At 32.7% G+C, this 133,292-nt stretch overlaps 7 protein-coding genes across 8 annotated transcripts; 2 read left to right on the plus strand and 5 right to left on the minus strand.

Annotated features, from left to right (window-relative positions):
• Positions 1 to 7,242: 7,242 nt before the first annotated feature.
• LOC127727705 (vesicular glutamate transporter 2.1-like) lies at positions 7,243 to 21,219 on the minus strand. The gene is made up of 12 exons (XM_052234821.1): positions 21,151 to 21,219; positions 20,195 to 20,329; positions 17,647 to 17,700; positions 16,338 to 16,425; positions 15,814 to 15,900; positions 13,529 to 13,668; positions 12,701 to 12,850; positions 11,652 to 11,784; positions 11,250 to 11,360; positions 9,047 to 9,057; positions 8,787 to 8,897; positions 7,243 to 7,786 (listed from the first exon to the last, which is right to left on the minus strand). The coding sequence occupies exons 1-12, from the start codon at positions 21,217 to 21,219 to the stop codon at positions 7,547 to 7,549; spliced, it is 1,329 nt and encodes a 442-aa protein (XP_052090781.1). The 3' UTR covers positions 7,243 to 7,546.
• Positions 21,220 to 25,320: 4,101 nt separating this feature from the next.
• On the minus strand, positions 25,321 to 31,184 carry LOC127728809 (perlucin-like). The gene is made up of 3 exons (XM_052236419.1): positions 31,097 to 31,184; positions 27,660 to 27,867; positions 25,321 to 25,385 (listed from the first exon to the last, which is right to left on the minus strand). The coding sequence occupies exons 1-3, from the start codon at positions 31,134 to 31,136 to the stop codon at positions 25,358 to 25,360; spliced, it is 276 nt and encodes a 91-aa protein (XP_052092379.1). The 5' UTR covers positions 31,137 to 31,184; the 3' UTR covers positions 25,321 to 25,357.
• Positions 31,185 to 35,576: 4,392 nt separating this feature from the next.
• Positions 35,577 to 46,698, plus strand: LOC127727707 (uncharacterized). Its single transcript, XM_052234822.1, has 8 exons — positions 35,577 to 35,705; positions 36,431 to 36,643; positions 38,225 to 38,364; positions 39,896 to 40,031; positions 42,219 to 42,359; positions 43,323 to 43,535; positions 45,843 to 45,986; positions 46,622 to 46,698. Exons 1-8 carry the CDS (start codon positions 35,675 to 35,677, stop codon positions 46,696 to 46,698), a joined length of 1,095 nt encoding a protein of 364 aa, XP_052090782.1. The 5' UTR covers positions 35,577 to 35,674.
• Positions 46,699 to 59,836: 13,138 nt separating this feature from the next.
• On the minus strand, positions 59,837 to 69,425 carry LOC127728810 (pro-neuropeptide Y-like). Of its 2 annotated transcripts, none has more exons than XM_052236420.1 (4): positions 69,370 to 69,425; positions 66,076 to 66,259; positions 61,476 to 61,531; positions 59,837 to 59,970 (listed from the first exon to the last, which is right to left on the minus strand). In XM_052236420.1, exons 2-4 carry the CDS (start codon positions 66,252 to 66,254, stop codon positions 59,930 to 59,932), a joined length of 276 nt encoding a protein of 91 aa, XP_052092380.1. In that variant the 5' UTR covers positions 66,255 to 66,259; positions 69,370 to 69,425; the 3' UTR covers positions 59,837 to 59,929. The 2 variants fall into 2 exon arrangements, with proteins under 2 accessions (XP_052092380.1, XP_052092381.1); XM_052236421.1 differs by having other exon boundaries at positions 59,837 to 59,975.
• Positions 69,426 to 71,524: 2,099 nt separating this feature from the next.
• Positions 71,525 to 78,675, plus strand: LOC127730344 (uncharacterized). Its single transcript, XM_052238716.1, has 2 exons — positions 71,525 to 72,306; positions 74,432 to 78,675. The coding sequence occupies exons 1-2, from the start codon at positions 71,652 to 71,654 to the stop codon at positions 75,709 to 75,711; spliced, it is 1,935 nt and encodes a 644-aa protein (XP_052094676.1). The 5' UTR covers positions 71,525 to 71,651; the 3' UTR covers positions 75,712 to 78,675.
• Positions 78,676 to 79,496: 821 nt separating this feature from the next.
• Positions 79,497 to 86,617, minus strand: LOC127730345 (uncharacterized). Its single transcript, XM_052238717.1, has 3 exons — positions 86,375 to 86,617; positions 80,560 to 80,763; positions 79,497 to 80,218 (listed from the first exon to the last, which is right to left on the minus strand). Exons 1-3 carry the CDS (start codon positions 86,392 to 86,394, stop codon positions 79,990 to 79,992), a joined length of 453 nt encoding a protein of 150 aa, XP_052094677.1. The 5' UTR covers positions 86,395 to 86,617; the 3' UTR covers positions 79,497 to 79,989.
• Positions 86,618 to 89,583: 2,966 nt separating this feature from the next.
• LOC127727708 (uncharacterized) lies at positions 89,584 to 99,252 on the minus strand. The gene is made up of 8 exons (XM_052234823.1): positions 99,067 to 99,252; positions 98,740 to 98,831; positions 98,130 to 98,243; positions 96,570 to 96,602; positions 96,228 to 96,339; positions 92,109 to 92,151; positions 91,436 to 91,587; positions 89,584 to 89,672 (listed from the first exon to the last, which is right to left on the minus strand). Exons 1-8 carry the CDS (start codon positions 99,212 to 99,214, stop codon positions 89,584 to 89,586), a joined length of 783 nt encoding a protein of 260 aa, XP_052090783.1. The 5' UTR covers positions 99,215 to 99,252.
• Positions 99,253 to 133,292: the final 34,040 nt, after the last annotated feature.

The following is a 133,292-nucleotide window of genomic DNA, read 5'->3' on the forward strand; positions in this document are numbered from 1 at the left end:
GTGACGAAGTAAGGAATAAATTCCTGTGAAACGACTGTTTTGATCCAGTTTGATCAACAACAATATAAGAGAAATAGTATGTGATTGCAAAAAGGCATCAACCGACTAGAAAACAGACGAGTTTCTATCTAATCTCATTTCTTTGCGTCAGCACTGAAATTTTTTGGACTTGGTAAAAAATGTAAATGTCATGGAACTAACACCTGCCTATAGTAATAAATTCTATCTATTTATAGCGTAAGACAAAATAATCAAAATTTAGCATACCAAGAATAACACTAAGCAAAATGAATCCTACCGTAATTTCTATATATATATTCAATCAATGGATGAGCGAAGTCGGTCGTGTCTTATCGTATTGACTTACATTATAGAACGATCTGGACTACTTACCTATTTGTCGTGTCCAGTGATATCAAAGATGTTCTCTATGTTAGTTTATCACTATCTCTGAATCAACTCTGTTATTGAGTCATTAATATAGTACAACACATGTCAACTATTCCATCATGCCTAAATCCAACAATTATCAAGTCTTCAATTTCGTTATGTCTGTAGCTTTTAGGTGGCACGGTAGTATTTCCTGGCACATAGGGATAATGATAGCCTTTTTAAAATTTTCACCACTTTCTAACACTGCCAAAAAATCTACATACACAGTTAACAGTAGTACTTTCATTATAATATTCAGAAAAGAATTTGAATATGTATCATGACCATTTACTTTTTTTGCTATTCTTAAAATACTAAGGCCACTAGTGCTTTTAGGTCTTTTATCATGCAGTGAATACAAAATTTAAAAAAATTCTCAAAAATTCATTCTCACTTGTATGTAAAATTATTTCATATTTTTCTACACCTGATTCATCTCTCAGTTTGGGAAAGTATGTTCAGTTGATACTGTATTTTTTGTCCAATCACACTGTTCAGATACATTGACTTAAGTAGGGTAAACAAAAGAGTAACCTAAATTCTGGAATGTAAATACTACCATGCCACCTTAACAAAGACATCACAAACTTGAAACCAGTCATGACACCTATGTTGCATAGACTTCTTACTAGGACACATATTGCAATAAAGAATAGTAGTCTGCACTTATTTCTTACCCAAAAAAAATTAAAAGATCATACCCCTACCCCAGCTGGCAGATTTTTACTTTTTTATCTCCTTACCACTTTTACTTAAGGAGTGAACAAAACCCAAATATATGATGTTTCAAATCAACACAGAAGTAAAACATGGTGATTCAGGAGGAATTATGGGATTGCCAATTCTATTTCTAGTTAATCTGACTGAAGGAAACAGTATAAGTACCAAATCATGAAAAAAGATAGTAAGGCCCATTCCACATTTTACAGCATGCCTTATATTCCTTTAAGCATTTCCAGATTATGTAGGCAACATGACAAGATTCCTAAGATGGCAGTTAACTAATGTTCTAATATTCTTTTGACAATACATGTACTAGAATATATCTCTAAGTTGACTGTTTGTCTCTTTCTGATGTATGCATTAAGTTAAATTATGTCCCCTTACATAATCAATTTACCTTTTTTGTGCTTTTCATAGTCAGAAAATCAAAACAATTCATGACATTTGCATGAAAAATGAATAAACTATTTAATCTATTTGACATACAATCATTATCACATTCTTTATCCAAAACAATTGTCATGTCAATGTAAAGGAACCCTAATGTTATCTCTATTTCAGCTAAATCTGAGGGCTAATTGAATAAGTAAGGACCCCTTAACCACTTACTGGTTCCAAACAAAAAGCTCATACTGGTGTCATGTTACCACAGAACTACAAATTAAACCTGAAGAAAGCAAGTATAGCTGTACTTGTTTGCAAAGAATAAGAAATTATGCACTTTATTTCGATGAAAATTATAAGACGTACAGGCAAGTAAAATGTATCGCGCCTCAAATTCCATTTGTTGCACATGTGTCAGACACTGCGAAAAGTTAAAGCGAGCATTTATAATCAAAAATTTATTGCAAGTTACATAAAAATTATAAAGTTCTACTTTCTATGTAAATTTTGACATTATTACCCACAGGTCAGGCAAAATTAACTGAATCAGCAATTTGAACTCCCAGGGTGGAATTTAAGGGCTGTTTTATTCCTAGCTGCCTTTAATCAACTTTTCATTGATAAACTTACAAATTATATAGGTAAAAAAAAATACCTTTATTTATTTAGTGTAAACATATATATTCCAGTTAAGGTGGCACGGTAGTATTTCCTGGCACATAGGGAAAATGATAGCCTTTTTAAAATTTTCACCACTTTCTAACACTGCCAAAAAATCTACATACACAGTTAACTGAAGTACTTTCATTATAATATTCAGAAATGAATTTGAATATATATCATGACCGTTTACTTTTTTACTATTTTTAAAAAACTAAGATCACTAGTGCTTTTAGGTCTTTTATCGTGCAGTGTATACAAAATTTTAAAAAATTCTCACATTTTCACCTGTATGTAAAATTATTTCATATTTTTCTACACCTGATTCATCCCTCAGTTTGGGAAAGTATGTTCAGTTGATACTGTATTTTTTGTCCAATCACACTGTTAAGATACATTGACTTAAGTAGGTACACAAAAGAGCAACCAAAATTCCGGAATGTAAATACTACCGTGCCACCTTAAAGATAATATCATGTTTATAAGGATATAAAGGTTAGGTACAGTTTGCGTTCCATTTCGTTCGGAGGACCTATTTTTACGAAATTTCGGCCTTACAATTTAACAGCAGGTGCAACTATCGAGCAGTCGGAATATAAATCATTTTGCTTGCAATGCTTTTATTGTTTTAAAAAAGACTTTAAGTATGTGCATTTTTCTAATCAAATTGTCTCTAAATCTTCATTTATCGTATTTTTGTTGCTTCTTGTTTATCATTTGTTATTCTTTTTTGCCATATATGCAATACGTTTATCTTTTAAAATTAAATATGCTTATGCGATCAAATAACAATTTGCGACGAGGTTCTTAAATAGCATTTTCAATGAAATTGTATTTCCTCAAATGTTATTCATCAATTAAAGAATGCATGAGATACCAAATGGATAATCGAACTCATAGCTTGATGACAAACTGATAACACAATGGCAAAAAATGGAAAAAAGGAAGAAACGACAAATTACAGTCTACAAAACACAACATAGAAAACTAAACACTGAGAAACACGAACCGCATCAACTAGCCAACTATTATATACACATAGTATAGCTATGTGAAACTGAAACTATCAAGATATTTGATTTCACTTTCCGCTATATAGTTATCTGACTAAATATTTCAAAATTTGGTAACTATGTTGAACGCATCTATTCCATCAATCTTGAGATAAAGGATACAACAGATACAATTAAGTCTGCCTCATATCTTGACTTACACCTAGAATTTGACAATGAGGGTCGGTTGAAAACAAAAGTTTACGACAAAAGAGATTATTTCAGCTTCCCAATTTTTAATTTGCCATTTCTATGTAGCAACATTTCAACAACGCCTGCATACGAAGTATAAATATCCGAGTTGATACTTTATTCCGGTGCTTGTATTTTCTATCATGATTTCCTTGATAGAGGGTTGCTACATAAACAACACGACAGGTGCCACATGTGCAACAGGATCTGCTTACCCTTCCGGAGCACCTGATATCACCCCCAAATTTTGGTGGGGTTCGTGATGCTCAATCTTTAGTTTTCTATGTTTTATTTTGTATACTGTTGTGTGTCTTTTGGTCATTTTCTTTCTTTTTTTTTGCTATGGCGTTGTTAGTTTATTTTCGACTTATGAGTTTGAATGTCCCTTTGATATCTTTCTCCTCTCTTTACGTGACAACATCTTTGGAAGTTTGATAGACGTTGTTTCAATACATATGAAAACCAAATTCTTCTCAATAACTAACTAATGTTTATAAGGTAGGTGAATTAACACTTATATTTGTTTGTGTCACTCGCTTATAAATTTTAAGTTTGCTTTGTAATGTTTTGATGACTTGTTTGTCTGTTCTTCCATTTTTGTCTTTCGTCGATTTATGGTATTTTTAATTCGGTAGGTTACATTCGGGGGAAAGATGAATCGTTTGTGGCTAGAACAATTGAAACAATTAACGTGCAAAAATGCCCATGCTGCATCTCTGTCATTTTTTGGGGGTGAAATGTTGAAATGGAAATGTTGTTATCTAGATTTCATATGCACCTCTATCACTTGTATATTGGTATATAATAATATTTTTAACCATGTGTAGATGTGCAGTTAATTTTACATCGTGTGTTTATATTGAATGCAATAAAGAATTTTAAATCACGCTATAGGTGGCCAATTGTGAAATATGACAACCATTTGCATCGCTTCACTGCCTAAACCAATGACGGTTACATATTGGTTTTTGATGTGAAGAAATAGCCATGATTTCATTTGACAGAATTCTGGTATTTAAATGTTTTCTTGTATCTCAATTGATACAATACCGTTCTGTTTTTCTGTACAATCTTCAATACATATCAAGATTTGTTCTGATATCGTAATGGACCATCTAGGTGGAAATATTGACCTGTATCGTACGTTGGTAATATAAATCACCAAAAGTGGGTTTCTAGTGGTAGTGGAAGAGATCACTTTTGTTTTGACATGGAATATCATTGATATGCTAATTTTTTATAAACTTATTGTTTATAAAATGTTGAAATACTCGAAATACTATAGTTTGTCTACTCCGATGCATACATTGAATATATCCGGAATTTTCGTTGTTTAAAAATGGTCTTCAACTTATCTTATAGAGACGAAACATGCGTCTGGCGTTACAAATTATTAGCCTTGTATCTTTATTGAGTTTTTAAAACACTTGGTCGATGCCACTAGTGGTGGACGTTTTGTCCCCGAGTGTATCACCATTCCAGGAGTCAGCACTTATGTTTTGACATGAAATATCATTGATATGGGTATTTTCAGTAAATTTACTGTTTATAAAATGTAGAATTACTTAAAATACTAAGGTATGTCTTCTCTCGGGCATAGATTGACTAGCAGTTTTGGTACAACTTTTTCGAATTTTGGTTTTCAATGCTCTTCAACTTTATATATGAATTACCTTCCAACTGTTTTGATTCCAGTGCAACTACTGTGTCTTATGTAAAAAACACGTGTCTGGCGTAACAAATTATAAACCTGCTACATGTATCTCTGATGAGTTGTTTTTCATAACGACATATTGGGCTGAACGATAAGATGTGGATCAGACTAATTGATACATTATATTAAATATAATAGTCGTATCTTCGTACTCACTTGACAGTCTTAAAGCAAATCCCAAGCAAGGGGCCTATAATTTAAAAGTTGTCATTGATTTTTTTTTCTGTGTCATAACTGGCGTTTATTGTTTTGTCATAAATCAGGCCGTTGGTGTTTTTGTTTGAATTGTTACACATGTTGTCATGTCAGAGCATTTTATAACTGGGTATATAGTATTGGTTCTGTTCATTGTTGAAGGCCATATGGTCACATATACAGTTGCTGTAATTGCTTAAATCAGTTTCATTTGCTATAATCTGTTGGATAATTGTCTCACTGAAAATTATTCCACATCTCCTCATGTTATATTTAATAATACATGGTACTTTTAAGTTTGTTTTGTCTGGTATTCATTAGACATTTTAGTAAGAATCTACATATGTGAATGTTTCGCACATTGTTATTTTTAATTTTTAAACATGTAATTTTCTAATGTCTTGTTATCAAAATCAATTATGTTGGCGTTTGTTTTTGTTGCACTTCAGTGTTCCTGTTGTTCCTTTGTTTTCCTCTTATAGTTGATGTGTTTCCCTCGGTTTTATTTTGTAATCCGGATTTGTTTTCTCTCAAATGATTTATGACTTTTGAACACCGGTATACTACTGTTGCCTTTATTTATGTTTCTCTGTGTCGGATGGTTGATGTCTTTTTCACAAATACTCAACATTTTCGTTTATTCATATATATACATGTACTACTAAAATATGTATATTCCTAAATTGAGGTAAATTATATGGCCTTCCAAATACCGTTTCGATTCCTAACATCACTGAAGAGACATTAATTGTCGAAATTAAGATATGGTTTACTAATTTTTGCACCTTTTGTTTGTGGTATACCATCTTTTCCGCAAGTTTATTGTTTTCTGTTTAGTATTAAATTAGTAGTTTAAATCCGTTTTGTTACATCTGGTGATCCGTTTATTTGGCATTCGCCAATGGCAGTCAGCAGGGTTTAAGAACATCCGTTGTTCGACCTGCTAGTCAAATGCGTTTTGTTTAAATATACTTTTTCACTTTTTTGGGTCTTTTGGAAAATGTTGTTTGTGCTGTATTTAGACCCCTCTACCAAGAAATTTGTTTTGTATGCAAACGTATAAAAATTGCAGTTTTTATCCAACGCAATCATAGGTTTGAACGTTGTTTTCAATTTAGACTTGTTTATACTACTAAAATATACATGTACAGAGGCGAAAGATACTAGAGATATTTAAACTCGTAAATCGAAAACAAACTGACGATGCCATGTTATAACGTTATTTCATTTTCCTTTTTAAGGAAAATTTCAGAATTTTAAAACAAACAATTGTTTGTTTTCATCTAGCGGCAATTGATTCGGGTATAATCAGAACGACACTTCTTTGTTTTGTTTAAGTTTCTACATGTCAAAAAGATATATACATAACAAGTTATATGAAGCTCAATGCGAAACAAAAAACGATTTTGTAAATAAAAATTTACTTAAAGTTTATCCCACTTAGACCAGTTTCTCGTTTGAATCGTTTTACATTTGGCATTTCGGGACCTTTTATAGCTGACTATGCGATATGGGTTGTGCTCATTGTTGAAGGCCCTCCGGTGACCTATAGTTGTTAACTTCTACGTCATTTGGTCTCTGGTGGAGAGTTGTCTCATTGGCAATTATACCACATTTTTTTATTTTTATATATTCTGGTCAAAAGTGAAAGCATGGACATGTTCGGTTTCAAATACTGTTCATGTAAAAACAGTTGTTTTGCATTAGTCATTTGCAGTCCTTATAATGTGTGTAAAAGTTCATACATGAAAGAATTAAACTGCGGTGTAATGCAATATACAAAAACATGTTAGATAATAAGAAAAAAATGTCAAAAAAGTAAAGCAAAATGTTACATCTCATTACACGGATAAGAACGAAAATTAGAATCTAGGAACAATATGTCGGCTAATTACAGCGCTTAATGTCGCCAAGACAAACTCTCTGTAGAAGAGAAACTATATTTACTTAAACAATTGATATACAAGTTGTTCGAAGCTTGTTCGTTGATGTACATGTACTGACATCAATTCGAATCAAAAGGAAATTTTGTTTTAATTAGTTCTTTAAAGAAACACAACATCAACACATCACATGAGTTATTGACTGTATGTGTTGATTTTACCTAAATACATCCATGATCTTATCTTACTAATGTGCTCACAATATTCCTATTATAAGGTGTTGTTTTACTTCACAACGACATTCAGCGTCGCTAAGTAGACTCATAACTTGCTAGTTTATGAACAAAATTGTCATTCTCGCTGTCGTTTTTGAACTTTTTATAGTCTGTGTCTGACGGCTGGTTAATCACATCCAAAATGTTACTTTCTGGAACACCGTCGCCCCACGGCTGTCTTTCGCCTGATGCAAAAATACCGTAATATATCACACCAGCGATATGTAAACAACCAGCCACCATAAAAACTTCTCTCCAGGTAGTGATCAATGAAACCTGTCAAAAAATACAAAACACATAGGAGAGTTTGATACTAACTAAATTATGCCAACAGTGGTTTACCGATGCTAAAATATCGTAAATAAATTAAGGGACAATTAAGGTCACAAACAAAAACCAAGGGAATCGCATAAACTCCAAAAGCAGCAAGACCGAGTGCGTCGACGTGGTCAACATTTTCAGCTATGCATTCATCAGCCTCCATGCAAATCCATACTCAGAGAAATTGTCACAATCAAGAATAGGACACAATTGGTAAGGTGAGTAGAGTCACAGAAACATCGTATCGGTTAACGGATTCGCGATGGTGGCCGTAAAACTAATGTTGTGTGGATTTCAGGTGTTCTTCCTCATAGCTTTGTTGGAGCATTTTTTGGTGGAAGGAGCACATTCCTGTAATGAAATCTATGTAGTATGAACATGCCAGAGTTTTAAGCACTAATTGAGATATATAAACGCGATACGATGGGGAGAGGGTATGTTACTGCTGAGAATTGGAAAGTTGACAATTCGAAAGTCGAAATGTCCGTTTGGTATCTTTCGCCTCTCCTTTGAAATTATCTCGTTCGTCAAAGATTCTAGTTTGAAGTCGTCCATCTGTTTCAATATCAAAGAAAAGATAAAGATATGAAGGAGACCCATTTTATCATCAAATCGCGAAAAAAAACCAACATACGTTAATTCAACTTTTTTGTTAGCCTTTATTTAACAACTTGCTTTTCTGATGTAGGTCGATATAATCAATCGCTTCAAACCTGCATCTACAAGTATGAAAATAACATAGTCTAATTTTCTTTTTGTTGTTTTTTGTTTTTAATTTCAAATTTGGTCTTAAGATTTGACTATTCACAAATATTAATTTCCATTTGTAAACTGTATATCGAAGAAACTAATTCTTTTGCATGGTTATTAGGTTTTAAATGTATTTAAAACATTCATGCTAAAAGAATCAAATCGATGGTTATAATCAGAAGCTAAAAACGAATTTGGAATATACCTGTGTTCTACTACGTAGAAGGGATACCAATAATGTACTTATTGTAGCTCCAGTTATACCCATTCTGGTTATTCCGGTCACAATGCTGACGATGATAGGCGGATGATAGGTCTAGGGAATTTGATTTAAACCCTGCAAATTATAAGTTTTTGTAAACAAATATGCACTTAAATTCATTTAGATATAATAGGCTAAAAATATCCTTGGTATATTCTCCTTCTTCCAGAGATTGGAAATACTAGTACTGCTAGACGACTAACGTCCTTAAAAACTATATACAAAATTTCTTATATTTTCACACTGGAGTTATTTTTTATGAACTTCTACACGTTATAAAAGCTTGTGGTTCTTATAATGGAATTCAAACCACTTTTACAAAAGTATGAATTAGATGTATAAAGCCATCGTTTCTCACTTATAATACACTTAATACAGTGTTCAAATTATTGAAGTTGTTATATCCTTTTCTCAGTCTAAACCACGACTATATTCCTTTCGTTTTTGTGGGTTTTTTTTGCTGTGCATATACTGATTTAGTGTCATGGATGGATATCCCGTCTCCTTTCTTTTTTACTATACAAATCTTTAAACATACATATATTATATTTACTCGTTCGTCTACGTCCACTTTATTAACTTAATAAAATGGAGGCTAAAGATACCAAAGGGACATTCAAACTCCTAAGTCGAAAATAAACTGTCATCGCCATGGCAAAAATAGAAAAAGACCAGAAGACAAACAAAAGTACGAAAAAATAAACGTTGGAATGACAATGGTACTGATTCTTATTCCCAAAGAAATTAGTCTGAGAGTTACCTTAGAATTTTAAGTGCACGAATAGATATAAATACAAGTTGTTAACGTCTACGTTAATATCAAATATTAAGGTTTTACCTATATGGTTTTATACAAAAGTGTATTTATTTAGAATTCACACACTGCTTTGACTACGAGTTCGAATTCAAACCCCCAGGAAAAAAATATTTACAAACGATGAACAGTGGTGCTTATGACACTGTTAACATTACAAACATAGAACCTACACTTTTTGCACGCGTAAAAATCTGCGTTATTACACTTGGAGTTAAGACAATCAGATTGTATAACATGGTTAGTAAACATATTTAGGAATTTCAATGCTCTTCAACTTCGTTTTTAAAATACCACCTCTAACTATTTTCAATCAAACGCCACTTACAAGCCTTATGTACACGAAACGCGCAGCTCCATTCAAAACTATGTATAATATTTTTGGTGAGTTCACAAATGCTAGGTTGACTAATCTTCAGATGATATTTATTCACGAAGGTATCGCCAGCCCAGTAGTTTGCACAATTGTGATGACATGAAATATCATAGACACGCATATTTTCTGTAAATTTACTATTTACAAAATGTTAAATTATTCGAATAACTAAGATTTCTAAACTCCCATGAATACATTGTTTTAGTTAGAATGGGAATAACGCTTTATTCTACTCTTACTTTTTGTTTTTCGTTTTTTTTTTCTTTGTTCGTCTTTGTTTTTCTTTTGCATATATAAATATTTCACATGTTTCAAAGATTGTGATTCCCTAAGGCTTAAAAGAATGAAATAATAATTTGGATTAAATACAGCAAACAACCAGAATCAATAATAATGCAAAAACAAGTAACGCATTTACGACATTACAGTTTGTAAAGATTTTACACATCCTCTCAATTCAAACCAATCAACTTTTTAAATTATAGGACTGTTTTACACATCGATATGTTCTTTCGATCACAGGTCTGTTGATATATAGAAAATAAATTCATATCTAAAAAAAAAATTCAAAAATTTTTGTCAATAGGATTTTCCTAACCATGAACTGGTAAACTAATTATCAACATAGGATATTAAAACACGCAAACTTGTTGTAAGTAGACGACTCTCAACGTTAACTTTTGACAGAAAAAAGTATGTATTATATATCTTTTGTCTTTTTATTTTCAGCATTTTGTTTTTAACATATTGTGTTTCTAATTAAGGAAAGAAAATGTTCAAAAAGATATGCGTCTCAAAAATAAAAACTCAGCATTTCCTAAAATCGCAATAATTAATTTCGCATTTGTATCCTTTGTTCAGGAAAAGCAATAATAAATTCATGCACTGATTTCTAAATTTGCAATAAATGGGACAACTAGATTGGCTTATACAAGGAGTGTGGATTGCATAACCAATAGCGATATAACTTGGTCGTAATATTAGTAGATATTTACTTTTTTTCAACATATGAAACATATAAGTTATGTTTTATCAATCATTGATATGTTGCCTATTGAGTTTTGGCTATTGTATAAGATTGTTTTTGATTTCCAGACAACGATTAAACTTTTTAGTGTGAATGGTTTTCAATCTCTAGGATAACGATAAATTATAATCTACAGAAATGATGTGAATTAGATATCTTCAATGATTTTGTTTTAATATTACCATTTACCTGAAACTGCTAACCCACTAGCACCAACTCCAACACATAGCATAACCATGGCCGCATCAATATCCTGTATATAACCTAGACAGAATATGCATATTCCTTCAATACCATAACCTACAAAATTATGTATCAATTGTATAAATAAAAAAGTCACACAATTTTTCTATATAATATCCTAAAGAGATGTTTTGTCAAAAAAAAACTGAAAAAATAAACAATAGGCCAGACAGAGCCTATAAAAATAATAGTAAAAGAAAAAGACATGTGCACAACAATGGCATCAAAATATAATATAAGGAAGATTTAAGGAGCAAAACTTGTAGATTTTAGTAAGTCGAGCATTTGTTATTCAAATTAGAATAATTTGATGACAGTATTTAATGTCAAATTTAAATTTATAATTACCAGAACACTGGGCTATTTTGCGCCCTACAGTAGTACTAACACAGTCAGATTTTATGAGTTTATCTATCATTACTCCTCCAGTAACAGTAACTAATGCCATACATATAGCTGATAGGGAAGACAGTAATCCTATCTATATGAAAATAATTAAATATATTTTATTAATTAGGCATTCAATGAAAATGTACGTCCGTCAAACAGTGGAACATATATGGATTTTTTTCTCTTCATAAAATTAACCATTTAGTAAAAACTCATGACCTTTATGATAAATGTATATACATGCATTTATGTTTATTTACATGTACAGCAAAAATATGGAAATTTGAAAATTGGTTATATTTTTACATAGGCAAACATTTAGAATCACTCTGTCATTTGACAATTGGTGATAGATGGTTGCTGCTTAAAAGTAAAGCTATTGAAACAAGTGTTTAGTATGGTAAAGTTTAAGTCATCCCTTCGAAAAAAACTGATGCTATCATGATTTGGTGGGCTGTTATAGAGTATCTGCGTCACGGATGACCACGGCTATATATTACGTGTCGTAGCCACAGTCCTGTCCTTGTTTTTCCTCCATTGTGACATTACTGAATGAGCCTTCAACAAATTTGCACTCGTCATTAGCATACAGAGGATACTACAAGTGGAGAAGGATCTTTTAACTTTTCCTGAGCACCTGCGGTTTTTGTGGTGTTTGTGTTGCTCGGTCTTTAATGGTATTGTAATTTATTGTGGACTGCTGACGTTTTTTGCTTTTGGTTTTTGATTGTACCTTTGGTGACTTTTAGTTTGTCTCTTTTTTCGATGTCGATGACCCAATTGGCATAAAAAGACAGGCAACAAAAAATTATTTCTAACTGAAACGTGACTGAAAAATGGCAATACGGGTTAAATATGATAATTATCATTCATGATAACGAAATAGGGCTATGGTAACCAGCTTATTATCATAATTGTCAGCATTTGGACGTTTATTTCTTCAGGTTTATTCATTTTATTTGACACTTTTTTCATGTAGTTATTTAGAGACTAATATTGAATCTTACTTCAAAAATGCTGAGATCAAACAAATCTTCCATGTATTGAGGAACAACAGTCCTGACAAGGGATATCATCCAATTTCTTGTAAAACATGCAACAAAAATAGCAGACACAGGAACCGATGTTAAAATATTTTTCCAGGGAATACTTTTGACCTATAAAAAAGAAACAGAAAGGCCATAAAGTTGAATTCATGCTTTTAAACTATTGTTTATATGTTAAGAGTTAGATCGACGTCCGGTCTCTAACCGATATTCGTTCCTCTAATCGGCGTACGATCTGTCGTCGAAGTCAAATCGAAGTCGACCACACTAGTGTTTCATCATACAGATCTTAAGGGTGTTGATATTTTGAAGTATAAAAAATAAATACTTGCCATGTCGAATCTGAATCTGAATCTGAATGACACTGAATTCACGCTGACATATTTCCTAAGTGTTCATGCCATCTCTTTTAAATAATTTTTTCTTTTGTTTTGTTTTGTTTTTGTTTTGTTTTTTTTTTTTTTATCTTTGAGTATTTTTTTCATTCTTTACTTAATATTTGGTGTTTTATTGCATATATCTACAGTCTGAATCCTGCTACATCTACTGTAACGAGCGGAAATCGATTTAGAAATGTCTTTTGAGTTTTTGTGTTGTTGGGTTGCTGTCTCGTTGACAACGATTTGACAATGCTATGTTTTCCCATTCTAATGTGTTCATTTGATGTAAAACATCACGGATTTAAAATATGTCTGTATTTTTAACTTGTTTTCTAAATTTGATACAAACGCGAACAGAATAAATGTAAAGCATTGTTTATACATGAAAACCTTAATTCTGTATACCCACCGTCTGAGACGAAGGTTTCTTTGTGTAACAACGTTCTGAATCAAACAACAATCGTTCCGCTGTGGACAAATGTTTATTGTTGGATGGAGAGTCCTTGACAGTGCACATAAATAAAGTGGACCATACTATTCCTAAACAGCCTGTAAGTACATGTTCGGATGTAATAATGTTGACTTGTACGTTTTTGAAATTGTTGGATAGAGAGTCCTTGACAGTGCACATAAATAAAGTGGACCATACTATTCCTAAACAGCCTGTAAGTACATGTTCGGATGTAATAATGTTGACTTATACGTTTTCGAAATTGTTGGATAGAGAGTCCTTGACAGTGCACATAAATAAAGTGGACCATACTATTCCTAAACAGCCTGTAAGTACATGTTCGGATGTAATAATATTGACTTATACGTTTTTGAAATTGTTGGATAGAGAGTCCTTGACAGTGCACATAAATAAAGTGGACCATACTATTCCTAAACAGCCTGTAAGTACATGTTCGGAGGAAATAATATTGACTTATACGTTTTTGAAATTGTTGGATAGAGAGTCCTTGACAGTGCACATAAATAAAGTGGACCATACTATTCCTAAACAGCCTGTAAGTACATGTTCGGATGTAATAATATTGACTTATACGTTTTTGAAATTGTTGGATAGAGAGTCCTTGACAGTGCACATAAATAAAGTGGACCATACTATTCCTAAACAGCCTGTAAGTACATGTTCGGAGGAAATAATATTGACTTATACGTTTTTGAAATTGTTGGATAGAGAGTCCTTGACAGTGCACATAAATAAAGTGGACCATACTATTCCTAAACAGCCTGTAAGTACATGTTCGGGTGTAATAATATTGACTTATACGTTTTTGAAATTGTTGCATAGAGAGTCCTTGACAGTGCACATAAATAAAGTGGACCATACTATTCCTAAACAGCCTGTAAGTACATGTTCGGATGAAATAATATTGACTTATACGTTTTTGAAATTGTTGGATAGAGAGTCCTTGAGAGTGCACATAAATAAAGTGGACCATACTATTCCTAAACAGCCTGTAAGTACATGTTCGGATGTTATAATATTGACTTATACGTTTTTGAAATTGTTGCATAGAGAGTCCTTGACAGTACACATAAATAAAGCGAACCATACTATTCCTAAACAGCCTGTAAGTACATGTTCGGATGTAATAATATTGACTTATACGTTTTTGAAAACTTTTTAGTTGACTATACTAACTTTAACATAAGATCAAGATACCAAAGGGAGAATCAATAAGTCGTCGAGAGATGGACAAAATCATGCGAAAACACAAAATACACTCATATAGAAATGTTCAATAATAAGTCCAAAAACTTTTCATAGCAAAATACCTTTATATATTCTTTACGACACCTAATTGACCAGACAAAGCTCATATCTTGAACGGAAATTTGAAAAAAATGTCCATTTTTATCAGGGTATGTAAGACTTTTTTTATATGCAATAAAATACGAGTTTGGTGTTTTACTGTAGTAACAGGAGTTTGTGAATCAGTCGAGCAAATGCAATAATAAAATTGAGAATGGAAATGGGGAATGTGTCAAAGAGACAACAACCCGACCATAGAATAGACAATAGCAGAAGGTCACCAACAGGTCTTCAATGCAGCGAGAAATTCCCGCACCCGGAGGCGTCCTTCAGCTGGCCCCTAAACAAATATATATACTAGTTCAGTGATAATGAACGCCATACTAAACTCCAAATTGTACACAAGAAACTAAAATTTAAAATAATACAAGACTGACAAAGGCTAGAGGCTCCTGACTTGGGACAGGCGCAAAAATGCGGCGGGGTTAAACATGTTTATGAGATCTCAACCCTCCCCCTATACCCCTAGCCAATGTAGAAAAGTAAACGCATAACAATACGCACATTAAAATTCAGTTCAAGAGAAGTCCGAGTCTGATGTCAGAAGATGTAACCAAAGAAAATAAACAAAATGACAATAATACATAAATAACAACAGACTACTAGCAGTTAACTGACATGCCAGCTCCAGACTTCAATTAAACTGATTGAAAGAATAATGTACATAATGACCGGTATATACATTCTTTTGTTGAATAGAAATAAGTATAAGTAAGAAAGTCAGTAACTGCACTTGCTTTGTTTAATGTTGTGTCAGAAATTTTGAAAAAATAGAACAAAAACTGATGTTTTAATGTACAGTGTTTTAATAACTGATATCAAGTGATTATTGATGAAAAATATTAACAATCTGATGGACAATACGTAATACTTACCATAAAAATAAAGTGGTGCGTTCCAGCAAACACGACATGACAGTGCACCAGATACGATAAAGGCTACTGCTGAACTTAATGATGAACCTGAAACAAATGAGTACTACACATATCATACCTCATATACATATGACGTCATCCGTTTAGAAATGCATTGAATGGTATGCATGCCTTACAGTTCACATAGCACCATATCAATGGTTTAAACGATATGATATCGTTTTGCTCTCTCTCTCTCTCTCTCTCTCTCTCTCTCTCTCTCTCTCTCTCTCTCTCGCAAACTTCATTTACCCAAATATTATTTAAATCATTCAAAATCAATTTATTAGCTAATGGTCATTGTTTGAGTATCATTGACAAGTCAGATCTCATCAGCAATATGCTAAAAAGAAAGATGGCAATGTTTCTCTTTTTAGGGAAAGTATATAAACCTCTGGGTTTTTAGTTTTTGTGTCAATGGTATCTATGATGAGTTTATTGGCTGTCACTTACAAACTGTAAAATCGTAATTATTGTATTCTTACCTGCATATGTAAGCGTTACCATTCTAGATTTTTCAGATTTAAGTGACCATGCAGAAATCACACCATTTATTGAAGAATAAGCTGGTCCCTAGATATTGATTAATAGTATTGATATATGGAAGCTAAATGTTCCATCATCTCTTCTCGTTATAATAAAAATAAATAAACAATCACTAAAAAGACATTATATGTACTTCGAAAGTGATATCACCGAATTAGACTTATCCCCGAGTTTGTACTAACATGAGCAACACAACGGATGCCACATGTAGAGCAGGATCTGATTACCTTCTGGAGCACCTGTAATCAACCGCGGTTTTTGGTGAGGTTCGTATATTTATGTTACTTTAGGTCATTTAGTTCTTAGCGTATTCGATCCAAAAATTCTAAAAAGTGTTATATTCATTTCCAAGAAGTTGCATTTACAAAATGTTGTTTCTCTTTATTAAAACATACGATACAATTCGCCTTAGTTTATTAAAACATACGATACAATTCGCCTTAGTTTATTAAAACATACGATACAATTCGCCTTAGTTTATTAAAACATACGATACAATTCGCCTTAGTTTATTAAAACATACGATACAATTCGCCTTAGTGAGTGTAAAATTGGTAAAATTTGTTATATCAAACTAATAACATGAACTTGTTGATTTATAAACAAAAAAAGTATAATACCAATTGACGACATGAGGTCGTGTGTTTCGGGAATACCCTCCATTAGTAGAGCAGGAACTGAATACCCTTCCAGAGCACCTGAATTCTTCCACAGGTTTTGGTGGGGTTCGTGTTGCCTAACTTTTATTTTCTGCAGTGTAGTGTTTTGTTCTTATCGTTTGTCTTATTGGTTATGGTGTTTTTATTGGACTTATGATTTTTATCGACTTCTGGCTTCTTCTCTTTCATTTTGTGTACATTCAGAACATAAAGTATAAAACGTATATTATGTAATGTCGTCGGAGGGTGTCATGACTTAAAATGGTTTAAATAGACCAACCAATACTGTCTAAGGTAAACTTGTTTGAAGGTGTTGCAAACTTAGTGTTATCAGAATGACATAATTTGGAAACTACAGAGCAAAATTACAAAATGTGTTACCTTTTTTCCCTCTGTTTGTTTTTTTAGCAAGTAATTTCCAATTGTAAAACGTTTCAAGAAATACTGATTCGGTGGAAATAGAATGTTCATTCAATTCTAATTTGAGATAAGAAGACTTCTACTGGAGTATACATTATGTTTCCTCTACACACATGTACTTCAAAAGACATTTAGTTATTATATGTAAATGCTTTTTGTTGATACATACCTCAACCAGTCCCTGTAAGACTCTGATAACCATTACTAAGGCATACTGACTGTTCTGTATGCAGATTGGAAGTATAATCATTAATAAACTGGAGGAAAAAACTGATAAACCACAAATTCTGTAAATACAACAATGTTATAAAATTAATATCCTCGTTGGGATATGTTCAGCGCTATATATGTTATACTCGCGGTGGAGCTAGTGTGTTATAGTATATGTAATGTCGTCGGATGGGGTCATAAATCAAGTTATATTTTTTTAAGTTGTAGGATGCATCCTTACCACTTCTGACACACATTGTAGGCTGTAATGGCTTACGTCACCTAAAATGGTACCCTAAAAAATACAGTCAATTTACGTACACGTCCTATTAACTTTATTCGGTACAATTATTCATCTTATACATTTCAGCTTGCACAGTATTCAACTAAAACACCAACAAAATTGAACAAAAAACTAGACACTTCTATAATACTTGCGCCTCAGCGAATAAATTGGCAAATACATTCAACTAATTTTACTGTAAATGCTTCCCTGAAAAGATGCAAAAAAAAAACCAACTAAAAGAGTACTTCAGTTTGAGACTGACCCAAGTAACGATCTAATTTGATAAATAACGGGAGATTATAATCAAATTTCAATATTTTGTAAAATAAATATTCAGACATTGCATCTGATCTATCCCAGGTCACGAAAGTGGCCGAGAATAGACAAGGAATACCACGTTATTAATTTACTTTAAAAACTTATCAAATATACCAGACATATATAAATTTGGTACACCAGACGAGCGTTTCTTCTACATATAACTCATCAGTGGCACTGTAGAACCAACTAGTTGGAATGTCAAATCAAATACGAAGTTGAAGAGCATAAAAAGAACGAAAATTCCGAAAAATCGTGCCAAATACGGTTTAGGCAATCTTTGCCTGGGAGCCGAAAAACCGTAGTGTTCGACTAATGTAATAGAAGTAATAATTTCTTTATCCATCTCTAGTCAGAAATTATTCAAACTAGAAAGCACTTTGCTTTGATAAGAACAGAACAGTGTCATTATCTAAAATGGACCTAATTTACATCGACTGTGTTAAGAATACTAGAACCTGCTACTGTTTTGTTTATCCTTGAGGGGTTGGTTTTATACACGTGTTAGCTCTGCATTAATATAGAATTTACAATCATACAGTGTATATGAAATGAGTGTAAAAAATTAGTATTCTAAGCGATGTACGATTTATTGACTTAAATTGCAGATGCAAACAAGTGTGTTGAAATAAAGTTGAGAATGGAAACGGGGAATGTGCCAAAGAGACAACAACCCGACTAAAGAGCAGAAATAAAATTGAGAATGGAAATGGGGAATGTGTCAAAGAGACAACAACCCGACCAAAGAGGAGAAAACAGCCCAAGGCCACCAATGGGTCTTCAACACAGTGAGAAAATCCCGCACACGGAGGCGGGTTTCAGCTGGCTCCTAAACAAAAATGTGTACTAGTTCAATGAAAAAGGACGTCACACTAAACTCCAAAACATATAAATGAACTAAAATTTAAAAACATACAAGACTAACAAAGGCCAGAGGCTCCTTACTTGGGACAGGCGCAAAAGTACGGCGGGGTTAAACATGTTTTGTGAGATCTCAACCCTCCCCCTATACATGTAACCTCTAGTATCATACCATCATAAAATATATGAGAAGAACATAATCCGTATCATGCAAACAACTGGTATTTTTTAAAAAGCTACTGTACACCTCTCTCATTTGGGTTCATGTTGTGACATTGTTATACATGGTGAAAAAACTGCATCAGCGCATAAATGTCCCAAATGTTTCTTCTGACCTTTTAGGTATTTGATCTGCATTATGCTCTTGTCAATTTTTCTAGCTTTCCGTCTTATCATATTTATATCATTTGTTTAAACGACGTATTACAATCGTATTGATCTTAGCATTTTAAATTTGTGATTAATCGATATTATATTTCATTAAAGTAAAACATTCATTCCCAATTGTTTTGTAAGAAAGGCTAGTTTGTTAACAGAGGATATATATCATTGACATTTGCCAGTTTTACAGTTGAGTTTTAGGAATGAAATGTTTCTGTCATCTTATAACTATTCACCCATATGATGATATGAGTTTGGATTCAAACATGTCTGCTTTATTGTTTAAATACTCAAAACTTGTACATTTTATTGATTAATTGATAACATTTCTATATAGATAGCGAATATGAAAACATGTTAGATTGTTTTTGTTTTCAATTATTTTGAAAAAAGGCTGTCTGCTGACCACTTTACTATTAGCTTTCTGGCTGTTTGTTATCTCGTCAAAATAAATAAAGTATTGAATTATATACATTGTGAAATCGATTGATAGTATTCAATGATTATACCAATTTGATAGGTTTGTTGCTGTTACTTGATTTCGGCAAGGATTTATTTCCATCGTGAGAAAATTAAAACCCGAACCAATACATATACTTTTATTCAAAGTTAATATTTAACCTGGTTAAATGTCAAAGGTATTTCTCAGTACTTACTTCACAGGTGAAAACATGGTAGCTAATAATCCCCCAGGAATCTGCGTAAACAATTCACCAAAAAAGAAAGCTGTATTGAAATATAAAGTACTTTGTACTGTCCAGTTCAATGACAATCCGCAAGTTTTTTCTGCAATACACTGAAACAAGAAAGAAACTTAATATAAAGCTACCAAAAATTTTCAATTCACAGGGGCAAACAGCGGACTTATGACGAAGGACTTGAATATGGGAAATATCAAATTAGATCATTCATTTTGCAGCATACTCGCACGATTTAGCGCTAGACGTATTATTGACATCCGTCTGTTGTTTAAGACTTTGCGTTTGCCTCTTATTACTGGGTTGCTGTCTTATTGACTTATACTCAACTACCAACGTGTATTTGTTTCACTTTACAGAGGTTCCTCTGGAAACATTGTTATAAACAATGCAATAATATATGTCCATTCCGTCAGGAACAAATACTGTAATATTTCTTCCTACATTGGAAATATCACTTAAGAATATTTATTCCATTTGGAACTAATATTAAAAAGAAACTTCAATTCCATGACATAACATCTCTTTTAATTCAAATTAAGGATACAATTTTCGGAATCTTTGCAACGAATTATATTTAGTCAACATAATTAAGTAACACATATATTACAATAACTTTTAAAATAAAGCCAAAAAAAATGTGTGTAAATATTCTGTTTGCTGTAAAACTTTAGATACGGGCTTCCATGATCTTAACCAATTACAATAATACAAACTTGTAATTTTTTCAGTTTTAAAAAACTTTCAGTGGTCAAGAATCAGTGGGTTTTTTAGTTGTTCACATCCCTGTCCCTGTCCTTTGGTCTTTAGATGAATTATAGTTGTTTCATTGGCAACCTATTGGTTTTTCTTTTTTCTTTTGATTAATTCAATTATCTATCTATATTTTTACTATGAAGATATAAATTATTATACATACATTTTTGACGATACTATCGGATGTGTTAAATGACCTGTTTTTCACGTTTACTACATTGACCATGACCATAGCGAATACTGAACGGAATCCGACAACCAGCAGAAGGCCGAAGAATCCCATGAATGCAACTAGGAATCTTTTTGGACAACACATCATGTCTGTAATAAGTATATTATAGAATAGTAAATAAATACATAGAAGATGTATTCATAAAAAGTAATCTTAAATGGCGACAAAATTCTGAGATAATTTTTGTTTTCATTCAGTGAAATTCGAAAACCGTATTAATGTCTGATTATGGCAACATTGGAAATGCTAATTTAAAACTGAAATATTTTAGTTATTCATTTTTTCTGTATTGTTGCTTGTTAAAATATGTTAGACCAATTTCCCCTGAATTTATTTCACACTACGGATATTTTCAATCTTTACTTAAATTAAAAGTGCCACTGTCCAATGTGTGTACTTTAAGGATTTAACAATAATCATTATTGCTTATTTTTTATTTCTTAACAGATCATAATAATGACCATTAGACGATAGCCCAAAATTGCAATTTTGACAGATTTTGGAAATATTTTTAATATTTACCCTTCAAATATATAATAAGGGCATCGTTAACGAAATCATGTTCGAAATATTGTGTTCCGGATACCAAATCTTTCAATTGGTTTTCGACGTCCTTCGATGTAATTTTTTTTTAAATGTATAAAAATTGCAATTTTGCATCTAATGTCTTTAACAGCAACGTGTAGCTCTGAATAGTATTTTGATTTTTTGGAAAGTATGTTACATTGGTGAAAAAAATTTAAAGAAATGAAAAAGACTCTTTAATTTCCAGTAGGATTTGAATACCTTCAAGTTTTGACCCAATGGGTGAAACAAATATAGGGGAAATGGTTCTTCATTTTTCTGATTAGCCTAAGAACAAGTATCAGTAAAACTAAAATTTAAGCTTTTGACAATATTAATTATCTTATTTGATAATAGTAACTGCAATTACTTCGAATAAATGTATTAAAATAAAACTGCCTACCTTTGAATTGTCTATAAGTTAAATATCTAGCTGAACTACGCGTGCTGTAAAGCATAGAAAAAAATAAAATGGCAAAATCAACAGTATACACTGTCAGAACAGCCAGCTATATTTTCTCATGTATATTTTGATTAAAACGATGTATTATCATTGATGGTTTCCATTAAAAGATTTCTTTAGAAATTTAAAGAATTAGTGTGTAACATGTTTATCTATCATTATTTATCTGTTATTTTCACCGTGGCAAAGCGAGTTTTCCTTTCGCCTTAGGATAGAAATTTAACATCGTAAATTTTGTATAATTCCTTTAAAGATGCTGCAGGTGCTACATGTAAACTGAAGAGTTTACAACGATTAAAATGATAAAGATAGCTGTTTATTTATGCTTTAACCAAGTCAGTCGGTGTTCAAAAGGGGTCATCCTAAAAAGATGGTGGCAAAACTGTTGCAACAGAAAGAGATCATTTGGTATGTATGAAAACGAGACCAAAATATCAATCAATAGTAGAAAATAGTCGATTTTTGCATAAACAAACATGCGAAGAGAGCTATTGCAATTTATGCTATATGAAGTATTATCAAAATGCTAGAATGAGTATCATATGCGGGCTTTTATAGCCGACTATACGGTATGGGTTTTTCTCATTGTTGAAGGCCGTACGGTTACCTATAATTGCTTACATCCACTTTATTTGAACTTTGGTGGATAGTTGTCTCATTGGCAATCATACCTCATCTTCTTATTTTTATTATAATGTACACGAGTTTGTTATTCCCTTGACCCTACATGAAGTTAAAGTTCTGTAAAATTAGATGTGTCAATCAAAAATAGTAGTCTTCAAGCAGTGTATTTCATTATTATACTTTTTTACTAGGAAAACCGAGCTTGAATAATTCCTGTATAGTTTGTTTTAGTTCTATAAATTTTCACAAAAACGCACGCAGGTGATAACCCCATATCAGACCGACAACGTGACGTGACGTCTCATAGGGCTGATATTGGCTATCAGCCTGGGTGTGAATTTATGGCTAGTTTACTTCCGCTCGTTACACATATCCAAAAACTATCATATTAATGCAAAATATATGATAAACAATATTAATTGATCAGACATTAATTTGAATGTAACCGGTCGCTCTCTAGAATATTGGCAAAACAATTCGTTATGACTTGTAAAAGGCAAGTTCAAATATGATTTCCTTTACAATGTATTTACCGATACGTTTCTTAGTTTAATCAAAGAACTAGAACCATTTAATAAAAGTGTTATAAACTGGCTGTTTCTGTATTGGCCCTGTTATAGATTCTCAATCAGCTGTATTGGCCATCGACTTTTCGAGTCTCGTGGCCGATACAGCTAACTTTTTCCATATCGGCCCGGGAATCATCCCGAGACCCCCATGTCAGCCCAAGACGTTAGTCGGGGCTGATATGGGTCGAGGGATGATACCAGGGCCGATATGGAAAAGGACATGTATTAATATTTTTATCATATACTACCGATGTACAAACGCACACAGGTTGATAACCCCATATCAGCCAGACCATGTGACGTCTCATAGGACTGATATGGATTATCAGCCTGGGTGTGAATTTATGTCTAGTTTATTTCCGCTCGTTACACATATGCAAAACTATCATATTAGGGCTAAGTATATGATGAACAATATTACTTAATCAAACATTAATTTGAATATAACCGGTCGCTCCCAACTTAGCAAAACCTGGAGACTTATGTTTAACGCTTCATGTTACCTGTCAACCTGTATTTGTATATTACAAAGGTCGATTGCAGGATAAAAAATGGTAATTAATGAACATATACTATGTTGCATTACAATTAAGATATGGAAAATCCATATATAAATATTCTACCATTCATGTACTAATCTTTAGTTTGTTATTGCCAAAAAGAAGTTTACTGAAGTCATGATATATATCATAGTTGTCCTTTTTATAGAATAGGTGATCACTTGGCCATGCATTCATGCTTATCAAAGACAGGCAGAATACACCAAAGGGATAAACAAACTAATAAGACGAAGACTAACCGACAACGCTATGACACAAAACGAAAAACAACCAAAACGGACAAACAAGTATATACTAAACCCCTAACGGGAAGGATTGTACTTGATTTTCATATGATGAAGACATAATCTTTCAATGAGTTTAATTGAGGTCTGGAGCTGGCATGTCAGTAACTGCTAGTAGTCCTTTGTTCATTTATGTATCATTGTAATTTTGCTTAGTTTCTTTTGTTACCTATTCTGACATCGGACTCGGACTTCTTTTAAACTGAGTTTTACTGTTCGTATTGCTATGTGTTTCTTCATTCTACATTGGCTAGAGGTATAGGGGGAGGGTTGAGATCTCACAAAACATGTTTAACCCCGCCACATTTTGCCGCCTGTCCCAAGTCAGGAGCCTCTGGCCTTTGTTAGTCTTGTATGTTTTTTAATTTTAGTTCATTTATATGTTTTGGAGTTTAGTGTGACGTCCATTTTCACTGAAGTAGTACACAATTTTATTTAGGGGCCAGCTGAGGACATCCTCCGGGTGCGGGATTTTCTCGCTGCGTTGAAGACCCATTGGTGGCCTTCGGCTGTTGTCTGCTCTTTGGTCGGGTTGTTGTCTCTTTGACATATTACCCATTTCCATTCTCAATTTTATATAAAATTAAACATAGAAAACTAAAGATTCATATCGTAAGCGTATACCTTTCTTACATTCTCTTTTGATAAATTTAGAAATGATTAATTATTATAATAACTAAGGTTCTAATTTCCTTCGCTAAAGTTAACGTTGACCTACATTTGTAGGTGAACTTGACTTTTCTTTTTGTGTTCTTTTTTTTTTTTTGGTCATATAGCTCCCCGTGTATTCCAGTAACTTTACATCCTTGACTTTCCACTTTGGGGGATTGAGCGTTCATGATGAAGGTTAATTCAGAAAAGCGCTTCAGATGCACCTAATTTATAAGGTGTTTGTTTTTAATTCAAGATAATTACACGAATGTGTATTATCAATCAGGTGGCTTTTGTGTAATTACGAAAGTACACCAAGATTTCTGAAAGCCGTATAGATCATAAATGGGTCTGACAAAAATAAGAAACCTGTTTATAATATAACTGTTTTATTAATCTTGATTACAACTGTATTACAAACTTTCATCCAATCACAGCTTCTCCAGGGTATCTAAAAAATAAAGTAATCGGTTATTTTTAAATAGTTTGAATTGGGTATTGTTATTATATAAATAATAAGTTGAAAATCGATATTTCATACCAAGTAGATCGTAATGAAAGAGGGACTAAAGATACCAGAGGGACAGTCAAACTCATAGATCGAAAACAAACTGACAACGCCATAGCCAAAAATAAAAAGACAAACAGACAAATAATAGTACAGATGACACAACATAGAAAACTAAAGACTAAGCAACACGAACCCTACCAAAACCTGGGAGTGATCTCAGGTGCTCCGGAAGGGTAAGCAGATCCTGCTCCACATGTGGCACCAGTCGTGTTGCTTATGTTATTACAAATCCGGTAAATAGTCTAATTCGATAGGTCACATTCGTGAAAAGGGAAGGATATTTTAGTTACGACATAAGGAACATATCCGATATTATCTGTGAAACGGTTATTCCATAACGGTCAACCAACTCGTGATGGCGTCCGTAAAATTTACGAAGGGATGATTTCAACTTCACCATTTGGAATTCTTGGTTTAATAGCTTCCTTGTGAGCAGCAATCCTCTATCAAGGAAATCATGATAGGAAATACAAGCCCGGGAATATCGTATCAATTGGGAGATATATACTCCGTATGCAGGCGCTGCTGGAATGTTGCTACATAGAAATGGAAAGTTCACAATTGGGAAGCTGAAATCATCTCTTTTGTCGTAAAGTTTTGTTTTCAACCGACCCTCATTGTCAATTTCTAGATGTAAGTCAAGATACGAGGCAGACTTAACTGTATCTGTAGTATCCATTATCTCTAGTACGATGGGATAGATTCGTTCAACATACAGTGGAGATCACTTCTAACCTCTCATTAGAACTATCAGAATAATCTGTCATAGGACTGTTCTAAACTGTCCTAGAACAGTTCTACCTAGAACAGTTCTACCCTAGAACTGTTCTAAGTAGAACTGTTAGAATCAGTTCTAGGTAGAACTGTCAGGATCAGTTCTAGGGTAGAACTGTCTAAAACTGTTCTAGGTAGAACTGTCCAAATCAGTTTTAGTCGTAGAACTGTCAGCAGAACTGACTAAATCAGTTCTAATCGTTGAACTGTCAGCAGAACTGTCTAAAACTGTTCTAACCGTAGAACTGACCAAACCTGTCAGGATTGTAGAACAGTTCTAAATGACGTCACTGCAATTTTTTTAATATATATTATATTCTTTTGACTTATTTATATTTAAGACAAAGAGTTCTTAAAACTGTTCTATGGATAGAACTGACTAAATCAATTCTAGCCGTAGAACTGACCAAATCAGTTGTTATCGTAGAACTGTTCTAGTCGTAGAACTGTTCTAGTCGTAGAACTGTCTAAAACTGTTCTAGGGTAGAACTGTCAGGATCAGTTCTACATACTGTCCTAGAACAGTTCTCTTGACAGATTCTGACAGATTTGATGAGAGGTTAGAAGTGATCTCCACTGTAGTCACCAAATTTTGTATTATTTAGTGAGAGGACATCATCTATATAGTGGAACGTAAAGTTATGTAATGAACAGGCTCGTGTATCTTGCGTATTTTACAATACCAAGTACTTGCTAGTGGACTGTTAGCCCAGCTCAGTAGCCAGTTCTTCTGTACAGACATTGATAGACGTAAAACATCATTGATACGACCATTTTTATAGATTTACTGTTTGAATTGTTCGAAACACCTAGGATTTTCTACCTCAAGGAAAAGATTACCTTAGCCACAGTTGTCAAAATATTTAGGAATTTTCGGTTCTCAATGCCCTCAACTTCATACATTTGGCCTTGCACTATTTTGATTCGATCATCACTGGTGAGTCCTATGTAGACGAAACGCGTGTCTGTCGTATCAAATTATAAGACTCTTAGATGAAGTTGTTTCAGGAAAAGATACGAGATCTTTACTTTCTCATATATGTTGGTGTTGAAAACAATCTTGACATGTACTCGCGGATCCCCTTATCAGAAAAAAAATGAAAACAACACGTAATAAATTTCATGCGTCCGAAGCGCTTTTCTGGATTTACCTTCATCAGGAACGCTCAAAGCCGAATATTTGAAAGCCAAGGATATATAAAAACCAAAACAATTGAAGAGCTATACAACCAATAGAACCTAAAAAAAATAGCCAATTCCATCTAAGGTCAACTTTGACTGAGACTCTAACAAGTTTTTCTATTATGTTATTTTCGTGCTCGATATTTCCTTATTTTGAATCTACTTGCAACACATTGTCTACTGAAACACTTTACATACTCTGATTCACAGATATAACGATATTTGGTGGTGCATTGTTGGTCATCCCAGCGATAATCTGCTTTTTTCCAGATAAGGAGACAATCCTGGTTATTTGATGCATCATCTGGCTCCCCTGGGAGCCAATCGGAGACCGTAAAATTTTCTCCCGTACTTGACCACTGCCAGAAACCTTCGATTACATCATCTCGTCCACCTAACCAATAATCTGAAATAATAAATCATTTAAAAACGACTTGTGTGTCTTTTTCCTGTTACTACTTTTTTAAAGAAATACAAAATTAGTTTGCTATGATTAGTTGAGTAAGATAATTATAATAATATGTGTCCTATGGACGCAATGCCTTGCTCGCTTTATCATGTGTCACTGTTGAAAGAACCATTAAATAAGTGGGGCAAAATCATAATTTGGCAAAAACTTTATAGACTGTTTACCTCACAATGACCATGTGTACTAAGTTTCAAATTAGTGTGACCACAACTCCATACTAAAATACTTCAAGCAAAAACTTTAACATGAGAATTTCACTTTCCATATTCAGTACTCCTACTTGTGGTGTTTTAACGACCTTAACTACCCATGAATTTCTCGCACGGTCGGTCCATGTTCAGTGAACCATGGAATCGGGGTCAAATCCGTAATTTTCCCGAGAGCACTGTTATTTTTCATAGTGCATTTCGTTAGAATAATAAATGTAGAGTTAAAAAAAAAAACCTGCGCTTTCTCAATAAATTTTTACAGTGTTGTGTAGGACAACTTATATCAAAATTTTAGAATACTTCATCAGCTCTAACTCAAAATATGGACAACTTAATGTTTAGGTGGTCTTGAATTTAGTTTGACAGCTTATATATATATATAGCTTAAGACATACTAATTTTGCACTTTTTTAAATGGACCAAGTCACGACTATACCGTAAAATTCATGACCCAAAATTCTTAACAGTAATTTCATTCCACCTACTTGCTTTTTGAGACATAAAATAAAAAGAAATAAATTGGCAAGGTGTGCGAAAATAATATGAAAGTAAAACACTGTCCATCCACAATAGAGATTACATTTGTAAACAACAAAAATCAAAGGACGATAACTATGTTCCCGGGACCAATCGTTACTTGCTATATGATTTTAACAGCTCAAATCATAATGAACATGTGTACTTTTAGTTTCAAATTGATGTGATCACATGTCAACTTCATGGTACACTACTTTACTACGGGTCGAATGCATAGACCAGAAAACAAAATAAAATCCCTACTACCGTACTCTGAGTATAAAAAGGATGTATGTAAAGTTAGCGGCCGATTCTTTTTTCGGTATTGGATATTCAATATCCAACCAGCTGCTAGCCGTAAATACATTTTTTTTTTTTAGAAAAAAAAAATTGAAAAATTAATGATTTAATTATTTTTGGAATTCTATAATATAAAAATGAGATATGTGGTATGATTGCCAATAAGACAACATCCACCAAAGTTCAGATGAAGTAGATGTACATGTAAGCAATTATAGACTACAATACGGCCTTCAACAATGAAAAAGACCACTTATACCGTATAGTCGGCTATAAAAATACATGTAAATAAAAGTTGGGCCTTGGAGTTATATACCATGTAGATGACAATGTAATCAAGCGGAATTAATGGAAACTTTTTTTTCGGTGTGTTCGGAGTGATCACAGTGCCAGCTTGATTGACCTTGAAACCTTCGTGATTTTTTAGTGTCTATACAATTAACACTGAAAGTTCAGAAAGGTCTCATGGTCAAAAATGGATCTACATATATTACTTTTCCACAGATAGTACGTGCATTCTGTAAAAAAAAGAATGTTTAGCGATTTCCATTGGGTAATATGTTATTAAGTAGAACACTTATTTATCTATTTTTTCGACTTTCGGTTATATATCTATATATCCAAGATAATATTGAGAATGTGTCAAAGATACTACAATCCGACCAAAGAGCAGAAAACAGCCAAAGGCCACCAATGGGTCTTCAACACAGCGCGAAAATTCCGCACCTGGAGGCGGGCTTCAGCTGGCCCCTAAACAATAATGTATATATATACTTGTTCAGAAATAATGGACGTCAACTAAACTTCGAAACATATTTATGAACCAAAATTTTTAAAAAAACATACAAGACTAACAAAGGCCAGAGGTTCCTTACTTGGGACAGGCTCAAAAATGCGGCGAGGTTAAACATGTTTTGCAAGATCACAACTTTCCCCCTATAGCTCTAGCCAATGTGGAATAAACAAACACACAGCAAAACGCACAGAAAAACTCAGTTTAAAAGAAGTCCGAATCCGATGTAAGAATTATTATAGGTAAAAGAAGAAACTAAGCAAAATGACAATGATCAACATAAATTAGCAAAGGACTACTGGCAGTAACTGACCAGCTCCAGACCTCAATTAAACTGATTGAAAGATTACGTCTTCATCATATAAAAATCAAGCACAATCCCTCCCGTTAGGGATTTAGTATCATACCATCATAAAATATACAATGAACATAAACCGTATCATGCCAACAACTGGTTTTAGAATAAATGTGTTCATTTCCGATGCAAAGACCCTATGAGTGAATCAATATTAATTCCAAAAATTGCCGTCTTTAATAACTTGACAATAGTATTGTAAATATATCCCTCCTGAATAAGTCTGTTTAAAGGTTTGGTTAACTTTTGAGGTGAATGACGACATTTTTGTGCTTTGTATAGAATATTATCATAAAAAATTGGATATGAAATACCTGAACGTATAAGATGCACGTTGATTTATATTTACGAATGATGTCCTTGTACCGATTTTGTGATATCGAAAACCCTGATGTAATAATTTGTCAGTAATACAGAGATTTCTTTCGTTAAAATCAAATACGTTGTTACATACACGAGCAAATCGAACAAGTTTAGATATATAAACACCATAAGATGGTGCCAAGGGAACGTCACCATCTAAAAATTGATAATTTACAATAGGAAATGAAAAACCATCTCTTTTATCGTAAATTTTAGTATTAAGCTTCCCGTTAAAGATATATATATCAAAATCCAGGAAAGGGCAGTGTTCATTGTCAGTATTAGCTTTATTTAAAGTCAGTTCAACAGGATAAATCTATGTATGTACAACATTACAAAATAGGTGACATTTACGGTTTCTTTACCTTAATTGTACTGATTTGCAATTAATTTCATAAAAGGGGGACTCTCTATGTCAAGTTTCGTATCATTACTGATAGAATTGTATCTTTTTATAGGTATGTATGACGAAAAATTGGATGGGAAAAGGGTTGAGATAGTTACAAAAGTCAACCAACAATCCATAAAAATACATTATATTTGGATTTTAAATTTCAAATATAATGCAAATATTTAAATTTTGTAATTTTTCACATATCACTGTGTAATAACAAAGTATAAATACTATACCATAGCCGTAAGATTTTGCCATCTGACGTAAGTATGCCATGAGGTCAACTGAATTCACCTCAGCAATTCTAGCATTATGTGCTCTACACGACCCCTATATGCATGAAATAAAATATATCATGATTATCAATTAACCTGCATGTCATTTGTCATATATATTTTTGAATGTTATAGAAATATTAAACTTTCACAGACAATCTAAAAACAAGAGATCGGATATTGCTGTGTAAAATTATATAAAAAATGCCAATAACAGGATAAAACAAGAAATTGAATTATCATTTAACTGTCCCAATATCTTGCCAGTAAACTTAAGCTATTGTTTTTTTGTGATATTTCTGATGAAGATACTATATTTTGTATTTGTTCAGATGACTTACGTGTGCATTGTACCAGTTCAAAGCATTTGTGCTGAACAGGAAGCAGGAAAAATCATAATGCACCCATCCTAGAGGACACTCAGCATTTACTTTGTTTTGTAAATAAAATCCTAAAAACAAATAAAATAAAATCTAAATAAAGAACTCCCATGACAATTGCATTTTCGAAGAATCTCTAGACATTTTCATTTGGTTAAATGTTCAAAATTGCGGTACTTATTTTATCTAACAAAAATGAAGCTGTGAAACTGTGAAATTAAGTAAGGATTGACGGTCATTTTCGAATAGGTCATAGTGTAAGATAAACACAAGGAATTTGGCCTTTACTCTATTGGATATATTTTGTTGCTTCCATAAAATAATATATTGGTTCATAAGTGAGTTTCAGATATTGTTTGAGATACATTAAAACATGAGCATTTAAAATCAATTTTAGAAATCGGTCCATTTACAATAAATAAGACAGGTGACATACCCGTGTCTGCTGTTCCTTAGATAAAAGCTAAACAAGGTGAATTCATAATTTAATTTAGATAATCACACTATTCTTGTCTTCTCAAAAGAGCTGTTGCAGTTTATGTTTAAAACTGACCATAAAAACGATAATTTTATTATAAAACTTTTATGTTAATTGAACGCATAACTTTTCTAACCTTTCCTTGGTTTTTAAATTAAGATGAGAGAAACAATGTGTTCAAAAAAGATGTATTGAAGCTATTGCTCACTAATTGTTCTCTTACTCATAATTGTTCACACAAATATATTAATCAAATGTTGTCATATATCAAAAAGCTATTATGTCTTGTATATGTAGTTACTACGAAAGATATGACGATTAAATAATCTGCATGACATTTTCAAGATAAAAAGATTTCGGCGATCAGGAAGTAGAAAATTGAAGAAACAGAAAAAGTGTCATTCAGTACGGCATAAGTAGATAAATTTATGCAAGCAGTTGCCAATAAAAAACAGTGACAGAACTGTGTTACGCAGAGAGGTACATATATACAAGTAACTTCAACCATGCACTCCTTTACAGCGGTTTTACAACGACCCCAATTAATTTTAAATAGATCTTGAAATGCATAAATTTGTAAACTGTGAAGAATTTGTCATGTGCAATTAAAGTTTCTCCGATGAAGTTACTCTTAATGAGAATGTTTTATAGCTAACTGTTTGGGAATGAAATCTTATAAATGCTTTCATTTTACTATGATCAAATTGTTAAAAGTATTATTAATTCTGTATGGGCATGAATCGTTATTGAATCATGTTAATTCTGTATGAACATATGAATCGTTATTGAATCATGTATTTTAATCATGGTATGATTGCCAAAGACCTCAGATGTATGCTGATACCATTTCTCTGTAGACACGCAATTGGATAGTAATATAATGCCATTACTGGAATATTTTAAAATAATGTTAACATCAATATGAGTAAAACGTTGTTGTTCAGTCTTTCAAACTATATCATAAAACAGCTTTAATCAGAGAACTCTAAGACTTGTTAATCTGTGGGGTTTGCCATATTACAAAACTAAACCCCCTTAAAAGCTAACACGTGATTGACAAAACAAACCACAATCGCCATGTTGTTGTATACTCGTGACGGTGCTTATTTAAACACTAATCTTCAATTCATTATTCAAACAAGCGTCAACCCACCGAGAGGTGGAATGTATCCGACTTAATATATAATACATATTATACAAGTTCAAAGATTTGAATGGTGCGATTTTTGTCTTAGAATACAGAACTTACGATTTTGGAATACAATTCAAGCACTTGTTGATATTGAATCAAAAAGATATAAGGACTGATTTGACGCCACGTTTGTCATGCTTCAGAAAAATGTAAAAATAAAGTTAAAAGTAGCTAACCTGATAAAGTACAAAGAATTAGTGCATGTAAACACATACAATTCATATCAACTCTTCTCAAAGTTCTTTAAATATGCACACTTATATTATAGAATTTGATGATTTATCTTGAAGTTGTACGTGAACAACTTATCGTTATCATCTACAAATGTACAAAGGGCACACAAGAACATTTTGTTAACAGCATATCCGAGCGATTAAAAGTCCTTTACTTAAAAGTCATCATACTAGACAGTAAACAGGAACATTTTATGTGTTACAATAAAAATAATGAAACATACTCCTGTATGATTCCGTATCAAATTAGTAACGCGAACTATATATTGTTTTTTTTTTTTAAATCTTGGTTCAACTACACCTTTTTTGTTCTGCCAAATTTTTAATCAGGTTTATGTATTTGTTTTCATGACTTTCATTAATTTTTAAATGAAATAGCTTTAAAACATTCGAATCAAGGATTTTAAATCAAACGTATAACGGTAACCCATATTATTTCATTTGTATGGTGTATAAATCCAATAATTCATTATTTAATGCTTTCTGTGTTTTAGCAGCTTCCAGCATTTACAGCCATTTTGTATTAAGTTTGAATATAGTTGCAGTCATTTCATGTCAAAACAATGTCTTATCGTGTCTTGCTTGTTCTTCTCTTTAATTGTATATAAAAGCGCACTGATTCCGGAAAATTCGGAATAACAAAAACAGGTACTTCTGATCTGAGAAACAGGCAAAATACGACATTCTGTTTCAATTTCACATACTGTTACCTTTTTATTATTCATTAAAAACATTTAACCAGTGTTCAACAGTGATCAAAGGCCCTCAAGCTTTCATTTCATACTAAAACTACCCCCATTATTTTACATATTTTGAAAGTTACAGCTATATATAGGTACTGTTTTGGGGTGAACTATTTACTACTTTCATGCTATGCTTAACTATTCTTATTTATCTATAATTTTAAACGATAAAAGTATTTACTCTACATAAGCATGTCTTTTGAGATTTGGTTTTTGTGTTGTTACGAGATTTTTGATTCGCTTATGATTTTTCTTCAGGTGATGTAGAGCTTAGCATATTGAAAAGAAACCGATCTACTCTCTTGAAGATCTATGCTGATCTCTAGATGTTCTTTATCATGTTTTAGTCAAGTTGCTGTATCATTGCCGTAAATCACAAATCTCGTTCAATTCAAATGAGTTCATAGCAATTTGAGTAATGGGATACTTTCAATAATCCATAGTTTTCCTTTCATTAATATTTTCACAAGCTTTACCTTAATCATAAGCCCGCTAACGGTGTTGATAATGTTGTACCAAGAACAGTGACTTCTATTAAATCGGACGTTTTCAAGCTTTTTGTACGCTTGAGAATGGAATCAAATTTGACAAAAAGAATATTTTCATTTGAAACATATTGAATGTTTTGTATATTATTGAAGAAATCCCAAATATCCGTTGCCAAGGGTCCGTTGTGACCCTTTAATTCATCAATTGATCTAACGAACAGGCAATGGAAATTTCGCATTTGCAGGATAGGTACAACAAACAAACTCATTTTTCGTATCATTTTTTTTTTATTTCACACTCTGTGAAATATCTCTTCATGGAACATAATAATAGCAGCTAGGCCAAAACCATTAGAGAATAAGAAGTAATATACAAACTGTTTAGCTGTAATGCATGTCTTACTGATCAAAGAGAAAAATATCCGGGATTATTTATTCACTAAGCATTGTATTTTTCATATGAATAAAAAAAAAAGACTAGAGGAATGCGTCCAATAAACATCAACCCGAAACTTAAACATAGGACGTACGGAAAGATTGTGATTGTTGATAGAAAATAAGGGTATATTGTTTATGGTACTAATATCATTTTTGTTTAAACAAGCCACCTACAACACGCTAATGAAGTATTGATACAAATATTCTTAACATTCTTCCTCCATCGGGGCAAAGCTAACTCCTAACTCGGTGTATCTTTATGTCCGTACCTCAAAGGTGCATATACTCTTGTGTGGAAACGGATTATCTTCATTTTCAATTTATACCTGTTTTTGCAAGAGAATATGTGTGCACTAAAGGATATATTATAGACATAAGTGTTTATGTCTGATATCCGTTTGAAGGTTAATTGGTTAAAACCTATTGCATTTCATCTATATTGGTCATTGGACACGGTTTCCGTTATATTCATAAGTACAGTGAATATTAGAAACACTTGACGTATAAATCATACGCTCGATAATAATAATAAATTAATGACTAATGTACAAAAAATGTAGACACTATTAATTTTTATAGACTGTTTTATGACAATGGAAAAATTTATCTTACTTTTCGGTAAGTTTTTATTATTAAAAGATTTGAAAATTTTATACCAATGGATGAAATATCAGAATATGTCTGTTACAACTGTATGTAATAACGAACGACAAAGGTTCAAGAATAAAAAAAATTTTTTTTTTGTTTTCGTACAAGGCAACAGCAAATGAAGAGCTGCAATACAAATGCAAGTACACGTATACATATTGACATAATGTAAATCAAAATTAATATTATAAATTAAGAAAATAAAAATAAGGAATCCTTTAATCGGAACTTAGTTAAACATGCAACTAAACTGTTGCGTGGCTTTATGCTTCAGGAAATTCAGTATCCAAGACTCAGACGTATTTGTTCTTTTGATTAACGCGAGTAATTTGTCTACCTACCATACCGATAACTTTTCTTTTTAAAAGTACTCAAATTACTATTATACGAACAATTATGCGGCACGTAACTATGTATGGATAGTTATGATTACATTATTCCATCAAAGGAGTAAATATTTCGAATTATTCGAACTCATTATAATAATAATCAATTACAGGAACATGCTTCGGTAATGACGTGATTTAAAACATACATTTCTTAAATTCTCGGTTAATATATTTAGACATTATTAAGAAACTAAGACTTCTAACTCCCTCATACAAAGTTTGGGTAAGAACTTTCCTGGTGAAGGTTTATCCGGTAAAAGCACATTGGGTGTACCAAATTTATAAAGTGTTATTTTTATTTTACAGTTTCTATAATGCCATCAAATTCAGTTTTGGTTAACTGGACACAAACTAGATGGGACAATGCCGACAAGATTTGTTCAGGTTTCGGTAGGCATTTGTATACCATACAAAATCTGGATGATTTGAACAGTGTTACTTTAAAAATAAATATCTCTGGTGATACTTCCTTTTGGATTGGAGGAAAAGAAAGAAGAAAATACTTCTTATGGAATGATAGTAAGCTTATATCTTCAATAATATGTATAAAACGTATCCTATCAAGTAAAAAACCCGCACACCATAAAAACTTCATTCAACGCTTTTTTGTTTTTATGTCCATTTTATTCGTTTCTAAAGCTTGCAAACACAAATTTTCTTATACTAGTATTTAATTATTCCGTGACTATCTAGATGATTCCGAATCCAAATATACAATATGCGTACATTGTCGGTAAATATAAAATTCACTTAAAGAATTACTTATACTTTTGTACTAGATTTAGAAATAAGAAGAAAAGCTACATATATCCTTGACTGTTTTGAAAACATGTAGAAATAAATTACACATTTTTCGATAACGTCTTTTGATGTATTTCTTTTATCGCACAATTTAATACAGTCGCTTAAAGACGAACTTTTTGATGCATTTATTTCATATTGTTTTAATTTGAAAGAGATGACAATTGCTTAGACACAGGCCTGAATGAGAAAAACAAAAAGAACAGCGACATGCAAGTGATCTGAATGTTCACACTCAAATCAAGATACTCAGTATTTGCACAGTACTAGTATACGAATATCTCACACGTTGAATTGTGTACCTTTATTTGTATAGTGAAACGGTTTATAGCTACATGCAGATAAAAACCACAACTCTGAACTAAAATAGCTAGATAAAAACCATAACTATGAACTAAAATAGGTAGTTAAAAACCACAACTCGGAACTAAACTAGCTGATAAAAACCACAACCCGGAACTACAAAACTTCATACTAGAAACAAAAAGCAGCCGACGCCAAAACATGACTGGGCATACGAAATACTAGACTAGTGTCTCTAAAGAGCCTGTATACATCTTCAACAATAGTCACTCACTAACATTATCTTAATGACTTTAGATTATGATATAATTCATGACAAAAATTCTCTATTTGCATCTATAACTTTTGTTATTTACAGTGTCTCTCTTCTATAGTTTTAGCCAAAAATACAAAAAGGGGTAAAAAAGATCATCATCATTTCAGGACAATAACTCTTATAAGGTGTTGACTGACTAATTCAGCTTTTTGACTTATATTTAGATCTTATCTTGCTGATCATAATTATCTGGTTGAAATTTCTCTTTTGCTTCTATAGTTTTTGCCTAAAACGCAAAAAAAAAATCCTTGGTGAAGGACAATAACTCTTTTATGGATTTGACAGACGATTTCAGCCATATTGACTTTTAAAAAAATTAATCTAGTATTCCTGACCATTTTTGCTATATAAAGTTTGCATAATAAATTATATCTATTAGAGTTCTCAAAATGATAGACAAAATGCAAAAAATGGTAAAAATCGTCATTAAGGGCAATATTTCATATCATGAGTCGCCAAACAATTTCGGCTATATTGATTTATTTGTAGATCATCATCTGATCTTACTTTCTTAGTTTCTTTCCATTTATTATAGTTTTCAAGAAAAACGTTCTGAAAAAAAGCATGTAAACAAGTGACCGTTAATTGAAAACGCCGCTTTATATCACCTTTCCTTATCAACTTAAATATATTCACTCCCATTAAACCTTTTACTTTATTTTTTTCTTCATTTATTACAGATAAAAAAAGACTTGTAGATGAACCGATAGGGTGCTTTCAGTCTGAATTAAAGAATTGGCAAACATTTCATGATAACCAACCAACACTTTGCATTAGTTTTTGTAAGCACCACATGCGAAGAGCTTTCGCTGGATTATCAGTAAGCTAGTTTTAAAAATAAATAGTAAATTATGAGAACCATTCCATCTTTATCGCTTATTGACATACAAGACTACTTCCAAAGACTTGGATCTATTCTAAATTATGATAGATTATGATTTATTTCTCTTTCCAGAGAGTAATATTATTTCTCTGCAATAACCAACAACGATGAGAAGTAAATTAAAAATTGATTTTAATTATTTCAATATCTAAATACAAATTTACAGTTGAGTTTTGTCTGAACTACAAATGTATGTTGGAAATAAATTGACTTTATATTGGGAAGTTATTTTATATTGACAAAAGGTACTACATAAAATACTACTTGAATGTCAAATACTGCATATCTGGATTGGCCATAATTGTAATTACTTTCTAATCGACATTGACTACCTAGCCACTGACTGATTGAAATCCTATAATAAATAAATTCAAAACTAAATCAGAGTCAGAAAAATCACGTAACTTACTAATGTTGGCATTACAGATGAACAATAAGCATTGCTGCAAGTAAAGTGGTACTAAACAAATTGCCAGTGATAAATTCCTTGCAGTAACTGAGAACCAGTTACAATGGCTTGTGTTCTGTTGACCCCTAAATGTTGTTTTATATTTAGTTGAGATGCAATCTTATTCGCATATACGCAACATCTCGTTTCGTTCATTTTTTAAATTGAAACCCCAGAATTTGTACCACCGCTGGTTGGCTGTTAATCCAAATAGGATACTATCTGATCAACGAAATAAAAAAGAAAACAGAGAAAAACATTTAACTCATGGAAATTTGCATTATAGATAAAAGGAGTTATATCTAAATTATTTTGGATATAAGTATTGACAAAGCGTACTAAAAATGTACTTGTCTAAATTCATTATCTGGGTCAAACAACCCTTTTAACATTAGTAAAATAATGCTGTCAAAATAATGAAAATGCTTAGAGATACCGGAAACTAGTTAAAAGTAATGGTGTCTGTTAACCAATTGGTTTCTTTTTGATTATCTTGTAATCACATTGACTATCGTCATTCATTGTGCACATTTATAAAACAAATATTCTGAAAAATAAAAGTAATTGTGATTTACATCAAAATATGTATATGCGTCCCAGAAAGAGCTTCGGACGCCTGGAATTTATAAAGTGTTGTTTTCATTTTTTATAATTGTATTATAAGCAGATATAAGAGTTTAGATTTTCAAGTTATTTGTTTACCAGAGTTATGACCGTAATGTCTATTAATGTTTGGCAAATTGTTTAATATGCAATAATCCAACTATCTCCAATAATCTGCATATTTAAACAAACTTTATGTGTTTTGATAGATAAAGAGAAAAATGATACAATATTGATTGATTGATTGATTGATTGACTGAGGGCGATTCAACTCCGCATAAATAGAAAACATCATACAATGTCTTTTTATAAAATGTTATCATATATTATATAATTAATATCTATCTAATATTTGTACGATTATATTGGGATTTCTGTTACATCAATGAAAGTTATTTCGTGTCCTTTTTTTCGTAGGAAAAAATGTGCATTTGTTATGATAATCTACATTATGTTAAGCAAGAAGTGGACATAAAATGCAACGTTTCATGTCCTGGAGACACGAATTATAAATGTGGAGCGCCAAACATGACAATAGTATACAGAACAGAAGGTAACCTCAGTATAATAAATCTGATTCTTTGACACAGGTAAAATGGAATTACTAGTAAAAAGCATGACGAATCGCTAAATTGGGTTCAACCAACCATACTAAGATCAGGAAATTTGGTATGATTGCCAATTCGACAACTATCCACCAGAGACCAAATGACATAGATTAAAGCAAATATAGGTTACCACATGACCTTCAACAATGAGTAAAACACATATTTAATAGTAAGCGGCCCCGACATGACAAAATGTAAAACAATTCAAACAAGAAAACCAATGCCTAGTTTCAAAATCAGGAAAATTACAGTTGTTTACAAATGTATTTCTTAATATTCTTCTTCTTAATCGGCATAAAGTGCATATAAAGAGTTAATTCCTATTCTTATGCAGTCTTTATTACTTCATGGCATCACATAAAAAATGATTTGATCTTATCGGTAAACATAGAGACATGTGGTCGTCATCATTGTTTTCCTTTGATCTTTGGTGGATAGTTGTATCATTGGTAATAATATCTAAAGACGGATTTAACGGGGGAATGGGGAGGAGTTGGTTAGCTGCATGTGTGTTTAATCCAGACTGTTTAACTGTTCCACTCTGAACTCTGTCAAGTGTGGGGCCGCCCCCTTTCAAAATCCTGGATCCGCATCTGAATCGCAGCTCCTTGCTTATAAATAGACACCGTATACATGTTTATGTATATGTTATAATGTCCATTGCACTCAACGCAGAACGCTTGTCATTTATTCACTTTAGAAGCGTAGGTCAACTTTTAAAAAAGTAAAACATAACATAATAATATTAACATAGAGACTAAAACAAGGAAGGGGACAATTGCGGGTAAATATGTAGTATTCATGGTTGGAAACCTAATTACAAACTGAGAAACGTCAAAAAAAGTAGATAAGCGTGATAAAATAACGAAGTTAGAGGTATTTTGATATTTTATAACAGAAACGCTGTGTATCAATCCAGACCAAATAATATAACTAATTATACATAAAAAAAGAGACAGGAATTTTCAAAAAAAAATATTGGTCAGCACAACATACCGCACAACAGCCAATTCCTCTAAAAATATAGACGTACAAACAATAGACAAACAACAATGAACATCGCATGGCTAGATAGCCTGACTTTGTAAAGGAACAAACGTGGTTATGTTAAACCAGTTTTACGTGCGCACAAACCTCCTCCATTGCCTTTATGGTCTCAAATCTGTTTCTATCAATATTTTAAACAATATGTAAGCAAGGTTTGAAATTCTAATCTAGTGATATGTTTAAAATTGTATACTTTCGATGTGACGTTTTCAAGCATGATTCCTTTTTTTCAAGCCTTCAAAATAGACAAAATAGAAAACAAGAAAATGTGAACGCATAACTGAATTTAAATCAATAAAGAGCTTAAAAGAAGCGAAGCATGCGTTGATTATAAAAACTATAAACCGATGTAGAAAAGTATAACAAGGAATTATGGAACTCATAAAAGCATATACACTGTGTGTGTAACATCACAGTGAAATTTCAAAAATTTGAATCGAGCTTCAAAAAATTTTGACACTGATACGTTCCGGAATTGCGGGTAATATTGCAACTTAGCGAGATAATTATCAAACTATCCTCAACTGTCACATGGCGATTAGATAACCATAATACTTACACGCCCTTCAAGTATGTGTGTCATATGATAATGACATCTTTTTAATATAAATATAAAATCATGTAAAACATATCAAATCGAAAATTTGACGCAAGTTTCTTTATATATCAGCTTTTACCAGGAACACTTAATATCAAAAGTTTGAAAATAAAACACATGTACGAAGTTAAATCTGATATACATGTACAATAACGTTAAACTAGCTTTCAAATTGACAGAATTTGAATATCGAGGTTTAAAAATGAATGAAAAGCAAGCACTAAGGAATCGGAGAAATAAGACAAGATTACTAGAATAGCACTATTTAAAACGTAATTAGTCCCCAGCTTTGAACAATTCATCGATATCAATCGAAAACGCATGTGCAAATTTTGAAGCACATCATAAATGCTGATAGAACTATAAACCCAAAGCTGAAGTCTACCTACACTACTGCCATTGAATTCGTTGGCTTGAAAAATACTTTTTAAAGCTAAATTGCTGTTTTGAGGTTGAAATGTCATTCGATCTTGTATATCTGTTTTAGATAGTATAAAGTGGAAGATGTATGAACCACATAGCGCCAGTAAAAGAGACGACTGTGTTTGGGTTACTCAAGATAACGAAAAACAACTGATATGGTACCAAGATCGATGCAGATTTGAACACAAATACATATGCCTAATATGTAAGATTTTGCTTTTAATTTCTTTTTTTATATCAAAGCAAAGGAAACTTGAAATAATAGGGGAACTGTGAGTACTAGTCACTGATTTGTGTGAGGTCCTTTTCAAGTCTATATTTGTTTGCATTATTGTAAGCTTTACAGACTGTCCTTCGATTGCTTAACTGTGTAGATAGCTGATTCCCACAAATATCACAGCAATACAGTTTTTTATTTCTATGTTGGTTAAACATGAAGTGTTATATTAACAATATAATACTTCCATGGTTTGAACAAGGTGTCGTTTCAATTTAAGTACGGTCATTATTATTCATGTAAATACAAATGACGGTCATAAATCGGTAATAAAGATTTCCGAAATTTCACAATATATTAAGAAATTACGAAGAAACTAAGGTTATAACTCCCTCAGGCAAAGCTGACCTTAGATGAGTTTGGCTATTTTGTTTTGGTCTTTACTAACCATATAGTTTCTAACGTTTCAGCGTATTTATATATCTCTGGCTTTCGAATAATTAGATTTGATCGTTCCTGATGAAGGTAAAACCAGAAAAGCGCTTCGGACGCATATTTATAAAGCGTTTATCCCATTCACTGTGGTAAAATACTTCTAAAATGAAGAATGACATAAATACTGAAACAAAAGATGAAAACCACAAAAAAGTACAAAATGTAAGATTACAAAAAGGTTAAATCTATACACACTTACCAATGAAATTATGAAAAAAACAATGTCACTATTAAATAAGAGTATGCACAGTAGAAATGATAATTTGAAAGTGCAATTTGTACTTGTTACATCCTTTAAACAAATACTTAAAATTTTTGTTAAAAGAAAGATAACTGAAATGCGTTATTACTCTTATATTTATCAGAAAAGCTTTTCGCCAGGACATTACTCTTCCTTATCAGAAAAGCTTTTCTTCGGTAGTCAATACTGACATCCAGTTTTAATATGTTATTTAGTTGACAAAACCATATGTAAATTCCGTGGAAGCTTGACATCGCCATGCTACTACATGTCTCCAGAGCAAACAAACTGGTTCGAAGCAGTAAGAAAGTGTAGAGGTATGGGTGGCCATTTAGCCGGTAAAGATTTAATTCGAGAAGATAATGTAACCTTAAGTGGGTCTTCATTTTGGACTTCCTTGACCAGAATACGACAAAAATGGAATAATGGTATGTATAGACTGTCAAAGAGAGTTTAGTTACAGTTCTTATACAAGTTTTCTGTAGGTATATTTTTCAATGAATAAATTATAATTGTTAATCCCCTGAAGTAGTCAGTGATTTCAAAATTGGGTCGTGGGTTAATCCATATACTTTGATACAATCATCTTTCCTCAAAGGAAACTTTATTTTTACTTTTGACTCAACTTGTATAGATTTACTACGATGGGTGTCTCCAAAGTTGCAAATTCTATGTGTAAATGGTTTAAATATCCTATAACAGGATAACTTCCTATAAGAAAGAAATGTTAGTTTCCGTATATAACATCAACCAGTAGTCAATGTACTACTCAATGGTCCTAGTTTCCTGCATTTAGATAGATAAGCATATGATGTGTTGTGGTTTTAGCACAAAATAATGACAAGTAAAAATGTCTGACCAACAGCGTTAAAAGGAGATTGAAGGTATACGGATGAGACGAAGGGGACAGTATGATTAAACAAGGAAAGACAAATAAGAACACATAATATTTAAAAACAAGCGGACACGGTATCATGTGTTGTAAAAGGATAAAATAACCTGCTTACAGGCGACACTCATTGTTTAGCTCAATAGTCAAAGTCGATTATTGTAGTAAAAATAAGATACGAAGGGACAATAACATCACAGATCAAAGAAGGACATGCAAAGACATTGCAAAATTAAAAATAAAAAAAAAGTTCAAATAAAACATTCCGTCTCAAACTTACCCCGAGGATAGTGCAACACGAACTTAAAGGTCATTCGCAATTGGGGAAAAATCTGCAATGATTTGTTTCACACAATACATAATGACAATCAATCAATGTGTGATTGCGACCGTAAACAGCTTTGACTCTTCCTCTAATGTCTTTTATTTTTTCTTACTCTCCATGTAAAGATGTTTGTGACTTTCCAAACGCTTTGCTTTAATAAAGGTTTTTCAATAAAGGAAATTCGAAAACGAAATACATTCCTTGTCCTTTTCTTTCATTCAATTTAAACCATTGTGGTGACGTCAGCCTATTCATTTACCGTGGATTCTTTTTCTAGAATCAACGCTTCCTAAATCTGCCGCTGAAATTGACTCACCAAATTACATTCAATTGTTTCCTTTGTGTGCCTAATTTCATTAAGTTTGAATTGGCTAATTTACTGATTTCTGTTCACTAATGGAATTAATTTAAAAACTTACCTTTAATTTTTGTAATTTTTATATGCCTTCACTGGGAATCGAACCCTTCCTTGAAATCTGTTATGTGTGACTGACATCAACACACCAACGAAACCTCTCGGCTACCAATGGGTTACACTATAGATGTTTATTATATATATTTAAATGAACATCTGATATACATCGGTTCATCGGACACACATGGCTTGTACCTTTATATAGACACAATAGGCAGTCGTATAGTATGAGTTGGTAGCCGCGAGGTTAGCATGGTTAAAATCAATGAGTTAAAGATCGGGATTTGTCGGTTTAGGTTCGAATCCCTGTATTCTCTCTGTTGTTCCAATTCTTAAGTTATCCTGTTTTTTTTCTAATTTTGCAAGTTATAGTGGATATTTTTGTAATAATAGCGAGTTTTACCGGTTTTTTTTTTATTATTATTGGCTATTTCACATGTTTGAAACAAAAATGATTACATTCTATTTGTCAATTTTTGTTTTATAAATATAGTATGATTTCATCTGTTTTACTACATAATTTTACAAAGGTTTGTTCGCAAATTCCTATGCGAGAAAATCGTGATGTGCCTAGAGTGCTAGAAAAATTTCGATAACATACTTATTATATATACTTTATATATGCTTTTTGGTCGGGTTGTTGTCTCTTGGACACGTTCCCCATTTCCATTTTCAATTTTATTAGAAATAATTTCGAATATGTCTTATTTTGTATAAACAGATAATATTCATATGCCTGGTAATATAAAGATCTTTAAAGGTAGAAGTGTTATATTTGTATTTGTTAACCAATTAATTGTGATCTGAGATTTATCAATGCATCGTTGGACACGATAACATGGTTATTTAAACTCACTTACAATACCTTCTAATTAAGAAAAGGTTTTAATTTTGAAAAGAAATTAACACAATAGTTTAAGTTATAGATACAATGGATAAGCGTAGATTCATGAAAAACAAACCATTCGCCCTCCGGGCTCATGGTTTCTTTTTCAAGAATCTACGCTTATCCATTGTATCTATATAACATAACCTAACGCACATTATATTGAATTCATAATAAGAAGTTGTATCTTTCATGTTAACACGAATACATTTCTCTTAAGGGAGGAGAGTAAATGATGTGTTGCCAAGGTCTGAAGAAATAGATCCAAGAAGAACGGGATGTTTATCTCTTGAACAGAAAAATGATGAATGGTCCATTCGTGCCAAACCATGCGATGAATATCACCCGTTTCTATGTAGTCCAGGTTGGTTACATTGTTTATAGATTATATTACTCATCAAGTGAAAACATTAATTGACAAATTTTGTAAATACCGTGTATGGCATTACTTCCTAAATGATAAAATATATATGTAGAGGTCATTATACAACCTTGAACAAGGCAAAAAACAAGAGTACACAACATACGACGGTTAATTAATAGTTGATGAGAAGATTTCCATTCACCCCTTGTTTGTAAATAGTGTGGATTTTTTATTGGTTGTGCAGGATGTATGAATACTCCATAATTTTCTGTCAAACATGATTATCGGTGACCCTTACGATCAGTGTTGATTTTCTTGCTTCGTGTTATGACATTAGACTTCTATTTTTGATGATTCCAAAACAAGAATTTGACATTTATTACCCATGTGTTACTCGATTTGAAATTTATTCAAATTCGAACTATTTCCCCCAGACCGTTGAATTCGGTTTTCGAATTTTAAAACTACTTCAATCTACCTTTTCTCATAAGATGTGTACAGTGTTGTCTGTATGAATTTGCCAAACGAAGCAGCTGCATAAAATCGCTTATTAAACATCTTAGATCAAGAACACTAAAACATGCAGCTTACTTCAGTGTATATTATTTTTTAATTAATGTTATAAAATTTTCTAGCTCTACATTCACCGCAGGATATTATATCCTTAACTCCAGAAAAGATAATGCAGCATTTTTTTGATTTTGGTAAGTAGTCATGAGCACATTTCTTGTCTAGTGTATTTCGTAAGTATTTGGGTTCATTCTTCCTATTCCCACTGTTAAGAAAAGTTAAAATTTCATGTGGGAATAGGGGGAAAACTTGTGCAAACAAAGAGGATTATATTGTATAAACATTGTTTTATCAACTTTTAATTGACAAGTGTTTTTTTGGATAGGTAATAGGTAATTTTTGTATGTGTATAATTTCTGTGTTTTTAATTAAAATAAATATGAAAAAAATGGAAACAAATATAAGTTAATTATTTTATTTCTGTTATAACACAAATTCAGTAGATTCAAGAAGGCATTATAATATGAAACAAACAATACAAGTAAACAGTACTAAAACAAATCACACATTGTAGCACAAACATTAGAAATTCACTGTATATAAGTCTATTAAAGTTTATTAATCTATTCAACGTGAAGAAGGTGGGAGGCTGCATCACCAAACTGTACTGTTGTGACTTCCAAGTTGCGGTGTCTAACCTTAAGCTCTTCTTATTTGTCGTTGATTTCGACATACTTTCGTTTTTGAGACACTCTCTTCCCACCGGCTGCATACTGCATTATGGTCAGGGTTTTGAAAGCTTCCTCATGCTTCAGTAGTTTTATGAGTTTAAAGATGTTTGGATGTGGGGCTGGAAATGTTTCTTCAGCTTGCTGTGCCATCCCTCTAAATGATGTGTAGTCCTCGGTCCCTGTGTTGTGTAATGGTCCAAAAGGTGACTGTTCTGTTCGACCCAGTATGTTGCTACATAGTGTGTAAAGGGCGTGTAGTTGATGTTAGTAACAATCTGATCTATGTCGGTTAGGGCATTAAACCACACTTCTTCGACCTCAGCAGTAGGTACAAGTGGAAGGACAGCGGCACGGCGTACAAGTTGATGAATGTTGTTGTCTTCCTTGTATGGAACCTGAATCCCTGTTTCTTGTGCTTTTCTCCACATGCAGTGTGTGTAGTGGAGAAAACAGCCTTTTACGTTGATGCCAGGAAATACAGAATATGCTGCATTTTGGATGGTGACTTCATAGTCCAGGAAAATAGTGGTAGGCTGAAGTTGCATTGTAGTTGGTGTTGTTGGCATACATCTTTGAGTAAAGTCAGGAACCTTGTGTATACTAGTTCGCTCTTGGCTGGAAGTAAACTGTGTACCAGTGGATACATTGCGCCGTCAACCATTGCGTGAAATGTGTAAAGTTGGAAGATTAGGCTCGGACAGGAGTAGAATGTACCATCACCATATACGATGTCTGCAGCTGCTAAGTGTGTTAGATTCTTTTGAGTACTGAAGATTAACATACACCCAACTGTGTTGTCATCTGTTAGCAGGAATGGGCCACCTTTGGTAGTACGTGCCCAACTACCATCTATGTTGATTTCATGAACAGTTTTTGTTAAAACTGGTAGGTTCTTCGTACGCTTGTTGTACATGGAAATCTTGCAAGATGGGAAAGTTTGTTATAATATTATCTATCATCAATTTATTTGTTTGGATGACAATTTTTTTAAGTTTACAAATTCAATGATTTTTTAATCTTACTTCTATTTATCTGACTTATTCTTTATTTATAAGTAAATCTTTGAAGAAGAAATAACATATTACAAATAAACAGTGCATAAAATTATGATTTTTTTTCTTTTACAAAATACAGTTAAATCTTAGGTGAATTTTTAATTAACATTGATTGTTATAAAAACAAATTATTTATCAAAACATCTATTGTTATTTGCATGTGAGAATAGAAGGAATAGTGATTTTTAAAAAGTGGGAATAGGAGGAACTTCGGTTGGAACGAAACACCGAAGCCCTACAATGAAATTTCTATTACGCCTATTATATATTTAACAAATATATCCGTTTTATCTTGGAAATTTTTATTAAAATTGTGACTTAACCTAATTGAAATCTATTAATACAAATGGAATATTAGTGTTAATAGATTTCAATTGGTTAAGAGTATAAGCTGTGCATGATGGTTATTGCCTGTCTCTTACAGTCTACAATAGTCCAATAAACTACCATTTCCCACACAAGGCTGTGACGAACACATATCGACATAATTATCCACGAAAGATTTATTTTGTCATATAACATATGCCTGTTCTAGATAACAGTGAATGGCTTATATTCTAATTTATCACGAGCAAAGAGATTTCGGTCAAAATTCATCATCAAATTGTCGTGATCTTGTGACAAACGAACATCCAAGTATACAAATGTAGGTTTATAGGTTGCACTTATAAATAGAATAAGTTTAGTGCAGTTGTCATCGTATTATAATATATTGTAAGATACTGCGAGAAAGGACTAATCTTAAATCTAAATCTTCTGGAAATATTTTTTTGTTATTCTTTTTTTTTTCTCAAGATAATAAGTAAATAAGAAAGAGTGTGTTTAAATTGTGATAATGGGGCAACAACTCCTACAAGATATGAATTCATTCATATTGACTTGCATGTATTTGTAGATCGTGTGTTGTTGATCATTTTTTATGTTCAAGTTTCAGTCTATTTTTAATATTTTTTAAAATGTTAGGTAAACACACTGAAATTGGTCAAAAATCATTATTAATTTTGATGGCAATTACTCCTATAAGAAGTGGACTGAGGTGCTTTTGTCAGTTTTATTATTTGGTATATTTAATAACATAAATGGTACAAATTTTAATGCACCAGATGCGCATTTCGACAATTAATTTCTCTTCAGTGATGCTCGAGGATAAAATATTTCAATATCGTAAATCTAATGCAAATGCAAATGCTGAAGAGCGGATCAAACCAAAAAGGACCTAAAGTATAGCCAAATCAGACCTTTGCATATTTAAATAATTTCAAAAATTTATATCAAACAATATCGTTATCGAAGGAAAATACAAATGTAATATCTATAAGAAGTCATATGTCGATTTTGGGCATGTATGGTTGACCATTTTGCTTATCATTTTTGCTATTTACAGCTTCTCTCTAAATATTATACAAAAATAAGAAGATGTGTATGATTCCCAATGAGACAGACAACTGTCCACCAGAGACCAAATGACGTAAAAGTTAGAAACTATAGGTCACTGAAAGGCGTTCAACAATGAGCAAAACCCATACCGCATAGTAAGTTTCTATCTTCAAAAATGGCATTTGCAATAATTCATACATGGAGTCGACTAACAATTTCTGCCATGTTGACCTATCTCTAGATCTTATTTTGCAGATCATTTTTGCTATTTACAGTTCCCTCTATCTATTATGATTTTCAAGGTTAGAAGCAAATATTCCTCTAAAACAATAACTCCTATATGGAGTCATCTGACAATTTTGGTTAAAAATCACATCAATATCGTGAAATTCTGAAACACATTTGCCCTGTCATATTTTGAATATCCATAAAAGTTTTCAAGATATGTTCATTTTTTTTTTTTTTGGAGGCCCTGTTTGTTGACAGAGGAAATAGTCGCACAAGAATATTTAAACTAGAAGAATGATGTGGCTAAGTTTGCTTCAGATTGTCCTAGTAGCTTCAGATGGAATGAATTTTGTAACAAGTGAACAATAGCTCAAACTGGCTCTTTGTGCCAGGTGAGCTAAAAAAGCAACCCTTCTATGTTTTTTTTTTCTTCCTTTCATAAAGCTATCACTATGTACATAATTATGTTTATATTTTGTAGATTTATTTATTGGGATTGTTGCGTCAATTGTTGGAATCTTTGTTGTAGTCACTACTCTGTGTTGCTGTAAATATATACGGTTAGTTGGAAAAAATATTGATTATTTGTTAAAAATGTAAATATTTTATACTGTTATAATAAAAACTCGTTTAAGCAAGAGGCATTTAAGTATAGAAATGTAATACTGTATACGCTTACCATATCGATGCACAATCTGTTGGGAGTTCATGCGATTTCCTTTTCTTTTTTAACTTGATATGTATATTCTAAATCAACTTTTATAGGGAAAAAAAATAGTATTACATTTTCCCGGCTTTAGGTTGGCCTTTTGTTTACCCAAGGCAGGTGAAGGAAGTCAACTTAGGAGCGCTGTGATTGGATGTTGGGGTACAATATATTTTTTTAATCATATACTTAGAGTAAATAACTTATAATTTTTACAGTATGATAATAGCCTTAAATTTACGTGGATTCCATATTTTCCGAAATGGTGCTTAGCGGGCTGAAATGAAAAATTTATCAACTTCTTCCGGCTATTATAGAATGCCTTTCCGTAACGTTATCGCACATGGCATTCCGACGTTACTCGGTAAATTCCGGAAAATACACCTCAATGATACGTTTTCAGTGAAAAACCGTGATAACAAAGTAGGGTACAAAACAAAATTAATATTAGGAAACTGGAAAATATATTATGTAAAATGCAAAATAAATTATACATTAAATGCATTTTTCAAAGTATCCAGCATAATTTAGCAAGTTACTTAACAAATGTTGACTTTTCCAAACAATATTCTTTATGTTTAATGATTTTTTTTATTGTCAATATAAAAATACATTATACTGTTGTTTTTCTCCTCTGTTGAGGCATATGATAGAAAGATTTCAAATTGGATGTATTACATAATTTTGGCGTCCGTCGTCCGTAAACTTTTTCACTATTTGAACTTCTACTTGAGAACCACTTAAAAGGATCAATATACTAAACTGTTATCTTTCTCCATTGTTGAAGCATATGATAAAAAGATCATAACATGTCATTTTTCATATCAGATGTATTATCAGCTCTCAATCATATGTTGTGCGGCCATGTTGATACGATATTGTACCTTGGGCTGACAATAAATCGGATATGCAAATTGCCATGTAATAATCTGATATTATTCATTTATGGATAACTGCAGTGTGTATATTTACAATATAAATTTTGAAATCCATTAGAATATTTTCTTGAGAATAATTCGAAAAGACTTCCAAATTTTCATAAATTTGATGTAAAATGACGGTGGGCATGGATACCATAAACAAGTTCCGTTCGAAGATAGTTATGATACTATTTGACTTCCATTTCTAAAACAGAACGATAAAGTACTAATGCCATACATAACTCTTTTGTCCATGTTTTATCATAAATTTAGAAAATGTTAATATTGTCGCCTATGGCAGAATAAATTCTACCGTTTTCCCTTATATTCCACTCTAGGAGAGGGGTATCCATACTAATAAATGAGAAGACCTCATTTTGTGTGTCGTTTCTCTTCCTTCCACATTAAATCAATCATCATGCTTTTATGTCCTATAGGTACCATGCATAGTCGCATTTGTCATCCTGGCTTATAAATATTTCGTTTGGATTTTTTGGGGAGAAAAACGAAAATAAAGACGTCCGGATATTGTTTCCATCCTCGGACTGACTTTTAAGTCATAGATAAGACTTCCGTTTAGGACTTAAACTTACACATTATTTTCATAGGTACAAGGGGACAGGACAATTATTTTCGCGTTTTTCTGTATACTATGAACAAACATACATGTATACTATATAGATACAGTGTATTTGCTATTTTCTTTCAATTCCAAGTTTAATTCCATGGATTGATAATAAATACAAAATAAACTGTATTTATATAGTATATGTTATTATGTATGTTCATAGTGTACAGATAAAAACGCTAATATAATTGAAATAAACAGAAAACAAACGGACTTTGGAAAAAAGGGGAAGGCTAAAAAAATTGTACTGTCCCCAAGTACCTTTGACTTTTGATAACTTTCCTGAAATACTCCAGTCATAAAATCTTGTACAAAAATTCATCCTACAACAGTTTACATACCATCAACAACGCTCTAAATGCCCGCGATTTCGCGGGTGTGTTCTAGTATATATATATTTATAACCGTGTTTGTCCGGTCATATTTTCATCACACTTTTCTCAGGTAATACTGAACAGAATGACTTCGTATTTGTTCAGCAGGTTTAGTGATGAGTTGTCAGATCTATCAGATATCTACTTCCTGCTTGCCGATACTTGGAATGAGCTTCATATTTTCGTTACACATTTTTCCTGTACAACTAAACAGAATGACTTCATATTTAATCAGCAGCTTTACAGTGATGATTTTCATCGGTTGGGCATTTTTCGAATCTGTCAGACACCTACTTCTTGTGTGCCGGTACTTTGATTTTTTTAAATATTTGGAATGAACTTTATTTTTGTTACAAATTTGTCAAGTACTACAAAACAAAATGATATAATCTGGTTTGCAGCTGATATTTGGTGACTTTTAACGTATCAGTACTTTTTTCTTAATATTAAATCAGTCACCAGTCCTACTTAGCGTAGCACGACAACATTTATAACTCCCTGTGTGCATACCTCTTCTTAAAAAGTATTTTCTGATTAAAAATAATGAAGAAAAAATTATAAATGATATGCTAATATACGTTCCTTGTGGTCCCCTAAACTTCTCCCACTAGGCAGTTTAAACCACGGTTAAGAAGAATGTCCGAACGGATGTTGATGTATATTTATACATCCCACCAAACCAAACTGACATTCTTCTTAACCATGGTTTGAACTGCCTAGTGGGAGAAGTTTAGGGGGTCATTATATGTCTCAAATAGGATGTCACTCTCTCTATACTTAAAAAAGAACCTAGTCTTTGCAACACCTATTTGAAGAGTCCGTAGGTGGTCGGCTGTATTGCCACTGAACGTGATGCAAGCACAAAATCATGCAATCAATTCGTCATTCATTGGGTCTGAAATGAAAATATATTATTGTCAAACTAAAAACAAAATACAAAGTAATACGAAATATTCTGTGACAATTTTGGTATGTAGTAAATTAACATTACAGATATATTCTTGTATTTTAGGAGACCTAAAAACAAAGTACAACCAATTGAACCAGATCATTTCTATTTTGTACTAGAAAAGGAAAGTGTGTATAATACCATTAGCTTGAATACATGCGCACATGGAAATGCGACAACAAGCATTGTTGATAACTACTATGATTGTCTAGCTTTTGAGGGAACTGTGCAACATTCCGAACGTCAAAAGTTTATTTCATGCAGGTCCGACATTGACTACCAGGTATATAGTAGGACTGCTGATATCGTCACTGATTATGACGTTTTACAGTTCGAACCATTGACAAGGAACAGATGTTTGTCAAATGACAATTATTTCACAGTACCTTTGAAATGTGGCAAAAAACAAAATGATCAAAAAACCAATAGTGATAATTAGTAGAATTATCGTTATTGAAGAAAAAAACATCATTATTACAAGTAACTCCATTTGTGACAACTCTAAATCGATAAATCATCCATTATTTATAAAAAAAATCAAGTTTCAGTATTTATATAATCGTTGTTTGGTGTCATATTGAATCAAATGTTGTTATTTTTATCTCGATGGCAATACGTAAGGTTGTTTTCCTCTTCTCTTTATTCTTAAGTTTTAAGACATATTTTATGCTTCTTCTTTCTGTATTAGCTAGTGATGATATACGATGAACTTTTTAACATTTAGTTTAAAATAGCCAAACAAGTGGACAAAACATTGTCATTCAGCATAGACGTTTGAGCTTTTATAAAGAACATTTTTATGGAAATTTGCCCCTTAATAACAATGTTTATTTGGACTTTTTATATGTTAAAAGATTAAGAAACAATATGATAATCAGATACGATTTATGCATAGGATAACTTCAAACTTCAATCAAGCAATATTTTTTTTTTTTAAAAAGAAAATACACAACTCTAATTTCTCTCACTTTTAGGTAATATCTTTTCGTCAAATCGTGAGTTTAATGCATAGATTCATATGTCAATTCCAATGTGTAATGTATACGTTATTCTCTCTTGTGTTGTTTTTTTTTTTTGTTGTTTTTTTTTTTTTTTTGTGTAATAGGATGTGTAATTTACAGAGAGAGAATTTATATTGCAAACTATATTGATGGAGTCTTCTACATTCAAGACAATACGCTCCACAGAAAGTCGAATACTATAGTTTAAGACCGTGAGGTGAAAACTTTTCTTAAGAAAGGACCTAAATATCGTCATCCATCTATAATAGATTGGAAACAGTGTTGTCAGGTCATTAAAGACGCTTTGTCTGCCTACTGTAAAAATTGGTGTAAACGTGAAAAATCTGATAAAAAATCTCTAGACAGTTATTTGAATAAAATTATGAATACTGTTGATATTCGTAAATCTCATTTTGAAAACAATTCTGAAATTAATAATAGGGTCTATGATATACCCATTTCTAGAATAAAAAATATACTCCCAAGTACTCGCAAAGCGGTTTGTGTTCGTACCGGCAGACAAAGCAGCCAATAATGTAGTGGTGGTGTGACGCATATACTACACGAAAGTTCCCCAAAACAAAATTATCAATTCGTCTACATTCAGGTCCGTACGCTCCACAGAGAGTCAAATTGTAAACAAGCATATCACTGCCACTACCCAGCTTAAAGCCTCTTCCGAACATTTGAAAGTCCCAACTATGTACTGGTTACTAAAATTACACAAACACCACCTAATAAGTGTTCTACTACTTATCTGTCAGTGCTTCTAACTACCTCCCTTACTACTATCAAAGAACTTGTTATTAACTTTTGTAATAAGGCTTATAAAAATAATGGTATTAATTATTTTTGGAATGTTGAAAATTCATTAGAGGTTTTAGATAAAATACGTGCTTTTGATGGTCCTTTTAATTCTGTTAACAGTTATGATTTTTCTACTCTCTACACTACACTTCCACACAATCTTATCAAGAAAAAGTTTTCATATTTAATTAAATGGTCTTTTGAAAAATCTCATTGCAAATTTATTTGCTGTAACTCGTTTAAAGTCTTTTTCTGTAACGAAAATGGAAAGTATGATAGATACACTTACTGGAAATGTGAAGATATGATTGAAGCTTTAAATTTTCTCCCGAACAGCATATATGTACGTTTCGGCGATAAAATGTATCGACAGGTAGTAGGTATTCCTATGGGCACTAATTGCGCCCCTTTAATAGCAGATTTATTCCTGTATTGCTATGAATCTGAGTTTATGACCAAACTAAGAAAAGACACGTCATTGTTACATTTGGTTGATACATTCAACAATATCTACTGTTATCTTGATGACATTTTTTCGTTAAATAATCCAGAGTTCTCTAAATATACTACCAAAATTTTTCCAAAGGAACTCACTTTAAATAAATCTTACATAAACAGCAGTAGTTGGCCTTTTCTAGATTTAGACATTTTAATTTTTAAAGGGAAACTCCATACTAAAAATCACGACAAAAGAGACGATTTTTCATTCCCTATTGTTAATTTTCCCTTTTTAGACGGCGATGTTCCTTTGGCTCCATCATACGGTGTTTATATATCCCAACTCGGTCGTTATGCCCGTGTGTGTAGTGATGTCATAGATTTTAACGAACGTAATCAATGCATCACTGGTGAATTATTAAGTCAGGGATTTCATTACCATAAATTGCTTAAAACTTTTACTAAATTCTTTCACAGATACAAAGATTTGATTAGTAAATTTTGCTGTACCTGTAGAAAACTTATTAAAACGGTATTTCACATCATAAATTTTACGGTAATATTGTACTAAAAGCGCGAAAATCACTATGTGATCCGTGTAAACTCATCGAACCTTTAAACAAACTTATAAGTAAAGGTTATCTTACCAATGTTGTAATTAGATCTTTGAATATAGTTTACATTGGCACACATATCGATTTTGTCATCAGCAGATTAAAACATAACTGAATTTGTATTCTTTTCAAACGTTTTTTTTTTTTTGAATGTATAAATACACATCCACGTTCATTTTCTATATAGAGATTAATCTATCTATATATAACATTATACATATTTATTAACAGGTTAACTCATAACTATCCTACTGCCTATCGATACTTTTATTTTGGCATTGCGCAAGTCATGTTTTTTTTTACTGTCCATGACGTTAAAATCACTGGGATGTGTTTAAGTTGATTTTAGTCTCTGATGCATGATTTTTTATTATTATTTTTTTTTTGGCTTTTAACTAGCTTTCAGTAACTGCGAGTACTATCAAATCGTACTTTCATGTTAATTTGACCTTTTGATACAATTTGTAATGTATTTTTGTTATTTACTGTTTACTTATTCAGTGTTATATCTAGACTCACTATTTTTAATATATACCACCTTTGATAAGTTTTTAGTATGACGATAAATTTTTACTTAATATGTTCTCGTACTAGGAACAACAAAATTATTTATTTTGTAAAAATTATTTCCGTACTCCATGTATACCTTACAACAAAATTATTTTCATTTACCTGTGTACGTTATTTTATTTGGCGGCATTTTGTCCAAGGTTATGGTTGTCTTTCTGATATTGTTAAACATCTAACCCCCTTGTCGTATTAATTTTGTATGTACATTGTGTCATAGATCAAATGTATTCGTTCAGTGTATGTTCGCTTGTTTTTGTTAATATGTCTTTTGATTGAGTTAAGCCATTTCAATTGATATTTTATAGTGTGTTTTTCTATGTTGTGATGTTACACTATTGTTTCAGATAGGGTGAAGGTTGGCGCCTATTAAAACGTTTAAACCCGCTGCATTTGTTTGCACTTGTCCTAAGTCAGGAATCTGATGTTCAGTGGTTGTCGTTTGTTGATGTGGTTCATAAGGGTTTCTCGTTTCTCGTTTTTTTATCTAGATTAGACCGTTGGTTTTTCCTGTTTGAATGGTTTTACACTAGTCATTTTTGGGGCCCTTGCTGTACGGTGTGAGCCAAGGCTCCGTGTTGAAGGCCGTACTTTGACCTATAATTGCTTACTTTTGCAGATTGTGACATGGATGGAGAGTTGGCATTGGCACTCACCCCACATCTTCTTATATCTATAAAATAGCCAAACAAGTGAACAAAACATTGTCATTCAGCATAGACGTTTGAGCTTTTATATAGAACATTTGTCGTATTTTTATGGAAATTTGCCCCTTTAGAACAATGGCTATTCGGACTTTTTGCAAAGGAAATGAGCTTATCTTTTTATGACTTACCTTCTCCTTTATCCGTTTTTTTTTTGGGGTCCGCCGTTGACACTTTGCGGTGTCGATACAAAGTTATGCTGCCCTCTAGATATCTTTTTGTTTTAATGGTGTTGTTAATTTCCAATGTGACGTGGACCACATTAAGATATTGTTCATTTGGTGTTTGTTTGTTTGTTTGTTGGTTTTTTTTTATGTTACAAAGCTTCATTGCTGTATATGTTAAAAGATTAAGAAACAATACGATAATCAGATAAGATGTATGCATTGGATAACTTCAAACTTCAATCAAGCAATATTATCTTTTTTAAAAAAGAAAATACACAACTCTAATTTCTTTCACTTATAGGTTATGTCTTTTCGTCACATCTTGTGTTTAATGCGTAGATTCATATATCAATTCCAATGTGTAATGTATACGTTATTCACGCTTGTGTTTTTTTGTTGTTTTTTTTTTGTGTGTGTAATAGGATATGTAATTTACAGAGAGAGAATTTATATTGCAAACTATATTGATGGAGTCTTCTACATTCAAGACTATACGCTCCACAGAAAGTCGAATACTATTGTTTATAAAGCCCGTAAATTTAGATACGATCTACATAAACGAATTGATCCTTCGAGTAAACTTATTCTTAAAGAATATAATTTTATAACATAAACGGGTCAGTTTTACTGCATCAGATACGCATTTCGACAATAAGTGTCTCTTCAGTGATTCTCGAGGCCAAAGTATTTGAAAAAAAAAACGAAACTTATACAAACATGTAAGAGCTGATCAAACCGAAAAGGACCTAAATTAACTCCGCAGTCAGAGGCACTAACGTTGATTTTGTTTTTGTTTGATAAATTAAAACACAAATAAACTATTATATCACTATACGTTGATGAAAACTTATGGTCATTCATTACTATCTATATTATTTACTTATATTTTAGCATTGCACAAAGTCATGCTTTTCTCACACTGTTTATGACGTGTTTTTACTACAGTAATTCCGTTGAATGTGAACTGATTGATACTTTAGTCTGGGAAAAAAATTATTGGCTTTAAACTGCAAGTACTCTTTATAGTTAGAGCGGTAATTTGAGTCTTTTGTCTTTATGTTAGTTTTATGTGCATCTTGCCAATCTGATAAGTCAAGTCATTTCCAACTGTTTTTTACAGTGTGTTCTTATGTTGTGCTGTTACACTACGTTCCCAGGTAGTGGAGGGGGCAGATTGGGTGCTCACAAACTTGTTTGAACACCGCCACATTCTATATGTACCTGTTACTAGTCAGAGCCTGTATTTTAGTGGTTGTAGTTAGTTGCTGGCTGTCTTCTTTGTTTTTCGTTTATTGTTTTAATCATGAATCTCGCAATTGTTTTTTTTTTCGTTTCAATTGTTTGTGAAGACCGCGCGGTGACCTTTGATTACTTATATCCGCCTTTTTTTTACTATGTTGAATAGTTGTCACATTGGTAATTGAGATAATTTCAAAAAAGACCACTGACTTGCATTTAAAGAGCATCTTGAGTCTGCTTTGTAGACTAGTGTCGTCTGTAAGCAGTTCTAGTAAGGATTAAACCACATAAAAGACTATAGGTACAAAGAATTTGGTATCATGATTTTATTGTATTTTGATTTACCACAACTAGTGAGTTATATGAAATCAGTATTAATTACGTTTTACATTTGGTAAATTACGCACATTAATATGAAAATAAAAGGATTGGTACGATTGCCAGTGAGGCAACTCTCAACCAAAGACCAAATGACGACTATAGGTCACAACACCCCTTAAAAGGGGTAAAAAAGAACAACGAACAAACAACAGCTGCGAGATTTCCCGTTTGAATTGTTTTACATTTCAGGAACTCTTATGGCTTGCTATGCGGTATGGGTTTTGGTCATCGTAAAAGGCCACTGGGTTGTCTGACGATAATATATGTTTTAGCTTCTGGGTTTTTTTGTTTTTGTTGGTGTCATGTTGTCCTATTTTGACTTTTTAATTACTGTCCAGTATTGCCGCCGTTTCAGATAAATAATTACTGTCCAGTATTGTCGCCGTTACAGATAAATAATTACTGCCAAACATTGTCGCCGTTACAGATAAAAATGAGAAAGAAAAAACAATCATTAGATTGTAAAAAATATTTTATTAATAAACCAATTCTAGTTCTGAGTCACCAATCACAATTTACTTGGAACCAGCTTCAGAAATAGCGGTCCTCAATATTGGTATCCATCATCTTCGGACATTCTTCCGTATCCTATTCTAACGAGAACAAAACAATGTGTAAGCAGTCATTCAACTTAAATAATATATACATATATACAAATAATTTCAATTATTTCTGATGTACTTAAATAATATATAGCATGTACACACATAAGACATGTTTTATACATTTGAATTTTAAATTTAGATTGAGGCTCTGACTGTCGCTATGTTTACTGTATGTACCATCAACTACAATAAATGTTTTATTGTTGGCGTCTTTGTCAGATTTATTTTTCATTCATATACTATTGGCTTGTAACACAGACGGACATAATTAAGGTAGTAGTTATATTCCTCTATACTTTTTAAAGGGAACCCCAATTATGCATTTGGTATGCTCTTCACGAGAATTGTTTTGCCTTTATCTCTATTTTCATTTTTAAGGAACGGTGACTGTATTTGTTAGTCGTAATGAATTTGCGAGTTAAAGTAAAAAATTGATTTCATTCTCGCAGAGCAGATTTTGGACAGAATTCAAGGAAATAAGAATGACGGACGATAAAAAGAGCAATTGGCGACACTAGCTTTTTACGCCAGATGAGCTAAAACAAAATGTTATGATTGCAATGATATTTTTATGATAGGGATGTTTGCCTTTATCTCTATTTTCTTGTACAAGTAACGGTGTCTGTATTTGTTAGCCGTAAGGAAGATGCGAGTTAAAGTAGATAAAATTGATTACATTCTCCCCCGAGCAAATATTTAAAAAAAATCATGGACAAAAGAAAGACGGACGAAAAAAAGAGGAATGGGCGACATTTTGCTTTTTTATGCCAGATGAGCTAAAACAAAATGTTATGATTGAAATTATATTGCTATGATAGGGAACAATAGTAAAGATATATAATTGTTTTCCTAAAAGGTCATTGACCGATTTTTTGGAAGTAGCTTGAAATGAAGGTACTATCCTCTTCAGACAAATTAAAAGAAATGACAGTGACCCATTGTACTTGTTAACTAGGAACTTTGATTCGTTCAAGCAATTAAAGATAATAATTGTGTATGTCTTTAAGTCTGTTCGTGACAGATCTATCCAGCAACCGATGACACAATACGTTCTGAAATAGTGAACACGTCAAGAACAGACCGACTGTGTTAATCGAAAATATTGAAATTTATTGCTGATCTAAATATCTGTATCGCTAGAAATGTAACGACGAAATTCTTTGTTTTTAGACCTCGACATAAACCAAGATTTAATACATGAACATCTAAGCTACGTTATATTCCCTCTGCATGATTATATTGTCATTACACAGTGTTGTTACTTTTTTAAACAATAACAACCATTAAAATCAATACACAATCTAGTAGAAAGTCTTTATATAGGAACACTTTTTCGCCAAGCGACCAATCAAATGCAAAATCGGGTTCCTGTGTTCCTGTATTACAAACAAACCTTGTACTATATGCTCAAAGCAAATGTCAGTAACATGATTTTGTTTTGATACAGACTCTGTTAAGGCTTAATTATAAAATATTGTATAATATTACCCTTGTCAGCTCCACCTGATGAGAAATAATCTGTTTCATATCCACGTTTACCAAATCTATGACAAAAAATAAAAAGACATTCTTTACGTATTAAGAACTGAATTAAGATGATGAAGAAAGGAAAAGTATGAAACCAATGTCACTGCTGAAGAAACATTTTTCACAAATACACTCAAGACCAAACGTTGTAGAAGCCATATGAATAGAACATTTGGGAGAATCAATCCAAAAATGGCCTAAGTAGAACATTCGAAGTATTGTTATTCAATTTTGCCTGAAGAAGTTTTATCCTTAGTTGTTTTGAATAATTCATAGTTCAAAAATTGACAATTATCAAAACATAGAACCAAGAAAAAATTATGGAATCGTATGATTCAGAAGTCGCGGCATACTATTCGTGTTTCCGTAATAACCTACATCGAATACGTTCATGACCAAGTTTTGGAAAGGAAAATAAATAATAAACGGACCTAAATCCCAGAAGACATAAGCAAAACCGTGTGTGGTAATTATTGTATAATCGTGTACATGTGTACGTATTGAATATTGGCTACATGTTAAAATAAAAGAATATCATTATTGCTTCGCTGTATGCAAGACACTTAAAATACTGGAATTCTTTAATTTCTAAAATCCTATATGATACTGATCGTTTATCCCATTAAAGGTTATCTCTATAAAGAAATCAGTATTTCTAGAAAAAAAAAGACATGCAAACCAACGACAAACAACAACGAACAACACATGAGTTTGTACAGGTAAAAAATGTGGAGGGCCTAACAAGGGGAACAATTAAAGTAAAAATGCAATTAATAGGTTTCGAAAAATAGGTCTTATATATGGAACAAAGGGCAAAAATGTCGACTGCCACTGGAAAACATGGACACGATGGACAGTAGCAGAATGCAGACATTTTGCCTTTCGACAGGCCACATACAGATCCCTAAAAGAGTTGTTGCAAGGTTTATGTAACATGAAGAGTCATCGGATTAAATGTCCACATCTGACCGGACGTGACTGCGTATTTTTTGTTCCAGACATAGACGTTCAGCAGATATCATTCAATCAATCGTGTTTGGTTTAATCAAAGATTTGTCATGGTGTCAACATATACTATGTTCTCGTTGCTCCTGGGGCAAGTAGCTTCAATTCCGCTTGTTAAGCTCTCTTTCTGAATGGACAAGTGATTGGTATATTTAAAATGATTAACATATTCCTGGACTATCAAATTGTATGTCCAAATGTACTTTGAATTGAAAGCATGTCGATAAACCTATTTTAGTATTTCCGTTATTATCATCTTTAGTTTATATATGGAATATATATCTCCAAAGTTGGGTCCTCAATGCTCTTCAGCCTCATATTTCATTTGGCCGTTTAAACTTTTTTTATTCGAGCGTCACTGATGAGGCTTTTAAAGACGAAAAGCGTCTAGCGTACACAATTTTAATCCTAGTATATATAATGAGTTTATTGATACGATTTTCCAGAGGTTGCGTTTCCTACCAAGATGATGGACACGTAATTTTCAATTGTCGTAGCCATAACATATATTTCGTTCTCTTTTCCTCGATTGTGACATCACCGAATAAGAATTACCACCGAATGTGTACTTATTATGAGTAACACGACACATGCCATATATGGAGCAGGATATGCTTTCCCCTTTCAGACCACCTGATATCACCCCCGATTTTTGCTTGTCGGAGTTATGATACTAATAACAATGTATTGTAAAGTAGTTCAGCTATTTAACCAAAAAATGTTAAGAAATAAAGCTATGAAGATTGGTGTAGTGCTAACACAAAATATATTCTAGGCTGCAAATGTTTGACTGAGCAATAAATAAAAGAAATATAATAAGAAAATATAGTCCATCTGTATTTGTTTGGTCTCTGCTATCCTGATATAATCGTAAACACTTGGTATTTTTAATTAATTAATTATCCATTGCTCGTAAACGGCAATTAAAAAAACAGTTACATATATAATTCAATTGTATCTATTTATTATAAATAAAAATAATAAGATGTGCTATAATTGCCAACGAGACAACTATCCACCAAAGTTCAAATGAAGTGGATGTAAGCAATTATAGGCAACCGTACGTCCTTCAACAATGAGAAGTCCCATACCGTAAAATCGGCTATAAAAGGCCCCGAAATGAAAAAGATGAAAACGTTATTTAATTAAAGATAATTCTGTTGTTACATTTTGTATTTATTTATACACAATTGGATTATGTTTTTTTTTTAATTTCCTCATAAATCATATGAAACTCAATATTACACCAGTATTTTAGACTGATGGTAATTCAACAATAATAATTGGTGAACTTTAACATTTTAAAAGAGTTTTGTAACTGCTAGTGAACTATTGATTTCAGAGGATAGTATCCGTCATGATTAGTGCGTTGGCACTGGTCTCAAATTTATTTACATTTTATTTAGACAAAAAGAGACGGAACTTATTTGTCAATGACAGTTCATCCATCACAACGACATAACAAAATCCAAACGAAATCAACATGTTGTTCAGTTTCAAAATGAAATTCAAAGCAATATTACAACTTGCCCCAAAACAGTTTAGATTAGCCATTTATTTCTTGGGAAACAACACACCGATTTTGTGCAATGTTTGCATTAAGGTTTCCATTTTCATGAATTTCAGAAATGATACTGACTGGTGAAGGCTGTTTAAACGCCGCGTCGACATCCATTGGAGAAGTGTATATTTCTGTAACTGTTGTATTGACCTTTCGTAAAGCTATGATTATGCTACAAATTTCATATTCATATATCATATGTAAATTATTTATGAAACACTTACTTTTAAGCCTAGCACTTCTTATAAACCAAATCCACTTGAAACACGTTTTGTAGGGGTCGAAATTAACGATAGTTTGTCATAACTGTTTTGGGGCAACTGTTTAAACCGCCTTCACCAATCAGTATCATTATTACTTCTATATAAATTAAACTTTATACATAAAGACCTAGCTAGTCATGATTTTTTTAAAATTCCGAATATGTTGTTGAGACAGAAACCGAACAAAAAAGTAATGTAAAGTCAACATTTGGTCTTTAAAAAAATTGCGGGTGTCTAACAGATATTTGCCATACACACTAATATGACAAAAACATTACGAAATTTAAAAAAAAAAATGGCAACCATTGGTGAGGTTCCTCATTTGGGACAAGCACATGGACATGTGGTTAATTGGGTATAAGTAATATCGGTCCGATTTTTTAATCTCGAACAGTGGAAAAAAAAAAGTTTCAAAAAAATACCGTAAAGGACTCTATCTTATAATGACTATTATAGTTAATATAAAACAAACACACAATAGTAATGCTGTATTAGGAATGCTCGCAGTTACTTTATAAACAATTATTCCATTCCACATTTTAATATCGGTGGCTGTACTCCATAGTATATCCAATGAACAGTGCAGGAAGAAACGCTCTTGTGCGATCCCCAAAATAGATTTATAATGTTGCAATCTTTCTAATATTATCTATGTGTGCAGGATTCAAAATGGTTGCACCCTCAGAAAAAAAATCACTGTATTTAATCCCATAGCATTAATTGCATTCTAGAAGGTAAAACGATGTATTTGTATACAACGTTATGAATTTAATGCAAGTATAAACACTTAAGGTTTGAATGCAAATGATTGACGATATATGAAAGGTGCAAAACAACAACCACGAAATAGGTAAATTAAGAGAGACAGAGAACTCAAGAAAAGAAATCAGCCCTCCGTGTCTTATCGAATAAAGGGGGGAAAAAAATTCAACAGCAGTTTACTGGCGATTTCATTTTTGCAACGATACACTAGGCTGATAAAAAGATAGTTACGATTAAATGGGAGTAATTTTTAGGGTCTGAAATTTAATTATCAATTCAAAACGGTTTTTTAAATGTTTTTTCTCTCAACCTTGTTCTGGACAGTAGAAATTCATGCGGGATATGGCAACTGTTATGCGCTTTACAATACAATAATTACATTACATGTATGTTTCAGAAGAATCCGTTATTATGATTGGATAACAACGCTTGCGTGTCATACTTAAATTAACCTTCATATCCCAATGAAGTGTAACATTCATGATGACACGTGCCATCACAATAAAGTGCACAGGTTAATTTAAGAAATAGATGATAGAAATCGATTTTTCATGACACTAGCATAAAAATGTAATTATAAGAATTGAATGCTTCTTTTAGTAATTTTATAGGGTTGTAAAAGTGTTGATCGTGCGCACATTTCTAGAATGAAGCGCTTCCGCGCTTCATACAAAATGTGCTTCGGTCCACACTTTTACACCCCAATAAAATTACAAAAAGAAGCATTCAATTCTTTAAGTTATTTAACCTAACCTAAAGGTGATCTACTTAACTTTTCAGTATATTTACTGTTTTAAAAACCAATGTCTTTTGTTTGTTACATAATGATTGATTCGTGATCTTACAATTATACAATTTTTATTTCACAACTTCATTTTTAGTATCAAATATAAAAACTGTAGAAAAAAAATGATTATGTAAGTAAATATTAATTCTAGGAAACTAGTAAGTGCAACATATTAGTACTCACCTTGGTCGCCCTACAATTGCGTAAAAATCATTTAATTCTTTTAAATATCGTCTAAGTTGTTTTGGATTTTGGAAGTAATCTGGTTTTGAGGGTGGTCTCAGCATAGCATCGTGTCCAGTTACCTCGTTGATAACCAGTAAAGTTACAAGGAGATATATGGCTATAATGTGTTTTTGCATATTATCTGAAATAGATAACACACATATACAGTATTCTACCAAACTTTACATTAATCGATTTCTAGACAAAATATGAAGCTTGATTTACATGTTATATTATTTTTACCAAATGACCCCAAGGATTTGTATATATGTCTTACTGAACAAATCCTTGATCACGTTATGTTTATGATTTCTGACAGCTCTGATTCATTACATTGATGATGATTGACCATAATCATGATTTATTTAAATAAGCAGAACTACAACGTTATCTTTCAATATGTAAAATAATGTTAGTTCTTCTACATGCGTATAAAAATAAGAAGATGTGGTATGATTGCCAACGAGACAACTCTTCAACAGAGACCAAATGACATAGAAGTTAACAATAATAGGACACCGTACGGCCTCCAACAATGGGCAAAACCCATACCGCATAGTCAGTTATAAAAAGCCCCGAAATGACAAATGTAAAACAATTCAAACGAGAAAACTACTGAATTACAGGTTCCTGTCTTTGGACAGGAACATACAGAATTTGGCGGGGTTAAAAATGTTTGCGGGCGCCAAACCCTCCTCCTAACCTGGGACAGTGGTGTAACAACATATGAACAAACTATAAAAATCAGTTGAAAAGGGCTTGGGGTGCATGTATTGAAACTATCTTATATAAAGATGTGGCTATATATATGTAATACTAAATCCTATGCTATATTTTTTTTTCCGTTTACAAAACTTGAAGTCTAATTCAAGTTTATCATTTACAATAAAATTATGTGGCACTGCAGGAGAGAGCATTTTTAAAATAAAAATCCACGTATGAGTGGAACAATTTTTAATGGCAGCTCCGGGGAAAGGGATACCACCTTTTCGGTACCTTTTACAGTTTATTATACGGTATGGGTTTTGCTCATTATTGAAGGCCGTATGGTGACATATAGTTGATTTCATCCACGTCATTTGTTCTCCGGTGATTAGTTGTCTCGTTGGTTCTTAATTATACATGTACAAATCTTATTACTGTGGTCAAGTAATCTCGTTAATTGATAATAAACAAAATTAAACCATATAACATAAATTTCTGAACAATCCGACAATCGCGATAGTGTTAAGAAGTAACAGAAACTTGATGGAAAACGATGATAATCTCAATATTAAAACATGACACATTTTGTCTTTTCAAGTTTTGAAAAAAGATGTATATTTTCATTTAAATTATGAGCTAGGTAGGTTGGATACATTCTTGTTTTGTTTTCAATCGAAAGAGAACAGAAATGAGGTTCTAGTATATGTGGTATATAGTTTATTGTATACATTAGAATTACTTCATATACATAAGTCTTACATAACTTAAGTATCGGACGTTTAAGGCGATGCCACATGATTCAAGTTGGATTATCTCCCATTTTCCAGAAAAATCTCCGCTAAAATACCTCTATAGTGTAATTATATGTATGTCTGAAATGTATGTAAAGTATAACTGATGTCGAAAGTCTGGACGTATCTAGTATTAGATAGTGTACAACCAACAAAACTAAAAAGTTACGTTTTAAATATGTCTCCGATTCTCTGTTATCAATATATGTCTGAACAAGCGACGAAACATATAGCTGTATACATCCAAAAGACATGTGTATAATGTAATTACAATGTAAAAAGATTAAACATCAGTGTTTGCTTCCTCCTACACCATGTACCAAAAATAATAAAAACACAATAAGATAAGCGTGTATCAAAAATTTTCTGACAAAGGATGGTTTGATAAAATAAAATAACGTCAGAAGAATTATTGCTTTTTTATTCTAATTCCTCAGAAGAGAATGTGTAAATGAAACACAAGACATTTTATTGGTTCTAAAGCATTCTATTTCGCAAGGATTAACACATAATGAAACCATTCACTCAGCCGTCCACTGGATTCATCTAAAACCCATAAAAAGTAATACAAGATGGCTATGCCATTTTTCCAGTCAACATCACTCATTTAACAAAATCTAGTTGGATTACTATGCATGACAATACATGCAAACAAAAGAAATTATATGCCAAAGAGTTCGTAGAAATACATATGCAGAAAGTCTCAAAACCGTTTTTACTAGAGTCGGATTAAATGAATATCTATTTAATTATATATATATATTCAAACGAAATGACCATATGGAGAGTAAACACGGATTATTATCAATGTATAACAAAACACATAACATAAAGATGAAATCAACTGATACTTAGATACTGGGGAGAGGGGGTAAGGAACCCGCAAACATGTTTAACTCCGCCGTATTCTGTAACTGCCCGTCCCAAGTCAGGAGCCTGTAATTCAGAGGTTGTCGTTTGTTGATTTATAACATATTTGTTTTTTGTTTATTATTTGGTACATAATCTGGCCGTTAGTATTCTCGTTTGAATTGTTTTACATTCGTCATTTCGAAGCCTTTTATAGCTTACTATGCGGTATGTGTTTTGCTCATTGATGAAGACCGGATGGTGAACTATAAATTCTAACTTCTGTGTCATTTGGTCTCTGGTAAAGCGTTGTCTTATTGGCAACCATACAACACCTTCTTATTTTTAAGATACTTAGTATATGTTTATCCTATTAAGTCTTCCATCCTGTACTTCTAATGCCGTCGCTAAATATTTAAATTTACTTGAGGTAAAACAAATGGATAGAAAATTCGAATTTGTATTCTGTGTAACAGTATATACACGTATGCTAGTATCCTCCGTTTATGTTTAATCAGATCCGGTAAGAGCTCATACATGAACCATTGGAATTTATAAATACCGTGTACAATGTTTCGTTATTTAAAACACTATTTTTCCAGATTTTTTTTTCTTGGTCTATCTGCAGTCATAATATTCTTTATTGTCTTATTATTTATACAGAAAACAAGTATTCGGGAATATATCTAAAATTAATTTAAATTGAACTCATGTTCATATAAAAGGCTACTTATTAATTTTGTTGCAAACTATTAAATTAAAAAGTAGTAAAATGTCTGTATTCAAAACGCATTGAAGCCGCCTTTTCTTAAAATGCTAGGTATAAATTTTCAAGAAGCGGGAATTTCAGAAGCAAAGTTTCATAAAAATAGATATAATTGCAATGTAAAGATATAAATTTCCTTACCTATATGTAATTGTCGTGGATACCTGTCTCTCCAATCTGTAACGCTGACCTCTGTGGCCAATGTTATGTCTATATTCACTTATATATCGAATAATTCTTTTAGCATCTGTCAAACGCAGGGTCCGGAGGTTTTCTCTCAGAAATACTAAACGTTTATTTTAATTGTTGCAAGTGGTTTGACAATTAGCTCATACTTGTATTACTTGATATTCAATTTTCGTAGATTGGAAATTGTATTTTAAAGGAAGCGATAATAATGGGTGTGGGAAACTAATTTCCATCTATTGTTCTGTATGTTGTAAACAGATGTTGATAGAAAGATCGACTGTGGCGAGCACAATTTTCATTCGTTCGTTTCTTAATTATTGCATAGAATCCACAAAACTGATTGGCAAGAAAATGTCCTGTGCAGATTCACTCCATAGAAATGGTCGCCATTGCAACCTTAGGCCTGACGTAAGAACAAGGAATATATTTCACATAAATACAAATTATCAATTGTTTTTTTTTATTGTTTGTTTATATTCTTTTTCTTCCTTTTTTAATCGATTTCTTTGTTTTTGTTTTCGTTTTGTTTTGTTTTTTTGTTTTTTTTATTTTTCCTACTGTTGTTTTTTCAAATTGGTTTCTGATTTATCAAGAGTCATTTTAACGAACACGATATATGTTTGGAATTTTCTTCAATATTAATTCAATTGTGCAAGTCAGATTGAAACAATGATTGTGACTGTAACTAAAGCCAAAACAGACAGGGCGGAGGGAGTCTTTTGACTGTTTAAGCATGATATTTTTTTCTAAATATATTGTTAAATGATCAAAACTATGTTAAACTTCTTAAACACTTTTTTTTAGACAAACCGAACAATGCATTTGTACGCATGAGCGAGTGGATAGCGGATAAATACCGAGACGAAATTGCGTAAATTTGAAAACGAGTATAGGCGAAAACGCAAAACATGAAGCAAAAATCATTTTGTGCTGTCGTCTTTTCGCTCAATGGAATATCAAATCGAAACCGAGAAATGACCTTTTCTGACGACCATCAATTTGGAGTCCTTCCTATGTCGTATGCCTCAATTAATGTATTTTGATAATTAAAATTTAGGATATAACGGTATTGTATTCAAAACTATGTCAAATTTCTTACCACTTTAAAAAAAAAACGAATAATGCAGTTAACGCATGTGTGAGTTGATAACTTCCTAGACAAAAACGCGAAAAGGCGAAAACGCGTAATCTAAAACATGAAGTGAAAACCATTTTGTATTTTCGTCTTTTTGCTCTATGGAGATGTCAAACGCGAAAACGCGAAATGACTGCGTTTTACCACCAAACATTTGTAGTGCTTCATATTTCGTATGCACCAATGAACTTGTTCTGAAAATTAAAATTTAGGAATTTGTGATTGACCTGCATAAAACGCAGGTTTTACCGTCGCAAATTGAGTTACCCAGCAACGCGAACTAAGTGGGGAATAACACAGTATGTGGGTTCCTAGTTCACCAAACTCCAAACTTCGGAATCTTGGGTAAAATTCACGGGTTATGGGCTCCATACACAAGAGCTCCAAACTATAACTTCGATATGAAACCGATTTTATTTCCTTAGTACGAAAACTAAATATAATGGTTGAAATAATCTGAAATTATATTATGAGGAATTATAATTGTCAGCTTTTTTACACATTTACGAACATAAAAATATATTCTTTGCAAACAGCAACGAAAGAAAGATTACACAAAAACATGAAATTAAAAGTCGAATATTTAAGATACATGTGTAAAAAATAAATTGAATACATAAAGTCGTACTATTGTTTAAGTTTAAAAACCAATTAAATGTCATGATTTGAATTTTACATTGTATTTGTTCATACGATTTACTGGGCAGAAGAACTAAAAAGTAAAAAAAAATGTCGTATCGTTTCAATGAATCCCTGCTATATACGGGCACTTCAAGGGACTGATTATTATAAAATTAATATGTCTTGTTTTAAAAATCTTGTAGTCACTTTTTTAAGCTCTTTTTTTTCATCAGCACTACGGGAGAAGAACAAAAATAATATAAATAGATAAAATAAAAGACAAATGGTTGACTGAGTCCTTAGAGTGGCCCCACGTTATTGCTAGATAAACAAACAAAAGACAATGACAAATCTAAACATTTTGTTTTCTTTCTTCAAACAGTCCTTTAAAATGCGTATTGAAATAAATAAGAATTATTTGTGACATTATGATAACAGTGAGCGAAACGACTGATGTGAGTGAAGAGAACATTTTAAAATGATGTCCTCCTTATCCGAAAGATCTGAGAAGTCCGATTCGGCGAATTCGTCACAGATAAGAACGCCTAAACCAGTTTACGTTTGTTCTGTTTGTACAGATGAAGTAAAAGCCAAATATCTATGTCAACCTTGTAAAAAGTACTTTTGTGAAAAGTGTAAGAGCAGTCATACAAGTAATGTTCAAAACGCTAAACACAAATTCACAGAGATTTTGGAAACGGAATCAGAGACACCGGATTTGTCACTTGATTTGGCGAAAGTGAGTTCACCTGAAATGCAGAAAACACCTCCAAGAGTAGTTACATCGTCGCCCAAAAATACTGGTCGAAGTACTGGTAGAGCTAAAAATCACAATGATCATACGGTACACATAGATTACGGTAATACTCCTCGAGGAAAGTACAGCAAATGTCAAAGGCATCCTACTAAAGACATACAACTTCATTGTGTCGAGTGCAACAAAATTGTATGCAGTGAATGTATTGTCGAAATACACCAACGCCATCAGTTTGTCAGCATAGAGGAAGCGGGGACAAGATTGAAGGGTCATTTCCATACCATTCTTGCTCCGGTAAAAACATTTTATCATGATGAGCTTGAGACGGCGTATAATAATTTGGAAGTTGCTGAAGAACAGTACAGTGTTAAAACAGGTACATGCTTTACATAGTATTTGGTTTTTTATGTATCTTAATTTTTACCTAAATTTTCGACAGTGAAAAAAGGTCTGTTATTTGATCATTGATATTCTCGGGAAAGCGCCCCACTTCAATTATCTTGGGGGGCACAACTTGTAGTGAGTGTTTTTGCTCCACCAAAACCTCACTGTAACTATAATATGAAGAACAGTAATAAAAACGCTGCGCTTTTGTTTGTTTTTTTTTACGTGCACGTAGTGATCATTTCGATTCGTGAATTGGTGCATCACATTCTCTCTTTTTCATGACTAAGTTATGCTAGCTATTCTCGATGAAGTCGAACAAATGCAAATGTACATTAACTTAAATGAAATAAAGTGATAAAGTGTGAGGGGGACGATTTCGGCATTTTAAAAAGAGTCACACAAAGCGCAAATTTCAATATGAATATTGTGAAGCCCATTATAATTGCCATATAGCAGAATAGGAAATGAAGATTTTTGAAAACTTCTCACTTTGCGCAGTATTTTTATTTTTATTACTAATACATATTTGTTTTACTTTTGAAAACCATCAATGTCTTTCTTTTCAATGTGCACAAGCAACGTTTTATCTTGAAACTGCATTAACATACCCTATGCCGATTGCTTCCATCAATTGTCGGTATGAAACAAACTACGAAGTAAGTATAAATGCAGGTATAGTAAATCATCAGCTTTGAAATGAACAACATGCGTATACAATTTCATGGCTATTAAATACTGACCGAATGAACCCAACTTAAAATTAGGTTTCTGGCTTTCTTGTAACTAAATGTGCGTCATTATCATTCGCTCCTTGCGGAAAAAAATGAGACGTGTATATGATTGACCTGTGCACCAGGTTACGTCCTTTGTGCAATTAACCATCATTATGGTTATTTTATACAAAATCTAATTCTTGATCGTTTAGAACTGATTCTCCATTGTCAATAAAATTGTCTTCTATGCTGGTATTTTATTAGTTTTTCTTACTATTGTGCAAAATGATAGAGCCATTATCAATAGATCCAAATTACTTGATAGCATTTTGTGGATCTGTTGACGAACGGTAAATTGGGTAGTAAATTAGATCAATAAATAACAGTGACCGAGACTGAGGCTTTCCTGAAGCGGAAAATCAGAATAAGACGAGCTATATAAGATACATGCCTAGACTTCTGAAGTTCTGTCATTATTTTCCTTTTCGTTAATTTACAAATATGTTTTTCGCATATACGCCAGGTCAACATAAAATCATATCATATATATAAACAGCCACCCTTTATGGAGCGAATACAATAGTCAAGCTTTCTGGGCGAAGGGTTAAAAAAAGTACATACTAAGTACGTGTTTGCAATTATTATGATGTAACTCATACATTTTTTCTATTGGAGATAGACCATAGATTTTTAAATTCCGTAATATCTCCAATTCTTCAATGCTTGATAAGCTGAGATTTACACATAGATTGAGCAAAAATATTTGAAAAATAGTGGAGATATAATACTATAAAATATTTTCTCGTAGAATGGAATGTAGAAATCTCGTATAATTATAGTTTTAATGGGAGATAGACAATCCCCCCCCCCCCCCCCCCTCCAAAAAAAAAAGACATAGAACACCATAAGAATCACACGGCAATATCCATTGTTATCATTCATGAATATTAAATTCTGATTAAAAAGAAATAAAACAAAGAGGACACTAACGCGTAACAAGCTCTGAAAATAGCATATTAGGTATTGCAAATTCAAACTGTAAAAAGTTTTAAGTAATCTGAGTTTTCAGAGAAATGCTATAGAAAATGAGATCATTAAGTTTCAAGCTAGTTGAATAAACAAACGAAAAATTAAATTCTGATCCCACAAAGAGATCCTCTGTTTATGTTGGTGACTGCCCATTCAAGATATTTACAACCGGGGAGTATGATTAGGAATCAGTTTGATATTTTAACATCTGCAGGATGCTATACAATAAACATGCAGAATTTTAACTGTCTATTATATACCAAAGAATCGCACGGCGAATAAATTTCTCGAGATCTACATAAAACTGTGTCTTAAATGCTTACTAACGATACCTTAAGTTATCTTAAATCTATATGAATATTTTCTTTTCAGAACAAACTATTGACGAGATACATAAAAGGGCTAGTCAGCTCCATGATGACATAGACCGTATACGAGACAGCATTATATCTTCTATAGAAACTAAACAGAAGCAAGACATGGATGAATTTGTAACAACGAAAGAACTTCTTAGTGATAGACTTGCTCATACAGGTGACGTCATTAGTCGCGTAGAGAACGCAATCGAGAACGACAACGACACATCAATGCTTAGATCAGAGCATGAATACACAACACTTATTACCAATGTTGATAGAAATTTATCTCTCCGAGAACCAAAACCATCACGATTTGCTGCAGGATTGTCTACTGAAGAACGCGTAAAAGATCTTTTTGGTAATACAGTTCAGATTGATGAACCGGACAATACAATGGCGACTTGGCGCATGCGTGGCGAGGACAAATTAGAAATTAGCAAAGATCTTGATCTCTCTCGTGTTCTCTCCGTACCAGTCGGAGATGGTCAGCCAATTCATACCATGGTAGCCCTAGGACATGCAGAAGTTTGGTTTTCAACTTTATCAAATTCTAAACAAGCACAGCTATTTGGAATAGATGGTCGAATTGAAAAACCGTTGGAGTTAGAATTTAGTGTGAAAGATCTATCTGTTTCTCGTCCAGGTGATCTGTTCTTATCTTGCTTTGACACGCGCTGCGTTAAACGCATCCGCTTAAATGGAACAGTTGAGACATTTTTCAATACATCACCACTTCATCCTTTAGGAATTCATGTATTGAGAAGTGGATCGGTAATGGTGTGTGTTGTAGATCAGATTTCAACTAATATGAAACAGATGAAACCATACAGCAAGCGTCAACTTGTCAAGGTATCGAAAACAGGCAAGGTTATTAAACGCATGGCTTATAACCTTGACCTAAGGTTGTTCACCCTTCCATTCAAAGTCAATGAATCAGTCGATGAAGAGCTTGTTGTGTTGGATAAATCCAGTAAGGATAAGGGTAGACTAATCATGTTTACCCGAAATGAGCAAATTAAATTCGTATACAATGGTCCACAATCAATTCGAACCGAATATCCATTCTGTCCTATGGACCTAGTGTGTGATAATTTTGGTCATACTATTGTTGTCGATTCAAACAACAATGCAATTCACATGTTAGATAAATTCGGAAAGGTTTTAAGATTTCATCAGATAGGTCGAGACTGGATTGATATTCCATGGTCAGTTGCTGTTGACAATAGGGGACTTATGCTCGTTGGTGATTCTGCAGGGACAATGCATATTATGCGTTATCTACTTAATAGTTAAATTCTAAACGTGAGTTGAAGACCTTTTGTGAAAACAAAACACAATTTTATGATATAAATGTAAAACTTATTAATATATATCGATATCCGTTTTCTAGTGTATCCATTTCCCTTTCGCTTGGTCAAATATTTCTTACTTTCATATTAATGTACTAAGTGTTATCTCATTATTCTAATAAAGAGGTTTTTGTGTGCAACTCTTCCTTTTAATGACACTTTTATTGTACTATTCAAAGTATATGCGTGAGTAATTATACGTGTACATGTTATATTAGCCCGTGTATTGTAAATCAAAATCACACTTTTTAAATTTCGTGCATCTGAAGAGCTTTTCTGGTTTTCACTTCGACCTAAATCATTTAAAATTAAAGAAAAGTAAATCATATTGCTAGATACCATATGAAAATGAACCCGTTCTTCCTTTGGAAAGAGTGCGAAATCAACAATACATCAAGTAATTCGTTCTTCACACTAATACTTTACAAATGAGGAAATTTTAAAATGAATCTTTATTTTTCTCCTTGGATATGATATCAAAGAAGAGGATATGTCGATTCTCTCTCTTTACAGTCAAGTATACATATTTTATTCAAGAATCCATACAAGGAAATTTTAATCCTGGTATCGATCTATGATGAGTTTATTAATATACATTTAAGATGTAACAACTATTATTGATACAGTCAAAAACTCCATTTAAAATAATGTTATAAGGCATATATACTGCTATTGATGTCATTCAGATGGGGATTAAAAAAAACATTATAAAGGTCTAATAAAAGGACTGTGAGCATAGAGTTTTTAGTTTGAATCGCGCTTATAAATTCATGTAATTGAAAATAATACTTATAATGTCAGTGCGTTTGGAGTATTTAACCTCAGCATGATCGTTTAAACCGAACAATTTGAAAGACAAGGATGTATAACCTTCTGAATACATGAGGAGCGTATGCCCTATAGGGAACCAAAAAGAGAATAAGTCGAAACACTACTAGTATTCCTTTGTAGAACGTTTACACCACAAGACCTTTATGGATTCAAGCCAGGAATTGCATTCGGAAGAAAAAGTGGTATTTTTGGCTTTTACCAAAACCAACAAACACGCACAAAAGGTAATATTTCACCTTAAATTTTAACCGAGTTCTGCACATTTGTTGAAAAAATCTGGCAGATACAATTGATTGTTACTCATTTCACGGCACAAAAGGCGTTTCAAAAAAATCAACAGGTTATTTTGTTTTGCATTGCTGATCGGTATCAAACATGTTACCACCTCTACATGAGAGTTTAATTGATTTGAACAATTTCTACATTGAGTTATCACTCTTTGTATGGAAAAATGTCGAGGATTTAGACGCGTACTGGAGCTTCTTCAAAATGTCGTAAACGAAGATGTTGATGTGAGTGACGTATTTTTTGTGGAAAGGCTGTGTTTAATATTCGATTCTGGTATTAATCACAATTCGATACTTTTCTTCATATAACATCTATAAAAGCTAAAACGAAGCACCATTATTTTTTAAGAATATTTGGAAATATTTCGACGATTTTTTTCCTGTAAATAATCCTGCAAATGAAAATTATCCACCACAACTCCCTCTAGCTTAATTCCAATGTTAATAGAAACAGGTGTCTTTCTTTAGAACCTTGGTATTAAAATTTCTCATGATAATCTTCATTCCAAATTTGTAATACTAATAAACGTGACGACATTTGCTATTGTTTTTCTTATTTTTTCTTTTCATGATGATGTTCCTTTGGCTCCTTCAAATCTTGTGAAGTGTACATTTTTGTTTGCAGTTCTTGAATCACATTAATAAATTTTCCTTAAAGATCAAGATTATTGGTTTTTTTCCACAAAACCTTCAAATTCCTGATCGACGTAAACCGAACGGCCCTCTACAAAAGTCATCTTTTTTTTAGTTTACTATTTACCGGTTTTCTCTATCCATTATTGTTGTACTTTTTTCAAGATTATATAATAAAAATCACCATTGAAGGGCTTTATTTATCTCCAATAAACAGTCAATTGAAGAAAAAAAAATAAATGCAGGTACATGTAACTTATTTATATATCTTGCCTTAATTATCATTTGTTTTCATTACCTTTCTAAGTAGAACAGTTTCCTACATAAGATGATTTAACTATACAATTTATATAATATATCGTAATTTCAGAAATTCTAATAAAGATTCCGTTGATGGTTTAAGTCATTTCAATAGATATTGTCTTGATGATCATTTATACTGTTTACAATGTATGTATTTCTATTTCATTATTCAAAAGCAAGATAATGAGCAAAAACATGTTAAATGTTAAAATCTTCAGCAAGCAAGGCTACGATATAAAAGAAAATGAAAAACGCATTATTATGAACAAATGGAGGTGGATGTGAACGTCAATGAGATAGCAACCATCGTACCTAAAAATCTAAAGATATATAGAGTTAAACAACAGAAAGATGTTTATACCATATGTCAAGCTCTATACCCTTAGTTTAGCTATATATAGACTAGTAGGGAATACATTGAACAGAAACAAGATTCTTACGTCGTAGCAAAATGTCCAACTCCGTTGTATACTGTGGAATACAGTCATAAGTATGCTGCAATAGGCTGAGGATAGTCAGAATCCCATAACTGAACCAGAAAACATCGACATGGTTGTAAAGTTTGGTCACTGACATATTATGACAAACAATATAATAATCCTACCAAGAATGACAGCTTTCTGTCAAATGGTATCAGAAGAGTTGGATTTACAAGGCATCATTGTGTAAGAGCAATTATAAAAAATGTCAAAGTGTCAAAAGTCGTGCAAAAATTGTTAAATCAAAATGAATGGAGAACATGTTCAATACACATTATGATAAACAATTTTACCAAGTAACAAGAATGTGTCCATAGTACACGGATGCCCCACTCGCACTATCATTTTTTATGTTCAGTGGACCGTGAATCTGGGGTCAAACTCTAATTTGGCATTAAAATTAGAAAGATCATATCACAGGGAACATGTGTACTAAGTTTCATGTTGATTGGACTTCAACTTCATCAAAAACTACCTTGACCAAAAACTTTAACCTGAAGCGGGACAGACTGACGAACGGACGGACGGACGAACGAACGGACACACAGACCGAAAAACATAATGCCCCTCTACTATCGTAGGTCGGGCATAAAAAGTTTTCTTGCGAACGGTCTCAGAAGTGTTGCGTTCATAAAGTGTCGATGTCGTTGTGGTACAATAGCCCCCAAATGGTCAAAGTCGCATAGCGTATGAACAAACTGTCAAATCAAAATGGGGTATAGTATGGTCAACAACACATGTTAAAAAACAATCCTACCAAATATGAGAGCTGTCTGTAAAAAATTTCTCCGAGTATTTTTGTGATACAGACTGACGGATGACACCATTACCATGTCTCGCGCGTGCGTGCGCGGGACAATTACCAAATATCTTCCATCAAAACCAGATTCCCTAAAGAACAATATTTTTAGGTTGATGAGTTGAAGTATTACAAACATCAACTTTAAATCAAATATATATATTAACTAAAAAACAAAAACCGACAAGGATCTTGACTGGACAGGCTCATGAATATGTTTTGTTTTAGTAATCGGTCATCATCTTTTTAATTTTGAACAGTGGAAAAGGGATAGGTATGGATTTAATTCAAAAGATTTAAATTCGATAACAACACCGACATTGTGCAAATTGGGTATAGAATGTTTCTTTGCAAAATAAAAAGTTGAAGTATGTATACATGAATAACAAACATAACATTATTTAAACTTGTTTATGCCTTTGGTAACTCTAACAGTAAAACAAAAATATACAATACTTTTAAACAATTAACAAAAGACTGAATATTCAAAAATCTTATACAGATAATACGTGTAATATGTAAACCTTATTTTACATATTGCATTTGTCAACAAGATTGATGAATTAGGTGGAAACAGTTCAAGCTGAAATATTATAACAAGAATTTGTTGTATTGCGTGTTAATATGTATGTATCTTGCACATTTTTATAACCTTTCTAAATAGATAAAAAAAGAATGGCTTTAAATGCGTTAAACTTATAATTCCGTGTATGATTTGTCTTGGTTAACACTTGTAGTATGTGCACACGACAATCAAAACATGTAAAAGCTTTCAAATTCAGTGTTAGTTAAACTCCTAGGAATTGAACTGAACTTTCCTTTCAACTAAATCCTCATTGAAGGTTACGAATCAATAAAGATGCGAACACTTTATGGCAAATGTATATAACTTATCCTCGGAATTGTTTCATCCTGCAAATTAAATTCACAAATTTAATAACGTCTATTTGTTTTTCATCTCCAGCTGAAGCCTTGATTAACTGTTCAAGTTCTGTCTCTTCAAAATTTCTCCCAGAAGAAGTTTTCATGGCTTTTAATTTGTCCCATAATTTTTCAATGTCAACTTGACCAGTCCCATCCTTTTCGATTTCCTTGAATGTTGCAAGAATATCTTTAATGCTGAAATGAAAATAAAAGTTTCTATATATACTGCATAACAAACAATCTATACTCTTGAATTGATGACATTTTCTATAATAGCCCATATCCTTAACAGAATACTTATCATTATAAAACACTCTTAACTGTTCATCACTTTTTTTCTATTTAAAGATTGTCGTATATGCTGAATTTGTGCTTTTTTGCTAATTTTAATATCTATATGTCCGGATCAGTGGAGGAAGCATAGCTTAATACATCTGAAATAAAATATTACAAATGATAAAAGAGAAAGACCATTGTTCCGTTACATAACTAATATATGAACATTTTATATCCTACACTAGATGTTAATGACTTACTCTTCACCCACTGTAAAGTAAAACTGTTTATACTCCCAATAACTGAGTTCTCCGTTGTAATCTTTGTCAAACATGTCGAACACTAGACTTGCTTCTTCTGCACTGAGCTTGTATTCGGTTTCAAACATCGTCAGAGCTTGTGGCTTGTGAAGACGGCGTACAAAATTTTGTGTGTACTTGTCAAATGCCGCATCTGCTTCTTTCCTGTAAATTTATCAAAACATTATTTTATTGTGTAAAAAAAATAACATCACTGTATAGTATATATCGTACAACCATAAGTGCCGAGAGAGCCTATATAATAACTAAACCTTCAGTGAGTGCTTGCATCTCATATATTCCAGTGTGGGAACTTGAGATTAAGTATACTACTGAAAATAGAAGGTCTGCATGAGACGCTTATCCTGTCGACTGATCTTTATATACTTCATGCGATTCTCTCGGCTTTTGTTTGTTACCTTGATTTGTCGATTTATGTCATTTGAACATCGTTGACTGTTGTCTAAAATCAAATACGTAAGCAGACCGTGGCATTGATATTAATTTTTTTTCATTTCAGAAATGTTAATTTCATCTCATGATAAAAATTACAATTTTATAATTTTGTTGCGTCCAAACCGCTATTCTGGATTTGCATTCATGAGAAACGATCAAACCCAACATTTTGAAAGTCAAGGCTGTAGAACTACTGGAATACATGAGTAGCAATGACAAGACTTTGAAATATGTTGCTTTTGGTCGAGTGAAAAAGTAACAATTTTGAATTGATCTTGCCACCTGAAAGATTATGATTATTGATTGTTTTACAACTGCTTATTTTTTGCTGCTTTTAAGTGGTTTCATTATTTATGACCTCTTTTGTTCAGAGAAGTATGTAGTCTATCTGGATACTTTAACTGTCAATTAATTCCACATTTATCGCAGTGAATAAAGAACTAGTTATTAATGGTCATAAATATTCACGTAACCCTCTCATTTAAACACATTTTTCAATAAAGTGTCACCTTTAATCGTCACTGTGTGGTGAGAAATTGTTAACTAATTATACCATCATGTCCACCTCGTGGCTATTGGTTTTTCCAGAAATTAAATACAAAATATTCCCACACAACACTACTGTATTGGCTATTATATCTATGATATGACCGACATGACATTTCCTTTGAAAAGCTTGGACATTAGAGTCAACGAAAACTGACCGTAGAAATAAAATATGCTGTATAAAGCCAAATGAATGTTTGATGTACAATCGTCTCGTTTTGATATAAAGCTAGGAAACATTACATTTATTTACATTTGACTATTTCCCGAGAATTATTGGGTTAATTTGGATATCGAGATACTTTTTAAAAAACTTTCAAGGGTAATTTGTTAAGTCTGAACTTTTTTATTGCTGTCAGAGGGAAAAGATTGTTTCCAGTTTATTATCTGATTGCAGATAATCGCTTCTGGTCTACCTTTAAACACCTTGTTTGGAGAGCTTTTAAAAAACGCCCGTAATTTATAACGATCTCGAAAAAAGCACAACTTTTATAGTTTTATTGAGCTACATGGGACGTTCCATATTATATTTTAACTATGTCTACACGGAGTTTATCTAAACACAGTCAGGACAAATATTCATCTTTGAATTTGATGCGACTGTCATACAAGTGAGAGGGTTTAGCTAGCTATAAAACCAGGTTCAATCCACCATTTTCTACATAAGAAAATGCCTGTACCAAGTCAGGAATATGACAGTTGTTATCCATTCGTTTGATGTGTTTGGTTTTTTTTTTTATTTTGCCATTTGATTGGGGACTTTCCTTTTTGAATTTTCCTCGGAGTTCAGTATTTTTGTGATTTTACTTTTTTCTTAAGATCAAAACAATTCCTAAGGCTAATTGAACAGTTTGTATTGGGTAATCAGCTTGCAACTGGGTCTTTCAAAAACAATACTTAAGTCATAAATATTCATGATAGATGCAATTGCTTCAAACACCTTAAAAAGTGTAGTCTCCACTGAACTTTAACATTGAATCTGTTTACAAAACTCCCTTTTACATATTAATAGCTATCTCATTCATGTGTCAATGTAAGAATACATACATATATTATTTTGAAATAATTTGATAAAACGATATTGTTAAACCATGCACTATCAACGTAACTATGTTGAAAATTCAAATCTTCATGGCAAGTGATTTCATTGTACTTTAATTCACGGTCAATAAACTCAAACTAACAGAGAACATCAATATCACCATTTCAATCATCTAAATGTTTAATAAATAGCTGACGGGATGAATAAATAAAATAGTAAGTAATAGCTTTATCTCAATCGAAACCTCACATACATTTTTCAGGGTCTTCGGTGGCCAATTGGTCTAGATGTTTCACATACAGTGAACACTAGCCTATCATCCCCAAGGTTTTGAGTTCGAACCTCACTCGTTACGAGGCGCTTTCGACCCGGATCTTTATTGACTAGGACTGCAAGTTTTCCTGTCTTCACCAATAAAAAGTTGTCGGCATGAAAAAGCCAGGAGTGCCGAAAGTGGCGTTGAACACCAACAATCAATCAATCATATATCTTTTGTAATAAGGAATAAAAATGTTCGTTAAAATTAGTTAATATGTATTTAAACTAAAATGTAAATTACTTGTGAGTTTATCTACATTGCGTTAATGCACATTAAATGGTAGTTATGCTGTCTTCTTGTAATGAAATTCGATTATTAACCATATGTGGCGTCAATTAATAAGAAAAAATGTTTACTGCACTAAACACGACTCCTATTAAATTGTTATATCAGTGAATCCTGGACGACAAGATGAGACATTTTGTTGTATCAACAGCTTAGTTTTATGTCAACAGACATTAAGATAATGATAATATGATACATGTAAAGTGTTATTTTAATATATGTGTATTTTAAATCATTTAAGCTGTAGGTATCAAAATTATTGACTCATGTTTAAAGTAACTAGAGATATTTGGCATCTTAAGAATTTTGACATTATTTTAAATTTTTTTATTAATATAAATGAGATATGATCATTGTATATCTTGAAGCACAGAACAATTGTTATGTCAAACATGATATATATTATAATAAAGACTAATTGTTGGAATCTGTAAGTCAAATGGCAAACTTTAATGATTTTTTAACTACATCTGCAACAAATGTATTTTTTGAAGTACACGCCATGGTCAAACTTTAAGACAGTTCATCAGTTTTTACGTTGGATTAACATATGCATAATAGAATGGATGCAGTCAGTCCCTGTTCTTTTATACTGAAAATGAAATTAACACAGTTTATCTTTTTGATAATTGTTACTACAAAGCTCCCAGTATGTACTGTACACTTTAAATCCTTTCTTTTCCCCATAAATGTCAATAATGACAACTAGACAACAGTGTCTCGCATTCCATTTGACTTATAAGGTTACAAAACCCTCACAAATTAATTTTTGTTTTTATTGTGTTACAAAAAGACTTCTGACACACATAGGTATGTCGAACTGTATGCAAATTGTTCCAAGAAGCCTTTTTCTATTTGTTCAGAAGGTAAAGAATACCAGAAGTATTGAGGGCAAGTGTATTCAGAATACTGTATGCAAGATTTTGGATTACAAATTTAACGGAATATATATAATCTCAAAAATGGTTTTGTTATAGCAAAAATTCCAACTTTTGATGTCTCTACACTAAACCCATACATTAAGACGAATAACAGCAGGTTGAGTAATTTGAGCTTATCAGTACCTGCGAGTATTATTTCATTCGAAAATGTTTATTATTTTATCCTTGTATCTTTACTTTTAAATTTGTTATTATACCGTTAGATTCTAAAAGTTCAATTATTATTTTTCTGTAATTATTTAAACTGTACATTTTTATTCCCGATTGATCGGGATTAAAAAGGCGATGGTTAAGAAATACAAAAAAAAGCTTCATACTCCTCCCCCACCCTAAATCCGTTGATGCATCTTCCCAAAGACAAACCCTCGTTAGTGATTGTCGTTAGTTATAACGAATTTGATTTATTCGTCATTCAGAGAATTCGGCGTTGTTTGCAGATTGTTAAAATCGATAACTTAACATGACTAAGGTCGATACAGAGCTTAACATATTGTGTATAGACTGTTGTTGAAGACAGTATGAGTTAGATACATATTGTGTATAGACTGTTGTTGAAGACAGTATGAGTTAGATACATATTGTGTATAGACTGTTGTTGAAGACAGTATGAGTTAGATACATATTGTGTATAGACTGTTGTTGAAGACAGTATGAGTTAGATACATATTGTGTATAGACTTTTGTTGAAGACAACTGAGTTAGATACACATTGTGTATAGACTGTTGTTGAAGACAGTATGCGTTAGATACATATTGTGTATAGACTGTTGTTGAAGACAGTATGAGTTAGATACATATTGTGTATAGACTGTTTGTTGAAGACAGTATGAGTTAGATACATATTGTGTATAGACTGTTGTTAAAGACAGTATGAGTTAGATACATATTGTGTATAGACTGTTGTTAAAGACAGTATGAGTTTGATACATATTGTGTATAGACTGTTGTTGAAGACAGTATGAGTTAGGTACACCCATGAGGGCGTTAGCTCGATTGGTTATATATAATTTACACCAAGATATTACTGTCAATGCAGAATGATAGTTTTCCATAATTTAGGATGGGGAAGGGTCTTTCAGCGATTTGACCATATTTTATTGAAAAGCATGGTAAGTGCAGGGTCTCCAATTTCAGGTAACGACATCTTGTTGTAATTGACTTGTAGATGTCTTTTAATGTATTGTCGTTTGTGTGTGTGTTTTCTTTTCTTTTTTTTATGGGGTTTTCCACTTATATCCTTGTAATTATTGTTGATAAATAATCATGATTTAAAGTAAAGTTTATATCATAGAACCAAGATTACCCTCTGGAGATTACCCAAATAAACCTTTTACTTAAATTTGACTTATTTGGTATGCGCTTTCATTATAAAGGCGGTATTTTAATGAATAGTTTACTTTCGTGATAAAGTGAACACAAAATTTAATCTGACGGAAATAACAAACACTGTCAAACGATTTAAAATTAATGAAGAATGCACGTATTGATTTGAATCATGTGAAGTATAACGGAAGTCACAAACTTTAAAAGCATTTCACCTTCATATTTGTGGTATATGATTATGTAGCCGCATTCGTTACAGAACAAAAACAATGCAGTAACTGTAGTATGTTATAATTTTTATTACCTTAAATGTCCAATTGTTTCATTAAAAAAACAGACTACCAGTGACTATATCAGAACAAGTATGTATGTGTGTGTGTTCGTACGCTTTATTGTTTACCACTAATGAATACAAGCTGATAAATGTATCGTATGAATTATAAGAAACATTAAGTTTGACGTGTGTAGTGAAAGTGTCAAATGTGTCACCTCTTCTCATTCATTATTGATGAACAAGTAAACCCCCCTTAAACTGGCCTCTCCATCTGCTAGTAGATTAGATAATTTTATTTGTCATCTGTCCTGTATCGCGAATGAGAATACTAATCTTATTAACGATAATAAAAACAACTATTTTCTTAAATAAACTTGTTAAGGTGTATAGATAATATTTTTTGGTACATATGTAAATACCTAGGGCTCAACACCTTGTCGATCAAACGATGCTGTCATAACTTAACTATTTAAATAATTAGAAAAGAGCTTAAAAATGTCATGACGTATACATGGTTTACAGACACTCTTCTCGATTACCCATATCTGGATGAAATGAAAATTAATGAATAAAACTTTCCGAGTACTTACGGCAGTTTCTTTCCCGCCATGATGTTATATTTCTAATATTGTATATATGCGTTGTAAAAAATTGATGGCAACTTTCACATGTATAATCCAGGTAACATTTGGTGAAAAATGAAAAGGTTAATAGTTGAATTAGTATAAATGCCGTAGGAAACCAGTCATTTATATGCTACTATAAAATGATGCGCATGGGCACTTTAAACAGTAGCACACGACAGGTCCAAAATATAGTCCGCGCATCAAAGCACACCTGATTAATAAATATACTACTACCTTGAGTCATATGTATCACAGAAAAACGTCAAAAAATCAATAAATTCTCCATTTGTTTGTCGCTTAACAACATAAGATTAGGATGACTATATTAGGTAATATTGGGAAATATCTTACGTAATAGATCGTTTATATTTCGTTCAAAATATACAAATAACTTTAAGCAATTTTACAAAAATGAATTAATAAATACTTGCATATGTAATGATGTATTTCAAAATCGTTCGTATTATGTTCTGGCAATATTTTTTTTAATAATTGGTTGTACATGCATATGGTAATGTAAACCGATTGCAGTGTTTGCTGCTTATGCAATGGTGCAACAGCAAGATGTTTTTTGTTGGGATTAAAACGATTAAGGCGTGAAAGGCAGGTTTTCCAAAAAGAACATCTCCTTGTTTTGATTTATATAGTATAGTCATTATTTCCTTAAGCCGTTCCCCATTTAAAACTTTTTATTGTGTCCTATCAGGAAATGTTTTTCCAAAGAGCAGTGGTAGCAGGAAGGAGATTAAATCGCTCGGCTTCCCAATCCTCTGAGAAAAAATGAAAATCCCTGCCCGCTTTACCCAATCTGGTTGCATTTAATGACTGGAAGATGTGACATGAGCTTGCAGCAACCAAATATCGAATTTTTATATTAAAGCCAAGTTTTATATAAGATTTACAAAACGTTAACTTTATTCGTCAAGTGAAAGTTTACCATCGAAAATTATTATACTTAAACATAGCAACATAGTGAACATTTTCATTATTGGGACAGACTGGGGGAAAACACACTGGGCTTTCGAAACATATAATAAATCCAGTTTATCATTAGTAATGTAAAAGTATTACACTAATTTCAGTTTGTCCGACACGTTTTTAGAAGGTGAGGGGTAAATATCACCAGGTAGGTCGAATGTTTGGTACGCCAAATACATTAGAAATTGAAGAGAACCAACGCAAACGGGACTTGTATAAAACAATCGTAAATGACGAAGGTTATTGTTGCCTGAGGACGCTGTAACCTAGTTAAAGAATTGTTGTTGAGTAACATACTTAACATTTATTTAATATATTTAGTATAGATTGTGAAATAATGAAAGCAAGCACCGTTTTTTGAACGTATTGTACTTCAGCAACAAATAGATTTATTTTTACTTTAATGGTAGAAAAAAACTATCAGATTCCTTATAAACATACGAGACTGGTTGATTAGTACAACATAGACATGATCTCTCTAAATAATCCCTGATGTGTCTATATGTCTCACATTAATTACACCCACCTTCACTTTCACTTACAATAAAAAACAGTCAATATGAAGTTATTTAAACTTTTCTCATGGAAGTTTTCCTGCTAAAATATGACAGACGCAACGACTTTTCTTGTCCTATTATTACTTGCACTCTACTTGATTTTGATGCTCTGTTGGTTTGTTCTAATAAATTGTACTTTTCTCGGTTGGTTTCATATAGGCTGTTTGTATTGACATCAAATTGTTTAAAGATAATGTGGGGTATATTTCAAAGGGACAGCAGCCTAATAACACGAAGAAGTCAAAAACATCTAGTTGCCAGCAGTCAGACGTGAGCGGTAGATTATAAGTGTAAATACAATATGTGTCAATCTCCCAATTGCCGACCTCTTCTGATTTTCATATGAGTCGGAGTTCCTTCAGACACTTGTCAAAAACAAGAAGATCAAAAAGCCAGATCATTTAATTTCACATTCAGATATATTGATGATGTTCTTTCCATTAACAATCCAAACTTTTCTGATTGGGTTCCATTAATATATCCTCCAGAACTAGAATTAAAGAAACAACAGACACGGCTTCCTCTGCCTCATTGTTAGACTTATACCTCGAATTTGACATAAGCGGTCATCTCAGTCCCAGAATCTATGACAAACGAGACGATTTTAATTTTGAAATTATCGATTTCCTCCACCTTAGTAGCAATATACAAACTTCACTTGCATATGGGATATACATTTCCCAACTCATTCGGTATTCAAGAGCTTGCAGCTGCTACTCAGACTTTGTAAAACGTCACCAGTGTCTGAGCAGAAAGTTGATGAACCAAGGGTATGTAAAAGAACGTCTCGTCCTTTTTTAAAAAAAAAGTTTATCGGAAGATACTAAGACCTTGTTGATAAATATTCTGTTTCAACTTCACAAATAATACATGATGGTCTTGAAGTATAGATTCTAGGTACTGACGTTGTTTATCATTTTAATAAAGTGTTATAGTATTCTTTTATTTGTCTTTGTAATTTATTACTTTTACTGTTTAGCCTATTTTTGGCAGTATCCATTTAACGTGGATCGGTACTTGTACATCCCGTATGGTTAATTTTTGTATTCTTGTCTTTCGTTTTTGCTAATGTGCTTTGTCTTTATGCCTTTTTGTTTGTCTTTGTTGATATATTTGCTTGGTTTTGTAGTGACTAAGATTATAACACAATGTTGACTTATTATGTCGGTTTGTTTTGTTCACACATCGTTGTCAATATAATGGAATTTTATGCGACTGTCATACAAGTGAGAGGTTTAGCAAGCTATAAAACCAGGTTTAATCCACCATTTTCTACATAAGAAAATGTCTGTACCAAGTCAGGAATATGACAGTTGTCATCCATTCGTTTGATGTGTTTGAGCTTTTGATTTTGCCATTTGCTTAGGGACTTTCCGTTTAGAATTTTCCTCGGGGTTCGGTATTTTTGTTATTTTACTTTTTACTTCGTGTAAAAGAGGTTGAGAAAATATTACCGTGGACTACCAACATTTTTCGTGAACATTTAAATCTCAAAATGACAAAAACATTTACGTGTTGTAAAGCAGAGCAAAAACATGTGTATCCGTAATTGTAGAAATGGGCTGTGTCTTGTTATATAAGAACGCATTTGACACTCATGAATAGCAATACTATTGTATTTTATTAGTTTAAATACTATTATGTTACTTTCAAACGCAGTATTAACTGTCCAATAACCTGTCGTCGCATTCTGTCCAACGCTGTGATTTGAAACCCACTTTTCGTAGCTAAAAATAAATCCAAATAAATATATTTATTATAAAGCAAACACAACTTCTAATCATATACTTATTATTTAATATTTCCGTCCCTATCCACTATACCCGCATTTTCCAGTGGCAGTCCAAATTTCTCCGACCTTCATCCCGGACAGCCTCTATTACATGACCTACATATTGTATTCATTGTTAATTTGTTCCCGTCCTGAACACTCATGACATATTTGCCATTGGACGTTAAACAATCAACCATCAATCAATCAATATTATTTTTATACGAGAACGAACTGTATTCCTTTTCTCGCCGACTTTTCCCCTCAATCGTATGAAGCATTTTATACAGGAGCATAGTTATCAAGCTGTAACTTTACCGATTGTGTCCTGTTTCCGATTGAGACTGAGTGTGAATTCGCAATGCGGGTTATGTATTCATAGCAGGAGACGTTAACCCTATTGTCACACCCTCTGTCTGGCTCCTTTTTTGTTTGTTACCTTGAAATGTACCTTCTTAATCGTTCTATGAGTTTGAGAAAGCAACTGTTGCCGAAATTTCCTATTTTGATGTAGCATCATTAGATTATTCCAGCAGCACCTACATATGAAATATAATCGAGTTGTTACGATATCCCCGGGCTTGGGCTTCTTATAATGATTGAGTTGACGTTAGCAAAGATTTATTTAACCAATGGTACTTTACTGCAAAGTTGGTGTCATTTCTTCGAAATTGTAAATGACGCCATGATGTTTTGATTGACCGTTATGGAATATTTGTGTTACAAAGGAAAGCGGTAGAACGTTCCACTTTTCGTCACAATACCGTTCACTTTCCCTACTAATGCGAGTTATGGATCTATTTGTACTTGACATTATCTAAACGACAGGTGTCACCAGTTGAACAGGAAATGCTAACCCTTCCAGGGCACTTTAGATCACCCAATGTTGGTGGGATTCGTATTGCTCAATATAAGTCGTATGTGTAGCGCATTGAGGACTACTGTTTGTCTGTTTGCTTTTTTGTTTTCGTTTTTCGTTTGGGTTTTGATTTTTACAGTTGATAACAATTGTGTACGGATACATCAATCAGAAAGGAGGTCAATCTAATTAAAATATAGAACTCGGATTTCGTTATACTGCATACGTATGCAGTATAACGAAATCCGAGTTCTATATTTTAATTAGATTGAAAGGAGGTGTGAGGTCACAAAGCACAAAAGCGCAGTGGTCCTATCAATAGCAAAAACGTCCGGCGCCGATATTTCTTCCCAAAAATATAAATTGAAATTATCAATCCTATTATTTAATACTATACATAGGAAACAAAAAGATAAAAACAAATCTAATCGTTTTGAAAAATGATCTATTGATCAACCAATGAACACCAATGAACACTTCTTTGCTTTGAAATTATTGTCAATAATTGTCTATACTCCACTGAAGTGTTTAGGTTAGGTCATTGCGTACAACTGAACTGCAGAGTGTGTTCACTATGTCTGCTCGCATAAACATTACATGTTCGAGATAGTTTATGTTGCATTTGTTTTTTTCCGTATTTATCTGCATGTAAGGTAGATGCAATAATACCTTTTTTATAATATCACATTCAATTGTTAAATTTTCAGCTGAAATTATGTTCCATTTCCCTGTATTTAGCTTAACTGTAACAAGAAATCTTTGTCTGTTTTTTTTTTTTAAATAATGAATGATTGATATACACACAGATATAAATGATTCCGCGATCCCACAATTGAGAAAAAGACGAAATACGGATTTACCAAAATATGCGCCAGTGTAACCAAACCAGTCCCAGCAACCATTTAGATTAGTTGGAATCGGTGTAATCTGTGGATACAATATGATGATATTATTCGCTTCTCCGACTTCATTGTATCCGGCGTGCTTCACATATTCGTCATTAATAAAATGTCTAAAACAAAAACAGATCTCTGCAGTTATTTTGTATATTTCAGTCAAGTAACAATCAATAGAACAGATTGTTTGTTATTGTGAACTAAACAGCATATATTCATCATAAGCGTTGCTTTATATGAGACATGATATAATATAAAAAAAAGGATGAAACGAAATGTATTAAAAATTCTTTGTACATAACTTTTGTCCATGTTATAATTTGTCGCTGGACGTTTAGCAATCGATAAATTGAATAAATTAATATAAGTACCTCAATGATCTCGATATTTATGTTTTTATGTTACTTATTGACTAAGCATTATTTCTTCTGCATTTTTAATAGTTTTCTCTATGATACAGGTTTTTCTTCTTCGATTTCAAACCCTATGTAGTCATTTTTTTCGTGTTGTTTTTCTTTGTTTATTTTTTAGTTCGTTTTGCCAACCATTATTTTTAAAAGTTTAAAGGCTCCCCATTGTAAACTGAGCTGTTAGCTTTTAATTTTGATAGATGCATCATTTAAAAAGGTAAACTAACCTTCCTTGTTGACATCCATGAAGTGCAATGTGAAGTTTGCATTCTGAAAAGAATTCGAAATCATTTTTCAAAGATAGATTTCGTAAGTGTTTCTATTAGTAGTTGTGTTAAAACATCATCTTATTCAAAATAATCTGCCTATCAACATCTCAGTATTTTTTTGCATTTTGAGAAAGCAAACTTAGTTTAGAACTTTATAATCACGATTGTTTAAAAAGAATAAGATTATAGATCTGTATTTTAATTGTTTTTGTTTTGTTTTTTTCATTTTGTTGTTATTTAATTATTATTATTTTTTTGTGCTTCGTACCAACCAGATGAATCAATGTCATTCCATTTCCAAAATATTTAACTGTCTGTTCATATGTTATGCTGTTTCGCCACTGACTTAGGTTAGGGAGACTATTGAGCACGTGGAAACATGTTTAACCACGCCACTTTCCATTTGCTGTCTGTCATATTTGTTTTTCATTTATTGTTTTTGCATAGATAATGTTTCCTCTTTTGAATTTTTTTATTTTGTCATACCGATGCCTTTTACATGAATTATAGCTTACTTAAAGGTACGAGTTTTGCTCATTGTTGAAGTCTGTACGGTGATCTCTGGTGGACGGTTGTCTCATTTGGCAATATACCAAATTATCTTTATATAAATAATAAAATGCTCCGCTGGGCGCAGCTTGATACGACCGCAGTGGTCGAACCCTGAACAGTTGGGGCAAGTATGGACACAACATTCAATCTTGATACAGCTATGAATTTGGATTGTGATTAAATATTTGACACAGCATACGTTTCAGACACAGAATGAATGTGGTCTTAGAACTTAAAAAGTTTTAATTTACCTATTCAAACCATATCATTATTATTTGCTTTTATATATAAATCAGAAATAACCAATTTAAAATGGAAAATTTTAAAGAAAAAAAAAAAGGAAAAAAAAATCCCCCCCCCCAAATTTTTGGAACCCCCTTATGATTCATCCCCCCAAACTCAATAACAGCCTTCCCTTTGTGGTATGGTACCTTGCAGTACAATTTCAGAGAGATCCATACACTTGAACACAAGTTATTGTCTGGAAACTAGAAAAATGCTTGTTTTTTTGCCCCTTTTTGGCCCCAAATTCCTAAACGTTTAGGGCAATTACCCCCAAACTCAAAACCTGCTTTCTCTTTGTGATATGGAACCTTGTAGTACAATTTACAAAAGACGACGACGACGCCAACATCATACCAATATACGACCACAAAATTTTTTTGCGGTCGTATAAAAACTGGAGGAAACTAGTTTCATATATCTGCTATAAATAATTCATGTGGTTATGGGACATATTTATTTCACTAAAGGCGACAAATTAAAATTATAAAGTGTATAGTATTATGTTTTATTACTTTTTAATTTTTGCTCAAGCATAAACATCTATTTTGAGTACAACCATATAATCGCAAAAATCAATACTAATGTCTGCCAATCGGATGTCTTAAGATCATATTATAGAGGATATTGTTTGGCAGATTTATAGTTCTATTTTATTATGAATTTTGAGACCCAAAAAAAGGCCCTATTATACATTTTCCTTTCATTGAAATATCAACAAAACACTAACTATACTGACTTATGTTATCTTTATTAAACGTTTTGGGAAGGCGCAACTTATCTCACTGGCATCGCAAGTTGGAAGACGAGAGGATAGGTCATGCAGTATAATATTTTTCCTCGATTTATTTGTAGCAATCAACTAAGAAATTATAGTTTTATTGTTTATGTATTCTGATTTCACAAAACTATACTTTACAACAATTCTAAAATCATAAATAAAATTGTTTTTTTTTATATAATAAACACAACATAAACAAAAATGTAGGTACAAAGGGGAACAAAAACTCGTAGGTCAAAAATGAACTGACAATACCATGGCACAAAAAACAATGAAGAGAGGAACCCAGCTCAAAAACGGGATTGATTTCACTTGCTTTAGAAGTGTTGGTATGTTACCTCGTTATTTGTGTCAGCTTCATTCTGATATGACTCTTTACTAGGTTCAACATAATATCTGGGTTAATGGAAACTGCATTAGCGGAACAATGCATTAAGTAATATTATAATTATTATAGCAAATTTTTATATTACGATAATAAAATGATATTTTGTACATATGTAAACAAAGATTTCCATGTTTTGTTGGTAGATTGCATTCAAAGTAAAGTTTTATGATGTGATCTCTTACCTCATCGTTGACTCATGCTTTTTACAATGAGCGTTAGAAATTGAATTTGAATTTGCATCGAAACTTAAAGACCAAAGTATTTCACGATTAACTCAATTGCGCTTGACAGTCTTAATCTTCATCTTAAAAATGTTTTCTTGGATTTACCTATATTACCTTCATCAGGAACGCTCAAAACCGAATATTTGAAAGCCAATGATGTATAAGAACCGAAACAGATGAAAGGCTTTATAAACAAAAAGGACCTAAAAATAATAGTCAGATTAATCTAAGGTCAACTTTGCCTGAGGTAGTTGAAACCTTAGTTTCTTAAATATTTTTGAATTTATAAACAGACAACTAAAGAACGGTTTGTTATAAATCATGTCAGTACCAAAGTACTGACTACTGAGCTGATGATATCCTTGGGGACTGAACACCTTATAATATCAGTTACAGAGTGGATGAAACCACCCTTGACGACGAACATTCTGCAGAGGGTGGTCCGGAAGCGTATTGGGGACATAGTAAAAATAAAATTGGCAGTGAACTTTTTTTTCTAAGTCGAAAATTTGACATTGAACTCCAATTTTTAACATTTCAAGTCTCGAAATTTTGACTTTTTTAAAACTCGAAATTTCCACTTTTCTTAAACTCAAAATTTCCACTTTTTTCAAAATCGAAATTTCGACTTTTCTTAAACTCGAAATTTCGACTTTTCTTAAACTCGAAATTTCGACTTTTCTCAAACTCAAAATTTTCGACTTTTCTCAAACTCAAAATTTCGACTTTTCTTAAATCATATTAATTTCGACAAACTCGAAATTTCAACTTCTTTTAAACTCAAACTTTTAAAATCTCGAAATTTCCTCAGTATTTATACGTTTGTGATTACATGTATCACATTCACAGTCATTTATACTACATCATAAACTTGATTAGCTTTTTTAATAAACTAAACCATTTAAAAGAGGTTATTTTAGATAGGAAATATTTTTTGCGGAAGAATAAAAGGAATATGTTTCACGTACACATATCTTCTCTCAAGTCTGGACTTCAGATATGTGTATCAAGACAACCCCGTTATTCCGACACACCTATATTACGCCATACATTAATTCAACAGTCTAATATATAAAGACATGGGTTAATAGTTGTGGCATAAGAATGCCAACTTGTAGAGTTTAATCAATGTTCCAGAAAAAGAACCAACATTTCAAAATTCTAAAACTAGAAAACTGAGCAGCTCATGAGTCGTCATGAATATGCATGGTATATATCTGCCACTTGATTTACCATTGTTTAAACAAGGAAAAATCAGTGACTTGCTTTTGGGAAACCAAACAGGCCTTTAAAACCAACCATAAAACACGGGATGCTAAATGTCCACAGATCTGACGATCCTATGACAGTGTCGTGAAAGCTAAAACATGGAATATGGAAAAACAACATTTTTTTCTGTCAACATGCATGTTCTTTCCGAATGAAACTCTTCAATATTAAATGCTTATCCATATCATAATTGAAGAACAAAACCAATTTCTGAAAATACATTGCCAAAAGATTTTGAGTTTAAAGTCGAAATTTCTACTTTTTATAAAGTCGAAATTTTGACTTTTTAAAAAGTCGAAATTCCAAGATTTTAGAAATTCAAAATTTCGAGATTTGAAAAGTTAAAATTTGCAGTTAAAGTCGTAATTTTAAGATTTGAAATGTCAATTTTCGACTTTGAAAAAAAAGTTCACTGTCAATTTTATTTTTACGATGTCCCTAATACGCTTCCGTAGGGAGGTATCGAACGTCAGTGTGGGTTTCATACAGTGAACTTTATTGCCGAAAAACTTTCAGAAAATTTCAAGATATATAACAATAGAAATTATTTTTATGAAGAAAAAAAACTTGCCCATACTCACTTGTTTGTTTGTCTGCACAATCAGAAGGAACATAAATATATCCATTATTGTCAAAACTGTATGTTATCGGTACAGATAGGTGGAAAAATGTTGACTGGTCAAAGGTCTTCAACTATATGTAGTAATATATTGTATGCAAATATTAAATCATGTGTGCTGCCTTCTCTGAAATAGATCTTAGTAAACATGCATAATATAAATCAAATAAGGTCACAAAATCTTTAAACTGCAAAATACTAAATTGTATAGGCATTGGCAAATTTTCTGTACGTTTTTGAATATATTGTTTAATAAACTTTAAAATATATCAAAACAGCATACAAAACAACACTAAAAACATACCTGTCCAGTTAACGGTTTCCCTGCTTCTGGTATCTGAAAATTTAAATTGTTTCATAATTCTATATAATAGAGGATTTTATATTAGTTTCCACTTGGTCGATTTCTCTGCTGGTGGACTATAAGTCCCCGAGGGTATCACCAGTCCAATGCTAGCATGAAAACACGGATACGGATATTTCTAGATTGAAGTTGTTTTTATAAACATTTCGGAAATAATTTTGAACTAAGTAATATGTTTCCCTCATGCAATGGTCTGATTCATTGTCAGGATTTAGCTATACTTTAGGCCCTTATTGGTTTGATCAGCTCTTCAACGTTTTTTGATTGATTTTGGATTTTCAAACATTTCGGCATCGAGCATCACTGCACTGAAGAGACATTAATTGTTGGAATGCGCGAATACTAGTGCAGTAAAATTGGCACCGTTAGTGTTATTCTTCATGCGACTATTGTCCGATTATATAGATATAAATACATTTACGCATTTAAACATCATGAAATATCGACTACGATAACGCGGAATGGCCGCATCCGACTACCATAGGATTTGGGTTATTAAAAGGAACATCTACATCAAAACAAAATCGAACCAAAAAAATACCACGAGATTTTAATATCTGGGTTTCAACAATGAGCCAGGACCCTGGAAAAATTGACTTTCAGACTGTATAAATCGTTTAACTTTACTTTTCACAATCAATCAATAAGTATGAATTTGAATAAACTTTCAGAGTTATCTTTCGTTTTCCGTAAAACATCAAACCTTTACTAATAAACTAGATTATAAGTTGTGATACATTTTAATATCTTGTTTGTATATTGTTATATCCTATCTGATTACTATATATAACTTACATGTATTCTGTCTGTCTTTAATTTTGCTTAGCTATATTTTATGACTGGCTTTTTTCTTTTTTCCCTCGCTTGTTTCGCCATGGTCTTGTCTGTTTTTTTTGTTATTGTAGCCGAGGTATATCCTTTTTTTCTTTGTTCTTTAAGTCATGGTGTTGTATATTTTCCTTTATTTTTAGCTGCTGATCCCAATTAATGTCATATCAACCTGTTTTGGTTGCTCATCCAATCTTGTCAATATAACAGAACTATAAACAACTGTCATAGAAGTGGGAGGTTTAGCTAGCTATAAAACCAGGTTTTACCCACCATTTTCTTTGGAAAATGCCTGTATCAAGTCAGGAATATGATAGTTGTTTTCCATTCATTACGTTGGTTTGTTAAGTCTAACGTTTGATTTTTTTCAGTTTTAAAGGACTTCTCCTTTTAGAATCTACCTTGAAGTTCGGTATTTTTGTTATACTTTTTTTGAAGGTGCATAGAAAAATGTGACAAAGATTTCATTAATGTGCACATCATTTAAACGATATAAGATTTGGAAAGCAGAACGTAGAACATCAAAGTCACTGAAGACGTGTCATATGGTACATTGTAAGACATATCAAGTTAAAGCTCGGTGCCACATATCAACTAGCTATATTATTGCTAAGACAAAAGTGTGATGCGGGTAGACGGACTCATGGATCCACGGAAAAAGAGATGTTTTACCTTTAGGTCGCCATATATCCAGTTAAGAAGTTCAAAAGCAGCGTTATATCCACAGTTGTTCAGATAATTGCTTTTTGATAGAACGTTACATGTCCCTCCATAATTGTCAGTCGGCTGAAAAAGTATATTGATATGTTTGATAAACCATATTTTCATGTAACATAACCATATATAGATTATTCTAATGAATAATTGAATTTTCTGTAGTCATTTTACATGGCATATCAGACGATTTTATTGCTTGTAGCATTTCTGTATACTTTCGGCAGTCATATCACCTCTTTATAATTGATCCAGAAATATCAAAGTAGTATGATAACAACACTTTTGTAACGTTTAATATCTATATAATCAAGGCTGATCATGAATATTTGTCAACACGTTTAACGTGTACAGTTGTATATTCGAGTTTATATACTTCACGATCTTGCGTGGTCAATCGATATCGTTCGAGGGAAAACACTCACAATTGACAATGCAATAACGCGTATAACGTCATTTCAAAGAGAATTTGAATACGCTGCCTGGAATAATGCTTTGGAACTTTTGGTTGCGTTTACATGGAATATCATGTGCGTGTGTATTTTTAAGTCAGTTAACAATATATTACCTGACAATGTTCTGCATTTATATTGAATACTGTTTTCACATTAGAATGTAACGTGTAATGGTTGTAATAACGTTGTATGTTTGGTCCATTTCCTGCAATTTAAATATATTTGCCATTTATAACTGTCAACATTTAGTGTTTGATGAGTCGTATACAAATTTCATAGAGTGCTAGTCGTAGAATGAAAGATTCTATATGATACTTTTTTCCTTTAAAATATTGCAAAATTTCTGAAAAAAACAAATATTTGAAACTGTTTCTTAATTGATTACTTTTACTTATTCAACTTTCTTGTAGAAGATCGAAGTTCATAAATAAATGGCTTACCGGGTTTAACAACGGAGTCGGACTGGCCAGCAAAAATGTATACTTTATCGTGTCGCATGTGGTATGTAGAGTCAACATTTCCGAGAAAGGCACCAGAAGATGTCAAAAGTTCAAATGAACTGACAGATTCCAAGTTAGGTGTTTGCATGCAAGCTGCTGCACCTACCAAATTACCACCAGAGCAAGCAAACGGAACTGAAAAAGGAAGTGAAAATGTTCAAAGGCAGCATTTAGTAAATTTGGTGTTGATGGTGTGTCTTTGGTAGTCTCTGTTAAATTAATCCACGACTTTTTTTATAACCGGCCAATTTACGCCTGACATATACCAGAAACATAATCATTTGTCTATTTCATGCTGACCATGTTTTGTCAATTTTGTCAATATTTTTTTGCATATTCTTTCTTAATTCTCGAGCTGGTGTTTGTATATAAAAGGTGTGTTCAAACAGGTGTAACACCCTCAAAAACAGGCACATACAGAAGTTGGTGGGGTTAAACTAGTTTGCTGGCGCAAAACCCTCCCCTAACTTGGGACAGTGGTGTAACAGTACGATATAAGAACAAACTATAAAAATCAGTTGAAAAGGGCTTAACTTATCAGATCGATACAAATCTAACAAAAACACAGACCGGACGTGGCAGGGTACTTATACATCCCCACAACAAAAAGACACTAAGTACATATCTGAAAGTACTCTCAGTTATTGACAGCTAGTTCAAAGCCAATAACAACTACGGAATAGCACATCCTAAATTTTACGGTGATGTTGTTTACCGAGCCCTGAAATTTATATACGATCCGGGTAAACTTATCAATCCTTTAAATAAACTTATTCTAAAAGGTTACCATTTCAACACAGTAATTAGATCTTTGAATATTGTTTTTATTGGTATAAATATTCATTTTGTTATCAGTGAATTAAAATCATACTAATAGTTTTGTTATACACATATGCACTTTAACGGTACTACAATCTGTCGATCGTTTGACATTTTGGCATTGCACAAGGTCATGTTTTTCTCTGACTGTTAATGACGTCTTTATACTTAATTCATTAGATGTTGGTTGTGTACTGATTGATATTTTAGTCTTAGATACATGATTTTTTCTATTAGTTGTTATTGGCTTTGAACTAGCTGTCAGTAACTGCGAGTACACTCAGATCTGTACTTAGTGTACTTTTTGTTGTTAGGGAAGAGGAATACCCTGCCACGTCTGGTCTGTGTTTATGTTTGATGTTTTTTCTGTTTTTTATCAATCTGATTAGTTAAGCCTTTTTCAACTGATTTTTATAGTTTGTTCTTATGTTGTGCTGTTACACCATTGTCCCAGGTTAGGGGGAGGGTTGAGCGCTCACAAACATGTTTAACCCCGCCACATTCTTTATGTATCCGTCCCAAGTCAGGAGCCTGTAGTTCAGTGGTTGTCGTTTGTTCATGTCTGTCATATTTATTTTTCGTTAATTGTTTTGTTTTAAATTAAGCCGTTAGTTTTCTCAATTGAATTGTTTCATATTTTTCATGTCGGGCCTTTTATAGCCGACTATACGGTATGGGTTTTTTTCTCATTGTTGAAGGCCGTACGGTTGCCTTTAATTGCTTACATCCACTTTATTTGAACTTTGGTGGATAGTTGTCTCATTGGCAATCATACCTCATCTCCTTATTTTTATAATAAAAAAAATCATGCATCTAAGACTTAAAATATCAATCAGTACACATCCAACTTCCAACGGATATAGTGTAAAGACGTCATTAATAGTCAGAGAAAAACATGACCTTGTGTAATGCCAAGATACAGGTATCAACAGATTGTAGAGCCATGAATGTGCATACGTACATAACAATAATGTATGCATACAAGTATCTTAATTACATTGTTTTAAAAAGTTTACCTCCGGCGATAATCCCAACACCCATAAAATCAGCAGAATGAATCACGTGCATTTGTGTTGCCATAGCAGCACCTGACGATATTCCAGATATTGATACCTTTTTCTGGTCAACATTATATGACTCTGAAATATGATAGAAAATAGAAAAAAATCATATATTTACTATGAAAATGCATTGCTGACTTCTTTGGAAACCCCCATTTCATATGTAGTCGAGAAATCTATTTCATGTTTCTTTTCTATTGCCTCTCATTTTTTGAATTCAAATAAATGTGGCATGCTGCACATTTCTGGTAATAAATGGTAACATTGAGTGATTATGCATCATTTAATTTAAGAAATAGAAACACAAGCAAATATTTTCCTCATTAATTGACTGTCGTCTACTGCATTCGTAGTACGCCCATCATATGCTTACGATCTGCATCTTAACCTAAATAGTAAACACAGAACTCAAAATATGTACCTGTATGTAGCCTAACTTATAATTATAACGGAACACACGTTATCTCTTCGGATAATATAAAGAGATAATAATTAATGTATTATTACTTTACCCAATCTATCAGCTTTTCCTTCGATAGTTGACAAGGCATGGAGAATCAAAATTATAATGAATAATTTTAGTTGCACCATTTTGAAAAGTTGGCAACCATAATTTGTCAAAACTGATAAAACACGCATCTGTATGTTGACTTTCATATAACAGCTTAGATATTTCTATATTTATCGACAATGTATATTTGGATCCACAATCATCTAGATAGTCACGGAATGATGGAAATAAAGCGATGCATGCTTAAGAAGTTTTTAACTCGAATAAAATAGATGTAGAATTTAAGAAAACATGCGTTTAATGCCGTTTTAATACATGGTAGTGCGCTTGTTCTACCCGAGATTCATGTGTACACAAGACCCGAATTATATATATTAAAAATGCCATAGTGTTAGATAAAGATGTAGTTCGAATAGACCTTTCAAAGGTTTTCATGATTGCCTACCGCATGAAATTTTGCTCGATAAATTATCAGCATATGGTGTCTCTTCTCATTTCACTTCTTCAATCTTATTTGTCAAACAGGAAACAGCAAATTAAAATAAATAGTATTCTTAGCACTTGGGCCGACATTCATAAAGGGATTCCCCAGTGTTCTATCCTGGGCCCTCTACTGTTTAACATTTTTATCAATGATCTTTCATGTGAATCAACTGTTAATCTGTTAATGCTTGGCATTGACATTGAGTACCAGTTAAATTTTGATACTCATATTAGTAAAATATGCAGAAAGGCATCTCAGCAGCTAAACTATTTTGAAATGTCTGGAAACTGATTTGAAAAAGCTAAGTAAGCTAACTATATTCCATAATTTATTTCGAGCAATTTCAATGTCTGCCCTTTGGCATGGTATTTCTGTCCTGAGAAAAAAAATTCAAAATTAGAAAAACTGTGAGAAAGAGCAGTAAGGTTTGCGTATGAAGACCATTCAAGCTCATACCAACAGTTGTATGAAAAGACTTAGATGCCTTAACTGCATATTAAAAAACAAAGATCAATGGCAATTGACACTTTTGACATAGTTAAGAAATAAGCACCTGTCTGTTTAAATGATCTATTACATGTAAAAGATTGTAAATATTCTTTCAGATATAGTAATATACTGGATATTCCCAATGTAAAATCCACACAGTTTGGTAAGAAAAGTTTCAGATTTGCAGTTGCTACTCTGTGGAAAAGCCTAACCTATATACCATTTCAGGATTGAAAATATGTTTTTTTTTCACAATTCAATAGCCTTATACAGTCCTGGAATGGATCGGAATGTCGTCGTTCTGCATGCGGATAAGCTTTTCATATAATAATTGTTTGGTTATAGACCTTTACACTTAAACTGATATGCTAAATACTTGCATTATGCCTTCAAATTTTCGATGTTTGCCTTAACTTTAGTTGTGCTTTAAATTAGTGTTGATTAATTTTCAGTTGTGCTTAGATTTTATTTGTGCTCTAAATTTAGTTATGCTTCAGTTTTAGCATGTTTAGATGTTAGTAGTGCTTTGTGTGTATTTCAATATGTCTGTAATATATGCTGCTTATTTATCTTATCTGCATGCTTGCTCTCTGCTTTAATGTTATGCAGATGTTATTTATATTCGAAATAATATTATATGTGAACCGAATCAAAATAAAACTTTCGTATTCGTAAAAACAAAACGTAAATTAATATACTTATTAATAATAACGATGATTATTGTAACGACTGTATGGTTCTGATCCTGCCTGGAAAAAAATGTTCGTTATTTAGATGAAATGAAGAAATATATGAAGTTGTATAACTATGTGAACATTTTATATTTCATTTTAGTGTAAACAATTTTATTTTTTTTTTACAAAATCATAGTGTATTGTCTTGTGTCTATAAATGCCATGCTGTCCATCAAGGTACTTTAATTGGAATAATAAATATTCTTCTTCTTCCTATTCTTATTCTTATAAACTAAAAAAATATAAACGGAGTAAACAAATGCGTTCAGATACGTTTATATCATAAATCTTGTAAAATATATTCAGATCATACATTCTTCCTCACAAATTGACTCCGCATTAACAGTCTCATTTCATGGCGTAAACATATTTGCATTAATGAATATTTTATTAACACGCAGCTGATACATTAGCATTTTCTTCTTATTCTCCGTCATTGATCGTGAATATACATATTTCATAAATTATTGTCACTTGTAACTGGACAACATGGTATAGATTGTTCTCTATAAAGAGTATCTTAGAATTGTACATTAAAAGTAATAACAGAAATCGGCACAGTACAAGACATCATCACTTGACTCCTCCGAAAAAAAACATGATATACAATTAAAGACAATATCAAGCAACAACTAACCATACATAGTCTAGATAGACTGACTTAGTACAGACACACAATGTGATGGGCACAAACCTTGAATATGAAAAAGATGTTTGGCACACGTTAATGAGACAGCAATCCAACCACACAAACAGTTAAAAGACGTATAGAGGTCAGTTAATGGCATACGATACAGTTTTGATCCCATAATGAAAATTTGATGAATATTTGCAAATAGGCTATTTTTTACCTAATTAAATCAAATATGTAATAAAAAATATACCTTCATTTTCAGATATTTGCTCAAAATTCGGATTTGTGGACGCATTTTTCCTTCCGACAGAAATGCATAACTTTTTCGTTTTAAAAGATAAACACATGCTGTTTTTTGTTAAATTATTTGTAATTTCTGTTTTATATAAGTATCCTATAAATTTATGAAATCTTTTGTTTAGAAATAACTCAAATTCATCAAATGTTCATGAATGTAGAAAAAAACGTCATTTTTTGCTATATATTGATCAAATTTAAAAAAAATGCATTATTGACTTTTTCATGAAAATTGGTACAAATAATCTTCAATCGTAATCAGACCGAATGTAATTTTAAAAAAGAGGGGTCCATGAACTCGTTTTCAAGTTAAATCAGTTTGAATGATAAAAATCAGTCGAAAAATACATCTTTTCCCGATATGTCACAGTTTGACGTCGCCAAAATAACATTTTACGTTAGCAACGTCATTACCTCCCCTGTAACTGTATCGTTTGCCCTTAAAAGTCTTCAACAGTGGACAAGACGTTGTCAATACAATATGGAGAGCTCTAAATCACGACGAATCTACAGAAGTTCGACAGTGTTTGCCTTGGAATTTTCTTAAAACCCCATCTTGTTTTCTTTCGTCTTTGTATCCTCTGTTCTTTAACTATCAATTTAAAATAGTCATACAGTTGATACCGATAATGTCTGCAACTAGCCTAGTAGTGCCGAGTGATAAGTTGGTCTAAAATGATTTCAGTAAAGGATATTTTGATGCTCTTATTTTTATCACAGACATTTAGTTAAGACTAGGTTGCAGGTCCTAGGTCAGACGAGTTTATAGGTTGCAGGTTCCAAGTTAGACGAGTTAATATGTGTGTAGGTTCTTGCTTCTCCTTATCAAAGCAATTCCATTTTTCTGTACAACATTTACTGTATTAATTAATTTCCTTTCTAAATGATGTCATTTTGCAAGTTCTTTGTCTTAGAAAAGAAATCGGGATTATACTGATCGAACAACAATCCAAGAAAATAAGCAATGATCACACAACACATTCCAAGGAAATAAGCAATGATCACACAACACATGGACAAATAACTATCCAAGAAAATAAGCAATGATCACACAACACATGGACAAATAACAATCCAAGGAAATAAGCAATGATCACACAACACATGGGCAAATAACAATCCAAGGAAATAAGCTACGATCACACAACACATGGGCAAATAACAGTCCAAAGAAATAAGCTATCATATAAAACATGAACATGAAAAGAGTCATTGCATGTATTGATACACTTCACAACTAAGTTCTTACACAGCTGTGAATAATCCTCTCTCTTAGACAGATATGTCGTAAGATATTTAATAGATATTATCAAAAATCTAAATACGTTTCCACTTCCAAAGCACCCCCAACCCCCAAAAATTATGTTGTTCAATTACCAAAAAAAATAAACCCGTATTATACTGAAAATTGCCAAATGAACAGAACTACTGAAGACACTTGTGCTCCAAACAGGCGTTACTTATATGACTACCACCGAGTTTCCCATCCTGTAAGACCCGTAATGTTTCACTAAAAATACATGTTAAAATTAAGCCAGAATAAGCGGATCTTTGGTAACCTTCTCTAAACCATGACAGTCGAGGTGTTGAATTCGTGTTGAAGCTTCCATGACCATAGCAGTGATCAATTCATAAGAAAAACTAGATAACAAGCATTGATTTGGGGGTAGCTGGTCCGGTCAGCAGCGAGAGTTTTTATTTCACATATGGGCATTGTTGTAATGGTTCTAGCAATTTACTTAATATCCTTCAATTATCCCCTCATGGAAATTCCATTACGGTGAAAAGAACCACGAAAATAAAGTTTTGCTATGTACTTAACCTTTTATTTCAGTCAAGTTCACTGAAATTGTGTACGATTCAAATGTCAAACATCTTAACAGTGAAACGGTGCTGATTGCCCACATTATATAATTTGAATTTACTAGCCAACATCCCATGCTTGTGCTTCTGGTAGTGCTTTATTTTTGCATATGCTTCTAGTAGTGTTTTATTTTTGCGTGTACTGTGGTTATATTGATATCTTATGCTTTTATTGCTTGCAAAGGTTTTATATGAATATGCTAATTTGCTCTTTATATTGCATGTGCTCTATATGTATCTTCTACTTTATAATGCCTGTATGTAGTTAAATAGAATTGGATACCTTGCATTTATCATGCTTTTCAATAACATAATTTATGGTCAAATCGCTGAAAGATCCCCTTCTCTGCATTGACAATAATATCTTGGTGTAAATTAGATACACCAATTCGGGCTAACGCCCTCAAGGTGTATCTAATACATATATGTTGCTTTGCTCTCCATATAAATTACATGTGCTTTGTATTTATTGTTATGCTTTGCTTGTATTGAATGTTATGTGCTGCTTGTATTGATTGTTATATGCTGCTTGTATTGATTATTATATGCTGCTTGTATTGAATGTTATGTGCTGCTTGTATTGATTGTTATATGCTGCTTGTATTGATTATTATATGCTGCTTGTATTTATTTGCTGAAAGATCCCCTTCTCTGCATTGACAATAATATCTTGGTGTAAATTAGATACTAAATAGTACACCAATTCGGGCTAACGCCCTCAAGGTGTATCTAATACATATATGTTGCTTTGCTCTCCATATAAATTACATGTGCTTTGTATTTATTGTTATGTGTTGCTTGTATTGAATGTTATGTGCTGTTCGTATTGATTGTTATATGCTGCTTGTATTGATTGCAATGTGCTGCTTGTATTTATTGTTATATAGTTGTTGTGAGCTGCTTGTATTGATCGTTATGTGCTGCTTGTGTTGATTGTTATATGCTGTTGGTATTGATTATTATATGCTTCTTGTATTGGTTTTTTTATGTGCTACTTGTATTTAGCGTTATGTGCTGCTTGTATTGATTGTTATATGCTGCTTGTATTGATCATTATATGCTGCATGTATTGATTGTTATATGCTGTTTGTATTGATTGTTATATGCTGTTTGTATGGATTGTTATATGCTGTTTGTATGGATTGTTATATGCTGCTTGTATGCTGTTTGTGTTGATTGTTATATGATGCTTGTATTGATCTGTATATGCTGCATGTATTGATTGTTATGTGCTGCCTGTATTGATTGTTATGTGCTGCTTGTATTGATCATTATGTGCTGCTTGTATTGGTTGTTATATACTGCTTGTATTGATTGTTATGTGCTGCTTGTATTGATCATTATGTGCTGCTTGTATTGATTTTTATGTGCTGCTTGTATTGATCATTATATGCTGCTTGTATTGATTGTTATGTTCTGCCTGTATTGATTGTTATATACTGCTTGTATTGATTGTTGTGTGCTGCTTGTATTGATCATTATGTGCTGCTTGTATTGAATGAGACAATAACCCAATGAAAAGGCCTAAATCGCACAATGTCAAAAAGTAACAGACCCTATCAAAGATATGATATGAACATTATATTATATTTTTCAAAGACAAAAATCCTTAACATATATAATGAAACTAACGTTTTATAAATGTGGTGCAACCGACACGCTTATCTTGATTTTCCTTCATCAGGAACACTCAAAACAAGACTTTAGATAGGAACATAAACATATGGAGAGGTTAAACCTGTTTCTCGAAACTTTAATCCTCCCGTTTTAATGTTGATGAGTGGAATGGAAAATCCATTCATGAAAGAACATTATAATAAAATCAATACGAATCAGGAAGATTAGCTTTAACTAATGTGATTATCCTCTTGAAATAAAGATTATTTATTTTTTTATTTTAAAACAGAAAACACTTTACTGTTAATAATGATGTAATTGATAACTATTAAAGCATAAGTATAAGTATAAATATAAATGACATTGATTGATTGATTGTTGGTTATTAACTTCCAGTGGCAAATATTGCATGCATGTTCAAGACGATAAATAATAATTACCAAACACTATATCAAAGATTGCTCTCAGTTACTAAAAGTAAATTTAAGTTCAAAATACGTAATCTATTGATATGAAAGCGTATCGTCCTTCATTCTAATATCGGTGGATGTACTTCATCATGTTCATAGTAAACGTTATAAACAGTACATGAAGACACGATTTTGTGAAATGACTAGAACAAATATGTATAAAATTTAAAAGCAGAAAAGCAAGAGGTATATCAGTCATTGTTTCAAATAAAAAATTTGAAAATGTATGTAATGATTGACAACAATGGTATAATTGCAATCTTTATTACTTAGTCAATAAAACCAAAAAATTTAAAAAGAAAGTAAAAGATATTTCCTATAAACTTGCTAGCTATATAAATAAATATTATTGAAATAATTTTGGTATGAAATATCACGTCTTCTTCAATGCCTGTAGTTGGAAAGAAGATATATGTGTGTTTATCGCTATTTTACGAAATTTTCCTTTGATATTGCTGACTGATAATTTCCTTTCTCAGCGGAGTCGAGTGATATGAAAAAATATCGCTAGAAACTAAGGGATCCCGTGCCCGTTGTCAATTAAATTAACAACGTCGTCATAGGTAAAATAGCGATAAACAGATTATCATTGATCATCTCAACTCGATTGCTTTTCTCACTTTCGCCGTACCGGCTCAAGCGAGAAAATCAATCTCGTTGCGATAACCAACGATAATCTATAAATATCGTTCATTGAACTCTGAGACGTCGATTCAAATACGCGGATATTAATCTAAGAGGCAAATGAAGCATCAACTTAAAGGGAATAAAATTAAGAATACGTATGGCACGCACGGAAATCATACCAAGATACGAAAAAAAATGTTCTGATTGTCACTAAAGTTGCTTTGAAAATTACATGTACATTGAGTAATTCTAATATCAAGACGTTGAATGTTAATATATTAAGCAAGTTTAGGTGAATACATTTCATGATGAAAACATTATAGATGGATGGCTGCTTAACGTCCAGCGACAAATTAATACGCATATTCTGGACGAGAACAGCATAATTTAATATGAATATCAACCCTGCTTTGTACTAGACTGACACGCTGAGCCGGACTTTTAACGTGCAAGTTCACAAGGTCTGCAGGAAGACACGTCACCCTACCCGGACACATTATTCTGACTCTGAGTCGACCAGTCTTTGTTCGTACTCCTTAATGCCGCGTGATTAGCGGAGAAGCAGCAAATAATAATTAAAAGGATAAGGTATGACCCGGTCAGTGTCCGAACCCACGACCTCACGCACTCGAGGCCAGCACAATACCGCGACACCACCGAGGCGGTTATGAAAATAAGAAGATGTGGTATGAATCGCCAATGAGACAACTATCCACCAGAGACCAAATGACGTAGAAGTATGCAACTAGACACATGCCCATACCACAGTCAATAAGTTAAAACGACCCAAATCTAGTCAAGAGATTTTTCAATTGAGACAACCAAATAACTGGCAACAACAACAAAACCAATCGGAGGTAAACTGACAGAAAGTTACATGACAAATCACAGCCGCCTGAAGTTTACTATTGTTTGAATATATGAGAAAATTCTTGAAATACATGATTTATAAGCTATTTATTATCGTGACAAAATGTTTTTGGCATCATGAATCCAGTCAATTAACAAGCGACTTAAAATTAGAACAAAAATTAAAGGACAGAAAGTCTCAGTTCAATTTTGGGATAATTTTTAACAGTTAAATTGGTATTTTCCATACTATTCTATTTAAAACAATTTGTTAGCAAAACTTTTTTCAAAAACTTAATAAACATCAAATGTTTGGAAAGGTACTTCACAGATTTGTATATTTCATTATTTGAGTTACAGACTTACTCACATGTACATGCCCGGGAAATATAGTGTAAACGTGTTTAACCATAAAAAATTGTAAATGAGCGTATATCAAAGAGCTATAAATTCAGCAATTTAAAAGTAATAAATTTAACGATTTTTATTTCATTTTCATAAGTCAGTTGGATCGATCGTGCATGCGAGAACTTGATTGCGCAAATTGATGTAATATACATTATACAAGTAAATGTGTATATTTATTGTGTCATTTAGGTTTTAATGACATTTTATACGTATAATTACACCTTGTTTAAATGAAGTTTAACATTCACTTAAAAGAAAGGAAATAAATAAGATTAGACAACACCTGAAAAGAAAGCACGGTAAATAGTTTATTATGTACAGGTCACGTGATAACTTTAATTACTTCTTTTTACCAAGTCAATAATGCAAGTTTTCAAGGGGGTCGTTAAATTCTTTTCAGGGACGGCCATATATCATACCCGTAAAAGTTTATCTCAAGTAATAGGTTATTCGTATAGATTATACAACGTTTATGACACTTTGAGAGTTTATTCCCCCTAACAAAGTATATCTGCATTGTTTAGCTTGTCAGAACAAATTCCTGTACTCTGATAATAAAGGTTGGTGTCACTTTTCATTTTCTATTAGATGCAGCGTCCAGTCGCTAATTAAAATGCATGATATCTATGCGTGTGATTGCAGATAATTTAGATATGGGAAATTTTAATGCCATTACACGATTGGGTACTATAAATTTATACAGATGACTTCATTTGCAAATTTGATACAGAATTTAAGGTGCGACGCCTTTGTTTTAAATGACAAAGTTCAACAAAATATTGGACTGAGAGGAAGGATGTTTAACTGACGACAAAGCATTTCTTATTTGGTAAGTCTGTTTTAATTCTATGGAAACTTTCATTTAATTTTGGTGCAAAAACACCTTTATAACTGTTATTTCTTTATATATATATAGTTATTACCAAGGAATTATACAATTCCTTGACATTACATACATTTAGTTCGCATACCTGGCTTTTTTTTTTAGTAATTTTGTAATCAAATCCACTAGTACTTTTTACTAAGCCTTATTTCATGGACTTCTAAAATATACAGAGCTGCGATGGAAGGCTGGATTTATTCTTTTTTCATATGGGGAGACATCACATTCTTTGCGTCTCATACATGTTCTTACTGCGATTTAACCGAATCTCCCCCACGTAAACTTTACCATCGATATTATATTGAGTTTGGAATTTGTACATAATTGTGTTCTAGCTTAATAAAACTTGCCACGCTTTTTTCAGTTTTTCTGTATGGTTGATACAGTTATGATGACACAACAAATCGGAAACATAACTTATTAAAAATGTCTTACTGTGGGTAAAAACTGTTATGTATTTATGGCTAGATGTCTTTATTTGTTTACCACCTGACCTAAATAGTGCAAGTTGCAATGACGGTATAACTACAAAAAAGGTTTAGGACCATAATATATATTAGAAACGCCCACATTTCATTCAGTAAGTAGATCCTCTCATGGACGAGAAGGCGGTAATCGAGTTACGTACATGCGTTTTTAAAACTTCGCGTTCGTTTTGAATGCAATAAAATGATGAACATTTGTCTGCCACCTTCGGCCTTGTAACAAATAGTTTCATGAAGTAAAGATCAACAACTCCATGATTCACTGTTTACTATACAAAATTCTGCATGTTTGTATATGACAGCTTTATAGGACGTTTTATAACGTACGCTCCGAGATTTAAGCGCGTTTTTACAGATATTGCGTTACTGTTATAGTTATAGTGTAGAGAAAACCCCCTGGTACAACATAAGATTGTTTGTATGGTATACACTTATTTAAATAGTTATATCTGTATTTAATACTATTTATCCAGTGAATAAAATTATCTATTCCACAAGTGGCCCGGCGAGAACATTTAATTTGTAATGCCTTGCTTCAGAACAATAAATGTAAATTAAAAACAAATCCTACCTGCTCTTTCTCAAAAAATAATTCTAGTCTATAGTGTAATAATTTTTGGACAATAGTTATAGAAAGTGTACCATCTCTTATACTAAAGGTATGGACAATTTTGTGTTAAGGGGTTATATTATACCGTTTGATAGCGTCAGACATACTATTTTTTACCCTATTCAGCTATACAACTTTAAATTCATGACCCATGGATTTTTGTTACAAGAAAATGTCATCCTCCTACTAACTATTTTATGCATAAGATATAAAGAAAGAAATTTGGAGGCGAATAAAAATAATTTGCAAGTTATACACTGCCTACACTATAGGGACTATATTCGTCGATATCGATAACTGTGTCCCTGCGTGCAGGAGGTTGTTGCTTCAATCACTGTCGAATGCTTTACGATTGGTAATTGCTGCTTCTCCGCCAGGAAAGCAACTCTTTGGAATAAGAGAAAAGACGATGTCGGACCGGAGTCTAACTAACGTGTCTGAGTAGGGAAATAGTGTAGCTTAGGTTAAAGCTTACGTGCAGTATGTTACAAAATATGATATATTTAGAGGTCTTCTTTTTATTTTAGCATAGGTCTGTGTTTTAATATTGGATAAATAGAAAAATACTTTTTTATGCCCCCGCCGTAGCGGAGGGGGCATTAAGTTTTACCCTTGTCCGTCCGTACGTCTTAAAGTTGGTTTCCGTTCTCTAACTTAAGTTTGCCTCAACCAAATTTTATGAAACTTATACACAATGCTTATTACCACAAAACACAGATCAAGTTTGAATTTTGGTGGCGTCACTTTTACCGTTCTAGAGTTATGCCCCTTTACTAATGGAAAAATTGCTGAATTTTTCGTTTCCGTTCTCTAACTTTAGTTTGCCTTAACCAATTGTTATGAAACTTACACACAATGCTTACTACCACAAAATACAGTACAAGTTTGAATTTTGGTGGTGTCACTTTTACCGTTCTAGAGTTATGCCCGTTTACAAATGGAAAAATCGCTGAATTTTTCGTTTCCGTTCTTAAGGTAGCCTTAACCAAACGTTATGAAACTTATACACAATGCTTATTACTACAAAATACAGATCAAGTTTGAATTTTTGTGGTGTCACTTTTACTGTTCTAGATAAATTTAAATGGTTCAGAAATAATACAAATTGCAAGTGTTGCTAATGATTTCTAATAGTTTTATAATCATATTTGAAAAATAATTGTCATGTCAATAATGGTTCAGCTTGCTTACAGTCTTTTCCGTGATAATGTAAAGTATGATAGTCGTATGGTTTCAAAAATGCAGTTAATACCTAGGGATGATATCTTAAGGACTGACCATGGAAGTATTATATTTCATTTTACTTCGGCATGCTGAATTTAAAAATGAGAGAAAAAAGAAAGTATCTATTAGCCACGTGGTACTGTTACAAACTTTCATATCGTATGAAAACCGATTACGATTTTGATCCATGTATCGATATACAATAGGTTAATCTGTTCATGATCTGTTGTACTTCAATCGGAGCAATTGATTATTCATTTTTCGATATTTTGTACCATCATATTTACTTATAGTTGTATTAACTTATTTTTAGCTCACCTGACCTGAAAGGTCAAGTGAGCTTTTCTCATCACTTTGCGTCCGTCGTCCGTCGTCCTTCGTCCGTCGTCCGTCGTCCGTCGTCCGTAAACTTTTACAAAAATCTTCTCCTCTGAAACTACTTGGCCAAATTTAACCAAACTTGGCCACAATCATCATTGGGGTATCTAGTTTAAAAAATGTGTCCGGTGACCCGGCCAACCAACCAAGATGGCCGCCATGGCTAAAAATAGAACATAGGGGTAAAATGTAGATTTTGGCTTATATCTCTGAAACCAAAGCATTTAGAGCAAATCTGACATGGGGTAAAATTGTTTATCAGGTCAAGATCTATCTGCCCTGAAATTTTCAGATGAATCGGACAATCCTTTGTTGGGTTGCTGCCCCTGAATTGGTAATTTAATGGAAATTTTGCCGTTTTTGGTTATTATCTTGAATATTATTATAGATAGAGATAAACTGTAAACAGCAATAATGTTCAGCAAAGTAAGATCTACAAATAAGTCAACTTGACCAAAATGGTCAGTTGACCCCTTAAGGAGTTATTGCCCTTTATAGTCAATTTTTAACCATTTTTCATAAATTTTTGTAATCTTTTACAAAAATCTTCTCCTCTGAAACTACTGGGCCAAATCTAACCAAACTTGGCCACAATCATCATTAGGGTATCTAGTTTAAAAAATGTGTCCGATGACCCAGCCAACCAACCAAGATGGCCACCATGGCTAAAAATAGAACATAGGGGTAAAATGTAGATTTTGGCTTATATCTCTGAAACCAAAGCATTTAGAGCAAATCTGACGGGGTAAAATTGTTTATCAGGTCAAGATCTATCTGCCCTGAAATTTTCAGATGAATCGGACAACGCGTTGTTGGGTTACTGCCCTTGAATTCGAATTTAAAGAAAATTTTGCCGTTTTTGGTTATTATCTTGAATATTATTATAGATAGAGATAAACTGTAAACAGCAATAATGTTCAGCAAAGTAAAATCTACAAATAAGTCAATTGACCAAAATGGTCAGTTGACCCCTTAAGGAGTTATTGCCCTTTATTGTCAATTTTTAACCATTTTTCGTAAATTTTTGTAATCTTTTACAAAAATCTTCTCCTCTGAAACTACAAAAACAAATTTAACCAAACTTGTCCACAATCATCATTACGGTATCTAGTTTAAAAAATGTGTCCGATGACCCCGCCCGCGAACCAAGATGGTCGACATGGCTAAAAAATAGTACATAGGGTAAAATGCAGTTTTTGGCTCATATCTGTGAAACCAAAGCATTTAGAGCAAATCTGACGAGGAAAAAATTGTTCATTAGGTCTAGATCTATCTGCCCTGAAATTTTCAGACCAATCAGGCAACACGTTGTTGGGTTGCTGCCCCTGAATTGGTAATTTTAAGAAAATTTTGCAGCTTTTGGTTATTATCTTGAATATTATTATAGATAGAGATAAACTGTAAACAGCAATAATGTACAGCTAATTAAGATCTACAAATAAGTCAACATGACGAAAATTGTCAATTGACCCCTTAAGGAGTTATTGCCCTTTATATTCAATTTTTTACAATTTTCATAAATTTTGTAAATTTTTGTAAATTTTTACAAAATATTTTCCACTGTAACTACTGGGCCAAGTTCATTATAGATAGAGATAATTGTAAGCAGCAAGAATGTTCAGTAAAGGAAGATCTACAAACACATCACCATCACCAAAACACAATTTTGTCATGAATCCATCTATGTCCTTTGTTTAATATGCACATAGACCAAGGTGAGCGACACAGGCTCTTTAGAGCCTCTAGTTTATTGTAAATATAAAACTGACCGTATATTTAGGCGATATGAAATATGAAAGCTTGAAGTAAAAAGGTGAACAAGCTTTTAAAATCTGCATTAATTTCTTATGCAAATGATAAGCGTGGTCAGATTATACCAAAACAGTCGTCCATTATCATAGCTACGGCTGCAGAATCAAACCAATTAATCGCTGCAGGAGTCTGTGTGAACTTTAAAACTATTATTTATAAATTACATACATTGTTCTTATAGGCGTTGTCTAAACAATATATCAGCAGATTAATTAACTAGGATGTTAATAAAACAAAAGCCTTGATAGTGTTGACAGTGATCGCTAACATTGTATATGTCAGTTGGTCATTTAATTTAAAAACCATTTAAAGCATTCCATCAAAATTCCTTGATGTTGCAGATAGGGATTATTCCCAGTATGTAAACTAAGTATTCTGCAAATCGGTCGAATCTTTTAAAATGTACAAACATCAACATCTTTCTTTCAGATATTGTTTATCTGTAATTATTATAGAAACAACGGTAATTATATACAGCTATTATTTGAGCATTAAAGATCAAAAGTAAGTACATGTAATTTGAAATCAATTTAGTATTCAAAGGGCAAAGTCAAAGAGAGGGGAGTAATGTAAAACTAGATTATCAATCCATTATTTAGATTAAGGTGTCTTGTTCACATTATTTATGACAAGCGATTTGAAAATTTACAAAAGAATCCTATTATCTTGTAACCTTTGACACGAGCTATATCTGTAAAATTTTAATTTGCATATGCATAGACTTTCATGCAAGAATAAAGTCTGAACATATTTATTTCAGGCATTTCGTTTGTTCTGCTTTTCTTTGTTTTAATTATTGCGAAAGTAAAAGACATACAGGTATATTGTAAATACTAGTCTAGACCACTGAATATGGATAAAATGTACAATATACATTGTACAAGAATAGGAAATATTTCCAACTGTATCAAGCATACATCTGATAAATTATAGATATCGCCATGCTATATGCCCCTGCCATTAGTGGACTTCTACCTTATAAATATTAGTAGCACGAGACACGAAGTGAAATATGTTTAAGAGAAACAATTTTAACTTCAGGTTTATAGCTTTTTGATAAAGCAAAAACAACTAAAACAGATTTCGGGTATTGTAAAATTAATTTTATATCCTGTTGGAAATTTCATATTAGAATGTCGTTAAAGAATTCTAACATCTGGTTCTCTGTATATATGTGTTTTTCATTATTAGTATTGGAATGCCTTTAAAGCCAAAACGTATTAATTGTTGTTTGTTTAACAGGTGAACAATTTGAATAGGTATATAAAAGGATTAACAACATGTACTTTTACTATCTTAAAACTGTTTCAACAGTAAATAACTGACGAAAGACTTCACAATGTTTTGCAAAACATTATTCCTGATCACTTGTTCTCATTAAAAAAAAATGTTTATACCCCGCCGTAGCGGAGGGGGCATTAAGTTTCATCCTTGTCCGTACGTACGTACGTCCCAAAATTGGTTTCCGTTCTCTAACTTTAGTTTGCCTCAACCAAATGTTATGAAACTTATACACAATGCTTATTACCACAAACCACAGATCAAGTATGAATTTTAGTGGCGTCACTTTTACCGTTCTAGAGTTATGCTCCTTTACAAATGGAAAAATTGATGAAATATTCGTTTCTGTTCTCTAACTTTAGTTTGCCTCAACCAAAAATTATGAAACTTGTGCACAATGCTAATTACCACAAAACACAGATCAAGTTCGAATTTTGTTGGCGTCACTTTTACCGTTCTAGAGTTATGCCCCTTTACAAATGGAAAAATTGCTGAATTTTTTCGTTTCCGTTCTCTAACTTAAGTTTGCCTCAACTAAATGTTATGAAACATATAAACAATGCTAATTACCACAAAACTCAGATCAAGTACAAATTTGGGTAGTGTCACTTTTAAAGTTCTTGAGTTATTTCCCTTTATAACGTTATCATGATTATATGCAATCGGGGGCATCATTTGTGTCCCTTGGACACATTCCCCATTTATTTATTTTTGTATCTCTGCTATATTAAGAGATGATAAAATAATATTAAGCATGGACCTTTTTATCTTATTCACTTTCATGGAAGTTCATTGAACATAAATTCCTGCCACCACTGTCCTTCCTATATTTTACATCGTGAGGGGTAATATTACTTGGAAGAACACCAGCAGGATTGATGTGAAGGACGCCATGGGTTCAAACCAGCGGATCTGACCTAACGATGAAGGGAGCATTCACTGACCGTCTGAATATAAGCACTGTCATGGAGTTGCTCTCTTTATTGAAGGTCTTTCATCAACACAGAGGACGAGAAAGGTGATGGTTTCCAATGTCCCGTGCAGTAATCTTCTCAGAGGAATATAAAAACAACAACAGGTATTGCTTGTTATCTTCAAGGAAAAGATCATTTAGTACTTGCAGATTTGTCAGCGAAAGTTTTAGGCAGTGAATTTTGCAGAATTGAAATCATGCACTTCGAATTCGTCGTCATCGAACCATTTATTTGTGGTTAGATTGCATATTGTATTAAGATGACAGTGTTCCGATATCACCACTCCATGATGTAATTAATGTACATGTACGGCAACGTTATACTTGATAATATAATAACCTCAATACGGACGAAGTATAGTTTCTGCAATATAACTTCTGTTAATCAAACTGTACCGAATTGTGATCATATACAACGCATTTTTTTACATAATCTTTATTCTGAATTGCCATAACGTCATTTGAACACAATTTATTTCTTGAACTCAATGCGATATTTTTAATATAGACCACCAATAATTGTAACGGTTCTGAATGCAAATGTTCATAAAATTTACTTTTTTATGTGCATATCTCCCATAAGAAATGGAACCACTTAACTTCGACATAAACAACTGGGAAAGCGATTACAATGCTGGGGTGGACGGGCACTTTATGCCCTCGCTCCGCCTTCTGACAGGGGACACAATCTGTTTTCGTTTAGAGTACTCATCAAAGTGCTTGTGAGCCCGAATGTGGTTAAGATATCCTTCAATTTGAATAGTGAACTAAAAACTATTATTGTATTTAAAAGCAAAGAAACATGCTTAGGCAATATTTTGAATTGAGTTATCTCCGTTTGTTCATAATTAATGATAGAATACATAAATATAATAAATTCGTAGTACATGGATTTTTTCAGCAACTTGTGTCTTAGAAAAGGGTTTTCTTTTCAAGTATCAGGGAAAAACATGCTGCATAAATTGCTTCAAAAGGCCATGGTTAAGATTTAAAAATTGTTCATCTCCGGACCCTGCATTATGTTGTTTGTATTCACGGGCATCATCAAGAATTGGTTGACCGATATGAAGCGTATGTGTCGAACAAGAAATATATTTTCGCAGTCTTTGATCTTCAGTTAACAGAGAAGTCAAGACTTGAACATCGATACACTATTGCTGCCTCTAGAGAAGATGACTTAATATAGAAATATACAGCCTTCTCGTATAACATCAATTCTTCTGTATTGGAATTTGAAGTTTTTATGCCCCCGTAGCAGCGAAGGGGCATCAAGTTTTACCCTTGCCCGTCTGTACGTACGTACGTACGTCCCAAAATTGGTTTCCGTTCTCTAACCTGAGTTTGCCTCAACCAAACGTTATGAAACTTATAGACAATGCTTATTACCACAAAACACAGATCAAGTTTGAATTTTGGTGGCGTCACTTATATCGTTCTAGAGTTATGCCCCTTTATAAATGGAAAAATTGCAAAATTTTTAGTTTTCATTCTCTAACTTAAGTTTGCCTCAACCAAATGTTATGAAACTTATACACCATGCTTATTACCACAAAACACAGATCAAGTTTGTATTTTGGTGGCGTCACTTTAACCGTTCTAGAGTAATGCCCCTTTATAAATGGAAAAATTGCAAAAATTTTATTTTCTTCTAAATATCAAGTAATTTTTATACGACCGCAAAAAAATTTTTGTGGTCGTATATTGGTATGACGTTGGCGTCGTCGTCGTCCGGCGTCGTCGTCGTCGTCGTCGTCGTCGTCCGGCGTCGTCCGGCGTCGTCCGAAGACACATTGGTTTTCGCACTCTAACTTTAGTTTAAGTGAATGGATCTTTATGAAATTTTACCACAAGGTTCAATACCACAAAAGGAAGGTTGGGATTGATTTTGGGGGTTATGGTAATAACAGTAAAGGAATTAGGGGCCAAAAAGGGTCCAAAATAAGCATTTTTGTAACTTCCAGACATAACTTGTGTGTTAGTGTATGGATCTCTCTGACATTGTACCACAAGGTTCCATATCACTAAAGGAATGCTGGGATTGATTTTGGGGGTAATTGCCTCCAAATTTTAGGAATTAGGGGCCAAAAAAGGGGCAAAAAACAAGCATTTTTCTAGTTTCATGACAATAACTTGTGTGTAAGTGTATGGATCTTTCTGAAATTGTACTACAAGGTTCCATATCACAAAGGGAAAGCTGGGTTTGAGTTTGGGGGTAATTGCCCTAAACGTTTAGGAATTTGGGGCCAAAAAGGGGCCAAAAAACACATTTTTTTCTAGTTTCCAGACAATAACTTGTGTTCAAGTGTATGGATCTCTCTGAAATTGTACTGCAAGGTACCATACCACAAAGGGAAGGCTGGGATTGAGTTTGGGGGTGATGAATCAAAATGGGGGTTCAAAAAATTTTGGGGGGGGATTTATTTTTTTTTTCCTTTTTTTTCTTTTTTTCCTTTTTTGTTTCTTTTAAAATTTTCCATTTTAAGTTGGTTATTTCTGATTTATATTTAAAATCAAATAATAATGATATGGTAGGAGATACACACCAAACAGGATGTGTAAATTATTATATAATAAGTATTGTGCAATAGCAAGAAATTTTCAATTGCACAGTATTGCACAATAGCAAGAAATCTTCAATTGCACAGTATTGCGCAATAGCAAGAAATCTTCAATTGCACAGTATTGCGCAATAGCAAGAAATATCCAATAGCACAATATTGCGCAATAGCAAGAAATTGTCAATTGTACAGTATTGCGCAATAGCAAGAAATATTTAATAGCACAGGATTGTGCAAAAGAAGATACTTCCTATAAATTGCTTATTTCTTGACCAATTTCAATGGGGTTTTATTCTTGATTTCATGGGGTTCTTTAATATGCTGAATATGACCGTGTATTTAGTTTTTGGATTTTGGGCCCCGTTTTTAAATTGGTCCACATTGAGGTCCAAAGGGTCCAAAATTAAACTTTGTTTGATTTCATCAAAAATTGAACTATTGGGGTTCTTTGATATGCCGAATCTAACTGTGTATTTAGATTCTTAAATTTTGGTTCCGTTTTCAAATTGGTCTACATTAAGGTCCAAAGGGTCCAAAATTAAACTTAGTTTGATTTTAACAAAAATTGAATTCTTAGGGTTCTTTGATATGCTGAATCTAAACATGTATTTAGATTTTTGATTATGGGCCCAGTTTTCAAGTTGGTCCAAATCGGGGTCCAAAATTAAACTTTGTTTGATTTCAACAAAAATTGAATATATGGGGTTCTTTGATATGCTGAATCTAACCATGTATTTAGATTTTTGATTTTTGGGCCCCGTTATCAACTTTGTCCACATTGAGGTCAAAAGGGTCCAAAATTAAACTTTGTTTGATTTCATCAAAAATTGAATTATTGGGGTTCTTTGATATGCCGAATCTAACCGTGTATTTAGATTCTTAATTTTTGGTTCCGTTTTCAAATTGGTCTACATTAAGGTCCAAAGGGTCCAAAATTAAACTTAGTTTGATTTTAACAAAAATTGAATTCTTAGGGTTCTTTGATATGCTGAATCTAAACATGTATTTAGATTTTTGATTATGGGCCCAGTTTTCAAGTTGGTCCAAATCGGGGTCCAAAATTAAACTTTGTTTGATTTCAACAAAAATTGAATATATGGGGTTCTTTGATATGCTGAATCTAACCATGTATTTAGATTTTTGATTTTTGGGCCCCGTTATCAACTTTGTCCACATTGAGGTCAAAAGGGTCCAAAATTAAACTTTGTTTGATTTCATCAAAAATTGAATTATTGGGGTTCTTTGATATGCCGAATCTAACCGTGTATTTAGATTCTTAATTTTTGGTTCCGTTTTCAAATTGGTCTACATTAAGGTCCAAAGGGTCCAAAATTAAACTTAGTTTGATTTTAACAAAAATTGAATTCTTAGGGTTCTTTGATATGCTGAATCTAAACATGTATTTAGATTTTTGATTATGGGCCCAGTTTTCAAGTTGGTCCAAATCGGGGTCCAAAATTAAACTTTGTTTGATTTCAACAAAAATTGAATATATGGGGTTCTTTGATATGCTGAATCTAACCATGTATTTAGATTTTTGATTTTTGGGCCCCGTTATCAACTTTGTCCACATTGAGGTCAAAAGGGTCCGAAATTAAACTTTGTTTGATTTCATCAAAAATTGAATTCTTGGGGTTCTTTGATATGCTGAATCTAACCATGTATTTAGATTTTGAATATCGGACCATAATAGGTGAATGTCCAATTTAAAATTTTTAAGTTCTTAGACCACATTCAATCTGTGTTAGAAACCTATGCTGTGTCAAATATTTAATCACAATCCAAATCCAAAGCTGTATCAAGCTTGAATGTTGTGTCCATACTTCCCCCAACTGTTCAGGGTTCGACCTCTGCGGTCGTATCAAGCTGCGCCCTGCGGAGCATTTTATTAAAAATGGAGTTATCTTCCTTTGTCCATTATTATAGTTAAATCAACTACAATCAATGCTTTATACAATGCAATGTGTAATTTTGACTTCCACTTATAAAACATAGATCAAGTTGAATTTGGGTAGTGTCACTTTAACCATTATTGAGTTATGCCCCTTTATTAATCGAAAGATTGCAAAATTTTTAGTTTCCATTCTGTAACTTAAGTTTGCCCCAACCAAACATTATGAAACCTATACACAATATTCATTACCACAAAACAAAGATCAAGTACAAATTTTTTGTTTCCGTTTTCTAACTTTAGTTTGCCTCAACCAAATGTTATGAAACTTATACACAATGCTTATTACTACATAATACAGATTAAGTTCGAAATTTGGTGGCGACTCTTTTACCATTCTTGAGTTATGTCCCTTTATAAACATGAAAATTGCTGAATTTCTCATTTCCGTTCTCTAACTTTAGTTTGTCTCACCCAAATGTTATAAAACTTATACACAACCGTTCTAGAGTTATGCGTGTTTACAAATAGAAAAATTGATGAATTTTTGGTTTCTGTTCTCTACTTAAGTTAGCCTCAACCAAATGTTATGAGACATACAAGGCTTATTACCACAAAACTCAGATCAAGTTCAAATTTGGGTATCTTCACTTTTACCGTTCTTCATTTATGTCCCTTTATAACTATATGATATGCAAGCGGGGGCATCATCTGTGTCCACATGTGGACACTATCCACATTTTTTATTTTTAGGCCCTTAACAAAATAAAAGCTCAGAATACAACAGTAGGTCAGGATTATCATATAGGCTTCTCTTATTAAAACTACATACTATATTCAAGTTCACTTTTACTTAATATTGGATGCGGGCAACAAATATTGCCACCTTTTCAGTCGCGTAATTGCTGTTGGTCGACTTATAGTCCGCGAATGTATCATCAGCTCAGTAGTCAGTGCTTTGGTACTGACATAATTAATGACAGTCTTTTTTCAAAATTCTCCGTTGATAAATTAAGAAATTACAAAGAAAAAAAGTTTCCAGCGCCTTCAGGCGGAGTTGACCTTTACATTAGATGGATTTAGCGATTCTTTTTATGTCTTCTTGCCACAAAGCTCATAACATATTCAAGCACTTCACCCTAATTTTTCAAGTTTTTTGGGTTTTAGCGTTCCCGATGAAGGTAAATTATTAAGAAAAGCGCTTTAAGGACGAATAAAATTTATAAAGTGTTGTTTTCATTTCTTAGCTACTATCAGACGAGAATTTATAGTTTCAGATATTTATAAAAGAAACATTGGTTCAGTACTTTCAGGATCAGTGGAAATTATAAATCCACAATTGTGCTGAGAGAACTAGGTAGCTCTGAGAGGTAGCTACGGCACTTTCAAGACATATTTATATTAATCGGGTATCCCATTGTATTGCAATACCAAGGAGAGAAGAGTAATGTGACTTGATTGGATAATCTTTACGTATTCGAGGAATTGAACGAATTCGTTAACAGGGTACTTCTTGACACCAGATTATGTATCAGGTGCACATCTAATGGAAATGACGATGAAATTATTTTTAGCTCACCTGACCTGAAAGGTCAAGTGAGCTTTTCTCATCACTTTGCGTCCGTCGTCCGTCGTCCTGCGTCCGTCGTCCGTCGTCCGTCGTCCGTAAACTTTTACAAAAATCTTCTCCTCTGAAACTACTTGGCCAAATTTAACCAAACTTGGCCACAATCATCATTGGGGTATCTAGTTTAAAAAATGTGTCCGGTGACCCGGCCAACCAACCAAGATGGCCGCCATGGCTAAAAATAGAACATAGGGGGAAAATGTAGATTTTGGCTTATATCTCTGAAACCAAAGCATTTAGAGCAAATCTGACATGGGGTAAAATTGTTTATCAGGTCTAGATCTATCTGCCCTGAAATTTTCAGATGAATCGGACAACCCGTTGTTGGGTTGCTGCCCCTGAATTGGTAATTTTAAGGAAATTTTGCTGTTTTTGGTTATTATCTTGAATATTATTATAGATAGAGATAAACTGTAAACGGCAATAATGTTCAGCAATGTAAGATCTACAAATAAGTCAACTTGACCAAAATGGTCAGTTGACCCCTTAAGGAGTTATTGCCCTTTATAGTCAATTTTTAACCATTTTTCGTAAATTTTTGTTATCTTTTACAAAAATCTTCTCCTCTGAAACTACTAAGACAAATTTAACCAAACTTGTCCACAATCATCATTAGGGTATCTAGTTTTAAAAATGTGTCCGATGACCCCGCCAACCAACCAAGATGGCCGACATGGCTAAAAAATAGTACATAGGGTAAAATGCAGTTTTTGGCTCATATCTCTGAAACCAAAGCATTTAGAGCAAATCTGACGAGATAAAATTGTTTATTAGGTCAAGATCTATCTGCTCTGAAATTTTCAGACCAATCAGGCAACACGTTGTTGGGTTGCTGCCCCTGAATTGGTCATTTTAAGAAAATTTTGCAGTTTTTGATTATTATCTTGAATATTATTATAGATAGAGATAAACTGTAAACGGCAATAATGTACAGCAAAGTAAGATCTACAAATTAGTCAACATGATCAAAATTGTCAATTGTACCCTTAAGGAGTTATTGCCCTTTATAGTCAATTTTTTACAATTTTCATAAATTTTGTAAATTTTTGTAAATTTTTACATAATATTTTCCACTGTAACTACTGGGCCAAGTTCATTATAGATAGAGATAATAGTAAGGAGCAAGAATGTCCAGTAAAGTAAGATCTACAAACACATCACCATCACCAAAACACAATTTTGTCATGAATCCATCTGTGTCCTTTGTTTGATATGCACATAGACCAAGGTGAGCGACACAGGCTCTTTAGAGCCTCTAGTTTCTCGTTCACTTCATCTCAAATAATAGAAATTGTATGTTATTCAAAGATCAACTCACTCTGTCCAAATCTTAACCACTTGATTTCTTCACACAAGTCATATTTAAGTTTGCAATTTGAAGAAGATACATTTAGACACGAACCATTCCTCTCTTCAAGCAAATTGCAGAAATTGGATGATCTGTATGACAACTGCCTAATACGGGTAAACACATGTACATGTACATGCAGTTGTCTCATTTGGAACCTCCTAGCCATCATTATAGTAATAAAAGAGAAAAAAAAACCACATAGGTGACATAACAATATATACCAAATATTTAGTATGCATCATCAAATGATTCAGGGTAAATCCATCTTCGCTAGCCAAGGGTTACGATCCAGGAGGGAAGTGGATCGTAACCCTTGGCTAGCGAAGATGGGGTAAAATGAATACTTTGACAATACTCTCTGTAATCTAAGCTTATGTAAACCATTACAAACGTGAGTTAACAAGAGATCCCTATGTTGACAGTGTGTTTATTCTATATCACTTCAAAAGAAAAACCCAAAAAAATCCGTTTATACAGTTATGTTAGCTAAAAGATATCTGGATATTTAGTGTATCCTGATACAAATTAATCATGTCAAATCTTGCAATACACACCCATCTTGTCCAATATATACCATGTGCAGCAACAAATCACGCAAGTAATAAATCTCACTCAATTAAAGTACTATGTTAAGTCTGTCTAATATGATATCTTAGTAATATAGTAATATCCTGGATTTAAATACATATATTCTGTTCTTGTTGAATATATTATTGATCTGGCTTTCATCAGCTTGATTTATAGCACACAATTCAGATGAAAAGCTTTGGTTAGCTCCATTACCGTAATCACTTATACGTTCTTTGGTAAGCTCCAGGACTGTAATCACATCCTAGTTCTTTGGTGAGCTCCAGGACCGTAATCACTTATGCGTTCTTTGGTAAGTTCCAGGACCGTAATCACTTATGCGTTCTTTGGTAAGTTCCAGGACCGTAATCACATCTTACTTCTTTGGTAAGCTCCAGGACCGTAATCGAATTTTCTTTTTTGGTAAACTCCAGGACTGTAATTACATCTTCGTTCTTTTGTTAGCATATGGACCGTAATCACACATTGGTTCTTTTGTTGCATTTAACTCCAGGACCGTAATCACATATTCGTTCTTTGGTTAGCATAAGAACCGTAATCACATTTTCGTTCTTAAGTAAGCCCTAGGACCGTAATTACATCTTCATACGTAGCACAAGGACCGCAATCGCATCTTTGTTCTCTTTGTTACATTTAGTTCCAGGACCGTCATCACAACTTCTTTCTCTTGTTACATTTAACTCCAGGACCGTAATCACATCTTCGTTCTTTTTTTATATTTAACTCAGGGCCCGTATTCACATCTTCGTCCTTTATTATGTCCCCGCCGTAGCGGAGGGGCATTAAGTTTTACCCTTGTCCGTATGTACGACCGTACGTCCCATAATTGGTTTCCGTTCTCTAACTTTAGTTTGCCTCAACCAAATGTTATGAAACTTATACACAATACTTTATACCACATAACAGACCAAGTTTGAATTTGGGTGGCGTAACTTTTACCGTTCTACAGTTATGACCCTTTACAAATGGAAAAATTGCTGAATATTTCGTTTCCGTTTTCTAACTTTAGTTTGCCTCAACCAAATGTTTTGAAACTTATACACAATGCTTATTACCACAAAATACAGATCAAGTTTGAATTTGGGTAGCGTCACTTTTACCATTCTAGAGTTATGCCCCTTTACAAATGGAAAAATCAATGTTTCGTTTTATTCTCCAACTCAAACAAAAGTTATAAAACTTATGTGCAGTGCTAATCACCACAAAACACAGATCAAGTTTGAATTTTGGTGGCCTCACTTTCACTGCTCTAGAGTTATGCCCCTTAACAAATAGAAAAATTGCCGATTTTTTCGTTTTTGTTCTCTAACTTAATTTTGCCTCAATGAAATGTTATGAAACTTATACACAATGCTTTATACCACATAACACAGACCAAGTTTGAATTTGGGTGGCGTAACTTTTACCGTTCTACAGTTATGACCCTTTACAAATGGAAAAATTGCTGAATATTTCGTTTCCGTTTTCTAACTTTAGTTTGCCTCAACCAAGTGTTTTGAAACTTATACACAATGCTTATTACCACAAAATACAGATCAAGTTTGAATTTGGGTAGCGTCACTTTTACCATTCTAGAGTTATGCCCCTTTACAAATGGAAAATCAATGTTTCGTTTTATTCTCCAACTCAAACAAAAGTTATAAAACTTATGTGCAGTGCTAATCACCACAAAACACAGATCAAGTTTGAATTTTGGTGGCCTCACTTTCACTGCTCTAGAGTTATGCCCCTTAACAAATAGAAAAATTGCCGAATTTTTCGTTTTTGTTCTCTAACTTTATTTTGCCTCAATGAAATGTTATGAAACTTATACACAATGCTTTATACCACAGAACACAGACCAAGTTTGAATTTGGGTGGCGTAACTTTTACCGTTCTATAGTTATGACCCTTTACAAATGGAAAAATTGCTGAATATTTCGTTTCAATTTTCTAACTTTAGTTTGCATCAACCAAGTGTTTTGAAACTTAAACACAATGCTTATTACCACAAAATACAGATCAAGTTTGAATTTGGGTAGCGTCACTTTTACCATTCTAGAGTTATGCCCCTTTACAAATGGAAAAATCAATGTTTCGTTTTATTCTCCAACTCAAACAAAAGTTATAAAACTTATGTGCAGTGCTAATCACAACAAAACACAGATCAAGTTTGAATTTTGGTGGCCTCACTTTCACTGCTCTAGAGTTATGCCCCTTAACAAATAGAAAAATTGCCGAATTTTTCGTTATTGTTCTCCAACTTAATTTTGCCTCAATGAAATGTTATGAAAGTTATACACAATGCTTTATACCACATAACACAGACCAAGTTTGAATTTGGGTGGCGTAACTCTTACCGTTCTACAGTTATGACCCTTTACAAATGGAAAAATTGCTGAATATTTCGTTTCCGTCTTCTAACTTTAGTTTGCCTCAACCAAATATTTTGAAACTTATACACAATGCTTATTGCCACAAAACACAGATCAAGTTTGAATTTGGGTAGCGTCACTTTTTCCGTTCTACAGTTATGCCCCTTTACAAATGGAAAAAAATGCTGAATTTTTCGTTTCCGTTCTCTTACTTTACTTTGCCTAAACCAAATGTTGTGAAACTTATGTGCAATGCTTATCACCACAAAACACAGATCAAGTTTGAATTTTGGTGGCCTCACTTTAACTTTCTAGAGTTATGCCCCTTTACAAATGGAAAAATTGCCGATTTTTTTCGTTTCCAGGACGTAATCATATTTCGTTCTTTGGTAAGCTCAAGAACCGTAATCACATCTTCGTTCATTAGTAAGCTCCAGGATCTTTATCACGTTTTCGTTAATTCTTTGGTAAGCTCCAGGACCGTAACCACATCTTCGCTGGTTTATTAAATTTAGCTCCACGAATGTAATCATATCTTCGTTCTTTGGTATGTTCCAGGATCGTTTTCATTTTTTCATTCTTTGGTAAGCTCCAGGATCTTTTTGACCTTTTTATTCTTTGGTTAGCTCCAGGACCGTATTCACATTTTCGTTCTTTGGTAAGCTCAGGGACCGTAATCACATTTTCGTTCTTTGGTAAGCTCAAGGACCTTAATCACTTTTTCGTTCTTTGGTAAGCTTATTGACCGTAATCACCTTTTTATTTTTATGCCCCCGCCGTAGCGGAGGCCAGTTTTACCCTTGTCCGTCTGCACGTCTGTCCGTCAGTACGTCCCGAAATTGGTTTCCGTTCTCTAACTTTAATTTGCCTCAACCAAATGTAATGAAACTTATACACAATGCTTATTACCACAAAACACAAATCAAGTTTGAATTTGGGTAGCGTCACTCAGTTTACCATTCTAGAGTTATGCCCCTTTTACAAATGGAAAATTGCTGAGTTTTTCGTTTCCGTTCTCTAATTTTAGTTTGCTTCAACCAAATGTTATGAATCTTATATACAGTGCTTATTACCACAAAACACAGATCAAGTTTGAATTTTGGTGGCGTCACTTTTATCGTTCTAGAGTTATGCCCCTTTACAAATGAAAAAAAAATGCTGAATTTTTCGTTTCCGTTCTCTAAACTTGTTTGCCTCGACCAAATGTTATGGAATGTATACACAATGCTTATTGCCGTAAAACTCACACCAAACACGAATTTGGGTAGCGTCACTTTTACCGTTCTTGAGTTATTCTCATTATAACGTTATAAGCATGCGGGGGCATCATGGGACACAGATTCCCCATTTATTTGATAAGCTCCAGGATCGTTATTACTTTTTCTTTCTTTGGTAAGCTTAAGGACCGTAAATACCTTTTTGTTTTTATATTAGCTCCAGTGTTTTTATCACTTTTTCATTTTTTTCGTAAGCTCAAGGACCTTAATCACATCCAGGGCCGTAACTACATTGAAGCAAATGCCTCATGTTGGAAATTAAAAAAAAAATTAATAAGTTGAAACAAAAGCTTGTCTTCATATCAAATTGTTTTCACGGCAAGCGTCTTGCAAGAAGCAAGTTTTGTTCACCCTCTGACGTCGCCCCTGTTTTTTTCGAGATCCATGTTTCTCATTTATTTTTAGTTTTCAGTGTTGATTGTCTATAATTTGTTGTTATGTGTCTTATCTGTTCGCGGGTTTGTCTTTTGTTCATTGATTGCCTTTCTTCGTGACTACTGTCTTAGCGTTGAATTTCATTTGTAAATTAGTAATTTTGTTTTAAACTCGAGTTTCATTATATTTAAGGACCTTTCGTCTAATTTTAAAAACTACTTTAAATTGTAAAAATATGTATCGGTTAGTCTATGAAACATTGATAATAAAAAATAAAAAAATATCGAAATAGCATAGTCGAAGTGGTCGGTAATGACGGGTGAACGGTTGTGTGGGTTGGCAATGTTACATGTCCACCGATGGCCAGATATTGTTTCGAGAGAATGTTTTGAGAAGATACGAAGCTACCGGACATAGAAATATTGCTCGTTTTTTCATGGAAAATTATACATTATATTAAAGAATATAAAACTGGCTCTTTTTCTGTTAAACTAAAAAGATGACATGGGTTAAATTAAAGTGAGACAAACAATCTCCCGGAATCAAATCATTTAAAAAGAAAAATAATGTATTGCCATATGACCTTTTACATTGAAGGGCGTAAACTTGCATTAAGCCGTGTTCAGGCCCTTTAAAAGAAAGTAAAGGGATATGGAGTAAATGTGTATGGAAAAAATACAAATTATCAAAGAACAGGGCTTTTATTCCTGTTCTTCATCTTGACAGTCGCTGGAGGGTCTTCAACAATGAACGAATCTTTCGTACCTTATAACAATGTCAAGACAGCCCCTAGCGTCGATTAAGCGGTACTTAAAGTAGCTGTGAATAAATTTCAAAGTCACAAAAAAATTACACCCAAGTCTACACACAATACAATACCAGAACAGGCAGATCCGACATTAATCACCCCGTATACATATTAAACAGCACAAAAATGTAGCAATGAGGTCTTATTAAGAACAGTTTTCCCGCTGAGTCTACCCTGAGTGTACCCTTTCTATCCCAGTTAGGAATTGCATCAATTTGTAATTGAAATGTGTTATAAAAACTGAATCCACATAGTTATATCAATGATAATCAGCCCCTTCTTAACTTAATTTGAAAAAAAAACATAATTGACAGGTATAATACGTTTTTCCTACAAGCAGAAACTCAAAAACAAAAAAAATAACAAAAAAACAGCAGCCACACACTTAACTATATGAATTACGATTTTTGCTTTATCCTACATATCGGTCTTTTGAAGTTGTCCCTAAAAACTAAATCTTGCACTGAATCTATATATTTTGCTTTGAGACCAGAATATTGTCAAAAAAATAATTAAAACAAAACTTGCGTTTCAGATTAAGAAAGGGTCCGGGAAACGCTCAGAATGCACGATTTTGCGTCATTTTTTCCAGAGCCTCTGGGGGCCTTGAGCGGCCCCAGACCCCTCGCCGGGAATAATTTTGCCTCTGAGGCTGGTTACGGCCCTGACATCTTCGTTCTTTGATTAGCTCGATGACCGTAGTCCCATCTTCGTTGTTTTGTCACATTTAGTTCCAGGACCGTAATCACATCTATTTAACATTTACATGGAACACGAATTATTTTTTTTGTTACCAATAAAAATTGTATTTTTTTTTATTGATTGTTGTTTGCTTAACGTCCATATGTTTATATTGCATGTGAATATGTAATACTCATTTGTATTTTCCTAAATCACAAGGGAAGATGATCCCTGTAGATTTAACCTATATATCATTTATCTTCCCATGACAGATATATACTTATACACACGTAGTCTAGTATATAGTTCAGGGGTAGGGATCTCAGTCATTTTCAAAATATTTGAAAATTATCAAAGTTGAAACTGCAGGGGTCAGGAATGATCCCTGATCATGAGGACTCATCATGTGTATAATTTAAGGCATCTTGACAAATCAAACAAGAAATATATAATTAAGGGGTAGGGATCTCATCCACTATCTATAAATGTGAACATTCTCTAATGGCAGGGGGTGGAGATGCTCCCTGTGGATGCACCTATATTTCATTTGATTTGTCTTATCATGTAGAACATTCATTAGATTCTCAATATTGTGTTATTTGAAAAATAATGTTCAAGGTCACAAGTCAAAGGTGACCATTGGTCTTTCAAGCCTTTAGTAGGTCATATTATCCCATGATCCATCACTTTCTGTTCTCAAGTTTTAACCATTTAAACATGACAATAAAATAAATTTCTATTCATCAAGATATTTAGTAAACCAAACCTTTATTTTAAAAAAAAAACCTACTGTTTATTTACATTTACTCCTTAATCAGCTTAATGTAGACATAATCATTCGAGTCCAACACATACAAGAACCTTATGTACATCTGACTTGCAAGTTCTGAGAACTGCCACAGAAAAGTTTAAGTTTTGACCTACACATTATGTTTATTTTTGAAAATGTTTGGCAACAGACTTCATTAGAAGAATAATTAATGTGAATTTTGTATATGTTGCAGTAGAATATAAGTTATATAGATATAAGAAGATGTGGTACGAGTGCCAATGAGACAACTCTCTTTATGCCACTTAATAGAAACTTTCATGTTTATCCTTTTCATTTTCTTAATTAAGATAATCAACAGATTGATTCCTGAATGGAGAATACATACCAAAAATGAGCGATCAAGTACTTTTATTTTCTTTTTTCAGTATTTCCTTACTTTGTAAATAACAATATAACAATAAAGATTGAAACAAAACAGCTCTTGTAATAAAAAAAAGATACATGCCGCATTAAAATAAACTGTTGACACAGAGATATGTCTTGCCTATCGGCATAAAATTCAATCTGAAGGACAGCAACATAGCTTATTAATTCAGTCACTGGGCTATGATCTAGTGGGCAGGGCCTGAAAATTGTCGACTAACTGAGATGTACAGACAGTAATGTAACTTAATAGAAAAATATCTTTGTTTATTGTAAGTAGTTCCTTTCAATATAACTTAAGCAGAAAAACTTAACATTGAAAATTGATAATTAATTCAAAGTCACTGGACCATGACCTAGGGGCAGGGCATCAAAATGGTCACTAAACTGATATGAACTGATAGTAATGCAACTTCATACAAAATATCATTGATTTATCACAAGAAGATCCTATCAAACTAACTAAAGCAGAAAACTTAACATTGAAAATTGCTAATTAATTCAAAGTCACTTGACCATGTCCTAGGGGGCAGGGCCTCAAAATGGTTGTCAAACTGATAGTAATAGCAACTTCAAAGCAAATATCAATGATCTATCAACAGTAGTTCCTATCGAACTAACTTAAGCAGAAAACTTAACAATTGTTGACGCAGGAGCAGGAGCAGGAGCCGTCGGCGGAAAAACAATCCCTATGTCTCGACAAAAATCACTATTTGAAATCTTAAACTGCTACTATTGCTTAAAACATGTTAACATTCAAATAGCTATTATTACCCTGATAAATTGCTACTATTGGCATAAAAAATACAGTTGCTAGACATCTTTTAGTACAAATGTATGTTTGATCTGCAACAACTCATTATACAATACACCTAAAATATCTAAATAGTTAGCGTAAATATTTCCTGTCCTTTACCAAGGGTCTGGATGTGGTTTATACGATGTAGAAATG

Source organism: Mytilus californianus, unplaced genomic scaffold, assembly GCF_021869535.1.
Source record: "Mytilus californianus isolate M0D057914Y unplaced genomic scaffold, xbMytCali1.0.p SCAF_2, whole genome shotgun sequence".
NCBI lineage: Eukaryota > Metazoa > Mollusca > Bivalvia > Mytilida > Mytilidae > Mytilus > Mytilus californianus.

What these genes read in the sequence shown, in the direction of transcription:
- LOC127727705 (XM_052234821.1), bottom strand. Translation starts at nt 21,219, where the DNA reads ATGGTCATGGTCAATGTAGTAAACGTGAAAAACAGGTCATTTAACACA. An exon ending in CGCACCACTTTATTTTTATG is followed by an intron (nt 13,669 to 15,813) that starts GTAAGTATTACG and finishes ATGTACTTACAG; the next exon opens with GCTGTTTAGGAATAGTATGG. An exon ending in TTCTACGTAGTAGAACACAG is followed by an intron (nt 7,787 to 8,786) that starts GTATATTCCAAA and finishes ATTTTTTGACAG; the next exon opens with GTTTCATTGATCACTACCTG.
- LOC127728809 (XM_052236419.1), bottom strand. Translation starts at nt 31,136, where the DNA reads ATGGCATACTTACGTCAGATGGCAAAATCTTACGGCTATG. An exon ending in GGCAAAATCTTACGGCTATG is followed by an intron (nt 27,868 to 31,096) that starts GTATAGTATTTA and finishes TTATTATTTCAG; the next exon opens with ATTATTGGTTAGGTGGACGA. An exon ending in CGTTATATCTGTGAATCAGA is followed by an intron (nt 25,386 to 27,659) that starts GTATGTAAAGTG and finishes TTTATTTTTTAG; the next exon opens with ATACCCTGGAGAAGCTGTGA.
- LOC127727707 (XM_052234822.1), top strand. Translation starts at nt 35,675, where the DNA reads ATGACAATGGAAAAATTTATCTTACTTTTCG. An exon ending in AAAATTTATCTTACTTTTCG is followed by an intron (nt 35,706 to 36,430) that starts GTAAGTTTTTAT and finishes TTTATTTTACAG; the next exon opens with TTTCTATAATGCCATCAAAT. An exon ending in GAGCTTTCGCTGGATTATCA is followed by an intron (nt 38,365 to 39,895) that starts GTAAGCTAGTTT and finishes TTTTTTTCGTAG; the next exon opens with GAAAAAATGTGCATTTGTTA.
- LOC127728810 (XM_052236420.1), bottom strand. Translation starts at nt 66,254, where the DNA reads ATGCAAAAACACATTATAGCCATATATCTCCTTGTAACTTTACTGGTT. An exon ending in GCAATTGTAGGGCGACCAAG is followed by an intron (nt 61,532 to 66,075) that starts GTGAGTACTAAT and finishes TTTTTGTCATAG; the next exon opens with ATTTGGTAAACGTGGATATG. An exon ending in ATCAGGTGGAGCTGACAAGG is followed by an intron (nt 59,971 to 61,475) that starts GTAATATTATAC and finishes TCGTTAGAATAG; the next exon opens with GATACGGAAGAATGTCCGAA.
- LOC127730344 (XM_052238716.1), top strand. Translation starts at nt 71,652, where the DNA reads ATGATGTCCTCCTTATCCGAAAGATCTGAGAAGTCCGATTCGGCGAAT. An exon ending in ACAGTACAGTGTTAAAACAG is followed by an intron (nt 72,307 to 74,431) that starts GTACATGCTTTA and finishes TTTTCTTTTCAG; the next exon opens with AACAAACTATTGACGAGATA.
- LOC127730345 (XM_052238717.1), bottom strand. Translation starts at nt 86,394, where the DNA reads ATGGCGGGAAAGAAACTGCC. An exon ending in ATGGCGGGAAAGAAACTGCC is followed by an intron (nt 80,764 to 86,374) that starts GTAAGTACTCGG and finishes ATAAATTTACAG; the next exon opens with GAAAGAAGCAGATGCGGCAT. An exon ending in TACTTTACAGTGGGTGAAGA is followed by an intron (nt 80,219 to 80,559) that starts GTAAGTCATTAA and finishes TTTTCATTTCAG; the next exon opens with CATTAAAGATATTCTTGCAA.
- LOC127727708 (XM_052234823.1), bottom strand. Translation starts at nt 99,214, where the DNA reads ATGCAAACACCTAACTTGGAATCTGTCAGTTCATTTGAACTTTTGACA. An exon ending in CGACTCCGTTGTTAAACCCG is followed by an intron (nt 98,832 to 99,066) that starts GTAAGCCATTTA and finishes TTTAAATTGCAG; the next exon opens with GAAATGGACCAAACATACAA. An exon ending in GGAAACCGTTAACTGGACAG is followed by an intron (nt 96,340 to 96,569) that starts GTATGTTTTTAG and finishes TACTACATATAG; the next exon opens with TTGAAGACCTTTGACCAGTC.